Genomic DNA, 108,650 nt, shown 5'->3' with positions numbered 1-108,650 from the left:
CACCTTCTGCTTGCCCCTTTGTGCAATTTTTGATGACCAAATGCCTAATCCTGTTGTCAACACACCCTGCCCCGAAGAGAGTAAGGGCAAAGCAAAAAACTACAAAACCCCAGCACCTGGAACAGGTGCTCCCAATGAATAGGGAGCTGGGATGGGGATCCATCAGCACTAGCCTAGGGCTGCCAGGGACCCGCTCACTTGAGGAGTGATAGGAAGCTCCTGGGATGCTCGAGGTTGTTTCAGCCACCTGGAGTGAAGCAAAGGCAGTGAGGACAATAGGGAATGTCCTGCCTGTGTGCTGCTGCAACCTCGACCTCCCAAGAGCTCCTTCCCGCCTGGGATCCAACAGGGAGGAGATGCCCCATGTTTCCTGCTCAAGAGTGCCACAGTGGCCCCAAGTGGTAAGGAAGGAAAACTTCAATCAGGAACCTGCAGGTCTTCCCGCGGCGGAGCCAAGTCCAGAATTGAAGGAATGTGTGACAAAGCTGCCAAAAGTGTGACACTTGGCAGCTCTCCCAGCTGCCTTCTACTACTTCCCTTCTAGCCCCCAAAGTATCTGTGATGTGAGTAAGGGGCACTCTTAAGTAGCTGTTGGCCCTTTCCCACTGCAACTGCTTAGAAGGACTCTTGGCTTCTTCAGGCGTCACTGGGTTAAGGTGGAGAATGTGGCTCCTGGGCCCTCTGCCCATTCCTATTCAGATGGTGGAAAGCAGCACAGGAGATGGCTGGCTCCTCCTGAATTGAGGAAAGCTTCTAGCAAAATTAGGCTTCTTTCTCCTCAAAGCTACACAGAAGAAAATAAGGCAACAGCCAAAAATCTCTGCCCTTGCTTTCTTTGAACCCCGATGTCAATTGGAGTTAACTCCCACTGAGCTATATTCCAGCTAAGGAGGGGAATATTTCACTCTGTTCACATCTGTTCCACGAGCCAGTGTCCCCCCTCAGGTACAGACTGTGCCTTCACAATCTTTTTTCAGTACCTTCAATCCTGGCACCTTGGGAGTGAGAAATGTTGGCTGTAGCAACATTTTCCTTGTAGGTAGGACACTTGCACTTCAATGAAGTCACAAAATCCATAAGCATAGAAAAATCTCTCCCACTTCACCCTTGCTTATAAACTCTTTTCCTCTGGCTAAAATTAAATTAAAATTATTTCTTCTCAGTTTATATTGATATTTCTAACATTTCATCTCCAGAGGGGGTAAAAACCCATCAAATTACCAAAGTGTTCCATATTAGGTTACGGTCTCCATTGAACTGAATGTCTCATTCACTCCTTTCCATGTAAGGACAATTGCGTTTCACTGGTTAACATTAAAAAGTAACTATGTGTCATCTTTTACCCCAGAAGTTGAGCTTTGTACAAATATGCAGGTATTCAACCAACACAGCTAGCTACAAACCAAGGGAAAAGGACTATTTGCACATACACAAAACAACTCACAGAGGAGCAGAATAAAAATGGAAATATATTACACCTAGGTTATCACAAGGATAATTTAATTATTCAAATTATAATTTCAGCTGGCACAGATATATACACACAATATTTATAAAATGTTTGAAATGTGTGAGCAACGCTTTCATATCTTGCTGATAATTTGGAGGGCACAGGCATGCAATTAATTATGCAATTTTCCAGAGGAAAAAGCAGCACTGCATTGTTTCAAGTGAACTCTTGCAGTTCTTTGGAACATTCCATCCTGCTACCCATCTGACATTACTGAGTTGAATTTGAGTATCTGACATACAAAGTAGACACCATAGCTGGCTATTTTATCCTTTTTTTTTTACAGCCCAGAAGATACAGCCTGATGTAGGGATTTAGGTTCTTAGCCCTCCTGAGTCATTGGCTAATTGTGTGAAATCAGCAAAGTCTAATAATCTCTGCAGTAATCCCTGCTGGTAAAAAACTACCTTTTGTGATCTCTGAATGCTATATAAGATATTGCCATTGCTTAGGTGACATGAGGAATTTAAAAATAAGTTTTAAAACTGACAGGGCTATGTTAGGAAAACAACTTTTATATTTCCAAACTGTAGACAGGTATTAATATAGAAGATATAGATGAGATATATTGAGGCCCAAATCCCTTCTCTGATTATCCCTCAGGGAGCTGGAGGCCAAAGTAAGACCATTTGTTTTACATGACCAATGTCTTTGACAACTGGACACTTCAAATTTAAATGCGTTTCAATATGGAATTTTTAATTGTATCTTGTCAGTGTGCTTTTAGTAGAAGTTGTCTTACAGGGAACCATGAGGAATTTAGTTCAGTACGGAAGATAGTAATTTCTGCTGGAAAGTTCATTGAAGAACAACTGAAAAACTACACCTTTCCTTTTCTAGAATTCTGGGGTTCCATTGAATGGCAGAAACCAAATGTTCCTTTTCCTACTGACATCTCCAAAGAAGCAATAATTAAAAAAAAAAAAGTACAGAATTTTTATATTCCTCCTATTTCTGTAAATGCAGCCACTTTCCATCTTCCTATATTGAAAGACTTCACTCAAATGTTAAGACTGCTCTTTCTCAAGATCCTATCTTCATGTTTATCTCCCTCACAGCAGCACAAGTTCATTAGGAGCATAACTCCACTCAAACACTCAAGCTCTATTTTTCTCATCTGCTTCTGCATCTCAGGAGCCATTTTCTTCTGAGAGGAATTTCAAAATGGAATTTTTTTTTTTCAGTCAAGATCTGATGACTGAACCCTCCATACAGTGTTCAGAGCATGGCAGGAAATTGCCTTGCTTGAACCGGAAATTGGAAACTGTAAAGAGGGAATAATTTTCTTTATGTGTGCATCTCTTCCCTTAGTTCTCTTTGAGTTACTTAACTTAAAATTGCCATTTGTTTACACAGTAAGATTATTTTTAAGTATAGGGTTGAGGTTTTTTCTTTCACAAATTTAATTTCCTCCATTTTAAAATACTAGAATTTTTTTTGAAGGAATGGGCCACTTAAGCACTGCCTGATATTCAGTACAGGGGTACAGGGAAGACTCCACTGGCCTGTACTCATGTCTCTCATGAGTTTGTGTTTGATATTCAGTGGCCTCCAATAGAAACTTTATTGTATGAGTGAAAAGTAGCACATCAGCACACAGCAGAGATGCTGCCCAAGAATTCAGTTTGCTTTAGAGCCCTAAAAAACGCCACAGTGATTTTCAAGAAGTTGCTACTTTCACCACAAATCAAGGAGGTAACCCCAAAAGAGTATGGAAGCACTGGTCATTATCCCATAGCCTGCTGTGGGAGATAGGGACAGAGAACAGTAATTCTTAACTAGTGTACAGAACTTCCAAATCTGCTTAAACACAGGGATTTTGTAGAACAGGATTAGTGAACTAAACCTGCTGTTCTACACATCCAAACAAAAGTAGTTCAGCGACACAGTGGTACCATAATTGCATCAGGGGGCCTGTCAGAAAATTATTGAATAGCTGAAGCATTAGGTATTTTAAAATTTATTATATTTTGTGACCAAACTGGCAACTGCAGAGGGGTTGGGACTATATTACAGTGCAATAAAAACCTCATAAAACATTTAAACAAACTCACACATCTGCAGAGAGATGGGAGGTATTATGTAATGCAAGTCATTGCTAAAGTCACCTCTCACCCTATGAGCTGCTGCAGGAGCAATGTTCAGTATAAAGTACCTCTGTGGTTTCTCACTCTGTCTCACTCTCTCCAACCCCCAAAACACACTCAAACACTCTCCTGCATGGATGTTATTTACAAAAACAACACCCTGGGTTTTTCAAAAAAATTAAATTAAAAAGAAAAAAGTTGAAAATAAAAACTGAAAAAATCTGGAATTATTTTAGTTTAAAACAAACAAGTGTAGAGGCAAAGGAGATCCAAATCTCATTTCATCTTAATCCCCATACTAAGGAGGTCTTGGATACAGGTCTTTCCTTTAACTCATATCTAACAGCCTCCAGAGGATTTCACTGGATTTAATAAAGAATATTCCGTGGACAAAATCTTGACCTACTTCCTAGGCTGGCATTCCTATTGTGTTTGTTCTTAGAAAATTTAACAAGAGCTCTACAGCATTCCTTTTGCAGATTGCCAGAGAGCTGATGTCTCAATTATATGCAAATGCAGATGATAATGTGTGAGGTAGGATCCACAATTTCACTCAGGGGACTACCTCAAAACCAGTCCAACAATCAACAATACTCCATCCAAACCACAAAAGACAATGAGAGATGAGTGCTTGGAATGTTTTAAAAAATTATGGCCGCCAAATTGTTTGAAGGCAGTCAGGAATGTATACTGAGTTCTCATTAGAGTTCCTCCCTGGCTGCTCTCTTCACTGCAACATATTCAGATCAGCTCCCTGAAGACCCTTGATGAAATATTAAGTTACTGAGCTGGAAAAAACAAATATCTTCAAAGTTTCATTTCTTTCATTCTTGATTTTGTACTGACCTACTCTGAGACATGACACAACATGGGATAAGAACACTCTGCAATGCAAAACAGCATAACCACCACCTTTCCTACTATTGAAAATAGCATTCTTTTGCCAGCTGGAAGCTGAGCAGAAGCTTTGTAAAATGCTGAAATCCTTTGTAGCCTGGTGGTTTATGTGAACAGATATTATCTTAGAATACTGAAAACTTCCATCCACTTTGTTGTTAACTTGTTTCTTTTCAGCTTTTATTTTCTAACTTAAAAAATCATATTTTCACATATAAAGGTGCAGACCAACAGCATCTATAACCCAAACAGTTAGCAGTAAAACCACTCTAAGTAGCATTATATGCTTTATCTTCCTCTGGTAGCAGCGTGTCATTAGTAAGAATATTCCAACACAGGATAAAGAGAAAGAGATGAATAAGTGAAAAAAATTCTACCCATAATGATGATTTCTAGGCTGCTAAATTGTTCCCAAAGAACAACTAAAACACAACAATCTCTTCCCAGTTTTAAAAACATTTTTCAGAGCTATCATGAGATAAAACATATTTCAAAAAAGGCTGCCAAATTCATCTAAACTCTAAATAACTTACCTACATCTCTCCCATATATTATTTGATTAATATATGAAAGGGTAAATTTACACAGTGTCTCTTGTTTACCAACCTACCATAAAATCATGCTGTGATCATGGATTGGAGAAGTTTTGAACTTTTTAATATTTTGGGAGAGACCTTGAAAAGAGTTCCAGCTTTATCAGCTTATCTAGTGAAACCAGCTTAGCTCTCCTATGAGACTCTTCCTCTTAAATCCCATATTGTGCAATTCCATACAGTGTGATGGAAAGCTGTTCAGTGAAGCACAGAACCCACTTGGCTTTGGGAAAAGCAATCTACAGGGGATATTAGGGATATAATGCCTCCATGACACCACAGAGTGGTGGGTGCAACAGTGTTTAAGCAGGAGAGGAATTCACCCAATCTACTTTTGGACTTCTGACTGAAGACTTTTCAATGTCTGTGATTGGTAAAGCTCAAATTCTCTTCCAGTGGTTTTGAAAGATCAACATGCACTTCAAAATTACCATATAAGACCTCATAAAATAAGCTCCTGGTCTTACAGTTTTGGGAGCTAGCCTAGCTGGACTCTGTAGGGAATGTGTTATCTCTGCTTAATCCTTTAGGCAGATCACTGCCAGCAGGGTTCCCACAAGAATTTAAAATAGTTCAGGACTAGTCATAGTTTATAAGGGCATTCAAGGAACCACTGTGCTGGTTTGGGAGTACAAAAGCTCAGCACTACTGTTGCTATCTTTCCTAACCATCTCTTGGTATGGCTGCTAAGAGAGTGCTTTGTGTCAGTATTTTATGACTGTCTCTCAGCAGTCCTGCAGTTCCAAATTAGGCTTCTGTCCAAAGGGAAGGCTATGTGTACAAAACAAAAGCTTTAAATTACCTTTACTGACATGAAAAGATCTGGAATGTCAGCAATGACTTAGATACATGCTAGGGTCCATGTAATTTTTTGAACTGAAAACTTTAAACATGTATATAGATACACATTCTATAGCTCAGTATCAGAAAGTAGTCATGATGAATGTTTATGGGGATAGAAAAATAAGAGACAGGCAAGTATAAATGACATTTCCTGGACACATTGTCCACATCTAGCCATGTGTGACTTAAGAGAGTTTCTGGGCTATTCATGTTATCCTTCATCCTCTGAATTCAGCAGAGATCATGAATTTATGATGGCCCCAAAAAGAAAACATATTCAAATTAATTAAAGTTAAAAAAAAAAAAAAAGAGAACTATAGCTCCAAACTTTCAATCCACAACTTAATTTAGGATCTACTGTCTAGAAGTGTGTTAGCTTCAGTGTGAGACAGACCAGGCTCTAAAGGTTTGGGTAGCCAACGCACAACACAGATATTACAGCTTAATTAATTCTACAGTAATGTATGTTCAAGTTATCTCAAAGAATTGCTAACATTCCTAATAGACAACAATCATGCTGTGTTTCTTATCAACAGATAAACTCATATTTCATTAAAATGAAGTTAACTGCTCCTTGACTTCCACTTTCTGTTGGAAAGGGGACTTTATAAAACTTTCAGTGCAAGCTCATATCATACTTGGGATACTTCATATCCCAAGTAAAAGGGCATCTTTACCAAAGCTCCCCTGATGAAACTGTTTCTATGTTTTTCTGGTACAGAAACAAACCCTAATTTAACATTCTCCCAAGAGTGCAAAAGTACAAGTCATTTGATGTTTGTGCACATTCTAAAATATGATTAACAAATATTTATCTATAAAAATTGAGTTTGTTTTTCTAGGACATGTAGTTGCATCTTAGAGTAATGCACAATCCAAAGTTTCACAGTAGCACAGTATTGAAAAATGTATAAATAGCATTTGTTAATCATGAAACATAGGTGGAACTGCCAGAATGAAAAAAAAAAAACAACCCTGAGAAGTAAAATGACATCACAGATAAAAAAATTACATAGATATTCAAGGAAAATGCACTTTTCTTTAAGGAGCTTATCTCCATTAAGCGAGGGATTTTGCAGCTTATTAAGACTGCAGAACTCCTAAATACAGAGCACAGACTAGCTGCAGCTCTCTTTCAAACCAAATAACACAAGCTGCATATAGAAAATCGGTCAGCCATGGTTTTTATTATGCACTCAAGAACAGAGAGAATCCAAGCTCAAATAACAGTGTCTTACTGTTAAAGCAAATGCCATTTACAAGACTGTGTTTTACTAAGTGTAGAAATCATACAATGTAGTTTAAAGGCTATTTTACAGTATTCTTGGAGGAAATAAATCACTGTTCTCAGTAACCAATCTTATTCCAGTGATGTGCAATAAGCAGCAGGACAATGCAAGACTGCTGTACCTGATGTCCTTGGCTGTTGCAAATTACAGTAATCCTGGGTCAGTCAATGAAGACTCTTCAACTGATATAGCAGTGTAAATCTAGTATCAAATATGAGAAGTTTAGTCTAGCTTAATATTCCTTCAACTACGTATGAACTGATAACTAAATTAGTACATATAAAATTAATATACTTCTAGAGGCATATATAAAAGGACACCAACAAGCACATGTTGATGACTTAAAAAGGGTCCTCAATCCTGTATCTCTATCAATACCCCTCAAAAAAAAACTTTTCATGACTGTGAATGTCAAATGAAATGTGATAATGTTGGTTTATTTGTGAATCAGCAGTATTGATGAAAAATATGAACAAACTTAGTTATGAATTCTAATTTTTGGTCTGTCAGCTTGTTTGAGAACCAGGCAATTGGAAGGATGCTACAAAAATATTTATTAATTTATTTGGAGACTGATATTCCTTCACAGAATATGCTAGGAAAGTAAGTATCCCATAGAATAATACACCAGTCTATCAAATTTTACAGCTTGAAAAAACTTTAAAATACTAGACATATCTATTGAAATGGTTGGATTTTTTTTTTAAATCACTTTCTTCCTTCTTTTTCCACATTAGAAATTCTAGACTTAATGACAGTATGTCAGAGGACATGCCCTCTTGGGAGAAAATGAGTTCTGAAGGCATCACCAGCTAAGTCTTACACTTTCAACAAGTGCTCATTACTCCAGTTCATCCAGATCCTGAATTCTGACCTGCCAGAGAACAGCACATCACACAGCTGAGGAGGAGATGAAAATTCAGTTTTAAATACAAAGTATTCAGTCTCAGCCCATGTGCCAGCAGTAACTGGAGCTGTCTCACACAGCAGCTGGTGGCTGCTGTGCCCGTGTGCCCACACCATCTCTGTTTTCACAAATCTTACTGGCATTCAAGCAGAGGCGAGGCAGGGGCCACTCTGGTACACACACAGGAGGAATTAAATTCTACCTGGCTTTTATGCCTGCACAAATATGCCACCGTAGTGCCTGGCAGCTTATTAGCAGGCCTAGTGCCTGCTGAGTGTGTAAGGAAAGTAACACCTGGAAATTCTCCAGCTATTTATATTACTCCTCTGTCAGAGGAGGCCTGACTAAAGATTTGGAACAATTCTCTTGAAGGCGGACGTGAGGAAAGTCTGCAACCACAAAAGCTTATCCAAGTAACAATTATGCTTCAAACGTCATACACTCATAAATGAAGAAAATAGAAGTCCACGTTCTGACTTCTTCATTCCTGTCAATTAGACTAAGAAGTATCAACACACCAAATTCTGGGTGAGTGATGTGGTTAAATCCCCACTGACTCCAGCCTTATAATCTCAGTCAGCCTGGTCTCCTGCAGCAAGAAAGTGGGACTTATTAATTATCGAGAGACTTGTTCTATTTGTACATAAATATACAGGACAGATGATAAGTTGGTAAGTACAGGCCTATTTAGCCCATTTGGTCCAAGAAAAACCCATCTCCACAAAAAACTCTTTCAACAAGAGACTTTAAAACTCTTAGTTGAGGATTAAATAGCTAACTGTATTCCCATTGCCCTTTAGAAGCATGAGAAATCCAGGAAAAGAGGGTGGAGTAACTGAAAAGAAGTTAGTTACTCAAGAAGAGTTTACGCCAATTCAAAAGAAAAGTTAGAATTCTTTCCAAAAACAGGGAGTTTAAGTGAAAGTCACAATCTGTGTTTAGACCATTTGTGTGGGATTTCATGTTGAAGAATGTATTTGTTTACTTTTCAGGAGAAGCAGCCATACTTACTGTAATCCCACAAATATATGAACTCTGTTAAAACACATTTCAGTAGCACAGCCCAGGAATTACCACTCCGCCATGCAATTTTGTACAGAGCCACAAAATGGGGCTTTCCTTCTTCCCTTTGAACATTTCTTTCTCCTGCAAAGGAGGGCTGTGGGCGCCATCCACGGGATCTATCCTTGACAAGGGTTTTCTGTGCTTAGGCTTCTGTTCATTTATAGATCATGTCTCACCTGTCACTTTAATAACATCATAGCTCTAAAAAAAGATAGGGTCCAAAAATTCAAATTTGTTCTCCCTTTCCTAAAGCTTTCAAGACAACAGCATCGAGCTTGAGTCTCAATAAACATAAAGATGTTGTCACAGAAAATCAGAAGTATATCACAGAAGGCATTCCCTGAAATAGCTCCCAAAGGTTTGCTGTTTTGCCAGCCAGTGGAAACCAGAGTTCCAGGCTGGCTCAGTTCCCTTGGCAGTGTTTGGTGAGAGACTTCAGGAAAGAGTCCTCAAAGGGAACAAGTTGAGCATGGAGCCGTGTAAGACTCGTCTACAGCAAATGCCTTGGAGACGGATTTGCTTTACTCCTGAAACTGGAATATGTTACCACAACACAAATAGAATTGCAGCCAGTAAACCTGCACCAGCAGCGTGCATCCTGTGAATTCTAGCAGGGATACCTCAGGACTGGGGTGCAGACACAGCCAGCCCAGAGTCCGAGATGGTGGTGCAGATGTGCTCCTAAACACCTCCCTCTGGACTATGGAGGAAAGTGGAATTCCCTCTCCCTCACCCACCCACTACCCATGTGCAGGGCCAGAGCTCCCCAGCCTTTCTGATTCAGTGGTTTCAACCCACATCTTCAGAAAGGATGCAAGAAAGAGGAAAGTAAAAGGAGGAAAACAGTTTATTGATTTTTCATGTTAAGCTGATCCACTTGAAGGAAATGTTCATCAGGCCAGCAGAGGGAAGAGAACACAATTTTTCCTAATTCCTAGAGACATGTCCAAACAACCAGACTAGAGTATTTTCCTCTGCTGGTTCATAAACACACACACCAGTGACTCATAACTGCTAATTAAAATCAGATGTGGGTGATTCCATAGATAGCCAGAGGAAATGAACCAGTGAAAACACCGGTCCTATGGTTTTCTGGCATAGTCAGATAACAGAGTGGGCACTTGGAGATTTAAAAACTGCATTAAGAAATGAAAGATGGCTTTTATTTAAGCCTTTAAAAGTTGACTTTGTGACCTAGGCCAGAGCTCACATAGATACAGGAATACATGAAATTCCTGGGGCTTCTCAGGACTCAGAGGAGCCCAGGGAAAGACCACTGCAAGTTTTCTGGTACAGGTATCTCTTGGAATTTTGTACAGCTAAAGTCCATCCCAAAAGATGGAGAAATTTATCCTTGTTGTTACACCTATTTTATACAACATTTCTGTCAAGTTCTAAACTATCACAGGGGAAGAGAAAGCTTTAACTAAAGTGCCTGAAGGGCCATCAAAAATCTAGTAAAACAGAGCATTTTTCCAGAGTTCTTAGGTTCACCTCTCATACACAAGTACACCTAAAAAAGCATCTCTGTTCAATTGAATAAAAGCAATGTGACATTAATAGAAACTCAGCTTTTTCCCATCTTCCGGAGGCAAAAAAGCATTGTCCCCTCTCTTCAAGACAAACTGTCATAAACTAGACTGGCAACAGATTGGCCTTCAGAGTATAAACATTGAAGTATTTATGTTAAATATGTCAATATTGCCTTTTTCATTAATTATATTTTTGCATTGCAGATCTTTTATTTTTGTCTCAGATTCTTATTTGCCATAAATAACTTATCTTTTGAGTTATAAGCTTCATATGTGCTAAGTAACAGAACAGTGGGTGACTCACTCCTTTTCTGTCACTAGATTAGGACAGATTCAGCATTTCATGTCAGGAGAGGAGTTAATTTAGTGCAATTTGCCAGCACCAATCTCTTGTCTTACTTGGAGTTTGCCATCATAGTCCCTGCGTTACCTTGTATTGGGATCTGGGAGATACAGCAGCTGTAAGAGAAGGTATCATTTGTTAGCTTTCTGCCACACAGGGAATATTTTTTTCCCCATGAAAACTCATACTCCTAAGTGCTCTTAATACTGAAAACCTCCTCAGCAGGATGGAAAATACAGTCTCAGGTTTTGGTACAGATTAGTTTCTTCAAGTTTTGACTATACATCAGTTTTGATTGTCCATAAATGTCAAAACTAAGCACCTGCAACGTTCTGCATATTTTATACTCTGAACGTTTTGACTTCAGAAAATCTGACACCATTTTATGACATGTAATAGTTATTTTCAGAGCAATAAAAAAGAATTTTATACTCAATAGCCACCTCTGACACATGGAATAAGCCTTGAGCAAAATTAGGTCTGCTGATATGTCAATACAATATATTAAGTAGAGATTAATGATCTTACTCTTTAAGTGAAATAATTGATGCAACAGTCCTTTGAGACAGCTCTGACAAATATTGTTTGTATTATTCAACGTTAATTTTTGTTGCACTACTGACTTTTAGGAGATTGATTCTGTTCAACATATATGAGTAACAAAAAATGCAAACTGTCATTATTTAGATTAGTGTGCCAAGACTAAGCCGTTTTAAGCATAAGCTGAAGCATTCAGTATCACAATGCTTTCTGCATGGTCCTGCAAAGTTCTTTGGAAGAATTAAACACAAAATAATCACACAAATCCCAAACTTGTAATTTGTGATTAGAAGCAAAGTGCTCAAAAACAGGAGTCTGTTTGATTTTGCCTCCCTACAATAAGAGGAAATGTGTGTGTTTAGGGAAGATTAAAAACTAAAGGTCTGCTGAGTTTCTTCACCAGTCCTAAAGGTATTTCTACTTTCTATTATTTTATGTTACATTATAAGTAACCTAAAAAACCACTGTGTTTGGAGTTTCAATGAATAAACCACTGTAGAAAGTGCTGTTCATCATTTCATACTGGGAAATTTTATGCTGTTCATAATTTTCACTACACACATCTCTTGTAACTTCCTGTGTCTCAGCCAGCATATCCCTTTACTATTATTCACACAGAATTTTTTGTGAATGATAGAGCACAATGGTATTATGCTGCCTCATCCACTCATAGAGTTAATAAAACGTTTATGTTGTAGCAGTTTTAAAAAACCCCAAGTTTTGGTCCTAACCCTTTGCGTGGAAGTGTCCTCGAGCACAATGTCACTGACAAAACCCCCTGATTTTGAAAGCTATTTTTCTCTCGTTAGCAAAGTATAGCCTAACAGTGCCTTTACTGTAGTCTTGCAAGAAAAATAATTATTTTTCTGTACTTTTCCTATGACAAATTTATTTTCCTATATGCTTTTACTGGCTGGTGCAGTTGGCATGGCTTGACTGACAATGAGCCAGAAAGATGCTGAGTGTAGGGAAAACTCACAGCTCTCTCAGCTGCTGGCACAGAGGAGGGGAAGAGCACAGCAGAAGTGATGCATTCAAGCACAGCCCTGTGAGTTAGCATTCCCTGCCTGCCAGCTTGGGAACACTGCTGCCAGTGCATGCAAATGCAGATTATCCACACCCCTGTAAACTAAGAGAAGGTGTTGGAAATTAACTGCACAGAGAAACACAGCAAAATGTTTTAAATATTCATCAATCGTAAGAGCAAGTGGGTGAGGTTATTTGGGCCCAGGATTTTAAGAGGTAAAGTTGATTTGCAAACTAAAATGTGCTATCATGCTTAAAAATCTGCTAAGGATATTTACAGCATCTGTCGTGTTTTACTGTGGTTTGTTGACAGAACAGAATTATAGTCCTATTAGGACACCAATCTGATTTATTCTTATAATTTATGAGAACACCACTGGATCACAACACTGTAGTTGAGTCTTAGGGAGAGCACCTTAATAATTCTATGTGGTGATAGAGTCTATATCTAGGTGATACAATGCCAAAGGAAACAGTAAAGTTGGTGGTACTGAATAATAAATTTGTATGGCAACAACTCATTTTAAATCTCCAGAGTCCCAGTTCACTACAAGCTGGGCATTAGTGATTTGAAGGTATCACTATCTATGATTTGAGTTTTAAGATGACATTCAAAGAAATTTTATGAATTTTCATCTGCGCATATGAAGAGGAAACACCAAAATATCTCTCTGGTAAACAGGTTCCTCTGATTTTTAAACAAATCCTAGTTATGCACGTGCCTTCAGAAAAGTAAATTCGAAAAAGTTCAGGAAGTGAAAAGAATTAAAGAATTCACACACACACACACACACACACACACACACACACACACACACACACACACATATTAAAGAATTATTATCATGCTTTGCAAAAACCAGAGGAAAATCACATTGTCAGATGAGACAAAAATAGTTCTGAATCAGTGAAGTTGAATAAGAATGAACACGTGGTTCTTCTGATCTAAGAAAGTTCAGCAGACCTAATAATGACACAGGACAACAGTATAGGTGATAGCATAAACATACAAGCAGGATGAGCTAATAATCCAATCTGACAAATGCCCATAAATTCTTTTTCTTCTTAACTTCAGTGGAGCTCAGTAAGCTATGAAATCCAGAAGAAAAACAAAAGCATACTCTAATGAGAAGCAGATACCAATTCAAAAAGAATTTATCTCAATAAATTCTAAAGTAGACATGGACAAAAGAACACATACATTAGAAGCTAAAGCACTTTCTTTCTGGAATTTGTGATGACAGAAACCAAGATGAATATGACACTATCTGACTGGCCTAGGTTTAGTTGTAAGCAGTGTTGACCAAAAAGTGCATCTAATAGAGTATAGCTAAGATCCAGTTCTGCATGTGTTTGAAAAGGAACAGCAGGGAGGAATACAAAGAGATCTCCTCCAAACACAATCAAGTAGATACCAGAGCTAGAAGTGGAAAAGGTTTAGAAACTACAATACTTGTGATATTTTTGAGAAGCGGGAAATGACAAATTCTGTGGCAAGGAGTTTATTTTAATGGAACAGCAGTAAAAGGAATGACACAGTGGAATCATTTTGTGTGGTCCTGTTCATATTTTCACTGGATGGACAGAGTGCTGATTCCACCATAAGCTTTTATTAACAGCCAAATCTGACAAGACGTGATTTTAAGCTAAAATATATACATATATAAATTGTTTATTATTTAAATTACAAAACAAGCCTAGCATTCAGACTAAGAACTAAGCTCTTGCCAATTTTATAGTACATAACACTACGAAGGTTATGTATCAGTCTAAACATTTTCTCAGTGTACTGTGATGAGAAAACAGTTAGGGTCTTTTCCCCTCCTCCTTTCTTAAACATACTCCTCCTCAAAATTTTGCTTTTTGGTGTTACTGAAATACAATATTTAATTATCAAATCATAATGTTTCTAGCCTCAGTTGGCTTTACATTCTACACAAGTTTTGCCAACAGTGAAATGCTGAAGAACTTAATCACTGAAAAATGTACAAATGGCAGCAACAAATAAATCCATAAGGTCCATTTAGTTCAACAACCTGTCCCTGGCAGGAGCCCAGGGAAGTATCTACTGGGTTATTTGATATTTTCAGGCACTTTCTAGTGCTTTGGAGGGTACTCTGAACAGCAGAGAAAAATCTTCACCTTTGAACCTAACACACACATTCCTTTTCCCACATTTGTTGTCCCCTGTTGTCACTTTGTTTCTCCAAATTCTTGTTTCCCTTATCCTTTTCCAAGCAAAAGTTGTTTGTTCTTGTTAGGACTTGACACCATCCTGCTCTTAGAAAGGCACTGGTGTAGACCAGTGCCAGCAAGCAATTCCCAAGGGAACAGTGTAAGAGGACAAGCATGTAATGGTATTTCACACAGTACTACAGACATCTCCAGCAATTTATGGCCTTTCTTTTGGATTTCATAATCTTCAAAGAATTCTTCTTCCACAAATTTGTTCAGTCCTGTCTAGAAACTATAAAAAAGCTTAAAATGTCTCCAACCCGCTTCACCTAAATTTAAGCTATACAGCTTAAATACAGCTTTAAGAACAATATACTTTTATTTATTTTGAACTTCTGCCGACACAACCTGATATCCTCTCATTTATGCACTGAAAAGACACAGGGAGGAGGAATCAAATCAATCTTTACTCACTCCACAGTATTCATGATTTTAATCAGTTCATTTGACAGTACTCAGTTTTTAGCAGGCTGCTTTTGAACAGGTGTGTGAAACAAAGAACATCATTCAGAGAATGGATTTGTCTTGAGGTAGCAGCACTCCTTTCTACCCCAATTCACCCACCCTAATGGTAATAGTAGCTACCATGAATTAAGTGGGGAAAAATTTCCTATGCCTTAATTATCTACCAGGATGAACAGATTGGCTTGAGTTGTGTTTTTCTTTGGCTTGGATTGTTTTTTCCTTTGGCTGCTCTAATTTTGGGTTGAGTGCTTCAGGACCACCAGAGCACAAAAAGGCTCCATATGATCCAAATTGTCTTTGTCAAGTACTTTCTTGTCCTCAGCAGAGCTTTTGCATTTAGGAGGTCAAGATTAGAAACTCCTGGTAGCCCAGATGTGCCCTGGTAGTAAAGATGGTTGAAAAGTCTATCTAGCAAAGAGAAGCTTGCATGACAGAAAATACTGGCTTTTGAACACTTTTTAATAGATTGGGCATGTTACAGCCTCACCCCAGGAATCAAGAACCATCAAACAGCCCCAAAAAAGGCCTGCAGTAATTCTGCAGGTTGAAACCCAGTGCAAATCTAAGGGGAAGGGGGCAAGAAAGAAGAAAGAAAAGTTTAATAATAATAGAGCTTGAAAAACAAGGGTGTGAATAAGCCTGGCTCATGGGAGCAGTTCAGGAGAACTGGGCAGGAAGAGTTACTCTGCTCCTTTTGTTACCATACAGACTGCATGCTGGGGAAGAGATTCACAGCAGGGTGCTGCAGACAGTGCTAGGTTAAAACTCTCTCAGAGCTCACCCTGGGACACTGCTACTCCAGAACAAATCCCCACTGGAAGCTATGAAAAAGGATGAAAGAACAGAGGTATTTTCAGTACAAATACCCTTGGCAGGCTGTACCTATACAGAAAGATACTTCAACTAGAGTGGGGAGGCAAATAATTTTAAAAACTCTTGAGTCTATAAACCCCAAATTAAAACAGCTATTCTAATATACTGAAGCTTAGCTAGTTTCTGCAGAGAATTTTATACCAAGTCCACATAAAGTCACAAAACACACTGCCCAGAAGATGCTATTTGGTGAAATGTGAAACATTACCCAGGGTTCACTCCCTCACAAATCTCTTCCGAGTTTCTCAAAACTTAGCCAAATTGCAACTCTGTTAGCTGAAATTTCCCATACCAGCTGTCTGCCTCAGGCTGAATTTATTTTTGAAAACTCCAGCCAAAACTATTCAGCCATTTCAGAGAAATGCTCTCACAATCTTTTATTTGGAAACTTTTAGCACTCAAATGCTTTAGAGATTCTGAAATTAGATGGGAACAGAGAGAAAGCAGGAGATATACATAGGACCATTAATGAAAGTCTGCTCAATTGTGGCCAAGCCTAAAAATGCACACCCCACAGAACAATCCTGAACATGATCTGGTGTGAAGCTGCGGGGCAAAGTCAACCTTTTGCTGTAATAGCTGCTTTCAGGTACTGTATCCTTGGGCTGGGTTGAGTATTATAACCTAAAGCAGAAAAATCTCTTCCCTGTGCTCTCAGTAATCTCATCATCTGTGACTTCAGCAGGATGCGAAGAGAGCTGACAGGCAGAATATGTATTATGCAATGTGGGGAGGAAGCATGTGGTATTAGTTGGGACTAGCTGGGAAAGAGAGGAAAATCTGCAGGAGTAGTGGAGGGAAAATGGAAAATGAGGGGATTCAGAGGGGATATTGGGAAAATGAGTAGTGGGTGAGAAAATGTGTAGTGGGTGAGAAAATGTATGACTAGATAGGATACAAAATGCTGCCACAGTGACTGGGAAAGGGACAGACAAAGAGTTCTGGAGAAGGAAAATACGGGTGGGGGGAAAACTAAAGCCTAGGGCAGAAAAGCACTCAGACTTGGAGATGAGACTGGGGCCAGTTTGAAGACTGGGTAGGAAGCAAGCACTGTAAATGAAAAAAGCAGGGTCCAGACACAATGACTTCTAGAGGAAAAAAAATAAGAGCCATCAGAAGCCAGAGAAATCAACTAATTGAATGCAAACTTTTGTCCCCAATAAGTGAATGACACTGTTTTTAATGGGAAGATTTTTTTTCAGGTTATCTCGTGAGCTGAATAGAATGAATGATGCAAGCAAGCCTCTGCCCTCAACAGCATCTGAGAATGCCAGGTGCTTCCACTAATACTTAAGAAAATCTGAACCCCAGAGCTCTCAGAGTAAATCCTCCTAGAAACAGACAATGAGTGATCACCTATGAAAATATTCAAGTAACTTTGCTAGAGTCATTGTGTGGGAAAATAAAGATGGAGTCCAACTTTCCAAACAGCAATCTGTCTTAATCAAAAAACCATGTCCTTCCTTTCTGCAAGACTTCACCTCATTCACTCCATACTTTTCAAATTTCCAGAAGTAATAGAGTCCTTCCACTATGTTATTTTGATTCACTGCTAAAATAAGGTGGGGAAAAAAGAACACAATTATATAAAAAAGACAGCATAGTACAAACTACTAACATAGACAAACCTATCATTGCAAACTTCCCAAGACATGTGTATCAATCTTTTTCCATTTAGTATGCAAGAACTGACTCTCTCCTGGCTTGCACTGTTCCACTGGTTTAATGAGGTTGCCTTTGCCTTATGTTAACAAGAGAACAGTTAATTCTTCTATCTGGAAGAATTGAAAACTGCACTGTCTGGAGGAAAGCAGTCTATACAGCCATTTATATATTCAAAAAATATTTCTGAGATATTTAGGAATGACACAAACACTTTGTTGGTAAATATAATAGACAAATAATTTCCTGTTTTTTTCAAGTATATCCAGATGAACTTATCTCCTTTTAGAAGTAAAACTACTTGATAAAAAGCCTTCATAAAATATGAAAATGAAGGAAACAAACAAAAAAAACCCCATCACAAACAAGGAAGAACTAAAAGCAAATTGTTACTGCAAGTACAAAAATTACGTTAGGGAAGAATTAAAAAAACCAAAAGACCAGAAAGCTAAAAGAAAAGATTTTTTTTATTACCTACCTCACTGCTTTATTGCAAGGCCTTAAAAAACTACACTGAATAATCAGAGCATGGAAATACAGTAGGATTGAGAATGTGGGATACAGCAACATCTGAGCACATGTACTCCCACTGAGATTTACATCTCTACCTACGAGGAAGGTTTAGAATAACTTGAGACTTAGTTGAGAAGAGACAAGAATATAAAAACTGTTGGTTTCTCAATAAATTAATGATAGAAAATCAAACAGAACAAAGATATACATAACTTGTACTAAGAGATGAGCTATCTCTGCTAGAAGATTAACAATAGCCTGGAAGCTTTCAGTAAGATTTCAGTTGAAACCTTTGTCTCACTAGCATTCCTACTGGTTTTCCAATGGAAATATGCACCTTTAGAAAGTGCTGTAATTCTCTCCTGTCAACTGCCTAATAATGGGAAATAGTAGCAGATGGAACAGATAAAGAAGTATAACATCTGAAATATTTAAGACTAGTCTCAAGGAAAAGTAGAATAAGTTTTAATACTGAGTACAAGAGGTCACAAGATCCTGGCCTAAAGTAAGACTTATATTAAAAATCGCACTGATAAAAATAAGAACATTGTAAAAAAATCAAAAATCACACCAAACAAAACATGAGGATTCAATTAAATACAATTGAAAGATTAGATTTTATGGGTTTATTTGTTCCTAATAGAAACTTTCTTCAGAGATGTATGGCCCAGATTAAAGACTCTACTCTTTAAGAAGCACCAGAATGAACACCTCTTTATTTTATACCAATTTTCAATGGCAACAGGAGAGCAACCTGAAGCAGTTGTGTAGAAAAACAGGTAAAACCTTTGCAAGAGATCAGTAAAATCACCTTCTATTTGAAATTTCTAATCAGATTAAGCAAAAAGAGAAACACATTTTTAAAGGAAATGCACAAATACAGAGAAAAAGACAATTCCTGTCCTGAGGTGTTTTCTAATTAAAATGCCCAGACATTACTTTGCCATAAATTATTTACTTGTCATGGTAGTGTTTTTCTAGGGTGAATGAGATTTGTTTCTAGAACCTTTCCTCTCTGTTGCTTCACATTACAGATTATATGCCAGTACAAAAATATGGTAAATACTGAAATGAAACAGCCATTAGGAATTTTGTTTAGATCATTCTGCAAGCTAGACATTGTCACCTACACAGTATCAATCATATACTCAAGAATATTAAATAATCCAAAAGTGAAGTGCTGCAGAGCAACACTGATGCTTTCACCTTATACAAGGATTTTTTTACCTTCTAATTGTATAAGATTTTAACAAATTACATGTTCATACTACACTGCATGTGTATGGAATTTACTCCTAATTTTGTATATTGAAAGAAGCATCTGAGAAACAAACTTCCAAAACTGCTCCAGGTTTGCCTCTTTTTATCTATATAACTGAGGAGTCACTGATCCCACTTTATTTCCTTAAATCAGAGTATTAAATATTGGCTAAACTGTTCCCATACAGTCATTTATAATTATTATAATCATATAGTTATTTATAATTAACAGCAGTAATTCACTTCATTGGGATCAGAGTTCAGGTATTTAATGCTTCCAACAATCCCAAACTTACTTTCTCACTTCATATATAATTACATCTGGATTCTATCTTCTAGCTGCATCAAGTATTAGCATAATTTTCATTATCTGGGCTTTGGGGCTGGGGCTTTTTTTTTTTTTTCCATTCTTCCATTAAACTACACCATGTTAATACTGTTGACTGCTGCAAGAGAGGTTTATTCTTTGGTGCAAATGGAGAAACTGTCACAGGCAATTGTTAGGCTGACGTAAAACAGCTCGTTGAAATGTCAGCCTGGAGTTACAGCAAGTATGTCACGTGAAGGATGACTTTCAATTTGCTTCCATGAACAATGTTTAATGATGCTTTATGCAGCTTTATAAAAGCACCTTAACACCTTTCTGATCTAAACCAGAACACTTAAGTATTCCAAACCAACAGCAGACCACCCAACACCTTTGCCTGGAAGCCTCAGCAATCCCATCTTTAGAGGGACAGACTCTTAATATTATGAACGTTTTAATTGCATTTCGATTTTTATCTCATGCTCCAGAAAAAAACTATTGCATTTAATTTGAGAAGTAATGTGGTAGTTAAATATTAAATAAACAGCTGTTTTTGTGTATACATGCAAAGGAATGCAAAGCATTCTTGTAATCAATGCATCAGTGTTAACTGACCATTAACACAGAATGACAAAACTTAGGAATGAGAGCACAAAGGTTACCAGGAATTAAATATGTCAGGCTCTGAAAGCACAGCACTGCACTGCTTGTTATAATCACGGTTTCTTCAGAGCCCAAACCTCTATTTCCCCCATGTAGGCAAGCCCATGCTGAGGTCAGCCTGGGTGATCCAGTGATACCAAAGAATTCAGATAGATTCTCCTAAAGCTGCAAAGCTTACTGGTAAATTCCATAAAAATATCCACTAAAATCACCGCCATAATTCATTGACACAGCAAAACACAGTAACACTATGATGACCATTTATGCTTTCATTTAGGCCTGGCAGAGCAATGAACTTTTCTTTTGTGTATTACTAAGCAGACCCATCCTGAAAATACAGTTTAGAGAAAAAAACACTCACCCTTTTTGAAGCAAAGACACATATTTATGGTTGGCAAAGGGCTGAAGCGTTTGGAGCTTCCTGAGAAGTTTACTAGAGGAGCTTCCGACTCTCCTTCTTTCTTTACAGGGTGTAGTACAATTCAGCTCTAATTACGAGGTCCAGTCTTATCACCCTGACTCACTTCAGGTGACATGAATTGCCTGAGCACCTGTTCCACTTGCAGTTTTTGAGTCCAGGCAATTATAATTACTGCTGGCTACTGCTGTGTGAAAGGTGGGGATTTTTCAAGGAATGACCTAATGCCAGGAGCTGTGGCTTGCCCTATTAGGTGAGGCAACAATTCACCTTCCCAATACCCGGTAACTCTCCACGGTCCTTCAGTCTCTTCCATCACCTCATCCATTACGCCCAAATTCATGAGGTTTTTCTCATCAGTACTGGAAATCTCAGTACCTGTCTCTCTCTAACATATAAACAGATTTCAAGCCTAAATAATGTTTTGATTACTTCCCTTAAACTGTTTAACATGGGTGAAGAAAAACAACTACCAACAGTAACACTCACTTCAGGGAGGTAAGAACAAGCACCAAGGCTCAGCTGAAGAGTTTCAGTGGTGCATCTATAGTCAGAGTGCTGGCAAAAAGATTTCCCCTACAGACTAAACCAGAACAGCAAACCCCAAAATACAGTTTAAACTTTTAAATGAAATTACATACAGAAATTGCATTACTGAAAAATTTGTCTTGGAAACAGAATGATTATCTGAAAATCGGCTTCACAGTGAAAAGATAAGACAGACAGTGATGATATGCCTTTAACATCCAGCTCTGCCAGAGATTCCCTACGTGAATTTAAACAAAACATAAAAGTTTTGCTGCTCTCCATTTTAGAAACCAGGAGCAGCAAATACCTCTTTTATCCCTCTCCTGCCATCTGCCTTTTTTATTTACACAGTGGTGCAAAGAAGACACACAGACATGACTTAGTCAAAACACAGGTACAGTCCTTCATTTCAACAGGAGTTCAAGATCCTGGTGACTCAGTGACCTCCCTCTTCTTAGCATCTGCAAAGGAAATATGCTAAAGTTGAATTAAAAGGAAAGCTTTTACACTTACACTGGGAACCAAATTTCTTTTCTGTGAGGCAGAAAGGCCTAGTGACCTTCCAAGAAAAGGTTTGTAAAACCCCTAAATTACTACTATTTGAAGTGATGAGTCAGATCATTGCCAAGTTGTTCCAGATTGCAAGGCAAGATATATTCTATTAACATCTATATGGCAGTTGTCTGGTGTCAAGTGGGCGATTCCCCTTATCTCTCTCCCTGAGTGATCATAATTACTCCTCCCTCAGCAGGGAACATCTGCTGATAACAAGCTATTGAATGTTACTACATGACTGATAAGAACTATAACACCCCATTGTGAGATGCTCCGCCCATAGGGAGGAGCCAAGCATTGCTATCCAGATATAATCTGGAGATTCTGACACCCCAGCACGGCTTTTCTCCACTGGATTCCCAGAGGAACAGCAGCTGCTTCTACTTCCATGGATCTTTGGAGGAAGAATACACCCTTTCTCTACAGGACCCCCCTGCTCCAACAGAACCACACCTGACACTTCAGGAGGACTGCAGCCACTTTTCCAACTGGACTGCTACCAACACCCTGACCAACAGGGTGTCAGGTTGAGTTCTGACTCTGTCAGTGTTGTTCTACTGTATTGCATTGTTTAATTTTATCCTTTTATTTTTTTCCTTCCCTATTAAAGAACTGTTATTACCTGCTCCCATATTTTTTGCCTGAGAGCCCCTTAATTTAAAATTCATAGCAATTCAGAGGGGTGGGGAGGGTTTGCATTTTCCATTTCAGGGGAGGCTCCTGCCTTCTTTAGCAGGCACCTGTCTTTCCAAACCAAGACACAAGTTATGAGTTTTCAGGACAAATACATCTTCCATTTTGTCTGTCATTTATTCCAGTATTACTTGTACTACTTGATATTTATAAGGTGCTTCTTATACAAGAGAAAAGGAGAAAGTGATAAGATTCCAGGCAACTGTGTGTCTGAAAACAATGAGCAAGGAAAAGAAGCAGCAGCTAAAGACAACATATGTGTAAGTAACTTCCTGACTGACTTGGCAGCCCAGTTTGTTTACCCCAATTCAAATACTAAGTACCATATTCATACACAAAAGCAGCAACTTGCTTTATTTGCAGACACACTTACCTAGGATCTCATCACTTAAAATCAGCAGCCTTATGTGACCAAGTGCCAAAAGTGTTAAAAACCAAATGTTCTTCCACAGATGTTAAATACCAATGCAATGCAATGTATCTACAATTACTACAAAACAACACAGAAAAGATTTCATATGGATTTAGAACGGCCACTGCACTTGTTTTCAAGTAAGTACAGAAACTTCTCCAAGAGTAAAGCTTGACATAACCCAGCTTACCATGGGTATCATGGATTCTTTAAACCACTTGAACACAATCTGTAATTTCAGAAGAGCAAGATAAGTAGTCAAGTTATATTTCAGCTTATTCAACAACACTGCCAGAAATAACAATTCCAAATTTTTGGCACAAATGCTGGCGACTATCCTGTATGAGCATCAATGTCCCGAAAAAAAATCAATAAAAGCTAGAATAGCTCTCTAAAGATCCAAAAATTATGCCTACTGATGGAAGGACAGAAATAAGAATAAGACTGTGCTGACTGGCTCATTCCTAGCTTACTGGATAATGTTTCACAGAGTAGTATTAGTCTAGATATAACACTTGCAGAGTGACATGTATGAAAAAATAAATGTTACTGACCAAAGCACAAAATTAACAGAGAATTATCTGTGGTAGAATCCTTAAGTAGGAAACAGTGGCTTGACGATGCAAAGGTAGGATGGATAACTGCCATCTTAACTTCTAGGAGAAAACCAGGGAAATTCCATGACTAATAATCTCCCTTTTGAAAAACAATCCATAACTTAGAAAAAGTAACTGGATAAATCCAGGAGAGGTATATCGTTGTTTTTGTAAACAGAAGACTATGAAGTGGACATTAAAAGTACAGAATTTGCTTTAATTAAGTGAATAGGAATGCACAACTCTCTAACACTAGATAAGAAAATCCACAGAAGAGACAGACTTGGTGAAAGGCAAAAGTTCAGCCAGCTTCTGCTGAACAGGAATTCTGCACTTGATCCATCCTCTACAAGGAAAGGTAAAGTTCCATTAAGGTCCTCCTGAAATGACTGAAACCACATTTAAATAGAAACCCCCACATTTAAATAGAAACCCCAAACTAGTCATGCACTTCTCTACAAGGTTCTTTATCAGGAAGCGCCCTGTTTAATGACCCTCCTAAATACTGTGGAATTCAGCCACAGATAAAACTTTTCAGTAAACAACAACTTAATCAAGTATATAAAACAAATTTCAACAGTTAAATCTTCCTCCTTCTTCAACAACCTTCCCATTTTCCTCTATTTCACCTCCTTTCTCCTCTGCAGGATGATGCACAATTGTTTGATGAGCCTCCACTATTATTAGCCTTTCCTTGCTCACAAATAAGAGTGACAAAAGTTTTCCTTGGCTGAGATTAGCCTAGATTGACCATCAACTTTCCTGGTGCAAAAGAGGAAGAATGGGTTTGAGGAAGAATGGCTTTGATCAGTACCAAACACTTTAAAAGAAACCTTTGTACTTCAACAACATCTCTTTCTAAAATCTACTCAATTTTTTTTAAGTTTACATAACTAGTGATTAGATTATGAGATATTAGTAGAGGTGTTAAATATTCCTACTCACAGCACACAGACAGAGCACACATTTTCCTTGCAATGCCCTTTATTCAAAACACACATTAAAAGAATTCTGTGCTCTAACCATGAGATTACTTGTATTATACTTGAGTTCCCAGTACTTTAGAAGGTGCATTGGACTACCACATTCATTCCTACATGGCTGTAGGATGCCAGAGCATTCCTACATCACCTATTTTCAACAGCTAACATGTTCTAGATGACTTACACTCAATGTATCTATGTTAATCATATACTAAGTTGAATAATTTGGAAAGGTTTGATTTTCTCCATATCATTGTCATCTTCACTGCTTTATCAGTCACTAGAACAGGCTCCTCAGGAAAATGGTTATGACACCAAGCCTGTTACAGTTCAAGAAACATCTGGACAACATTTAGTCATATGGATTCGTTTTAGGTAGTCCTGCAAGAAGCAGCAAATTGGACTCCATGATCTTCCCATGTCCTTTCCAACTGGACATATTCTGCAATTCTATTATTTACTTTGTAGTTACACAGTAGGCTAAATCCATGCACACAGACACTGAGCAGAAACAACCCTCTAGAGAAAAGGATACAACACATTAGCATAAGCAATAATAGGAAAATACTACTGATAATGTCTTTAGATCATGTCTGTTCAAGAAGAGCAACTTTTTAAAGAGCCATTTTTATGTAAAGGAATGAACTATTTCCATGCATGATCATTAGGGGAAGAAATCCTCCTCCAAAATATCTGTATTATATCAAATAAATTATTAATTCCCACCCAGTCAAATACATTATTTTAAGAGTGCCTGGATTGTTTTTTCTCTCTCAGAGAGTACAAGAGCACTCAGACTCCTAGAAAAGGAAACCAAATTACAGACTACAACATACTTAACACAAGATTATCTTTATTTCAAAATTGTACAAAGTATAAACATAAAGATATAATTACACTGAAGTAAACCCTGCTCTTTAAGTATCTGAATACTTTAGCAATGATATGGTCATGAAAAAATACCTTAATTGTTCCTCATGAGGAAATTTTATCTGATGGAGCGATACATCATGAAATCAATTGTTGTACACCTGGGGAATTTACCAATGGAGCTCTCCTCCACAGGGGTGTACACTTTGATTTGCCTCATGTGAGTGTCTCTTCCATTTTGGTGATTTGCTAGAACAGCAATCTGAATCATAAAGGTGCGAATGGGCTTCTTGTGGGTATCTGTTAGAGGAACATGGATCCATCCACTGGGTTCCACTAATTCCAGTTGCTGCCAAAAACAAGACAGAAGAGCAAAACATTCAGAAACAGTTCACATACTTCATATAAATCATCGCATATTAAAAAATATTTTAATAAAGCAGTCTTGTTAATCACATTTTAGTTACCTTTTCAAAATAATTTGAAATAACAGAGTTGAATACTCATAGCTGATTTACTGCTCATGTAAATGTATGGAAATTAATTTGGTTGTCTGCAGTTGTGTTTGCTTTTGCCTTTCAGAATTTATTCCTCATTTTGTGCCCTAATCTTAAAATAAAAATCAATATAAAAGGATAGAGACTTCAGTATAAATTTAAGAAAGTAAAAGTGGACCTTCTTACTGAAGAAGAATGCTGAAACATGACAAAATATGCATTTTAAATTGTTTTGTCTAGGCACTCTGAAGTACAATATACTAGAGTGACTAATGTAGGAAACTAAATGCACACAAAGTTCTGGATTTTCAGAAATTCCTTAGATTATTAGGGGGACTGGGGAAGAGGAAATGGAAGGTAACAGAGGAAAAAATAGAGGATACCTCAAACTTCATCTAATGTATCATGACCAATTAATAATTGCTGCACAGCCATTAAATCACATTCTAATCACATTTGACTTGCCTTTCATACAACATACCCAGTGTGACATGATGATTTTTTCTTTTTCAGTTTTAATCCTACACAAACCAATGTCAAGGCAAGCAATGAACAGCAATTTTTTTAACTCTAAACCACATCACTGACACAACAGATTGCTGAAATCAAACTGGATGCTATGCAGAGCATGGTAACAGCTTTTGTTTAAAACTAGCTGCCCAACTTCAAAGCACAGCTCAAAACACACATGGAAGAGCACACAAGTAAATAAAAGTCCTGGGGGGGAAAGAAAACAAAACACAAAACAATGTCCACTAGCAAGTGAAGTCACACAGCTAAGCAAATAAGAGTGCTGTTCTTAGCAGCTGAGTTCCCCTAAGGAAGATCTATGTGCTTTGAGCAGCTCAAAATTCCCATCTTTCTCCCAAAAATACTGCATGGCACATGCTGTCAAAGGCCTTGTTTATGCTGAAGCTTTCAAAAGACTCATCTGAGAGCTACTGGTTCAGAGCAGACACCCTGAGAAAACAACCCAAGAAACAAGTAAAAAAGTTTGATGACTACTTCAGCTTAAAGTAGTAGACAAAAAAATCTTTTACACCTCCACCTTAAAAGAAAGAGCAAGAAAAAAAAACAACAAATAACCACAACCCAAAACTCTCCTCTGCTGCAGACTCTCCAAAAAATTATTTCCAAAGCATTAAATTCACTAAACTTTCACAGCAAATCATTTCACTTTGGGAGCTAGACACTTCCACAAACACACAGTCACTTATTTGTTGTAGCACTGTCCCTTTCAAAAAACTTGAATTTTTTTTTTCCATAGGAAACTTCAGGTCATGGCTGACTTTACAAGTGGATAAAAAATAGATGTCTTGTTGAAGCAACTTTACAAAGGGGAAATTTATCATGGTGAGGTGGCAGTAAACAGCTTAAACAAGGATGCTTTCCATCTTCATAGTAAACAGAGGAGGAGTAAATCCTCCTAACACTTTATTCAACTACTACTAAGGTCAAGTGACTGTGATTTTGAAGAGAATTATAAGGCTATTGCTAATTAAACTTGCATTTTAATATTATCCTCAGCATTTACACATTTTGACTGCTAATTCAAAGTGGAAAATTTGAGTTCAAGAGCTAAGATACTGAGATTTTTATGCTTAGATCAGTATGAAACAGTTTAGTTAACACTAAGTAACTTTGAAAAAAAAGGTAGGAAAGATAAAAGTATGGCACATTTCCCAATGCTTTGTTTCATCCCTGATCAAAGGAGGTGGTTCTATGTTCTATTTACAGCACGTTATTTTCCAGTCCTGCTACAAAGGCAACCAGTCTGTTCCCAAGTCTTTCTACAGGGATGGGACAAGTAATTCCTTCACCTGTAAAACTGGCAATTGAGGCATTAGGCTAATCAGACTAAAAGGTTCCCTGGCTCCAGATGTCGAACTTCACATACTCTGAGCCAGTTTTTACTGTCCTAAGGCAATACAGGATTTTACAGGAGGTTTAGATCCCACTGAGTTCACTTGCAGTTCTGCATTTCTGCAAATGGATACAAGTTCTCAAGCCAGCCACAACACAGAGTCTGAGCAGCCACCTAGGAACAGCCACTTGAGTGTCTCTTGTAGAAACACCAAGACTGAGCAGAGACAGCACACAATTCATCAAGCACCACTGAGCTGTCTTAGCCACAAAGACTTTTTTTTATTTCCCCAAATCTCAGTCTCCCTCACTCTATATTTCCCAACTTCCCTAACAGATGAATACACAACCTTTACTTGTACAAATCCTGGACTCATCCTCAAAATAGGCCCCTTTCCCCATTCCAGTCAAATAGTTACCTCTTGGACAAAACACACAACACTAGTTGGAGGCTAGAGTTTAATAAATGCAAATGTCAGACTTCAATGTTTGAAAAAAGTAAGCTCTTGATTTCTGCTCTCTAACATTCCTGTACTGACACTTGAGACTAACCTTTTTTTTTTTTTAAATTGATGCTCACATAGTTCATTAAAACCTTGATACCCACTCAACTACTGAGGTTTAAATGCAACCAAAAACCAAACTGAACACTCAGTAGAAAAGAAAGTATTGTTTTGCCAGTATGATACACACATTTTCTGTGACCAAAGGAATGGTATAAACCAGACACACACACTCTCCCAGATTCTTCTCCTCCACATCTGTCATGCTCTTTCAGATGAGTGAAAAATTTTGTTTCCAGAGGGCCCAGGTCCATCACCAAGGAGAAGGAACAGGACATGGGAAGAGGCAGGGGTGATAAAAGACACAATGCTGCCCACTCCTAGCTCAATGTCAGCACCCAGACCCAACTGTCACAACTCCAAGCAGAAGTGGGATGAAATATGTGGCTCTACTCTGCCTGGAGCATTCCCAGTGTGAACAGAATCTAAAGGAAGCTTACTGTGAAGTTTTAAGAAATTCCTATTAAGCCCATGCAAATGGCAATCTTTCAAAGCCTTGTAAACTGGTCTGGAAATTTGGGTGGATTTTTACAGGGAGGCAAAAGGCACATCCTCAACACAAAGGCTGAACTATTGCCAAATTTCAAATCCTTGCTTTAGAGCTTGGGGGCACTGGAGCATCAAAGAAGGACACCAGAATATTCTCACACAAGCAAAACAGCATACTTTTCACTAGCCTTGTTCTTGGAACAGAACTGCTTTGGCTGAAACTTTCAAAAAATTCAACCCAAAGCAGATATCTTGCATGGAAAAATCTATCTGAACTGAACTTCGGCAAAAGTCAAAGTAACCAAGAGTTAAGCCTTTAAATGGAAAGGGTCACACAACCTTAAGTACAGGTGGCACTGGCAGCTCCATCCATAATAAAGTACTACACTTGAAATCCATTTCAGTTGACTTTGCTCAAAGTCAAGCTCGTTCTTTAAAAGGACAGACCACTGTATATACATACAGATACACACACATACAGATGTATTTCTATTTCACTTCAACTCTATAGCATCAGTCCACTACAAGCAAATACCAGATTAAGTTGCCTCCTGTATTTTTAATCTTATGCAGACCATTAAGACTCAGTCATAGTAAAAAAACAGTCTTCCAAGAAATTTTTAAAAATGAGCTTTATTACTAATCATCTGAGTGAAATTAAAAATTCAAAATTTCTTTCTGTTATGTGTTTTTCTAGAAAAGTCTTTTTTTCAAAAAAAAAAAAAAAAGAAAACATAGGAATGAATCAGTGCAAGCTAAGTATTGGTAACTCAGGACAGTTCCTGCAGCTCTAGACTAATCTTACTGTACAATACACTAAAAGCCCAGGATTTGTGGCTTTTTTATATTTGCTTCTAATACTATAAATTTTGTGACAATTGGAAAACAAGAAGACCATGAAAGTCAAAATAAAAGAACAAAGGGATAAAAATTGAAATGGAAAAATCACTCACTTGTCCTTGCTGCTGTTATACTCTAGCTCTTCTGCTTTCTCTTCGTTGCGTTCTTATTTTTCCTGTCCTCTCCATGCTACAGCTTTACCTATGGACATACACTCCCAACTCCAGGAATCCACATTATTTGGAAAGCCAAAGGAAAATTAATGTTCTCACTGGAATTCTCCTCTCCAGCCTCTTTAACAGCCCTTTTTCTTCACTTTATTGTACAGTCCAGAGGTTCTACAGAATTCCATACACATTTGGCAAGGCTACTATTGCAACTAATGACTGTCCTACCATAGAAGATGCAAACCGCACAACAAAATAAAAATTTAAAAAAAAAGAAAATAAGACCAAGGCAACTTGAGGCTACACTTCAGAGAGATGACTGAACACAAGACTAGAGCTTTTAGGAGGAAGCTTCTTCTACAGTCACCAGCCCCCTTATAGGCTAGGAAGTTATTTACCCAAAGAATACTTTTCTATAATATTAATCCTACCTAAATTTAATATTAACCTCTTTTCCATACACAGTGATATTTTGTTTACATTCTGTGGTATCTCCAAATGGCATATAACTCCAACTGCTACTCCTACTAGAGTTACAAATGCAACCCAAGTTTTTGGCTATATTTAAAACAGGCTAACATCCTTGAAACAAGATTTGATTTTTCCTTGAAATAAGACTTGATTTTTCCTGCCCTTTAAAGGTATCTTTTGTGAAGATATAGAGAGGAAAAAACTCACTGTAAGTAATTTCACATTTAGTGTAATTACAAACATATCCCAGATGTATGCTAGACAGGGCTCCCAGTTCAGGGGAATAAATATATATAGGAAGAAAAAGCAGCTCATTGTTTCCTCCTGGGAAGTGTGTGCAGAAGAGGACCTATGTACTGACAGAAAGCTGAGAATTCTTGCTGCCATCACAGCTTCAGCATGAAACATTATTCTGAGATGTTTGTACCTCATCAAATTTCCATTTCATCAACTTTACTACTAGATTCAAATGGCTGTGAAATCAAACAGCATTTAATTTTACTCCTTCTACTTTTCTCATAAAACTGTTAAAGCTGCTTTTTGTTTTAATGATTCAGCCAACTATGAAATGCAAAGTAGTGGCTAGACTCTTCTTCACACATATAATTTTGTCTATGTGCATAGCTAGTTCTTACCATACAGTTATTATAAAAACCTAAGCTTTTCAAAGCTGGTGTTCTCAATAAATAATGTATTCTTCCAAGCAGCAGATTATAAAACTAAGTTTCAGGGAAAAGAAATGCTACGTTCAGAAATTAAATATTTATCAGCGCGTTAACTTTCCCATGCAGGAAAAAGCTTTTTCCTGTTTAGCCATTGTTTTTTACAGCTATCCAAATATGTTTTCACAACAACTGGCAAGGAGAAAGAAGGCTAGCTTAACTTCCAAAATCTTGTTTCCATAACAGTCATGTCCTACCATTTAGTTACCAGGACTAAGAACCTGTGCGCTTCTGCATAATTCCAAGTATTGGAACTGTCAACACACAAAGTAGCTGAGCTTGGGCTTCAGCCATCACTTCACTTAGGAAGGAAGAGAACCAGTTAATAGCAGTGATGCACCAGTTCCAGCAGAAAAAATGAAGCATATCCAAAAGAAACTTGGTGAATTCCAAGTGAGCCAAAGGAGGGACACCACATTAGCAACTTAACAGGGAACACAGCAACAGGCTCAAAGGACCCACTGTGAACAGCACATTTGTGTGCTCGGATGAAGCAATGACCACCTAAGGAGGTGCCTCTGTGGTCTTAATCAGCCACCTCCTTAAATGGTCAAGAAATCTCGCTTCAGTCTATTAGGCAAGAGAAGTTTTCCATCCTTTTTAACAGCAGTTCCTGAAGAGTCTAAAGGAACACAGTCCATCCCCTCAGGAAGAGTCAGCTGTGGATATGGGTAGACACAAGTTCAGTTGCAGAATAAGCTATATTAGAGAGTGAAACCTCCAAACACTAGAAGTTTCTATCTTTTAGTATCTTATAAGTATCTTTGTTCAAATAAAGTGAAAGAAATGACCTTTGGGAAGACTGGGAAGATTGAAAAGAGATCCAAAAGATCCTTGCAAGAAGTTTTATAGAACCTCTTTCAGACTATTTTGCTCCAGATTAAAACAGTAAAAATTAATCATTGCCCAGGTGTTGGAAAACTGTATGCAATAAAAAGAAAGACAACTAAACACTCAAACCAAGCTATAAAGAATATGCAGGAAAGGAAGAAAAGTAAATAAAGAAAAGCAAATCCTTGGTGGGTCACAGATTAGTATTCACAATGCTCAAATACAGATTGTTATAGTAGCTTTCTAAATTTCCTGTTTGGATTACCTGAGCAGCACAAATATGCTGGTCAACATCAGCGCGTTGTGTCCCATTGCTGCTTTCTGAAGGGAGCAGATGATGTCAATTGAGCCATGTATGAGGCAACCTAAACTTCACTTGGCAGAATGACTCACCAGCAAATTCATGAAATGGTCTCAGTGACTGGTCCATTTTGATATTCTTTAGAATTGGGTGCCCTGATTATCATTTCCCCATACAGTTAAAAAGGAACCTTTTTATTTAGTTCTGCTGAGAAACCAATGCAATATCTTTTAAGATGCACACAGTTGATGCAGGCAGAATTTCAATATTACAGCAGGAATAAAGTTAGGAAGAGCTGAAATTTAATCCATGGAATGGTTAACAGGGAAAGTCAGCTTTACGAATGCCCTTATAGTCTGTCTTTGAATTCTGCTGAAGTCAGATGAAGAACACATAAGAGGACAACAGTTAAGTCTTAGACACAATGGGGAGCCTCTGGTGAGGAAGCATGCATGTAATCCTCCTGTCCAATGGAGGAAATGGGGTACAGTGGCACACCCTGTGGAATACCAAGAGCTTTAGGACATGAATTCACAGAAAAACAGCTCTTTCAAAAGCACCAAGTGACAAAGAATCCCAAATAATGATGCCTGCAAAAGGGTGAAGGCTGTGCTGAACTGACCACATACAAAACTCCTGACAGATGAAGTCATGGATGCTCTGGGCACATGTGGAGGGGCCCCTGTCCGTGGTACTTAAACAACCACCACCCCGCCCATCAGTCCCACTTCTGCATCTGCTCATAGCACTTGCATAGTCAGGTACATCCAGCCTGACAGACAAATAAATAACCTGCCAAATGCTCAACCTCTGTGAAATTGTCAGCCACAACTGTCTGACTCAATTGCAATTTCAGAAAATATTGTCTGCTTAACTCTGGGTGGCAGGAAAAAAAAGCAAAAGGAAAGGGAAAAAAAATTGACAACAGTCTTTGAATACTTCATTCTCTAGAACGTGGCTAAAAACAACCCTTCATTCTAGAAAATTTACCTGCAGAAACCATCAGGAATTTGTCACAGACTGTTTACTAGGAAAGTCTCTCTGGAAGAAAGAAACACTGTTCTCCCATTGCTGTGCCATATGCACTTTTTTTCAGTATGTTCTGTGAAGAACGAGAGACAGACAGCTCAACATTCATTACAAAAATACATACTTCGAGAGGTATATACTGCTTCAGAGAAGGACAAAAATGTTGAATAGTCCTGGACAGTTTGCTTTTCAGTCTCCCATTTTTGAAGTCCTATTGTTAAGTGAGGTCATTTGAACTTTCACGTAACACTTTACGCTGGACACATCCATAAATTAAAACTCACTAGAGAAGGATTGCTATGCTGTGCATGCTTTAAGTGGCAACCATCCACTGGAACTTCAGAAAAAAATAAAAAACCTTCTCCCTGTCCCTTTGAAAAGCAGAATGATCTGACCAGCAAATACAGAATGACAATGCAGTCTAGAATGGAATTTCATATGTGCAAATATGGGATTAAGGCCTAAAACTCCAAAGCAAAACTTCTATCTACAGCAGGAAGCTAAGTTTAGTTTGGTATCAGCTAAGAGATTCCATCTTAACAGGAATCTGTTGCTCCAGAAGGAATACAATTGAAATCAGCCATAACAGGCGTGAAATTTTGGATCTCTGATTTAAAGAAAAACGTATTTCATAACTAATTTAAGAAGCAGTCAAGAGTGGAGGAAGGGAAGGCAAATACACCCTAAGTGCAGTACTACACTCCTGCAGGGACCTAATCTCACTGCACAGCTGTCACAACCCACAGGAATGCCATGCCTTTGCAAGGGCACTGCAACTCTGAGAAGATTCCTGGTATCAAGGGAAATCCTTCACACAAACGTGACTCCAGTGTGAACCTGTTACTTCCCCTGAGCTTGGCAGACACTACACTGAAATCCTACAAAAACATTCTTGGCTGACAGTATCAAAAAACAAGTAATACAGCCCAAAACAAGCTTTCTGCCTCAGTTTGTCTATTTCTGGTACCTAAGTTGGATAAAACCTTAGTTGTAGACATACTGGAGCAGACTGCATTTGGACAGTCTGGCCTTAAAAATGATGGCAGAAAATTCATGGTTTGCTGCAAGTCTTTTCAGAATTCCAGCATTTTGAAAGAAGAATGAGGGACTTTTAAAATATTTTTTTAAACCAGGGTACTTTACAACTCAAATTATCAGTAGCTTAGAGCATTATACATGCAGACGTGAAAAAAGAAACAGTACATTTAAAAAAACGAAAAACAACCAAAAAGTTACTATAAGATAAATAGCCAATGCTGCAAATTGCACATTTAGAAAGAACTGCAAATCTCCTTTAGTGAAAACAAATGTTTTATACCTTTAGGGAAGCACTTCAAATCAAGGTTTATCTCACTGCAATATTTCTTCATTTTATGGACAGCTAAGTAACTAAGGAGAAGTCCCCATGTGTATAAGGTAACTGTGTAGGGATACTTCTAAGTAGAAACCTGGCAGATGATGACCAACCTGCTTTTGAAAACCCTCAGTAACTTTTACCTGATCAGAAGCTTGGAAAAAAAAACAAGTGTCAAACATAACAAAAGCCACTACAACTTCCCATGTTCACTCAAACAAATAGTACCATCTGCATTCAAAAGTTTTTACTCATAATACAAAATAGTGAGAAAAGTATCAAAAAAACCCCATCTGGTTAGGTATGTGGACTAAGGTTTTCATAACAACAGAAATAAGGCACACAGTTCTTAAAAATTACTTAAGACACTACATTACTAACACTTTCATTTAAGTTTGTATCTTAGTCATAAATTTGAATTCTCACCCCCAAGCACTGAAAAGCTATAAGATTTCCCTGTACTGAGATAGCAAAATCTTAGTCCCTCCCTTCAGAGCAGCACCCACCAAAGCAAAGACTGTCTCCTACAACTTCCAGGTGAGTCAGGCTGCTCTCAGGGAAGAGTAGCACTTCAACCATCTACTGAGGAGAGGCAGGGGAAACCAACAATGAAAGAGGAGACAACTGCACAAAGAGAACAGAATCAGATTGAACTGGAGTAGTGGAACATTCTACTGCAAAGTCTGAACATATATTTAAAAAACCATTCTGAAGCTCAGGTGAATTTGCATTACAAATGGAACTGCTGATTGAAGAACGGGACAAAGCAGCTGTCTTTTATGAAAGGCAACAGAACAGGCTGAACTTCATGATCTTAGAGGTCTTTTCCAACTTAAATGATTCTATGGTTAACACCACAGAATCTTCCAAGAAAGGGAGCATAGACAGAATTTTCTATGAGCGAGAAACAAGTGCTTTGAACAATGGCCTTATACAAGAGGACCTTAAGGCAAATAGAATGAACACATTAAAACCTAGAAGATAGCAAAGCATAAAGGGAAAGGTCCTATGATTTTTTTTCAAACTAGAACTGCTGGGGACAAGCAGGAACAAGATTAATTTATTCTATGAGTCCACTGCACAAATTGTTTGAAAATGGAAGTAAAGGCTGGAAAACATTTCTGGGAAATAACTAATTTTAAAAAGGGGCAGAAGTTTGCAAATTCGATGAAAAGTGTATTGCAGATGTCTGCACTTCCCATTTCTCCTACATACATAATGGAATGATACTATGTTTGTGTGAAAGTGCAAAAAAAAACCCAGGTCATAATTTACCTTGAAAATTGTTTAGCCATATCCAGGAAATATGTCTAGACATAGCTACAGTTAAATTATACAAAGAAAGTATTTGAAAAAAAAATTGTGCAAGGAATATTAAAGATTTAAGTGCTTGAAAACTGGCCACACTGAGTTAATTCCCTATCAAACCATCTCAAATAACTTAGTGGCAATAACCTAGTGACCACATTTCATGCCATGCACTTTGCTTCCCAGAGAATGCAGAAAATTAATATGGGAAATGAACAAATGTAGAAAAAAAAGGAATATCATGATATTTAAAGAAAGCCCATAGTAGTAGCAGCCAGCTGCTAGATCTCAAGCACTCTTTATAGGTGAGGGGAAGAAAGTACATCAAAACAAAAAAAAAAACCTCATTCCACTCATTGAGAAGGGCTATTACTACACACTGAAGATAACGAGATTTCTTACCTTCTACTAGAAGACAGGCCCATAAAACTGCATGGCTCTAACTTTTTACCTGTTACATATGACTGTAGTTCCTGAGCTACTTCATTTGTCAGGAAAAGACTGGAACAAATTATACCTGAGTGCTACCAAATTAAAAAAAACCCTACTCATTCTTTACCAGCAAGAGGAGTTGTTGATTTAAGAGACAAAAAGCACTGGGGTTAAGAGAAAGCATATCTCCTGGTTTCAAAGGAGTGGCTTGTTTCTGAGAATTACAGAGGGTTACCTCTCCCAAAAATCAAGGAATTTAAAGATCCTAAACCTCTGTAAATAATCCCCAAATCTGGCAGAAGTACAGTATGCAAACATTTCTGTGTCTGGATAAAGAGTCCATGGATGCTCAGTAAAGGCAGGTGGGGCAAAACCTGATGAACTTCAAGATTACTCAAGTGTGCACACCATAAGCAAATGCAGTGTAGCACGCCATAAGCAAATGCAGAGTAGCATTTCACAGGATCCAGAGTGTAATGCTCAGCTCAAGGAATATTTACTCACTGGAAACAAATCCAAAAGACTGTTGTGAAAACTATTTTGTGCAAATTTAAAATGCAATGCAGAGTCTCATCTCAGAAAGATCCCAAATTCATAAACATGTCTCACTGGAGATATATTTTCATACAAATGAACTTTAAAAGAGAAGAAATATATCTGTCAGAGGTTCAGCTGGATAGTTTTATGTGAGCCAGAATACACTTCCATAAATTTGCAAAGCTGGAATCAGAACTGTTGCCCAATGGAAGCATTTAATTTTACATCTAAACAGAATTTCTTTAATGTACTGTAACAAATGCAGGAGAGCTTTTATTTTTGCTTGTGTTTTCTTACAAATCAATAAGAAGGCATGTCCAAAAAAAACCCACAAGGCTTTCATCTGTTATTTTACATGGAGGTCAGACTCGAGACTCTGCTTCTTTCAATCTCTGTGAATTTTATTTCTTGACTTCTTTCTGGGAGTCAAAGGTCCCTCAGGTCACCATTCACTCAAAAAATATACAATTTTAAAAGGTATTCAGTGGTGCTATGCACTGTCCCTTGCTGCAACAGCATCTGGAATAGCCTTAGTGCTACATCCGACAGACCAAGAACATGAGCTCTTCACCCTGACTTGTGTAAGAATCAAAATAAAATTGCATCCTAAGTAGGCTCCTGAAAAATGAGGGGGCAGTGGAAAACAAAGCATGAGAATGAGTTAATTAAAAACTTGTTTACCAGCAGGCCTGCTATGTCCTCTAGAGCTACTGTGGGGTGTCATCTTACTGCTTAGCAAAGTGCAGTCAACAACAAGCAGATGGAATTGGATTGCAAATCTATGTGACTTACTGTACATCTACTGTGGCTACATATGCTCGTCTGCTTAATTTATTTCTGCTATGCAAGTAAATCTTTTAACTCCTCATGACAGCATAAAGAAATAGAAGAAAGCCCAGTAATTCCACAATAGAAGTTCCTACCCTACCAGTGCCAGATTTACCAAGAGCTGATTTATGAAACCCTCTGTTACAAATGGTGACCATCCTAACCACAACACAGACCTGGTCAAGGAGAGGGAAGCCTACTTCAAATTTTTACTACATCGTTTCTTCTGATACTGAATTGCAACTCTTTTTGAAACAATGAAAAAATTAAACATGATTTGATTTTTACCTTACTAGGGTAAAAATGATGTGCATCAACATCATCTTACTAAGTAACAGACTAATCTCAACTAAGAGAAACAAATTAGAGTTATCTGCATTTGCTAGTAGAAATAATCCAAAATATTCTTCATACTCAGTTGAATTTGATCTCTGACAAATACAGAGGGGGAAAAATAATAAGTTAAAAAGACATATTAGGGGCTATGCCACATGATTCACTCAAAAACTGTAACTGAAAACAGCATTCATAAAAAGCTTCAATAAAAACTGTATTTGATAACATTCCTTTGACATGAGACATAAAACACTCCAGAATTCATTCTGAAATAAAATAGGACTGTTAGATAAACCTACTTTAGGAACTGGATGAAGGCAGATAGAGAGCACAGGCCCTCAAGCCAGACACATATGATACATTACTATTCTCACTCCACCCTCTCTTGCGTGTTTGCACAGAAAATAGAAAAAGCCTGGGAAAGGTTTTTCCGATTCAAACACATGATCTTGGTTATCTTATGACAGATTAAGACAGAGAACAGCCCTCAGAAAGAAATAAATTTATACCTCATATCTCTAGAAACATTTCCATGCACTACTTGAGATAAGGAACAGGATAACACCACATTCAATCCCTTCCCACCCAATAAAACTCAGCAAAGAATTGAATGTAGACCCTGTTAGCAGTGTTCTCATCAAAGCTACACACATACATGTGATCTCTGACCAAAATAACATTTCAGTAATCACAGGAGCAAGACCTCCCTCTGGAAAGAACTGCCATGGTGGCAGTTCTGAAGCAGCTGAGCCTTATGGTCCAGAACCCTGGATTTGTTCTAGATCTCTACCATCTGCCAGGTAGCATTTTCTCCTGAACACTGAGGATTGCTTTAATTTACCACATCAACAGAATTCCTTTCAGCACTACTTTCCTAGTGACACTGTTAATAATCTCAGCTTTCCATTAGAATGCTAGGCTTCAGAATGAAAAGAAAAAAAAAATTGGCTGATGGTAATTATAAAAATGCCCCATATACCTACACAGAATACACTTGTTCCTTTATTTCTACCTGAATTTATGGAAATTTTTGGTTGTTTCTTTTTAGTGCTGACTTGACAAAGCATGGCACATCCAGTGCATTTAATGGATTTGGTTTGGATTTTTTTTTTTTTAATCTTAATTAAAAGTAATACCTGACAGCTTTGCCACATGGCAGTATGTACTATAAAAAGCCAAGTGTGACTGCATTTGTACGGATGCAAATAAAGGTATTATAACATGGAAGCCACACATACAGAGAATAGTAAGTGGTGGGCAAATTGGCTCCTATATTCTTTTAAACTGGGGCCACTTCCTCCTTCCACCCTGCTGCCAAACTGCTGGTTTGGCAAAGGGTGATGAACACAGTCACAGCAGGTTTCCAGCTGCTGGTGCCTACAAGTTGTTCAAGTGAAACAGAAAATGAGGTGTGCTGTGCCAGCTGACCAGCACCAGTTGAGATGACAGCATAAAACTTTCTTAACGTATCCAAGAAAATTCCCATTCCTTTCATATCTTTTCTTATGCTTAAACCAAATTAATGTTGACTGCTGGCTTTACTCTTTGGAGGATTTTAATACTATGTTAGTAGGAGCACCCAGAGGGATCAGAATCAGTCTTGGATTTGACCTTACTGCATGTATTTAGCACTTCTTAATTTTTGAAAATATCTAGTGCTCCCTCCAAGGATTACTCCCACAGTTAAGTCTATGAAGGCAGTCAGGTAAATCAAAGATGATTGTTTATAATTCACTGACTTTATCCTCCCAATCCTATTTCACAGCGTAGAAAAAGTTGCTTAAAGGCAAAAAGTTTCCCAGTGGTGAGCAACCTCTCCAGAAAGAGGAAAGCAGGAGTGAGCGAGCAGTATCTTACTGTCAGCTTTGACACAAATTTAAGGATGTTTTTTATATCCTTTAAGCAAAAGATGGTGGTGTGACTCCCACAGTGTTTTTACATTTGGAATCCAAAACTAGGAGATAATTTTGGATTACTCAGGCCTAGGGAACTTATAGAATGGGAAAGAGCCTGACTATAGAATGTGATATGGTAGAAGAAGAAGAAAAATGAGATCGAGAAACAGCTCTTTATTTAACAATTCCAATGCAGGGCCCTTTACTACAGAAAAATATAACTTCCCTTCCAAATACAGGTCTGCTGCACTTTTCCAAGATCTCCTTCCTAATATGCTGCCTTCTTGAGATCAAAGAAGTGTCCCTTGTTTCACACAGTTTCTTCAATGGTATCCACCTCCTTGCTCTGCTAAGTAACTGCAAGGTCAGATGTCTAGAGTCCACTTCCCCAAAGCCAATAAATGATACAGCCAGCCAACAAAGATTTTTATTTTTTCTAGTTCAAACCTTGAAACCTTATGAAGGAACTCCTTGAAGGAACTCCTTCAAACACCCAAGTAAAAAGCTGCATTAAACAGTTTGCCTAGCAGGGTCTCCAGCCTTCTATCCAAGTGCAGAGAAATCAAACACAAGAGATAAAGCAGATGTTGTGACATGCTCCAGTTTGCAAGTGCACATTATCACATGTTTTGTAAACCACAGTTCAAACTAATTCTGATCAGCTGAGGGGGTTCACCTGACTGAGCACCATGAAGATGTTCTAGATGAGCATCACACTGACACCCACCATAAGCTGTAGTGCTGGGGGCACCTGGATGTTTTAAAATGTCAACTAGACACCACACTTGCATTAAAAAAGGAGGGGGAAGGAAGGGAAGGGGTTAAATATTGAAGTAGGGATACCAAGTATGTGAGTGTCTCCTGTCATGCTGTCACCTCCCCCTCCATCCACCCACTGTATTCCTCACTTCCATGTTCAGTCTCAGAGCTTAAAGGAAGAGAAGAGCACCCAGCTCTTTCTTGTTATAGTTTTTATGTTGCCAAATCCCTGCTTGCTTCTCTCTCTTCTGAAACATTAATGATTATCTGCAAGAAGTATCTAGTGAGCCTACACTGGTAAACTGTAATTAGAAATCCATACAAACTTTGAAAAACCATTGACCAACAAGTGTCCCTGTGCACTCTCTAAACACAGAACCCTTATTCCAACAGGAACTTCCAGTAAAAAATGATGTGTGAACAGCAGACACTGATGTTCACACAAGCTTACTGCATACAACCCAGCAGGCGATTTTTCTGGTTTTTTTGGATTATGCCTCAGAGGTGCTGGCACAATGGAATTTCAATACCATAACTGCTTATTTCTCTGTGTGCCAGCCTCTGAAATAACAGGTAAAAAGAAAAAGAAATACACATAAAACAAACATTCTCTTTTTTAAAATTACAGGAATCACAAAATGAAATGTTTTTAATTCTCTAGTTCAAACGATGTAATTTATAACCATGACACAAATAGAGAAGAAGCACAAAAGAAGGGAAAATACAGAAATAACATAACGTTCCCAAGGTTCAGTTTACAAGGACCTCACACAAAGTTTTTTTTTTTTTTTTGCAACTCTTACTAGAAACAGTATTATTTGCTAAAAATGCAGTAGCTGCCAAAAGCTATGATCCATCTAAAGCAAACATGTTTAAGATGGAAATAGAGTGTTAATGCTGAAGAAAGACAGAATTGAGTATACAAGTTTTCTTTTTAAATTGTGGAAGCAACTGCAGTACAAAGTTAAGTTTGTTTTTCATCTTCCTGAGCAAAAATTGATTGCTTTTGCAGATAAGCACCTAAATTAGAGAGAAGTGCATTAAGACAATAACAGAAGTAATCAAATTTCAAACTTTCTAATTAAACCTCTTTTTCCTGCAGAAGGTTATTGGGAATTCAACACTAGCCTTGGTTCACATGATAGAACAATGGGAAAATTTTCCGAATGGTTGAACGCTAACCCTGACAAGTGTGGAGAGCCAACTACAATACATTATATGGTAGCATAACCTGCCACCCACGTTGCTGAGAGAACAGCTTTCAAACACATGCACCGAGCTGTAAAACCACAAAATCCCTTATTACACATTGTCCCTTACTTAAGGTGAAATACACTATTCCCCTCCGCCTCCTTTTACAAATCTTGGTGGTTTTTTTTAAACCTTCATCTCTGAAGTTTATTTAGCAGCTAACTGGACCATTTTTCAGACTTTATTTTCCAAATGCCATTTTTCCTGTTTTGTTTTCTAACCAAAATAAAATCATGTTTTTATAGTACACAGTGAAGCCTGTTGTGTCTTTCACTGATTTTTTTTTTTTTCATACTACTTCCACCTGTGTGACATTATCCAAACTTTTAAAAGGAAATGTCTGATATATGACTAATTCACTTGTGAAGACTTATTTCTGGAGTGAAATATTTTCCTTTTTTTAATGGGAAGATACATGAGTCATCACTGGGTAAAGTAAAAAAATGGTTCCATCATGCTTTTTATTGGAAGATCAGATATTCTGATATTTACTGTGATTCTTTTCCACTGTTATGCAATCCGAATATATTCAAAAAGATAAACTGCCACAGCCTGTGTGGTTATAGACACTGGCATTCATGGAAGTCAACCATTGCTGCAGAATGACAAACACACTCCACCCTCATTACAACATGCTGTGGTTACCAGCCAAACACCTTTGCCTTTTCTGAAAAGGCTACATTATAATAAAAGCAGACCAGCAAAACAAATCATACAGGGGGACCCAAGGGATGGTAAAAGTAGTAACAACTGGTAGAAAGCATAATTCTGAATATGGAAAGTGAGCTACTTAATGACTTGAGGAATGCATACAGCCTCATGCTGCAAAAGGAGCCCACTGAAAACTGCTGGTATGTACAACTTTTTTGGTTAATGATTCCCCCCTCCTGCCCCCTCCCACTGCACATGTCTGCTGCCTGAATCATTGCATTCCAAGATAGTTAGAGGATATACACAGTTTCTTCAGGGGTTTTCAGTTGCAACTTTGCTGGCAATGGGAATTTTATTTGCAAGTGTTTCTATTCTACTGACAAGGTCAATTAGTCCAACGAACTATTGGTTGTTCTGTCTGATAGCTCTGTGTATTTATTCAAGCAAGCACTTTTATAACCCACAATTGAATGCAGACAGTTACCCTTGTAAACACGACTGTCCACTGGGATTTTCACTACATTTTGAGCATGTAAAAGAAAAACATGCTTTTCTTCCCTCAGCCTGATAGCACATAAGTTTGATTACAACTTGGAAATTTCAGGCAGTGAAGGGCATGGGGGCTACTGTTTTAAATAGATAAGATCTACAATCATATCTACATATCAACAATATACATATGTGGACCAATTCCTAGAAGCTAAAGAACATAGAAATTTGACTGATCACTCTAAGAGCTCTAAAAATTTGGTAATGCTATCAAAGGGAGAAAGATCAGCATCTCTGCTGTATCCAGGCATTAAAAAGAAAAAGCCATGGTTTAAAAGAAACAAAGCTATATGTAGCACTAAGGGCTAAAGGCTACAAGAAGTGTTTTCACAAAAGCCAGAAGCACAATGTGTGCATGTGCATGTGCATGTGCGTGTGTGTGTGTGTGTGTAAATCAGCTGCAGAAGTTGGTAGAGTTAAAAATAAAATTAGGGAAAAAAAATAAGACTATTCCACAGCTCTAGCTAGAGCTTTTGTACATGAGTAGCACGGCCGTGCCACTGGCAAAATGTGCGAAGAGGAAAAATGCCAGACCCTGCTCTCACAGAACTTTTATTAACATATACATGAGCTCCATTTGCCATACAGGTACTCCCTTCATAACAATATCTACTTGTGAAAAAGAGATCCTTCATTTATACTAATTAGGAATGGTAAAGGGGTTGGTCTATTGGTACACTGATCTCCATTACTGAAGACTTCCCTGCATAAATCTTTCAGGTATATAGAGAAGGTAAGAAACTATCAAGAAAAACCAGCAATTTTTCCCCTAATACAATTACTACTCTACAACAGTATTATTATACTACATACCTCAAAAGAGTGCTAGAAAATATGTTCACCAAAATTTGCAGCTGGTTTTCAATATAAAAAGTTCAAGCATCTGGCTCTGTCCCCTCACACACAGAGCACTATGTGCAACCTGTTCATGTCCATTAGAGAATTTGTTTTAAGTATTGTAATTAGAATACAATAGTGAAAGCTTACAAAGCCAATGAAAAATTCCCCCATCATGCTGGAGGACAGTTTACCTGCACTGATAACACAGAGTTTTAAAAATCTGAATTTTTAAGCCACTAGTACCAGAAAGATTTTTACAGAAGTAAAATATTTAAAAAACAAAGATTTGGGGGAAATCTTTGTAAATCCTCCTACAAGAACTTCATGCACAGAAATGAGATGAAACAAGGTAATCAAACACTTGCTACAGGAAGAGAAGGTAGCAATGTGACCTAATTGTGGCCTTCCACTACCTAAGGAAGCCTACAAAAAAGAACAGAGACATTTCACAAGGGCATGTAATGATAGGACAAGGGGGAATGACCTTAAACTAAGGTTTAGATTAGATGTTAGCAAGAAATTCTTTACTGTGAGGGTGTAGATTTTCCAATTTCTTTTCCATAGTGGAATTTAAATGAAGAATCACGAAAAAGGTTGTAAGTGCAGGAGAGGTTTTCACACATATGTAACACTCAAGGCTTCCATCAGTTCCTAGGCTCTCTGTACTTGTGCTCCCCCGAGGAAAGCTCTGTACTTCATCAACTTCCTGCCTGCCACAGAGCTGTTGCCACATTGTTTCACATGGCTTTTCCTCTGCTTCAGAGAGTAAAGTCAGACTGACAGAATTAAAAATACAGGGCCTCTTTAAAGGTACCCTTGCCTAATTGAGCCCTTCTGAGGCAAGAAAATGTTCCTTCATAGATTTGTTTCTGAATGCTCAGACACAAAAGAAAAAATATCTTTTATATGTACCACAGCATAAAACCCATGTTTTGTTTTCCTCTATAGAAGAGATGCTTATTTCTCTTAAAATACTACTTCATAACAAGGTAAGATAAAAATGCTTAACAATCTTATAGTGTGTGGGCCAAAATAATCATCCAGTGTTCTACCAGCTCTAATGTGGGCCTCCCTATTTGTATACACACACCTCATATGCATAAAAGGCTATTTCAATACCTGCACTTTTCATGACTGCACAGTAAGCTCTGCTCTGATGTCTTTTCATTCCACAGTATCAAAGGGCAGGAAAATTGTAATCCTGTTAATAATTTCCACAGTTTGAAGCATATATTAGTTATTTCCATAAACCATGCATGATGAAAAGGTCATATCACCTACAGTGATGATGATATTGGCAGGGAACAGTGATGTTACACCATTTAATTTGCCTTCTTTTTTGTAAAGATGAGTTCATATGAACATCTCAGCTGGGGATTCACAAAATATCCTCTGCTGGAAGGTGGAAATTTGCACAGAGTACAAATGGAAATAACATTTTTTCTCAAATTTGATTCCTACCCATGACAAGGTTTAATAAGTAACCAATACCAGTGGAGCATTCTACTCCCCTGCTTTGCAGATTTCCACCACCAGTAAATTTTAGATGTACAGAACAGTGCATCTGTGTGCATCCTGATGAAACAAATCCATACTCAGCCAGCATTAACAGCAAGATAACAATCAAAATGAACAACTGGTGTGATGATTGTGCTTACAAAACATCCTAGACACAGACAGGAAAGATAGAAATTCTATAAAACTAAAGTTTACTCAGTCTTTTCTTAGCATCAAGAGTAGTTTGCAGAAAGCAGTCTGACTATTTTTAATTGACATCCTGAACCCAAGGAATAATCAGGGGTCAGAAATGCCTCTTTTCTTGAATGGAACATAGAACACAGAGGAATGGATTCTAACCAAAGTACCTGAAGCTTAGTCAGGAATCTAAAGGAGCAACAACTCCTTTAGAGTTGTTCCACCTTCAGAGGAAAGCAGTTTAAAATGCACCATAGAGATGTTTGAATAGAGACTCACAAGAATACATTTTCTTGGTTGATTACCTTGCAGCAGCCCTATGACGAGCCAGCATGTCCTCACTCCTCAGGATAGAAGTCCATTCCACATACAGAAAACAGGTAAAGATTGCTCAGTGCTGGATTTCAGAAAATGTCTGGTTAAGTCCAACCTCTTCACTACAGTCACTGGACACCAGAGTAGTAAAGGCATAACACTGGGGTCACTTCCTAAACTACCTCTTGGAAAAGCCTCCCAGCTTAGGCATTCCTCCAGTTGGTAATTCCCCTCTCCAGCGCAGAATCTCTTCAAACAGTGAAGAAGGAGCCCTGTCCGTGGTGCTCAGCCACAACCCAATGCCACCAGGGAAGTTGCTGTGCTTGCACCTGGTTGCAAAACACCAGGCAAGGCCAAAAGGGATAGAAGAAAACTGAAAACAAACCAGACAGCAGTCCAAAGGAAAAGCAAACAAACAAACAAAAAACTCCAACAAAAACCTAAAACAAAGGCCTCATACTATTGGCAACAAAGGTGAATTAAGATTAAAGGGCTTTCACCTGAGTCTATGTAAAAATCCTACTTTATAGGCTGATGGCAGATACAACATGTGTATATATATTATAGATTTAGACTATACCCTGAAATACCACTTGCACTTAGCATTAAAACACTTAATCTCCTTTCAGCAAAAAATCTAAATGTTTTGGAGAGGTAAAATGCAATAAACAGGTGAGCATCACTTGACAAGACCAGAGATCTCTCACAGACAGCATTTCACTCATATCCTTTGCAGCGAGTTATTTTCATACAATGAAAAAGTGTAATAACTTAAACCATATCCTGAGGAGTCTGGATGCTGTTCCAAAAATGCCTCTACAGACTATCTGGTCCATCCAGACTGTTTGTACCATCATGTGGGAAACCTCCATGACTGCAAATGAGAAAATATTTGCTCTCCAAGCTTGACAGCTGTGATACAATGGCACTTAAGTGCCATGGGAGAAGGCTGAGTGCACACACCTTAACTGCAGTGAGCAAGGGAATAATCCTGCCAGATTGCAAGGGCTGTTCTGTTCTCACTCTTACGATGGGGTACAAACGAGGGGGAAGAAACCTTTTATTCTGAAAATAAATTCATTTTAGGTTCCAAACAAGATATGCCTACATACTAGAATACAAACTAAAGCTGATCATATATTTGTGACAAAGTTTAGCTCAACAGCATATTGCATTGTGTTGAAAATTAGACCATCAGGAAAGAAAACACATTCATTACACACTATGAGTTGGGCAAGCATCCATGGAAAAATATAAAATGCTTTAGCCTGATTTTCCACCCAGTTAATCAGTACTGAAGCCAATGGAATCACTCTATAATTAAGCCGATTTCTGTAAAGAGCTCATAACAGTTCACACTGCTTTAATAACCTACCCATGTGTCAGAGAAGCTGAAGAAAGTTTCAAGACTGAAGGAAAATTCAAGAAAGAGTATCAAGCAGTTTAGAAAATAAGAAAATTGATAGCAACATGTAACATCATGGTGATGACAGTCACAAGCATTTTACAGCATCAGAATATGGTATCTCATTAATAAGAAGCGTGACCATATCTTCTCCTCAGTTTGGAAGTAAAAAAAGCACAAGAGCATGTGGTATGCATAAGAATTACTCTGTCATGCATCATATTATAGTCACATTCATATACCATAAAAAATGCTAGTAACTTGTTTCATATAGAAGCACCATTTTTAACTACATACATTATGCATAGAATCCCGTGTTTCGCAAGAAAAGAGCTAAAGAAATACTGCCTGAGACACTGGAAAACACTAATACACTTGTTATACATTTTATTGCTTTACAGATCTTTAATACATTAATCACACACATACCCTCAAGAGCAGGAGTTTACCACTGTATGAAAAACTTAAGTTAGGCAGCGAGATGTACAGTGCTGTACTAAGCATGACTACAGAAAGGACAATAATAATTTAGTTATTAAAAGGGCAGATAAAAGTGCAAAAATCAAAGTGATCATTAAGGACAACAATGACATCTAGTGGATACTCGGGAAACTGACCCACAGCCTAACAGGTGAAAGGATCCAGCTGCCCTTCCTCAGATACTGTGTAGCTCCCAAATTGCTACAATACAATTAGGAAGATGGAAAGAATTTACAGTTGATAAAAGTCAAAATAACGTGATGATTTATTTTTTCCAAATGAATATTTAAATAATTAAAGAAAAATAAAACATGTCAAGAGCCTTCCATTTAATATTCAGGATAAAAGTGGAAGTCAAAACTTGAGAGAACATCACAAATCATTGAAAGGATATAGATAGATAGATACATAATGCTAACAGATATCTCGGCTACACTATTTTTTACTCCCATAGCATCTACAGCTTTGTATTTACAACTTCCTCTTGGGACTTTGGTTTTCAGTCCCAACAATCCAAAGTGAAAAAAATAAAAATCCCAGAAGTAAAACTTCAAGCCACGATTTAGCACCACCCTTTTCTCATCATCCCAATCCTTCTGCTATTGTAATACTTACCATATAAGGCTGTTAAGTTAAACTTTCCCAAAATACCAGCCAGTAACTGCTGAGCTCCAGAGAAGAGGAATTTGAAACATGAGGCTACCCTGACTCAGAATGAGCAAAGATACCTACTTCTAAGTAACCTGATTAGTTTCCAAGGTGGATGTCTACTAAGATCATGGATTATTTCAAATCTGCTTTTACTGTTAACCAAAAGGTAGGCAAAACTAAGCACTTAAGGCAATTCAAATCTTATCACAGTTCTGACTAGAAGCATCACCATAAAAAATACTATACTTTAATAAATAAAATACTTTAATAAATAAAACACTAACAAAACACTGTAATTCAGTCACATTCAAAATCTTAAGCCAATCTGAAGAACAGAAAATTGGATTTTGCTTCATATTGTTAAAAAACCTCATCCCATCCAAAATTTTTGCATCTCAATAACTGTCGAGTATTAAAAAGAAAAAGAATAGAAACGATACTCAAAAGTAAAACTTAATTTATAACATATTCAATTATAATGATGTTTGATAAAAAGAGTCTGATAAAAAATAACTGAAACCAATCTACTAAATTTACAAGATAAAAACTAAAAGCAAATATCAAAATAAACCCAGCCATTTTCCCCCTTCAACACAATGCCATATTTTACCTCCAAAAACCACTTTATTACATCAGATGTCCTAACAAGAGAGAACTGTTTTAAGACAGAATGCAAAGCATCATTGACCTACCCGGATTTCCTGGAGATTATGAAAATTATTTCCTACTCTGACAGAGATCTTGCTTGGAGTGTAACTTTCATCAGATTTGTAGTCTGCATAAATACATAAGGTCTTCACTGTTGTTTTTCTTCTGCAAGAAGCAACACAAGCTATGTAAGCATCATAAAGAAAAATATTCAGGATGAGTTTGTTGCTAGAATGCAATAACTAAGGACTTAAATGTTCTGAAAATGAATATAAGTGTGCCTAGTGATTCATAAGAAACGTGCTGTTGAAGAACTAGGTGATTTTCCACATTACATTATGCACACAGTATTGATTTTAACCATTCTCCTTTGACTGCCTTCAGAAATATCAGTATACCAAGAAACAGATGCTAAATAAGCATTTGCACATAATGAAGCTTAAGTTAGGCTTTTCAAATATGGGCTCTCTTATTAGAACAAGGCCTTCTCAAGAAAGTAAATTAAAAAGGGGGACAAACATCTCAAGTTTGGTTAAAGAAAAAGTACTGAAAGCATCCTGTGCAGGACAGAATAAAAAAAGGTTTCTCAAACTCATTTGTTAGGTTACATAGGAGCCATCTACCCTCCAAATGACACTCAAAGACACAAAATCAGGACATAAGTCACCTTACATGAGTAAATGTGATGCTGTCACAACTGACATACCATTACACATTCATTTTCATTGCTTATTTAGACATTTAGTGATCATAACATTTGAAAATCTCATTTTTAGAAATGCTATTTGACTTCTTACCAGTTGGGTAGAGAACCCAGGAGTTCTTGCACTTCCAGATTTCCTATCTTACTGAATGGTACAAAGCACCCTAACCCACAGGGAGTATATTTCCATACCTAAATTGGATGTTCACCAAATGAGGCTGTGATCCATCTGACTGCCAGTAAGTTTCTAGATTATCATCTCGTAACTGGTCCACTCCAAACCCTAACAAAAAGGAAAATATGATAGTCTTGAACATCCCATTTCTGTGATGCAAATGTAGCTCTTCTTCAACTGTTACAAACTAATGTCTCCCAAGTTATAACATATTAGAAATACATCTAGATATCCAAGGTTCACCTATGCTTTTCTGACACAAAAGTGGAATAGGTGAATCTGCAGAGGTTCAATACTGTTGAGGTCTGTGGGGTGCGAATCCATGTCAACATGTCCTGGAATTTCAAGTGGTTAAGTAGTAATTCATATTGGTTGCCAAAGCAATAATTAACAGTTAGACTTTTCCACATCTTCTGTAACTTAACTGCTGAACTAAAGAAAAATCATTAACAGAGACCATTCACTATAAAATTTTAGCCAAATGTAACATTTTCTTTTCAAGTCATGTCCTGAAATATTTTTGCTTTTTCAAGTACTAGCTAGAACAGGCAATAGATGGCAAAACCAGTATTCCTAAAGGTTAATGCCATCACATTTGAAGAAGCAATTCCAGCTTTGTATTTTCTATTCCCTCATTATCCTTTTACTAATCACATCCTTTTATTGATTGTCCACACTAGCTACAGTTCCAATATAGCAGCTGAAGTTTAAACTGCAATAAAAAAAATCCTTCAGCCTGTTTAAGCAACAAAACCACGAGACATTTTTTCTCCAATATTTCAGGATTTCAGACCAAAGTCATTCAGCCTGAGCAAAATATTGTGACATAAAGGGATCACTAACCCTAGGCTGCAGCAAAACAGCTGATCAATTCCCAATAAATATTTCTGAACTAACAACTCAACCACCCCAAAGGGAAAGAATACAGATTTTCAGATACTCTGAGCAGGTATCACTAACTGCCCCTCAGGAAAACAGGTTCATTTTACTTGCAGAGATTTAGGGCCACCCTCTAACAGCTAAGCCCACACAAAGTTACAAAGTTCAGGCAGAACATTTAGGTCTCCCAGCTGCACGGTCATCCTTAGTTAAAAATGGAAGACACCCAGACAAAATGTCAAAGCACAGAAACAATTTCACTGTGGTGGGTGTGATTCTGCTTACATGGCTTAGTTTGTTCACCATGTAAATGAAAAAAAAATTAATATAAAATATGTAAGAGTTCTGTTTAGTTCATATCAGATAGTTCCTCATAGAAGGATTTCTGATACAGTTATAACTTTCATATTGTAAATATTGTTCATATTTATAACCTCATATTGTATAGAGAAGGCCAACATTATTTGCAGTAACTACAGGCTACACTACAGCAGTTTTACTGGTGTGGATGTCTTCTTCCCAAAACATAAATGTACATTCAACTTTTTACATCACTGTTCTAATTTACCTGGCTTACAGGATGAAAGAGACCAAACTGCTTGTGAGCCTATTTCTCTAACAGTACCAGTCCTCTCTAACTGCTTTGGATCAGCACCAGGTGGGGTCTTGTTTGGGGTGGTCATTTCTAGTGAGAGAAAACAAGGGAGTTAGTTGACATATTTTTAGCTTGATAGAAAAATTCAAGGATTTTGCTTGTTCACATAGTCAGTTTAATTCTTTGGCCTCACACTTTTATAACAGCCTACAGAATCTGTGGTTAATACATATACACACATACATTTTTGCATGTCTGTTGAGCATTTCATTTATATATATAAAGTAATATGTATAAATATATAGAATATATATGTACAATATATGTAAGAGGTTCCACATATGTGTAAATTTTGTGTCCTTAAGAACTCAAAACACGCTTGCAACATTCACAAGACATACTTTACTTGTCTCATTCTAATTTATCCATATAGAGCTAGTCAGGGTTTCAGAATTTGGTTTTTACAGGCTAGCAGTAAACTTCATTCTCTCCCACAGATACACTTAAAAGTTCTCTTAATCTACAAATTCAGAAACTAGAGCAAGAGATCCTTCTCCAAAATAGGAAATGGGAGTTTAAACAAATTGTATAATTTGTAGCAATTGGTTATAGCCACATTTATTCACAGACCATTTCCTGAACTTTACAACTTCATCTTGAATCCTTACCTTGTGACTTGCATTGTTCAAGTAATCACACTCAGCCTCAGCACCCAGACTATCACCACATACACTACAACTTAATTGGGCTGGGTTTTGTAAAGTACAGAGCACTTGACTATTTCCTAGGAAGTAGCTTAAAATATTTTTTAAAAATTCCAAAGAAACATAAGTTCCATGAAAAGAACTACATGAAAGCCTAAAATTGAACATAGAGAACTAGAGAGTCAGAGAATTAGAGCTGACCTCCCATCCTTTGCTTACATGCATGACATCACATCATGCTCTGCTAATCTCAGAAAAAGTCTTCCAGTGCCTCTTCCAGATAGCAAAAAAGGGACTGAGTTAGGCTGGGACCCACAAGACCCACGCCTTACCCACTACAGAACTGACACCAGGCAGAGACAACATTTTCTATGTACCCAGTGAATCTGCAGCTACAAGAAATCTGAATTCTCTAGTGCACCAAACACTTCCTATTGGCCCTTGAGTATTTTCTTTTAATTTTGCAAGCATAAGGCTTGACACAGATATTTTACCTGCTTTCTCATACACAAGACTTCGGTCCTAACTACCATAAACAAAATCTGAAGAAATAAATGCATGTGTAGAAAAATCTAAATACTGACAACAGCGAGCGTCGCAAAAGGCTGCAGACAAAATCAAACACCATGCTCTCAGAAGAGATGTTGGACACTACACAGCTAATCCTACAGATGTCATATACATATTCATGGACATACTAATTCTAATGCCATCTAAATAAAAAAAAAAAACTTGGAAAAAAATTTTAAAACATTTCGTTCATAGCTACTTGAAAAACAAACATTTTTCACAAAATGGTTTGGAATGGTGGAAGTGACCTTCAAAAATCAACGAGCCCACCCCCCATGCTGCACCAAAATTCAAACTATGTTTATTAAGCATTGAGGAGACTGTTATCCTGGATTTGTGAATTTTAAAGCTCAAATGACCTTCTAATCCAACCTCTGAGCATTTTTTTTTTACTTTTGTGACAATGAACTAAGAGAGGTTGAGTTGGATTCATTTTAATTCTCAGATTTCCACAGACACCAAAAATACTTCTCTTCCAACCTGTAAAAATATGCACAGAAATTTCAACCTTCCAAAGTAAAGCTAAATTGTTCACTTGTAATGCAAGTGACCACATCTCAAAAACATCATAAAAAACATCTTTTGAATATTATCATCAGCAAGACTTGGCACTCTTTTGCCTTAAAGAGAAAATGAATCAAGAACTCCAAATCCCACTCTTAAGACACAAAGACTATGCAAACATCCCATCAAAACAAGGTAAATCACAGAAATTACATTGCTCAATCAGATTACATCACAAACTTCATTATATATGCTTTTAGAAAAAAATTACTGGAATTTTCAAAATATGCAGAATACCTTAAGATAATGATGTTGATCTTTCTTATAAGCTTCAGCACAAAGAGCAAAGTTCTAAATAGCTTAATAATGCAAGACTTGTATTGCACTGGTTCTCAAAAGTTGGAGGCATTACATTTTGGGGGTCTGAAATACACAGCAAGAAACACCATTCCAGTTCCCTGTGGTTTTAAACTGAGCTTATTTCTTTTTATCTAACAGTAAAAGATTCTCAACCCCCAAAATTTCAAGTCCAAACCACTGCTAGCAAATAAATCAGCCACATATTGTGTACTAGGGATGAGAAAGACTGAAAATTTTCAATGGTTGAACTAAATGAGTCAGATTTCCATGAGGGAAGTTCTGCTCAAGAACAATACATTCTGGATAGAATGTAGCTCACCAATACTCAGAACTTTAAAACCTGAAAGCTGACAGAATTACTGAGGAAAAATAATGTAGCAACAGACCAGGTCACTCTAGCAACACTCCTGGACATTTTACTAGCAGAAGTAAAAGTACCTCATTTTAAATGAGACATAAATACTTAGCTCTAAAAGGAATTTAAGTCACCTAATAAAATTTTTCTTTATTTTTTTTAGGCTGTGTAAAAAGAGGCAATTTATTTAGAAGGCCTTCTCCTAGATGTGCTGAAAAATGGAAAGACACACTGCACCTTTAAGCATTGGCTGGAAACATCCCATTCAGTTATTCCAGAAGATCCTTAACAGGCTGCTGTTTCCTTATTAACAGCACGAAAATAAGAATGTCTTCACTACATGATCAAGGCCACACTTTCATTATTCCATTCCCCTCTGTGTTTTGCACATCCTTTCTCAATACAAAGCAGCAGCTTTTTCTCCCCTCCTAGAACTCTTTATCCCTCAATCCCTCATCTTTCTCACAGAAGTTCTTTCTTTTCCAGAAAACATTTCAGCCGTGTAACAGCCAATTGAAGATGTTTTAGCAAGCACAGTTTACGAGGAGAGTGAAATGGATTTAAATGGTTGGACTTCCTTCTGGAATGGTTGGTCTGCCTTCCCCAACCAAACCAGCCAGGTTGTTCTCAGGGTACCAGCAGGAGACGTCTTTAAGAGCTTGAAAGCAAACCCTTGTGTAAGCACACAACACACCCAAGAGGAGATACTGAAGGATTCATCATGGGCCTTTCCTACTAAAGCTTCCTAAAAATCTAGGCTCAAGGAAACTTGCAGACTCCAAAGCAGTTTTCCCCTATTAAAGCTTGCAATTCCACCACACTGTATGCACAGGACTATTTAAATACACACCTGTAAGGGCCATTGAGAGACCTGACTGTGCCTGAGAGATGTCTGTCCAGACATTTACTTCTCCAGCAAGAGATCTGTTGACACCCAGCTTCAGGTTTCATCAACCTAAAAGCTAAAGATTTTACTTTAGCATCCAAATCAAGTATCACCACCCAAAAACAAGCATCTCTTGATCTACAGAGAACTCAAAGATTCGTTAATCACTGGCCTTCACACAGCAACCCTTCTATCAATGTGAAGGCACTCATCAAATTTGATCTTAGTTTCCTCTTTTCTAGAACGTCTATGCCTTTCAAGTTCCCCTCATAAAGTTTAATAAACCTAATATTCTTGCAGAGTCTAGCTATCCAGCACTGTTGTTTTAAAAAAATAACCAGACCATTTTAGCTAAGGCCCTTTATCATCAGAGTAATCTCTTCCCTTGTCTTTATATTTACCCATACTTGTTAACGTGACAAAGCAACACTTGGGTAGTTGAAACAACATAATTCTCAATTAATATTGGTTTTACTGTGCATTATAGTGCTCAAATGCAGTATAAGTGCCCAGTATTTTTTAGGATACTGTTTGCTGTTCATTGACACCCTTTCCGTTAATCAGGACTTTGATTTTTTTATTCCTGTGTTCTCTTCCTCCCTCAGTTCCTGTGAACTGAGCTTAGTTACACTGATTTCCAACCTGCAACCAAGCTTCTCAAGATGGCTTTTAATTCCAACCCTTAGCTGTACAGTGCTTGCAATCCTTTCAACTTTGTATTGCACATTCCAGGGAACATTGAAAATACACTCAAAACTGAACTCTCCAGGAGAACGTTTCATGACTCCACAGTTTAAAAGTGAGTCATTTACAAGTCAGATTCAAAAGCTCTTAAAAAAAGATCTTTAAAAAGAATTATTTTCAGAGCATACTTCAGTAGCTTGAACAATGGCAGAAATCCTATAAAACTCAAGGCAGACTCCTCATATTCCCCCCTTATTAAGTGCATTGGCTACCAAAAAAAAAAAAAAAAAGTTTAATCAGACTACTCTCAACAAGCCACACTAGAATATTTCCTTTGTGCACACTGATTTTAATTGTCCTCTACTTACTGACAAACTCCCTTCCCAAACCACCTCCTCAGAATCATTCAGGAGATCAGAGATCATCTGGCTTTTCTCTCTTTTTTTATTCTTTTAAGAAGTAATAATCTGATTGCATTCCAATCATATAATTTTATTCAATTTTAGCAAATATCTGACTACAGCCTTTCCAGGAAAACTAAACAAAGGCCGCACCGACTACTTCAGCATTTTTACAACATCCATAAGACTGTTTTTCCTGTTCTTAACAGAAGAGAATTTCATATCTAAGATTCCCTGATTTTCCTAACTGCACTACTCATTTTACTACTCATTTACAAGCTCTTGTCCCTGCTCTCATTTTCTTTGGCTGGACCCTTGCCCTTCTAAGGCCTTTAAAGATCTCAAGATATATCTGAAAACCAGCCTCTCACTATGCTTCCTATTTTTTTAATTAAATGGAAGATTAAACATTAAATATTAAAATTACTAATGCTTAAATTAATATTTAATAATGATAGTAAGTGTTCAGCAGCATCCTATTTTAACTAGCTCACCTGTACATTTGATCCCTCAGATTATTCTCTCAATCCAACTTCAATAAACTTAGTATTTTTACCCTGCCTCCAGTGCATAGCTTTAAGCCTATTCGTGTAAATTACCAGACTTTCATTGTCAAAAAAATTACATTAAAAGATATTAAAATAAGTATATTAGCAGTTTTATACATATATTTCTAATCAATCTTAAAAAAAAATTAATATGTTTTTGTGAAAGCCCAGACTTTCCAAAGTTACTTAGTAAGGCTACAAGCTGTTCCTTAAAGGAGGCGAGCACATCTTTACAAGCAGTGTAAAGTGTAAATATTAGGTGGAAGCCGTCGCGAAAACCAAGAACAACCAGAGGATGAAGCCGCTTTGAAAAACCAACCGGTAGCCATCCCCCCACGACTTGTTTGTAGGGCTTTCAACCAACATGAATTATATTAGTTATAACTGTAACAATTACGAATAAACATAATGAAAAGTAACCAGGTTTACAACACTATACCGGGGCCGTGGCCCCCAGGCCCACAAACCGCTTTAGTATCGGAAATAAAGCAGCAGCATCTACTCACGGCACGGGCCCCGCCGGATCCCCAGCCCGGCTCCGCTCCCCGGCCGCGGGGGCGACGCGAGAGCCCCGCACGCGCGGCGGGAGGCACCCGCCTGGGCAGCCCCCACAGCGGGCGCGAACAGGCCGCCTCAGCCAGCCCAGCTTCTACCCAGGCTGGACCTTCCTCCTCCTCCTTCTCCTTCTCCTCCCCTCACGGCCCCGGCAGTGCCGCAGCTCCCACCTTTCCCACCTGATCCCGCCGGGAGCCGCCACAGCCGCCGCAGCGGAGGCACCGCAGTGCGCGCGCGCCGCCCCGCCCGCTCCCCCTCAGGCGCCGGGGCCGCCCCTCACACGACGCCATGGGCGGGGCGGGGCCGGCGGGAGCGCCGCGTCCCGGATCCTCCGGTGTGCTGGGCATGGAACCCGAGTTCCCGAGGTGGCTCCTGGAAATGCATCTCCACGGGAAGGAAAGCGCGTAGTCCCAGTGTTTCAGATGCAGATGACGCGTTGCCCAGGGCAGGTAAAGGCCAGCAAGACCTGGGTGTCATGGCACCCCTCGTGTGGGAGCGATCTGTGGCACGATCACGATTGGGGGTGGTATCCTTAGAGAGGTGATGGACTCCCGAAACAGAATGACAGTTGATCCCGATGGGAATGAAAGCACGTAGCCCCAGTGTTCCAGGTGCAGAAGACACGGTGCCCCGGACAGGTAAAGGCGAGCAAGACCATTCTGTCTTGGTACCTTTCGCGTTGTATCAATCAATCCAATCGCGTATCCGATATTGGAGCTTGGTTCCTAATGCCGAAACCGCGGTCATGAAAGGGTATGGAACACCTTTCCTTGAGAAGAGAAGCACTCAGTCTAACTGTTGCTGCTGCCCGTCACCACCTACCCAGCAGAGGCAGAAGCCAGCGAGACCCTTCTGTCCCGGGAACGCGCCGAGCAGACCCGGGAGCTCCCCTCAGAGCGGGCACGCCGCTCGCAGGGCGGGCTCGGGGAGCTCAGGCGCCCCGACCCGCCCCGGGAGGCTGCGCTCCCTACGCACGGCCGCTCTCCAGGTCGCCATGGTGAGGAGGGCCGCCCTTCCCTCCCCTGCTGTCTCTGGCGAGGGCCGTCCTTCCTTCCTTCCCTTCCCTTCCCTCCCCTCCTCTCCGTGGCGCGCGCCAGGCCCCGCCCCCCGGGCCCGACGGCCATCTTGGCCGGGTGGCGGCGGCGGCGCGAGCACGTTGCGCGCGCGGGCCCGCGCGCGGGATCACCGGACGCCGTTTCCCCGCCGCGGCGCGAGGGCGCCGTGCGCGCTCCCACCCCTCCTTCCCCCCCGCCCCCCGCCGCACCCCTCCCTCACAGCTCCCGGTAAGTAACGCCGGGGGGGAATCCCCACCTTCCCGCACGGGAATGGAAGCGGTAGGGAAGGAGCCCCGCTCCTCATGGTCCTCGGCCTGGGCGGCGGCCTCGCCCGTAGCACCGTGGGAAAAGGGTCGGCTCCACCGCGCCCTGGCCGGGCCTCAGGGGCCGGAGGCTCCCAGGGATCGGGGATCGCTGCCGGCGTGGGCACGGCCCGGGCCGGCACTGCCTGCACATGCGGTACGTCATCCCCGACGCCTCGGGTTTTGTGGCAGCCGGGGTCAGAGGGCGCCGGCCGTGCTGCTGCTCTCAGCCACGGGTATGGCTTCGCTGTGGATGCAGAGCGGGATCCTCGCCTGGCGGCGGTGGCCTGGCTCTGGGAAAGGGAACGCCGGCATTTTGCTCCTAGGAAAATGGGGAACTTCCTTCTCGGGCTGGGGAGGAAGGCCGTATTTTGCCTTCTTTTGAGGGAAGCTGATATCCACGTGGGTACTTGTGGGGCGGTGAGGAGATTAAGCCTTCCTGCAGGTGCGATAAGATAGTGGGGTAAGGCTGTTTTCTGCGAGGTATGTGTAAAAACAAGAAGTCGGCAGGGCTTTTCTCAAGGACTGTGGTGGTGTTTCCTGCCTGGAATGCACTTGGATACTTCACCTGCAAGTTCCTGTGACAGTATTCACGCCCTAATTTAAATTTCCCTGCTGTGGTTCCTTCCATAAACTGCAGTCCTGAACCAGTGGTCATGAAATACTTTCATTAGTTTCATTAGATTGCTAAATTATGGGTTCGTTCTCATGCATTTCACTTCATGTTAAGGGGAAATCTTAAAGATTGAGTGATAATTAATAGTGCTCAGCACAAGCTAAACACACCCACTCGTTCTGCAGCGTCAGTATACTTGACCATATGCTTTCATGTTAACATATTTTCTTATTCATGTCGTGTCTTATGAGTAACATAATAAGTTAATACTGTAGGGAAATCTGGGGCATGTCTAAACTTCTTTTTTACATTGCCTCAGTTTCTAAAAGAAACGTGAAAACCGTAGACTAGTTCTTCTATCATTTGGGTATTCTGGTTCTTGGCTTTATTATTCTTGTTATGGTGTGACTGTATGTAGTCCATTGGCAGTGGAATTGGGAGACAATTCTTGAGCTTGCTTTCAATGGCAGCTGGAAATGCTGCTCATCCTCACTTCTTTCCATAGCATTTCTCTCTGAGGTCTGATGCAGTGTTACTTTATAAAGTGTTCACTGGTTTTGTGCAAAGTAACCAAAGTATGGCACAAGTCTGAACCCAAGCCTTGCCTTCACATCTTTCATTGAATGGTCTCTGGTTCTGTTTCAGTCTTTGTTAACTTTTAATGTTTAAATTTTCTTTGTTTAGGCGTGAATAATTCAGTGCAATTACAAATTCTTCTCAGTCATAATTGCCATGACTTAGTAAATTGTAATTTTTCTCTAATGCATGAGAAAGAAATAAATATTGTAATGCAAGCACATGGCACGTGTTCTACAGATTGTACATTGCTGTTGCCTTCTGTGACAGATAGCAAGGTCTGCACGTGGGCAACTTTTTTTTTTTTTTGTAATCTGGTGTGTCAGGGTGTGCAGCAGCTGGTCAGACAGCCTAAGAATGATGACTTAGAATGCTTGTGATAACATGTTTTGTGTCTTATTTTTAGACATGTTTTATTTTTTGTATTAAATTACATAGTTGAACATAATGGACAGTTTTTGGCTTTAATGGATGATACTAACAGGGTTTTTACAGCATTTTCTTTTTTCTCTAGCCAGCAGTTTTTAGTCATTCTCTCCTTCCTTCACTTGTGTTGTCAGTCCATTCTGGGAAGATTTTCTGCTGCCACACCATCATCATTCAGTAACTCAAAAACGCTCTTTACCCTAGTAGTTAGTAGAAATTAGTATTTTCATACTCTGTTTTTTATTCTGTTCTTCTTGATATGGAAAGGAGAAGCACAGTCATGAAGTCAAATGTTTCTGAGTACCAGTTCCTCCTGCCCCTAAAGTGCTGACTGCACTGCTTGGTTACTGGTATGCTGTACTGTAACATTGCTGATCTGTGTTCAGTCTCCTGAGAGTTTTACATCTGTTCCTTGGAGTCAAACCATCCTATTCCATATGTTAATTTAAATGCCACTCAGCTAACTGAATGTAAGTATGTAAGTTGAGTTCAGTCTGGTTTTGCACAGTTTGTTTATTTGTTTCTGAGTTCTAAGTAGATATTATTTTCTTTTGTGGACAGTTGTCATTGTAGATATCAGCACAGTCTGGAAATATTACAGAAGTTCCAGGAGTCACAATTTTTTTTTTTTTTTCTGAAAATGGTTAAGACCACTAGAGAGTTTTAGATAAACTGACGCTTCTGTCACATAGATGGGAGCAGAGTGGGAGGAGTGTGTGTCTTCATGCTGCTTCATTACTTCTATTCCCCCCACCATGTACTCTAATAAATGCTTAGTGTACATACTTAATTCACTGACCCTTCCAAAACTATTCACCAGAGATTGGGCATTTTCCTGTCAGTTAGAATGGAACTTATATGGGCATTTTCCCAAGTAAGTTAGAATTAGAAAAATACCCAGACTTGGGCTGTTCCATTGCTTACCAACCAAAGTGTGATTCAGCAATGAGTGTAAGCTTCAGTCTGATTATCCCGCCAAGACTGTGGAAAGCTTGCTGAGGAACTTGGCAAGAATTGCTTGTTTCAAGCCATGTTTGCCTTGGTGTCTGCGAGCAGCCCCGTCCCGCTCTCCTGCTGTGGAGCTGCAGGCTAAACCCCTGCTGGAAGGTGGATGGCTGAGGGGAGATGTCCAGGCTGAACTTCGAGCAGGGTTTGGGGGGCTGGGGAGGGCGGCCTACTGAGCCACAGCAGGTTTGGTTCTGGGGCAACCCACAGAACTGATTCACTGCTGCCTACAACTTAGGTGGAAGATCCACAGTGCCCTGTCTGCTCAGTTCTAGGACAAAGGGCTGACCCACGTTAGGCACTTCCCTTGGGAAAACAGAGAGGGAATGATTCACCCCCAAATACTCTTTGTAAACTGTAGGATTTTAGTGAAAGGCACTGGGATGTCTTCCCAAAGAATGTATCTTTATTTAAGTAATGACAACATCTAGTATCTGTCCCCAAGAAAATTACCCAGACTAAAGCACCTTTATAGTCTTCAAAAATAAGGCTTTCCGTTTGTTGTTTCGTGATGTATTAAAGTGAGAACTGTAGACTCATTATTCCATGCCTGTTTTCCTGGTCAACAGATGCAATTTCAATGTTCAGCCCTACTTTGTCAGTCTGGTCTGACAACACAGAACTGTTGAATCACTTTTAATTTTTTCTCTTATTCGGTCATTTATTTGAAAACATCGGCTGTGTTAATAGGACTTTCTGGCTTAGGAAATTTAAAATAGTAAAGGAAAAAAGAAATGTAAGTAGAAACTGGCAAAATATGGTTAGCAGTGTGAGCAATTCATTTGTAGGTGATGAAGAATATCTTTTGACATTTAGTTTACAAATACTTTGGAAACTGAATAAAGGAATAAGACTACCACTTTTTAAAGGAGGCGCTTAAATCCATTGCTACCATAGGTACCAATATTTTAAGGATACAACAACATCAGCTTTTCTGAGCTTTGCTGTTGGATGTCCGACTTCCAGATATTGCAGTAGTAGCTGGAGGATTCCTTCCAACTGAAGTTTATAGAAGGGTAGAATTTAACATGATAAATGTGCCATACACCCATTTTATTTTTGCTTCCTTCATGAGTCTGCACAACCGTTCTTCATCCAATAGCCATATGTAGTAAATATTGTCTGTAAACCACTGCAGGATGCTTTGGTTTGGTGAAGCAAAGATGAGCTGGACATAAAAAAAAACCTCTCCCTTAATTAAAAATGTTGGAATCCTTTGGATGCAGCTGCACCTTTGCACTGTGTGGAAACCTGAACTATTTCCAGACTCCTCCTCAGTTATATCATTGAACTACTGATACTGCATTGAAATAAGTTTGAACATGCATCATCTGTAGGGCTGCCATCCCTTTATTTAGTGAGAAGGAAATGCTTAGTACTTTATGGCATTTATTTTTGCAAAAAAAAAAAAAAGTCATTTTATCTTAAAATATCTTAAAATCTTCCAAGGGCCTCCTAAGTCAGTCGTCAGTCGTCTTTGTTGTCCTCAGGTGTGCCTTGTTCATAGGAAGATAAAAGTCATTAGTGTTGTTATTTTCATTATTATGAGTGAATATAGTAAAGGAAATAGAAATATACTTTAAAACACACTTTTTTTTGTCTATCAAGAATTAAATTTAAAATTCTCTGCCCTTCCCTCCATTTGCTGCAGCTGTACAAAGTCCCATTACAATCCAGTACTTGTCAACATACATTACAAAGAGCAAAGAGGGGGTGTATAGGGAGGAATACAAGTCATAACTTCACTTCTTTGCATGCATTTATTTGTGATTTCAGGAATATTTAATCATCTTGTACTACACAGAATTATAGAGTTTTTAGGTTGGAAAAGACCTCCAAGAGTATTGAGTCCAACCATTAACCCGGCGTAGGCTCCTACCCTGTGTCCCTGAGGGCCACATCTGCATGTCTTTTAAATCCTCCAGCGATGGTGACTCAACCACTTTCCTGAGCTGCCTGTTGCAATGCTTGTCCACCTTTCAGCGAAGATAGTTTTCCTGACATCCAATCTAAAACTCCCCTGGTGAAATCTGAGGCTGTTTCCTCTTGTCCTGTGTTGTGTTATTTTGAAGAAGAGCCCAACCCCCCTCCTGTCTGTACCCTCCTTTCGGGCAGTTGTAGAGAGTGAGAAGGGCTCTCTTGAGCCTCCCTGTCTGGACTAAACATCCACAGCTCCCCCAGCTGTTCCTCAGACCGGTGCTCCAGACCCTTCCCCAGCTCCACTGCCCTTCCTGGGCTCACTCCAGCCCCTCAGTAACTCTTTAGGGAGGGGCCCAGAACAGGGCACAGCACTCAAGGTGTGGTCCCCCCAAGTACAGGGGGACAATTCCTGCCCTGGTCCTGCTGGCCCGACTGTTGCTGATCCAGGCCAGGATGCCATTGGCCTTCTTGGCCACCTGGGCACTGCTGGCTCATGCTCAGTCACTGTCACCAGCCACGCCCAGGTCCTTTTCCACCAGGCAATTTTCCTTACACTCTTCCTCAGCCTGTGGCACTGCCTGAGGTGGTTATGTCCCAAGGGCAGGACCCAGCACTTGGCCTTACTGATCCTCCTGATCCAGCTTGGCCAGATCTCTTTGCAGAGCCTTTCTATGTTCTTTATAAAGAATTTTACTTATTTAAATCTATTATAGGCATTGATACCATATTAGGAAATGCAGAAGGTAGCTGTAGTTATTCAGATACTAATGAAACTCAAGATTAAAGAATCAAGCATCATCATGAATGTCTGCTCACATTGCCTGGTTTACTTTTTATACTCAGTTACAAATTTTCATTTTGAAAACTGCTTTACATTTTATGCTCTTTTAATCCTTTAATACAGAATATTGGCATACAGTTTGTAAATGTATATTCAGTCATATCCTTGGAGTAATATTTGTAGTCACAATTTGTCAATGTGAACAAGGGTGCTTTATACCAGGCAATTTGTAAAACTAAAATTTGGAGTTGTATACATTCTTATGTTTTTACTACAGCGTGCTTTTTTGGAAATAAATCCATTTTCAGATCACAATTTTAATTTTACACTGTAAAAATAGTAATGGGATGGAAAGATAATGTTAAAAATTTGTGCAGTTATCTACACATCAGTACCCTTGTTATTTGTGTCTTTAACTTGGTTGTTTGCCATGTTGCTTAAAGGAAAAGAAATAAAATAATTTTGCATTTTTCGTCTCTGCACACCGCTAGCAATAACTTAGGTTAGAGTTTGTTTTCTGTGCTGTCAGTGACCTGGTCTCTTACAGTGTTTTTTTTCTTTTTCTTTTTTCCTTTAAGGTCTGGGAGACTCCCACTACTCCTTCTTATAATTGGTGTATGTGTTTAACCCTAAATTGTGCATTATGGCCGACAAATTAACAAGAATTGCTATAGTCAACCATGACAAATGTAAGCCAAAGAAATGTCGTCAGGAATGCAAGAAGAGTTGTCCTGTGGTTCGAATGGGTAAGAGATACAATGTAACAAAGTATTGAAGCAACTGGAGACCTTTTAAATCAGTTCTACTCCAAAGAATGAGCTTTTTAAAACTGATAGATTTTTGTGTATCATTCAAGCTTTTTTTTTTTTTCATAAAGCCTTTAGAAATATCACAAAAAGCGTGAACAATTCTTAGTAATAATGACGCCTTTCATAACAAGTGTCACCTTTGGATAATCTGAAGCTTCAGTGAACATTCATCAGTTACAAGTTCCTCTGTGGAATATAGTAGGCAGGAATTCTGATTTACCAGAAACTTTACTGATCTTTTCTTAATCTTTTTTCACCAGGAAAACTTTGCATAGAAGTCACATCACAGAGCAAAATAGCATGGATTTCAGAAACACTTTGTATTGGTTGTGGTATTTGCATCAAGGTAAAAATTAAACTACTTTTTTTAAAGTGCTAAATTTTCCTTATTTTGCTATTATATTTAGCAATGCATACTGTAACTCCAAAAAGCAGTTTTCTTTCCTGGATTAATCAGACCAAGTTAACTTACTTGGTTTATAGAAGGTGAAGAACTGTGTCACTTGACTGAACTGGTTGGATTGCAAGGTGTGGGTTTTGTTTGTCGTTTGTTTTTGCTTGGCTTTGTTTGGGCTTTTTGTTCATGTCTGTAGACAATTAGCAGCAAAAAGATGTTTTTTGTGAAAGGTGGAGAATATATGCAGTGTGCCTTATTTGTATTGTGGACTGACAATCTAAATTGCAGACTATTAATTTGAAAAATGTGGTACAGAACTTCCTTGGCAGGTTGACCATGTAAAGGAAATTTGGTGGTGGTCCATTTAAAAATGTAAATGCACAGCTGGGTGCAGTACAAAACATAGGCTTTTGTTAATAAATTGTGTGTACTAATAATCTATAATTTATTTCAATTCCAGAAATGTCCTTTTGGAGCCTTGTCAATTGTTAACTTACCTAGCAACCTGGAGAAAGAAACAACACATAGATACTGTGCCAATGCCTTCAAACTTCACAGGTATTTTATTTTTCAAATATCAAAGCGACAAAAAAATCCAAGATTTTGATAATGTAAACATAGTGCACATCAAAGTGTTCTTGGTTCTTACCCAAGTAGCTCCTTTTAGAATGTTAATTACATATTTCTTATTAAAAAGTATTATAATGAAATAAACTAGTGTTAGGGATTATTTTACAGAATCCCTATTTAAAAACAGACTGCCCTTAAGTATTTCTTATGCTCTTCTATTTTTAAGGAATTTGATATGATTTGGGTTAAATATTTACAAGTTAACAAAGGCTGTAATAATCAGAAGGTCTGAGAATGGGTTGCAACATTTACTTGCACACCAAATGTTGGTGTGTGATGGCATAAATGTAACACAAACTTATCAATGTTTTGTACAGGTTGCCTATCCCTCGTCCAGGTGAAGTACTGGGATTGGTTGGAACCAATGGTATTGGAAAATCAACTGCCTTGAAAATTTTAGCAGGAAAACAAAAGCCAAATCTTGGAAAATATGATGTATGTATCAGCAATAAAAAAGAGTTAGCATTTTAGATAGCTGTTTATTTTTTTGGACTGAATGTTTGTATCTGTGAATGTGATAGATTTGTGGGGATGTTGGCACTTCAGGTATTGACAGCCAGTGACCTACTCCACACAGGACCAATAATAGAAGGTTGTTGCTAACAAGGGCTTTCTTGCAAATTGTGTATATCTCTCAAGAAAGATAAGGGTACTAATTGTAATTATAACTCACAAAAGATAAAAAACAGAGGTAGGTTTCTTGAAGTCACACTTATGGGCTTGGGGTTTTTTAATAACAGTCTTTAAAAAACATCCTGTCTTTCTCCCTGCATAATTTACCTGGTCCCATCAGGGATTTCCATAGCCCAAGTATTGGAGTTTCTTCTAAGTTACCTTTGTTTTTATCTGAACAACTCAAGTGTCTATGAGCACTTACCGTGTATTCTTGGGATCTCTTAGGCATTTTTATCTTTGATTCTTTTGAGGAAGATTTCTCATAAAGTATGATGTTATTGTAAGTTGTGGTTGAAGGTGTTTCCCACTGTACACTTCAATACTGAGCTCTGAAAAATCCTTAGTTTCTTCATGTTGCTAGTTACTTAGAAATAAGACTTTTTGAGAACCAGACTTTAAAAAACTTTTAATCTGCTGGTATTCATGGGAATTCCATAATCCATTTTCCTATGTGTTTACTCCAAGTCAAACTGCAGCCAGTGAGCAAAATATTTTACCAGGGCTTCTTTACCTAGCACTACTCCAAAGAGTGAATACATTAGAGAAAAAGCATAAATAATAACTATTATGACTCCTCTTATCAGTATTTCAGATGTTACTTTCTTACCTTCACATTGCATGGGGACAGTTGAATGCTCGTGCACACTCTTGTCCTTCAAGAAGCACTTGTAAGAACAAGTGTGTTGAAACTTTCTTCAGTTTCTTTACCTGAAAGAGTAATGCTTTAATATATTGTGCATTCATGGCTGCTACATAAAGCTGCAAAGAAATAGTAATTTCCCAGCTACATTTTACATTCTCTTTAAAATTTGGTTTATTTTATTTTGTGGACTTCTTGTTTCAGGTGGTAGTATTGCAGAAATAGCAAAACTTTTGACTTTCTGAATGTGTACTTAATTGAATTACCATGCTTCCAAAATCAGACTTTGCTGTGAAGGAGCCATATCAGTATGACCACAGAAACACGTGGTATGAATTGAATCTTCCATGTTGCTTCTGCTTTAAAACTGATGAAGCATTTCCTCTGTGTATTTGCTTGGTTTGGAAATACGACTCTGTCAGTCTGATCCATACTGTTTATCATCAAAGTAATTAACTCAGCACCCCTCAGAGTAGTACAGTGTGCAAGGGGGAACTTTTTCCTGGGTGATTGCTCTGAACAGTTCATTTTGTTTTCAATTTGTTATTTTTCCTTTCTTTTTTTTCCCCTCTGTTTACTTGGAAATGTTTGCTAGAAGCAGAGAAAATTATCAGATTTGTTGCATCTTCTGTGCTAGTTCGTGCTTTTATCATTCCAGTCCTTTTCCTTTGGATTAGCTGTATCAGATAGCTAGTAAGTGTGGTGCCACTAATCCATGCTGTCATTTTCTCCATGAAGTTGTTTCAGTTCAGTAACTTCTTAGCTGTGCAAATTTAATTTTTTTTTAAGATTAGTAAAACCTGGAAAAAGAAGGTCTCTAAACTTTCTTTTTAGAATGCATTTGCAGATTTTTTTAATGTGTTCTCTTATAAGCGTATTGTATTTGCCTTATTGATGGGAATTTGAAATTAGGGTTCCTTACTATGTTTTTAAATGGGATAAGTAAACCCAGGCTTTAATTTTGTCACAGGATCCACCTGACTGGCAAGAAATTTTGACTTACTTCCGAGGATCTGAATTACAGAATTATTTTACCAAGATCCTGGAAGATGACCTTAAAGCTATCATTAAACCTCAGTACGTGGACCAGATCCCTAAAGCTGCAAAGGTGAGACATTTCATGAGTTTATAGAAAGCTGTGAGCTTCTTCTGTAGTACTTCTTATGTGTTTAAAGGTTTTATTTAGCAACATAATTCAGAACTGTTTGAAATTTTTAATGTTGGTTGGGGTTTTTTATTATTTATCACGCAGGGAACAGTGGGATCAATTCTGGATAGGAAGGATGAAACTAAGACACAAACTGTTGTGTGTCAGCAGCTTGGTAAGTAATTCTGTACAGTCAAATTTTAAAGCATTTGAGAAGTTCATATTTACTGAAACAATCAAGTTACCATAATATGATAGAACATGTGAATTATACCAACTCAAAGAGAGAAAAAGTGAAGGTGCTTTAGTGTAAACCCCAGGGCATGCTGTAATATAAATAACGCACATAATACTTTCTGGTGGCAAACTAGTTGATAGATTCTAGTTAACAGAATTTAATGCAGTTTCTGTTCCAAAGTAGAAAGTACGTATTTTGAAATCTGGAAAAACTCCAGTTAACATCTGCCGCTCTTACTTGCTTACAAATGTGGCAAAATCTGAGCATCCCCTTTTCTACACTGCCTGTAAAAAATGTTATCTTAATATACCACACTCCCCCCCAAAGCTTGTATGTGTCTAATTTTAGTGGGAGTAACACTGACTTCTGAGATTAATACAATTAATAAGAACATCTGCATAGTCCAGCCCTAGTAATGTCTTGTAGGTGTTTTGTATTTACTTGTTGCTAAATTTAGTTGTTGCTAAATTCACAATGGGATTGTCTTTGGTAGAACTGGGTGATGAAGGTGGGGCTGCCATTGTGCCGCCAAGAATGTGGTCTTTGAGTCCCACTTAATTTATTAATGACACAACCTATTCTTGAAATGTGTTCGTTAAGCTGCTTAGAAAATACCTGCTTCAACCATCTCCTGTAAGGTTTGAGGGACTTGATTTTCCTGAAAATCAGAACTCTCCAGCAAAGTCTGACAAGAAGCACTTTTCAAACTGGTATAGTTTCTTTTTAGGGCCAGAACTCTTCACCAGTGTGGTGGAAAAAGAAATAGAAATATATTCTGCACGATAGGAAGCAGCCATGCAACTAATGCTGCAGAGAAGCCATAGCTTGCTATGGCTTAGTATTAGCAGTATGATACTGATGCTGTATAAAGTGAAAGCTTATTCTACTTCTATTTCCCTCTCTGTAGAATGTTTGCTATGTTTATACATGTTTCTGTAGGTAATAAAAATATGGATTGTTCTGTTGGTTATCGCATACCTAAAATTAATCACTTATTTGCAGACTTAACACACCTGAAAGAAAGAAATGTTGAGGACCTTTCAGGAGGAGAACTTCAGAGATTTGCTTGTGCAGTTGTTTGCATTCAGAAGGCTGATATGTATGTTAAATTTACTTCTGTTACACATTGCTTCTAATAATCTGTCTCAGAATATGGTCCTCAAATTTACACTTATTGTTAACAATAATATTTTGTATGAAATATTGAAGAATTTTTTAAAACTATTAAATAATGTTTAAGAATTATTTTTAGAAATTTTGCCAGCTCATCAGCTGAAAACCATTTTTACTTCATGTGTAATCTCTGGATTCTGTATATTATTATTTATCCAAGTGGAAATAGCTGATTTCAGAAGCCAGTGTTAGATTTCAGTATCTCAACCTCATAACCTCTCCCTAATCCCACCTAAATGTATCCTGTTGGACAGCACACCTCCCTTAGCCTCTCTGAATGAAAAAGGTACAGCTGCTTCCCCACCTCTTAGAACTTAAGTCCCTCCTCTCCTGTCTTGCAAGCAGGAAATTACTGTCTTATCTTTGTTGTTTCCTGACTCCTTGGGACCAAGAAAGCAAGCTCTGAAGAGTTACAGGGTTTTGGGTTTTTTCGCTTTCATGAATTTTTAGTTGGTTGCTTTTGTTCTGCTTGGACTGCTGTTTTTTGTTTGGTTGGTGTGAATTTCAAGTGGGTTTCCTTGTTCAGTTTTCTCTTTTTGGAAAATGTCCTTCTTCCAGTCTTCTAAAGTAATTTTGCACTTTTTAGTTCATGTTAAATTTAAGGTAACTCAGAGTGAGTGCATGGGGATCCTAACTGCTGATTCTTGTAACTTTTGATAACTTTGTCAGAACTTTTGGGAAAGTAATACTCAACTCACTTTCACGGGGCAGTCTACAGAGAATAAAGGCAGGTGTGCGCAATTCTCATTTTTTGTCTCCCTTTCTCAGTATAAATAATGATTCTTTTTTATTTGCATTTGCTTAATGGTTGTAATGTTAATATTATGTTTGAATAAGTAGAAAGCTTGCATTCACTAAGACTTCACTCTTCCTTTTGGGATTAGCTTCATGTTTGATGAACCTTCCAGCTACTTGGATGTCAAGCAGCGCTTGAAGGCTGCCATTACGATTCGGTCCCTCATAAACCCTGACAGGTAAATACAAGCTTCAGATGTTTCACCAGACCGTAATAAAGCATGACTGCTTACAGAGGGAAGAAACATCCAGCCCATCTCCTCAGAAGTGCTCACTCCTCTGTATGGTACACTAACAGATGTTTCAGATATTCCAAGTCAGTAATATTCTATTCTTCTGCATTTTGGAAACTTATTTCCTGTAGTTTCTTGTCCAGTTTCAAAATTTTGTAATAAGGATAGGAAAACATTGGTGGTTACTTTTCACCTGAATATTGCTGTTTCATCCCTTTCTCACAAAGATTTTTATTTTCTTAAAATGTGCTAAATATTTTTCACTCAAATCAATCAACATCCTTCCACTTAATGTACATAAAGAAGCTGCCGGTTCATGCTGAAGATGGACTTCAAATTTATCATTCACTCACGAAGATGGACTTTGAATTTATCATTCATTTTTAAACTGTTTACAGACAGTTTAAAAAATGCTTGTGAGAGATTGAACTCTTTTCCTTTTTTAGTATAAAGTGGAGAAACCATATTAACTAAAAATCATGTTGATAGCTCCTGTTTATGCAAGACCAGAGTAAGAAAAAAAGAAAGAAAAATCTTTTGCATTGAGGTAAAAAAGCATCTCTCTGGCTTTGTTTTTCAGGTACATTATTGTTGTAGAGCATGATCTAAGTGTGTTAGATTATCTCTCTGACTTTATCTGCTGCCTGTATGGTGTGCCAAGTGCTTATGGTGTTGTTACCATGCCTTTCAGCGTAAGAGAAGGTAATTCTTGCCATATTTCTTTTTAAACTTTCCCAAAAAAGACAGCAAAATGCCAGTTGTCTGCTGTATAAACATGGCCTCATCCCACCACAGTTCAGCAATGAAAAAACTGTTTGATTTTTTGCAAAATTTCTGTGTTACGTGATACTTAATTTGTAACTCAACCCAAAAGCCTTCATTTTCACTTGCTATGGACATAATTTTGATACTTGCAGGTGTTTTGTAAACAGTGGAGTTACACAAAAGACCCTGTAAGTAGTAGAGAAAGGGCAGGAGAGAGGTTGCACAGTACAGAGGTATGTAGTGTTCAACTGAATTGACCCCACTTGTAGTACTGAGACTCAGTAAAAACTGGCCTTGAGAGAGTGGGCCCAACAGCAGGAGTTCCTTTAAACCCCACGCACATTACTAACAGTGGGTTTTCAGGAAGAGCTTCTCCAGCCATTCTGTAGCTTAGTGAGGCTCTTCTTCATTCAGTTTGCAATATGCACACCTTAAAAGAGGAGGTCTTGTTGTTTCTTTTGTCATAGCATTAAAAATCCAGCATTCTCATTATCAGAATGGAATTTGCAGCCAGGAATTGAAATTCATCTTGTTTTACTTTGTTGCAGACCTCTGGTAATGATCTTTTTTCCTCCCATCATAGGCATAAATATTTTCCTAGATGGCTATGTTCCAACAGAAAATCTCAGGTTTCGAGATGCATCTCTGGTATTTAAAGTAGCCGAGACAGCTAATGAAGAAGAGGTCAAAAAGATGTGTATGTACAAATATCCAGGAATGAAAAAGAAGATGGGAGAATTCGAACTATCCATAGTAGCTGGAGAATTCACCGATTCTGAAATTATGGTGATGTTAGGGGAAAATGGTAAGTGCAGTTTATGTTGGAAACTGCTTCTCCAGCCCTGAATATGCTTCTAAAGCCATTCTTCACTTTGGGAGCCAGGCTCCAAAATTACAGGATTTCAGTCAGGTTGAGCTGCTTGTTCCTTGGTGAAGATATCACAGCATGAGCCCCCTGACTAGGAGGAATGTGAAGTTACTGAGTGTTAACAGTGCCACCCGTGTTGTGTTTGTTATCTATCCTTTTTTAAAAACTTAGGTGGCAGTTTTAAGATGTCTCTTAGTGCTATCTAGTGCTGGAAGATAATACAGGAATTCTCAAAGTGGTCTAATTTTAAAATGTTTTCTTTATTAAATAGTCTTAGTTGTTGTATCAGTGACTTGTTAGAGGTCTAAATTACTAAAAAGTGATTAATGTGTAACTTGTATTTTATTTTATTTTAGGAACTGGCAAAACAACATTTATCCGAATGCTTGCAGGAAGACTTACGCCTGATGAAGGAGGTAATGTGTTACACCCAAAGTGAAACCTATTTTAAGGATACTGGACATTCTCTTGTTTACATTATTAATTTTGTCTTTCTATAGGTGAGGTCCCAGTCCTAAATGTCAGCTACAAACCACAGAAAATCAGCCCTAAATCTACGGTACATTTCAGCCTTATTTATTATAGTGTTTGCTACAAAACACACAGATATTTTATGCCTATTTTGTATCTGTATCTATTTAGATAGATTTTTTAATTATTATTATTATTCTGTTTCTGCTTGTTTTCTTGTCGTGCATAAAAATGAATGGCAACATTTTCCTTTTGCTAGGGAAGTGTCCGTCAGCTGCTGCACGAGAAGATCAGAGATGCCTATACACACCCCCAGTTTGTAACTGACGTGATGAAACCTCTTCAGATAGAAAACATCATTGACCAGGAGGTATTAATTGCTTGAATCAACATCCTCATTGTCTTAACTCTCAACCTGTACCTGAACTAAGGCATGACCTTGTTTCCCCCCGCCCCACCAGGTTCAGACGCTGTCTGGTGGTGAGTTGCAGCGTGTGGCATTAGCTCTTTGTCTGGGTAAACCTGCAGATGTGTATCTGATTGATGAGCCCTCAGCTTATCTGGACTCTGAACAGCGTCTGATGGCTGCCAGAGTCATTAAACGGTGAGTGCACATGCTGGGCAAGGAGCTGAACTTTGCAGTAGTATTACAGTGAGTTGACATTACTCTCTCTTCTTCTTTCCCCTCATTTCAGTTTCATTCTCCATGCTAAAAAAACAGCTTTTGTGGTAGAACATGATTTTATCATGGCTACGTATCTTGCTGATCGTGTGATTGTTTTTGATGGCATTCCTTCCAAGAACACACTGGCAAACAGGTAAGAGATTTGTTGGGAATTAGTAAGCAAGGTTGTCGTCCCTGCCTGTGGAAATTAAAGCTGCATCTAGGACTGTCCTGAGGATTCTGACTTTTGAATCATGGAACAGAAAGTGGGATTGATCCTTACCTACAGGCTGCCTAAACCGGAGTTGGGGCAGGGTTGAGGAACATAATCAAACCCTCAAAAACTAGACCAGCCTTAAGCAATTGCATGATGGCTAAATAACAATCAGAAGAGACCAAGGAATGAAAAAAGTACCAACTGTAAACTACCCTTCTGAAAATAACTTTCAGATGCATTGGAAGAAAGCAGTGTACTAATAGTACCTGTGAGCAGATGTAGTGAAGGGCAAGTCTTGATGCCAGCATGCAGTGTGCATTGCTTTACTCTTTCAGAGCTATCCCTTTTGATGTCTACTTTTGTTCCTGTAAATAATTTAATGTAGATTATGGAGACTTTTTGATGAGCAGCCTTATCAGAAAACAGGCTTTTAGAACAGTGAGTACTTGGCACAAGCTAGATGAAGTAAACACTTCAGTAAAACACTGACCTGCCATGGCAATCCCCTGCTTCCCCGGGTTTGGTGGTATTCCTCCCAAGAACACACATGTTGGAATTCAAAAATCACAATCTTTCATGAATATTGACAAAGTTATGTTATGATCTTTGCTAGATTTTACTTATGGTGCAAGTGTTGGGTTTTTGTTTCTTTGAATGAAAGTATGCCAGCACACACACGTAGATACAAAATAAAAAGAAAGAAAAGGTCACAGCGGAATCCACAAAGAGACACTACTCTCATCTTTCAGCAGCATCTGAGATAGGGTTTGACTAAAAATGTAGCATGTCATGGTATGTCAAATACAGCTTACATTTGCATTTCCTGACCTGAGTGAGCTCAGGATAGAGATCAAAGCTGCCTATAATCATATGATATAAAACTCCTGAAAATATAGCTAAAATATTCTTCTGTCTCAACAGTCCACAGACTCTCTTGGCTGGAATGAATAAGTTTTTATCTCAGCTTGAAATCACTTTTAGAAGAGACCCCAACAATTACAGACCAAGAATAAATAAACTCAATTCCATCAAGGTAAGAGAGGAGCACCTTTGCAGTACAGGAGCTATGATTGTTTGATACAAAGCTAGATTTTAAAATATGGAACAAAATAAAGATTGAGAGGGTAGTTCTGCTGTGCTGGAAAAACAGCATGTGAAACTAGTAAGAGTAATAATGGAAGCAGAAAGGAGTTTAGATAAGTGTCTTTTATTTCAGTTATGTTCAAGTCTGCCAAAGACTTCAAGTAATGGTGATCTTTTTTCTCTTCCCAAGGATGTGGAACAGAAGAAGAGTGGAAACTACTTCTTCCTGGATGACTAAATATTGAATCCCAGCATCTTTTTAACTGGCATCTAGACATGCATATTGGAATCTAAACAGCTGTGATGAGATGGCTCAGATCAGGTTTTAGAACAATTAATCTTTTGGAGCTTAAAATCTTTTGCTGCATTTAACATCTGAGATAGTAGCAGTAACCATCCTAGTCTGAGTAAAACTGCCACTTTCTATATTTTGGTGACACAGCCCTATTTTCAGTGTAATAATTTCAAAATAGACCACCTTGAAATTGTGCAAATGGGTCTCCTGATTTTTCAAAATTTAAGGAAGGTTTTCAATCCAATATATCCTACTCATGTACCAAGTACTGACTGAACTTCCTCATTTTAAAATAAATCTTTGAAGCTGTTTTCTGTATAAGAGGAAAGTTTACTAAGAATGTCATGCTACAAGAGCAACTCCTCTTTTAAAAAGGTTGAATCTCTTTGGCTGAGGGTTTCAAAAATAAAATACCCACGTAACTTGTGACACTGCAGAATTTTTTCAATTACTAATTCAGAAGTGTGTATATTTACATAATGTCACACACCCTTTTCTCACACTGAAGGTAGCTACACCTTTTTTTAATCATCTGTCCCTGTGCATGTTCTCAGACCTAGTGAGATGAAAATCATCAGTGAAATAATCCTAAAGAATATAAACATTCTTTCCATCTATCCAACTCACTCTTCCATGAAGTTTTTATAAGGCTAAGATGCAGGAATTACTTTTCCCTAAAGTAAAAAGCTTTGATCTTACTATGACAAAAAGGAAAAAAAAAATTAAAGAAACCTTGTTAAAAACTTACTTCCTTATGCAATAAGGTCCTTCAGGGAACCAGAAGGAACATTTAAATATTCCTGCTTACTTAAGCAGACATGTCAAAAACAAATTTCAGCTATGTGTCTTAAAAGGAAGGAAGGGTATTTTCCATTCAACAGTTCTCTTCCTTCACTGGCATGTGAAAAACATGAGAACACATGTTTACATTTTTGCCTCCAAAGCTACAGAAAGGAGTGGGGGTAATGTGTGGGTTTTTTGCCATTCTGTGTGTTAGTAACATGGTTATTTCACAGCTTTGGCAGTACTCAGCATTATATATACACTGCCTCTGTCTGTAACAGCAATGCACCTGTACTACACACCAGCAGAGGGACTCTGAAGAAGTGCAGGTACTGAGTGCAGCCCTACAGAAGTGTGCTGGTCAGGCAAAAGGCTGACTAAACTTGTTCTCCTCTGCACAGCTTAACTCCCTTTGGACTTGAGTTGTGCAATCTTCTCTGAATCAGTTGTGATAAGGATAAAGTAAAGATGTGGTTCAGCTGTGTGTCACACAGCTGAATATTACATAGATTTAACAGGAGGATCCTGCAATCTAAAACATTTTGCCAGATGTTTTAGATTGCAGGGCCAATCAGTCTACTACTAATTCGGTAAGAGAGGAAACCAGACTTACTTGATCAGCATCAGAGAAAATTTACCTACACCTTCCCATCCTTCACTGTCCTAGAGTAGCAAGGCAGTATAGGCCCAGGTGAAAGAAGTTGTTTCTTAAATGCAAATTCTAAAAGCACCTCTCTTGCCCAGTGTTTCCAAAGAGATTTCTGTAAGGAAGAGTTACTGGCTTCGTGTACTATCTGCTGTAGGACAGAATGATTAGTTCAGTGACTGCTGCACAAATGTGGGGTAGAGCTAAGAGTTTAAAATTCACCAGTAAACTCAACAAGCAGCCCTCTTTATGATTTTTTAAAGGAGTTGAAATAAACAGAGAATCCCAGTGGTAACAACGGTTAAATGCTTCAGTGCTTGCTTCGTTCTCAACCTGAAAAAGGGAAGATTGCCTCTTTTGAAATCCTGAATGACAAAGTATTTAGATTAAAAAAAGAAAAACCAAAAAGCCTCCAGCATGATCCCTACAAACAAAACCACCAAATTCAGTTTATGGCTTCTTTTTGTTTCCTGCCTGCCATACGCTGGTCATCATTCTACTACTTACTACAACTGGCCCTGTAAGAACAACATTTCATTTAATGCCATTGCAACAGGTTTAAATACATACATATAATTTAGAAAACAAGTGAAAAGACAAAACATTTATTTTAATTAGGGTTTTATACATAGCATGCATCTGAAAACAAACTCTTTATCATGTAACTATCACTCTGGTATCTGCACCAAGGGTGTACAATCTCAGACACAATGAATGGGTACCGTCACCTACACTACTGTATACAGAGATATAAAAATATACACAACAGTTCAATTTTACAGAGCAACAGAGCTGAGTGAATACTGTGCACACTGCACTCTCCGAGCCTGGACAGCTGAACATCCAGACTGCAAAGGCAACAGGAACACTGCGGAGATCGTAATTGGGCTCAGAAGAAACAGCATCAGAACTCTGACACAGTGTAAAAATATAAGGCAGAAGCCACTTTCTTCTGAATTGTAGGGAAGAGCAGAGCACACTGAGACTCTCCATTCTTGCTTTTAAAAGTAGTTCCAGCAAGGAGTTGTACATGCAAAACATCAACAGTGCAACAACAAAAGAATACTGAACAGTAGCTCAATCGTACAAACTTAAAAAATGTAACATGTACTTTATGCATCTCCTCACAAAATATCTAGGATTTGTCAGTGCATTAGTGTTAAAGTGGCATTAAAAAAACTTCTGCTATTATAACAGATGCAGAATTATTTTGGAAATGCATAGCATCTACATTTTTATTGTCTTTGTAATTATTCAGTTGGCATAGGCACCATTCTAGTCACACCAGCATTAAGAAGAATTCATGGTGGAAACAGCCATTCTTATCAGTTCATACACAGGTATTCTTGACCGCTTGTCTTGATTTTGATTTCAACAAATAAATGCTTTTTAAAATTCAAAAATATACCCTATGATTATGAAAAGAACTATATACAACATACCTAAGACACAGGGTTAGCTGGCTGCCATACGTGTAACACACAAGAGAAACATTCAAGTTTGACAGATATTTTTTCTTTTTGAGATGAAAGGCCTTTGGGTTGGAAGCATATCAGAGACAACAGTGCAGTAGGCTGAGAATTCCTTTAGCTCAGTTCAGAACTAAGGCATTGTATGATAAAATATACATTTATATTTGGTGCAATGTTACTGTCAATTTTAGAACCTAGATCACATCAAATGCTGTCATTTGTCACTCTAGTAAACGCACATACCCATCTTCTATCACAACAGAAACCTCTGTGGGGAAAAAAATTATCAAACACTAAACCTATTTTTTTCCTAATTTGACATTGAAGAAAAACTGCTAAGCCAAACAAATTCTAGAATCCCACCAAGAACCCTATGGTAGGACTTGACATCCTCCTAGTCTTTACTTGCCAAAAATTAGCCCAAAATTAAACATCATTGAACTTCACTAAAAAGAAATTAAGATTTTAAATGCTACTTCAAATTACTTTTTGCTTAAATTTCCCAATTATCCACTCATTTTATGCTTGCTGCCCCCTCTGATTATCTCCCAGTGTTGCCCTTCTCCTGTCATTCCTATATGGCTGCCCTCTAAAGTTTCTCTGATACTGGTAGCCATCATCTCTGCTTCTGCTGGGTGGTCCTTTCCAGGCCTCCTCATTTCTTTGGAACTGGTATCCTCCCCTGCTGGAATAACCCCTGTCGGGTCTGGGCCTTCTGCCTCCTCCATAAGTCTGGTTATAGAACTGCTTGGATCTGCCACTCCTCAGCATGTCGGAAACCTCAGTGTCATCTTCAGAGCTCTCCTCCCTGGTTCTCTGGGCCCTGCTTTCCGTCTGCACGTTCCCAGTGCCCTTGGACTCTCTCCCTTTAGCAGGCCTCTCCTTCCGGCCAGGAGTGCTGGGTTTCAGTTCATTTTTGGGAGGTTCTGCCAGCAGTGGCTGTGTGCTTGGCCCTGCCATCGGCCTCTCTGGGCCCTGCGTCTGTGGAGGGCGATGCTGCTGCCCGGCTGCTTTCTGCTTAGGAGCGGCCGAAGGACAGGTCTGCTCCAGCTGAGGTGCCCTGGCTGAAGTGTCTTTCGGGGTCCCTGCAGCAGCCACTGGGAATGGGACGGTATTGGAGCCGCTGCCACTGCTTGTCTTCTGGAGCTGCTCTGCACAGTTCACTCCAGGAACTGGAGGGCTGCATTCTTTGCCCACGTACATGCTGGCAGAGGTGCCAGCTGCTGCCTCTTTGTCCTCAGGAGACAAGACAAGATTAGGTCTCGCTACTGAATTCTCAATGAAACCCTGAACTGGGTACCCATACCAGAAGTGAGGAAAGAAAGGAGGCGCTATTGGAACAGCTCCTAGAAAGTGATTGTGTCCAAAGGGTGGCTGCGGGAACATATTTTTCCCTCTCAGGGACTCCTCGTAGTTCGCGTGAAGAGCTTGCGCTGGATTCTCCGGTTCGACACAGACCTGTCCTTGACTTTCCGTCACCTGAGCTGAAGGTATGATCAGAGGCAGTGATGGAGATCTGTCAACCTGTGGAATCTGACCATTGGACCTGGCCTCGGTCTGGACAGCAAAGTGCCTGTTTGGTCGTGCAGTTTCATTTTCGTTCTGAGTAGGAGCAGCCTCCTGGAACCAGGGGTTGTGCGGATACACAGGAAGGGACACGTTTGGGTACATTCTACAAGCAGCTAAATAGGCCTGGTGCAGGGGGTACAGGTAAGAATGGGGTGCCCACATGGGACAACTATATGCCTGCAAGACAGCAGGAGAAAAAAAAAAAATCAGTTATTTGATATTTTGAATGTTCAGAGAGACATAAAAGCACATCAGTCATTCACCATTTCAAAACAATTATAGGAGATAAAAGTGAATTGTCTTTACAGTGACTGCCCTCCATTCTAAATCATATGACTCTAGGATGGCATTCCTAATTTTTGTTTCCCTTCCAAATGCAGTTGAAATGGGCAACAGTTATGACCAGTAAGAAAACTTAGTAACAATTTCTATATGGTTGACGACATAAAGCTTGACTTAGTTAAGTCATGCTCTAGCTGTTTGTTTGAAGAGAAACATTTCAAACTCATTTTCCAGAATCCCACTTACTAATTGGCAGTTTCTTCTACTAGACCTTAGTTTGCAAAGGCCACTACACTGAAGTTGTCCACCTCAGGTGGTGACCCTTTCCCTTTTCTCGACCTCCACGTTAATGAACTGGACTCTGTAGAAACAGTTGCTGGAGCAAACCATCCTGGAAAGCCTATGCAGACCTCCTCTGCAGGAGCCCCTTTCCTCTCAATGTGCAGTGGAAGGGTGTGGGCAGGGCAGGGTCTGGAGCAGAGCAGCAGACAGACAATGCAGAGGTACCCTGCTGTACCCTGTGACACCAGCAAAGCAGCACAGCCCCTAGAACGTGGGCTGGGAGCAGCAGATGGTGCTGAAGCACCAAACAACAGGCTAGAACCTAAATAATCCACTGTAGCAGTAAGAGTCCCAAGCATGTCAGCTTAGGAAACTCAGGCTGTTTAAATGCAATGTAGTGACAACTTGCTAATTAATGACTTATGGATTTCCTACTAAGCACAGAGACGTATATTAGGCAGAGGTATCAAATTTACATTGGAAACTGTGCTGAATATTCCCTTTCCATGCCCAGACATGAAACAATATCGTTGCTATGGCCAAAGTCCCATCAAATAAGCCCAAGAGCTCTCAGCACCTTGCCCAAAGTAGTTTGCCTGACGAAGGAGTAAAAGAAGGTAAAAAAGGAACATTTTGTGCAGAAGGGAGAAAAAGCAAACAACTTTGCCTTGCCAAGCAATGGAAAATGTTGGGGTTTGGCTAAGCCTCTTTCCCAACCACACCACAGATTTACACATTTACACATACGCACTACTATAATTATCGAAAAGGGAGAATACTATTATCATTAACCTGAGCAGAAAGAACAGACATGCAGAGTACTTAAGGGAGTGGCCCCAGGGAAAGATTTTGGGATCTGCACTGCAGTGGCGTTGCCAGTACACAGCCAAGGTTGAAGTCTGAGGGCATTTTCTTACTCCCTATGCATGTCATCCAAAAAGAACCATCTTCACATTCACAATTTATCTGTGACTTTGTAAAGCACAATTTGCCAGCTGTCCAGCCACAGCTGGAAGCCAATAGGTCTCACTATGCTACTGACAGGAATTTGATTTTTGCTGACTTGAAGTGCACTGTGGACAACTGCTGGAATCCCAGTTAACAGAACACAAAATAAGGAAGTATTTCAATCTGAAAGATGGACTTAAAATGTACACCTGCAGCAACAAATTTTCTGCACTCTAAGTACCAACAATTATTCACAAACAATTTTTGTAACAAAAATGAAAACATAAGGAAGTTTGAAGAATTACCTTCACACCAAGATTGAAGAAAAACCGAAGAATATTCTTATCTAAAAAAAAAAAAAAAAGAAGAGTATTTATAAGGACCTAAAATATTTCATCTGATGCAAAAACTGCATTAAGTTCCATTTCAGTAGAGAACACCAATATTAAGTTACTACTTGCATGTCTTCAACTGATTAAGTTGGGGTTTTTTGCCACAGTAAGGTATCTAGAACACAGCAGCAGTTTAAATTTCAGTTTTAACAGTCTGTGAACTTCTAGTTGTTAAAGAAACAATTCACAGTTCACAAAACAAACACCACAGTGCAGTCAGACATGAGATGTTCTTTATGGACATACCTTGCATTCATACTGTATTTTCCCAGATCAGTAAGGAAATGCTCAACAGCTTCCAAGCTTTTAAATGACATGAGTAAACCTATTACTCTGACAGAAGCAGTTCTCCAAAAATAATTCTTTACATGCACAAAACCTCAAGCTGTGATGGGACAAGCTAAGAACTACAAAATGATTCTACCGGATTTCCAGGTGTAAGCACTTGAAACAGTAACAATGTTGGCAATGCAAACTAAAGAGTTACAAATCTATTCAATATTCCCTCCCACATCTTAAATCACGGAATGACAACTATTGGATCTTCGGATAAAGAATGACAACAGGACCAAAAGAAGTTTTGCTTATCTACGTTTTAAGAAACGAAGACCTATTAGAAAAAATGGTGTCAAATTCAGACTTCTCACCTTTAGGTAAGTCATCCCCAGTACTGCACAGGGAGTAAGGAGGTGCAACGGCTCTTTCTCCCTTTTCATTAAAAGGGAATCCGGGGTATAGTGGATCCTGGTAGGGATTCAGAGTCTGAGGCAAAGGCATTAAAGGCTGGTTAACTGCTTGTAGCCACACAGGAACTCCAGCACCTGAAGCAGATGTTACCTGAGCCTGTGATACTATAGAGTCAGGTCCCGTGGCTGGTCCTGGCATCAGTGAAGAAGCAGGTATTTGGGTTGGAATACCTAGAGGGAAAAAACCCCAAAATAGATACATATATACGTATAGAAATAGAACAAGTATCAATGCATATCTATAGATATGTATATATAGATAAATAATCACAAACCAAAAGACATCAGAAAAGCAGGATTCAAAATGCAGAGAATAGTTTTCAGAAAGATAGAAACAATTTATCTAAGCTTTCCAAAAATAGCTGAACTGATCCCATGTTTCTTTTTTAAAATTATGAATGCCAGAAGGCAATAGGAAGGAGGAAAAAAAATGGGGGAACTCAAACTTTCATGTGAATCCCTGAAGTTCTCATTCTGACTAGTCATTTAGAGTCAACTATGCATCTGAGCTTAGATCAACTGGGCTGCACATCTTCTGTCACAGACACAGTCAAGTGAGATAGGATTGTGACTGTCTCATGTGAACAAAGCAGACTGATCTGAAAGCTGGTTCTTGCACAGAAACAGCAGTGTGAGAGAAAATGCAGCACCTGATCTAATGAGCACTACAGATTCTAAGCTAACTTCACAGACCACAAGATATGCACAGCACACCAAAGCCCATTACACTGGCTTTGCAGCTCAGGTCCAAATGGATCTTATTAATTTCAGACATACAAGTCCCAAGCTTGTCCTCAGGAGTAAACCAAGGAGCCTATTGTTACATGGGACACAGAGCACAAACACTTACCAGGTTTCAACATGCTGACAGTATGTTCTACCTTAAGGAGATCCTCAAAACTCAATGCTATCCCACTCAAGAGGAAAAACGGCCATTTAAGTACACAACCCTCTTGTACCTTCAGGTTGGAAGTCAAGCAAACTGAACATACAGGCAAATCAAAGATCTGTTAGAACTCTCACTCACTTTCATCAATGAGAAACTACATTCCTATGAATGCCTGCCTTTGGAATGTGAAATTATACGAGACAGTGTCTCCTGGGACTATCTTCAAGTTAGTAAGAGAGTTAAAAGAGTTAAAGTATTTTCCAGGGTTAGTAATTTCTGATTTATGTTAGTATTTCTGCAAACCTGCTGGTCCATATGTTGCTGGCTCACTTGGCCAAGCTGGCACAATGGCTGGTACAGAAGGCACTGCTGGAGGTAAATGCACCTCAGAGAAGACTGGAGAGGGTGTCGGAGTTACGCTCGGCAAGCACTCGGTCAGGTTCTGGAAAAACAAACAAATCTGAATCCTGTCATGGTTGGTGACCCTGATGACTCAGCCTTATCTGGACTACCACCATCCCCACAGGGAAGTACTAACTAGGAACATACCCAAAGAGACCTGAGCTGCATCACTGTGTGGAGACATCTGCTCTGAGCTCTGTCCAGCCATGCCTGTACCACAGAGCCATTAGTGCTAGAACCACCTCCTCAAGCTTTACATTTAAGTATCTTCCACCCAAAATAAAAGCCACCCTCACAAGCAATTACCAATAACCTCAGAGAAACCTGAAAAGGAAAAGCTAAAGAATTTAAATTTCTACCTTGGTAGAAAGATATGAAAAAACCCCTCTCTCAGAAAGTAACAGATTTACTTTTCTATCAAGGGTTGTCCTTTTACAATCTATATGCTGGACATAACAGATTCCTAACTGTAAATATGAAATTTTAGCATTATGACCATAGAAATGACTGTGTAATTAAAAGCCAGTATTGTAATACATACGTGGCTGTGATGAAGCTCCCCTTTGTCTGAAGTCTCCTGACTGGAAAACTTTGAAATCAAACAAACATTTCTTACTTGCTCAGCAAGAATCGGAGAATCTGTTTTTACTTGTTCCAAAGGAGATGAAGCTTTTGGATAACTCTCATCTTGACTATTCTTCTAAAGCAAAGTTAGAAACAACATACACAGCTAGTCTAATAGTAAGATTAACTTTACAAAGAGTTATTCACAAACAGTAAATCACACTCCATACAAAGTGGGCTAAGCACCCATCATATATTAAACTAGTGTGACATTTTGCTCATTGAAAGGACAGCAAAGGTTAAAAGCCAACAAGAGGCCATAAATCTTCACTGAACTTCAGAGCTCATGGTCTGTTAGCACAATAACTATTAGCAAACATCAAATCTTCTGTGGTCCCATTTTACTGGAAGTACAGACTGTGCTAAGCAATTACAAATCCAGATTTGTAAGTGCTCTCAATAGCCCAGGTTTGAGGACTCTGATTGCAGAGAAAGACTAAATATAGGTTACAGGGCTGAGGAAAGCTGACAGAAATACAAGCCTCCAGCCTTAGGAGTATTTCACTAAAAGCTGTAAAGCAGCAGCAGCAATCACAGCTCTAAAGGCAGCTATTGCTCTGCTAATCATGTATCAGAGAAGCAATAACATTAAAAAAAATTTTGGTCTTTTCTTTAAGATTACCTCAGATGAATTTGGCTCAAGCTTCTGACTTAAGTGGATCTGCCTGGAATTTGACTCTGCAACACCAAGACATAACCTAGTAAATGAACCATTACACCACTTATGGCTATCACAACTTAAGCCAGTTAGTTTGTCTTTCCAAAATTAAACTTTCAAAACTAAACCTATACCTTATATATAATTACTTCAGAAAACTTAATTTTCTATTTTTACCAAAGATCAAAGCATCCTAAAACAAACAGGTATTTATTTGGGCAGTAACAGAGCAGCTACTTCAACCTGGGTTCTGTAACTCTACAGACGTTCTTTAGTGATGTTTGGAAACCATTTCAGCGATGCTTGGGGAAAGCAGGAATGAAACGCAGCTGTCCCTTTAAACATATTCATCCTAAATTGCTCCTAATGAAACAAGTTTGGACTTTTCTTAAAGGGAAAGTGCTCTGATTGGCATTTTCATATTCAAGTGTTAGATAAAAGAAGCTCAAAGTCTTGTCTACTTTTGACTGATTAAAGTTTAGAATGTTGCAGTGGATTAAAAGATCTAAAAAAGTTTTCAGACTGCTGCACAAAGTTTCATTCCTCAAGCACCACCAAACACTTTGGTGGGGAAGACAGTGTTAAAAAAAAGTCGTGACATAATAAGATCTGAACAAATTCTTCACATTCTGGCTTATGTTCAGACCTGGCTATCACAGCTTGTCAATCAAACTCATGCCCAGATTATCAGTAGTATATATAGACTTTTAAAAGCTTGTTATATACTCTGTCAAAACTAGACAGCAGTATAAATGGAAACAGTATTGATTTTGAGAATTACTGCCAAATCCCCAAGCAGCAATAAGAATCCCTAAACACTCAGAAGGAAGTATACTTGACTCCCATAGGATTGTTAACCTAGTTTCACAAGAGGCAATGCAAATCTGAGTGTCACAAAAAGGAGAGAAAGCTGGACATGCCATGACCTTCAGCCAAATTTACCATGCCAGTGGAGTCTTTAGTTTCTCTCCAGCTTTCTCTATATGAACATTCGTTAAAAAAAGTAAACGTTCCTTAAAAAATTCCTTTGCAATTAGCAGAGATTTACTAACTACCTCCTCCTGGCACCTACAGCTTTCTTCTATTACTGTCATGTTCCACTTCCTCACAGAGGAGGAAAAGCTTTAAGTCCATGAAGAGAAGCTGCAGTGTTGTAAGCGACTGGGGGGAGAGAGAAAACCCAAACAAAATTTTGACCATGTGACAAAGCTTTCTACTGTAAACAGGTTTGTTTTTCCAACCCTTCTGTACCCTTCTTCTCCCCCTCCTGTACCAAAGTATGCTAATTCTTAACCACGCTAAAGTGAATACTTTCACCTGCTTCATAAATTACTCTTAAGGGTCTTCCCACTGGCACTTTGTGCCACACACTCTAGAATTTCAAAAGGATCTAATTTAGGGTAGCTCTGGTAAGTCTTTTAGTTTTTCTCATTTCTCTTCCCATTTACTACAAAAATTCCAGCCAGGAGTCTACTCTCTCAGCCACAATCATAAAGCAGGGAAATGTACTTTCTTCACAAACCACACCCTTGCTACCTCCAGCCCAGTTTAGTTTGGCACTGCTACTCAGGATAACTTTCCCCTCATTGCCCAAACAAATGCCCCATCTTGAATAAATTCAGAGGCTGGTAACAAAACCAAGCAAATTAAAAAAAACCAGCCATTATCTAAACCCATTTAGTTTTACCTTTCTCCTTCTGCTCTTCCACCTCTGCTGTCCACTTGCTGTTTCTTCTTTCACTATTGGAGAACTTTTTCTGGTTTACATTATCCACAGTCTGTGTAGCAGCCTGACAGACTAACTGGTTCTGAAGAAGTTGACAAAAGCAGAAATACCACTTTATGTAATCAGTCCAGTGACACTTTACCACCATCTGCTATGATACTATTATGCCTTCATGATAAATAATATTTATGTCTGTGATAGGCAGAAAGGGGAAGCGGGGGAAGTCTGGCTCAGTATCCTGCAGATTCATCTCCTCTTTCTCATTCATTGCTACATTTTGCCAAGTGCCCTTTAAGAGCATTCATGTCACTAGCTGACGTGACAAAATCTGTTTCACTCACAATAAATCACATCCTCATCCTGCAGATGAGCAAATACAGCAAACTCTTACTGCCCAGGAGAGAGCAACCTCTGTTCCTTAGGCTTCAGTCTTTCTCCTAGTCATTCTTCCAGCCTTGTTCTTGTTTTTGTTTGCCATAGGATTTAAACCCAAAAAGTCCCACATATCTCTGGAAGAAACTTATGTGGAGAGTAGTAGCTCTTTACCCACAGGATCTGCTCACTTCCCTGGATGTACTGGGACTCCCACCCGCTTTCATTAAAATTGCATCAGTAGAATGATCTCTCCAAAATCCTACAAATACAGATGCTCATGTGTGTCCCATATTTACACACCTAAAGCACTGTGTGGTGGACGTTCAATCATTCCCAGGATAAACTATTAGGTGTATTTTCTTATCTTTAACATATAAAGCAGTGTAGATACCTGTACTTCTAATTACAAAGCTAGTGCAAAATGAATATCCCTAATTTTTGAATTGCGGTGTGATTCAAGGACAGCAAATCAATGGCTAATGAATGGTTCACAGACAAGTATGGAAAGTGCACTGTTAATTACAAGGAATCCAGCATACATTGCAAAGAGCAGGAAAAGCTTGTTCATCCCGCTGCTGGATCTCATACAGGGACCGAGACTCCTCTATGGCCTGCTTCTCCCTGCGCTCCTCCGGAGACAGCCCGAAGTAGTTACAGTCCCTGCTGCCGTGGCTCAGCTCCTCGCCGCGCTCGCGCTCCGCCTTTCTGCGCACGCAAAGACAAAGAGGATCGCTCGGACTAAGAAACTCTGCATCGAACCCAACACAAACTCCTGGCTTAGGAGAAAGGAAGAAGATGCAAGTATGGAAATAGAAACTCTCAGCCCAAGGAATCAAAAAGCCACTACCAACAAATGCAGGCAAAACACTCTTTTAATACTCCTTTCAAAGGTTAAGTCAGAACACAAAGCAGTCCCCTATGACAGGTTCAGCAAAAGTTGAGGGAAGATCTTAGCCATGCCCAAGAAGCACTTGCAGAATTATTTCAGCCCCAACCAAAAAGAAAAACAACTATAACATAATCCACACTAACATCCACTTTCCAAGAAAAAAACGTGGCTTTGTAGGTAGTTTCTGCCATGCACAAAAAAAAAAAAAAATTATTCTTCCTGTGCTTGTGTGTATTCTTAAAGACTTGGAACACTTCCTAAGCATTCAGTGGCAATGTATTTCAAAAGAGTATGTTGGAAACATCTGAAGCAGGTACCTGGGCTTCCAGAAGCTCAGTTAAGAGTTCAAGCCAGGAAAGATGCTGTTTGCAGTTTTACCTTGCAGACGGGGGAGGATTCCTGCCCGGAGCTTTTTGCTCAGTTGAGGTCTGATGAGGCTGGGGCCCAGAACACAAGAACTGGTGCTGCCTGGTTCCCACAGTATGCTGAAGTCGAGGAGGTAGTGCTGACTGGGGTTTGATTGACTTGCTCTGATTCTTTGGCCCTCTGCACTCCGCATCTGTGATAACAAGGTAAAAACAGGTAAGACTTTTGTTTTAATCATTTTTTTTAAGCTCTTTGGGACAAAACATCTGACAAAGAAGATTTTGCCACACAAAGACAGGTACAGTCCTACCAGGCTGAGCATTCTGCCCCCATGTTGGGTAAAACTTTTTTATCTTCTTCCCTGGCACAGTGTTCCAGCCCTCCATAGGAGAGGTCTGTGGAAGAGGTTTAAGGCTCTTCAGTGAGACAGCATGCCTACAAAACAAGGAATTATGGAGGGAATAATATCTTAAAAGACCAGACAGGGGCTTGCATAAATTAATACCACATGTTTACTAATACTGACAGATCTTTCCATTGTTGAAAACATTGTTTTCAAAGTTCTTTGCCTTTATGATTAGACTCAAACAATGTGTAGAACAGCAAACCCTTTTTTTTTTTACTTTTTACGTAAAACTAGCAAGTTGACACAAACTTAGTAAAGAATGGTCAGCCATTTGTGAAGTGCCTTCAGGGCAGACAGAAAAAGAGAATGATCCCAAAAAGCAATATACTTAGATAAAAAAGCTATACTTAGATAAACTTATTACCAAAGCTGCAATAGGTGCCAAGATTGAAAGATGTTACATTGATGGTGTATATCCCAGAACAATTACTGCCTTTTTAATTGAGGATGCTAGAGATGGTCCAAGCAACTGTTCATATTATTTGAAAGGTTATTTATATATTTATTATATAGTTATATAATATATAACTATAATGTAATATATTCTATATTAATAATGTAAATATATAAATAGTAGTAGTATAAATATATTAGTATAAATATATTAGTTATATATTTACATTGTTCAAACAGGTTAAATTCCAATTTAAAAAGTACTCAAACTGCAAGATACTCTTCAGATCTCATAATTCTTTTTAATAGTGACCAAATGAGATAAATGAGCATCTTTCTCATTTACCTTGACTGAAAGTGTTTCCTCTTCCCAAACTACAATCAGTGTGGGGTTTTTTGACCCAGAAGTCACAGGACTTGCAGCAGAGCTCAAGATGTCTCAAATTGCTCTCTCCCTGCCCCTCCCCACCAAAACACCCCAACAAACAAAAATCCCCACCCCACACAACCAAAACCATCAAATCCACAACCCACCAGAACAACTTCAAACACTTTTTTGTCCCAGGTAGGGCAAAGATGATGCTGATCTAAAGTGCAACTTGGCACTCTGTTTGAAGCCAGGCAAAGCTACTCAACCACCAGATGAGCTCTAATGGATCTTTCAATACGAAAAGCTTGTCACAAATCTTGCATTTAATTATTAAGTCCAAGCAACACCTTATTAGCCCAGAGTCAATCTGTTTAGGAATGAATCTTGCGCACAAAAATTAAAATACTATTGATGTAATTACTATTCTACTCTGCAAGTAATACCCAGACTACTTGGCACTACAGAAAGAAGTATGAAATTACAATAAAATTTTCATTTTTTAAATAGTATGCTGCTTTCTTAACAAATTTGTGGTAGTACTGCTCCAAGTAAAGAAACAAATACATTTCAGGGGCTGAAGTGAACTCTGAACCAAAGTAATGCTTTCTTCAGTTTGGTGCTCCCTTCCAAAAGAGATTAAGCACTCACTTTGCTCCAAGCTCTTCTACAAATACAACAACTGGCCCATTCTCTGAAAAAACTTCTTGAATATGGGCATTATAAAATTTCCCATTATGGTCTAAGCGCACCTGTAGAAAACAAGAGTAAGAAAAAAAAAGTGGATTAGCTCCAAAGATGACTGTGAGAGGAGCTAACTCTTTAAAATATAAACAATAAGAAACAGAAATTTTCCTCTGGGCAACAGAAGACCTGAGAAATACACATCACAGTTCAATAAATGAATCAAGAGCCAATCTTCAATCCCTACTGCTTCTTCAAAACAAAATAAGAATACTATTAAAACAAACACACACAACACTAAACAAACAGCCCACAAACAAACAGCTTGCTGAGGAACCCTACTTAATGAAATATGCTTTTCAAAACCACATGAGAAAGTTAAAAGCAATCAGTGCAGCCAGGCTTTTCAGCTTTACTGAAAACACTCTCACAATAAAACTCAAAGCTTTTCCCCATTAAAATCCACTTCACTTCAGTGAAATGTAGTCTAATTAGGAACATAATGAACACCAATTACTTCAGGAGTTATTCTTCAGAAGGTTTTTTTAAGAACAATCAAAAAAAGTTCTTTAGATATGATCATAGTGTTAGCTGTCTGACATTCTATGTTCTTAAAATTCTTCTGTTGAATAAAAAATAAATTTCTTAATATTTCACTACAGTATTTGGCTTTACAGTTGTTTCAATTTGGTCAACTCTAATTTTCACTATTCACTTCATGTTCTCTTCCCATGTTTTTACACTATATATTTACTGTCTTGCCACATGCACAGAAAATTTGACAGATAGAGTATATAATTACCAGAGTGTTTTCTCCTAATATCTGTAAATAAATACCACACAAGACAGCCTTAGGGTCTTAAATGCACATTTTAAACCTGTACTATTAAGCAATAAATAATCAACTCAGCATTAGGTTGGTTTGGTCTGGGGGCCAGGGGGCTTCAGGGCTTGTGGCTTTGTGGAGTATTTTGTGGCTGGGTTTTTTTTTTAGGTTTGGAGATGTGTTTACCCTGCAGTTTAGTCACTATGGTTGATTCCATGACACAAATAAAAAAGCACAAACTGAAAGAGCCCCTGTGCTGCATGATTAACCCAACTGAATATTTTGTCATTAATATTAATAACTTTAATAGATGGTCAAATGTCCTAGAAAGAAACATGTTCAGCCGAGTACCACCAGTTTAATTAACACACTTAAGGAGACTAATCTACAAATTCAGAATTTAATAGCAAACCTTGATTGTTCTTAAGCAGAAACACTTAATACAAATCTTAATAGAATTTGAAGACCAATTGTGTAACATGCTTGCAACACCCTGAGAGGAAGAACTGCCCAAAACTTCAGGATCTGCAATAACTAAAGCAAGCTGTACTTCATTACTTGGAAGTGCTGAGATTTTTATCAAAGCCAATATACACAGAGTAATCACTATTTCCAGTCTCAAACATAAACAAATGGATATACAGTTCCATGCTTAACGTTGAGGCTCCCAGTCACCTTACTACATATACTCTCAGAGTTAACCTTGTGATTTTTCAATGGAGCAAAATTGCACTGCTCATTTGTACGTTATGCTGTAAGTCATGAACACTGCCAACAATTAAAGAACAAGTACATCCTCAGCTGAAGACACAAGCCAAGAGTATACAGTACTTTACTTTATAAAGTAGCAATATCAAAATAGTTAACAAAGAGGGAAAATGGACATCTTGAGTTAATGTATCTATAAACTACAATTCAATATTACTTACTTTACATTTATCTCCAATGGAGTATTGCATGCCAGCAGCAATAGAAAAATCTTGTTTTTGCTGATCTGTAAATACAGAAGCAGTAATATACTTTTAGTTTAAAATACCAAAAGGATTACTTTCTTGATGCGGTCAAAATGCAAACCAGGTGTTCAGGCCCCAAATCTGCCCAGTGACCCATGTGAGGAAAACCAAACTAAAAACCCAAACTGCCACTTGCATCAGTTCTTCAGGAGGGCTTCACTTCACACAGCTTGCAAAAGCCGCAGCTTTGAAGAATTCTGTTACTCACCCCATTTGGATCGGAGCCAAACATCGTATTCAATGTTTCTGTAAACCAAGGGATCGAGTGATTTCAGAACCTTTTTAGGCAACACCAACGAGGTGGGATTCCCATTGCTCTCAAGGTGCTGCACAGAACAGAACAAAGTGCTAAATGGTCAACTACACAGACATGTTCAGCTTTGCATATTTCCATCACAGTGCTCAAGCCTTGCACTGAAACACAGAAATGCTGAAAATTATATATAGAGCATAAAGAGCTTTGAAAAAAAAAAAAATTTGTACTCGTTTAACCATGCCAGAACAAATCTAAGAACTAAGCAGCACGAAAAGGACACTTACCCACCTCTGAGCATGCCAAAAATATCCATTACTTTCCAAAGAAACAGGTAGTTTTTAGGATATTACATGTTAGGAAAGCTATTAACTCAAGAGTCTCTCATGAACATTAAATACCAAAAATATAGCCGAGTACAAGTTATTAGAAAGAAAATAAATCTCAATGGATAAATACCTTGTTGCCAGAAAGAGACTTCATTCCATTCATATCACTAACTGTTGTAGCTTTACTTCTGTAATAGGACAGAGGCATATTATGTTTTCATAATGAATTACAGCATTACTAAACCCTGAAAATCAGCTAAAGAGGATATAAATAGTGACACAGCCATTCTCTATATATTTTCCTGACAATAAACATATCACAGAATATCTTCATCTCTTGAAGTGAAAAAGCTGTCTAAAACAGAAACTGTAGCTTTCTTTGATAAAGAAGTAAGATTTTGGGTTTAAGTACAAATTTTAGGAAGTCTATCTTATGTGTGCTTTGCTGTCACTTAGGAAAAAAAAAGCAAGGGGCGCAATACCAGGGAAACAAAAGTCCTTTTAAAATTTTTGCAACTACATGAGGAAAACCTTGCAAAAGTAGACATAAAAAGCCTCTCAAAACCTAAACCAACTCCATTAGTTAACTTCCATCAGGCATTCTAATTTACTCTTATTTTCTACACCTGACATCACCAGAAAAAACTTTCCACACAGAAAGTTCCAAGTACTTTTCCTACAAGAGTGGTAGGCAACTGTCAGCATTAACTTCTCCCAAAACTATTGCACTTAATAACAACATAACTGAAAAGTTTATATTTATAAAATGAAAAGAATCTTCTGGAAAACTAGCTTATGAAACAAGCGAAAGATTTAGGCCTTCATAAACTCAGCAAAATGCCTGTAATTTGTGTTAACTGGGTCAAGAGTCACACACACACACGCCAGCCCCTGCATTATAGGACATATGGTTTAAATCAAAAACATTGAGTTCCACAGTCTCCAGTGAGCACATGACCTTATTTCCAAAGGTACTAAGGAGGTTAGCAGGATATTTTCTAAGGAATCCCAAAGATACAAGGTAAGGCTACTGCATTTGAATCCTAGGAAAGCTCCAAGAACAGAAAGGAATAAAGATTTCCATTAGCTGACATTTAGCTATAATTGTTTCGTCAGGCAGAAATACTTTGTATTTTAATTGGCAACATTCCCTAGCATTTTTTTTCCAAACACAAAAATAAGCTAATCCATTTCCCAGAACTTTTTTTTTTTCTGTGATGATTTCCCTTATCTTCCTTTCTGTTGTTTTCAACCTGTTGGAGAAACCAGCTCCCAACAGCTCAAAGAACTTCTTCTGCCACATGCCACACAGCAGAGCCCTAGGGAAAGACTGTGACAATCAGTGGGAGGAGGGGACATGATCCACTGATGCAGCATCAACTCTGCAGTTTCAGTGGAATTTCATACAAGCCAGAGTTAAGAACCTTATTAAACAGAAGAAAAACTGCCAATATGTAAGTGCAAAAATGGCACTGTGAATGACTGACCGTGCAAAAGGAGTCAGGTCGAAATCTCAAAGCTTGCTAGAGCATCCAGCAAAAAGATGGATGCTTCTTTATGATCCAGATCAAAATGGAGCAAGCTGTATCTGTATGTCTCCATCAGCTTCACCTCAAGCAGGTATTCCAGCCCCCAGATGTGGAAGCCACACAAGTTGGATCAGATTCCTGTAACTCTACTCAGCTGCAGAGTAAGCCAAGTCATTCTCAGAGAGACTGGCACACTGACAGCTCTCCCAGGGAATTCTGCTACTCTAAACAGGAAGAGGCACATGTTGCAATGGCAATAATCCATTATGTAAAGAGACTCAAAGCTAGACTGCAGGAAGAACAGAGGAAGGGAAGAAGCCTGTCCTTAGGTAAGTGAAGACAACACATTGCATTCTTTCACACTTCTAACCCTACCTCTTTGTGCTTCTTTTCTTAGTAATTTCTAAGTGTTTTCAACACTGACAATTGGATTCTACTACCCACAAGAAATTCAGAAAATTCATTTAACATGTGTTCACGGGCAACTTTTCAATTTCATTTACCTGTAGTTCTCATCTTCTGAATCCGAAGCAGACACTTCACTGCTCCCATTACTTTCCTCTGTCACACCAACAGCACTAAGTTCTGCCATGATTTTCTTTACATCAATATCAAACACTTTCTCATAGAGCAACTCATACAGCAGAGCTGGAGAAGGAGAAAGTGGAAGAACAAAATCAGTTACCAGCTAAATCAGTTTTCATTCCCCCATTTCAGATGCTAATCATACAGTCATTCACAAGTCAAACTGAAAACCAAGCCACTGATAATGACTACAATAAACTTCCATACAGACCCTTTTCCTGAAACTTAACAATGATAGCTTCAATATTTTTGGTAAAAGTATGTTTTTAACTAACAGCTGGATACTTACACTGGCACAGAGCAGCCTTCTCTGCATACTCTATGGGATACACAATATCATAGTGGTTTCCATTTGAGAAGCACAGCAATACCTATTAAAAAAATCACACAGATATTTCAGGCTTTGCATCTCAGTTTCTCATAAGCGCTACCTTTAAATTCAATTTAAGCCACCCATGTGCTTTGTCATCTTTCAGGATCTCAATGTATCAATAAAACAACCAAAATGTTTGGTGGATGTCCTTTAAACCAAATAGAATTTGAACAAAAGCAAAAAAAAAAAACATATAAAATAGAGATTAGTGCATGAAAATTGATTTTACAGAATTTTATATTAGTAGGAAGATGCAACATCCTAAATACATCCCATCTATTTAAAAAGAAGTGTTACATGTATTAACAGCACAACTGCCTTAAACATGTACAAAATTAACTGCTAAAACTGAATTCTCAGAACTTTTCATTGTGTTGAATACTGAAAGTCCCAGTCACACACAACCACTCGCTGTTTATGAATTAGTCTTACTTCAGCCTGTCACAATAGCCATGATTTTTTTTTTTTTACCTTATCTGAAAAGCCATTTTCAGTTACACGTGAAGGAGAAGCATTTGGCTCCTGGTATATTATGAAATCTTTCCTGGAAAAAAAAAAAGTAACAGTGAAGAATTTATTTTAAAAGTAATATCAATCAAAATTTGAGCATTGAAGTCAAATTCAAAGGAGATACATAACCAGAGAAAACACCTAGTGGCTTCTCTGCTATAATTAATCTCTATTGTGATTTTAAACTTAAATATTTTCTCTCTCTCCCTTTCATCCATAATGTTCTCTTGAGGCTCTTTGCTTAACAGCCTGTCACCTCCTTCAAATTCTTTCTCACATAGGCAAAAATGTTATCAGTCTTGCAAAATAATTGAGTATATTCACAGTTTCTGGATTAAAAAAAAAAAAAAATTAAATTTGTACAACTACTCAGAAAAAGCAATTCTGAAAGGAAAAGAAGACCCACCCACTTCAGGAAGCAAAGAAAAATTTACTAGATAACCAACCTATATTTGTGAGAGGTCTGAGGCGTGAAAGGGAAATCAAACCTATTTGTACTGAATTTCTATCCTATGCCTGAAAAGTCTGAAAGTCACTTACTGGAACAGAACAGGAAATTCTTACTTCCCTTAAGTCTGCCAGCACACAGGAGAGGGAGCAGCTCTTTCCCTCTACCTCCACCACTATTCCTACTTTCCCTGAGACTCTAAATTGCCTTTTCAATAGAAGCCTGTCTTCCCAAAACAAGCACAGCAATAACTACTCTTGTGTGTTCACCTCTGCAGTGAAATACTACATAACAGTTGCATCTGTGCCACAAAACCCTCCTGATGCTTTCAATGGATATTTTAAAAACCCACTGATATTATCCAGGATTTGTCTCTATTCATTTATCAGCTGTGGCCCTGGATACCAGCGTTGCACAACTGCAAAATAAACTACTCCTGCTTATGAGAATACATTTCTCATGGCCAGAAATACAACAGATCAGGACCATCCAGTTTCTGATGAGATTAAGCATCCAATTCTGCTGACTTAAATTGAGTTATATCCCTGTACAACCTGGCTCAGTGTAACCATCAGACCTTCTCACTAAGCCTCTTGAGTCAAGCTTTGCTCTGACTTTCAGCTCAGTCCTCCCCCATCCACGCAGGACACGCAACTCTGAGCTGGCCCATTCACCTCACAAAATGCTAAGATAGAATTCCATACAATTTCCCACACATAGCACTCAAAGTGCCCAAAGGTAATATTTATCTAGTCTGATTCTTTCCTCTTATCAGCTGTCTCATCAATAGACAAAGCCATTAATTTACAGTAAACATTTTGAAATTCTGAATTTTTAATGAGTTTATAAACAGCAGACAGTGAAGATGCTGTGGATTACTCATTCCCTTGCACAATAATTAGAAAGCAGTTATAAACACTCAGCACATTGTTTCTCACTATTTTGTGAAGAAAGATTTAGTATACAAGAAATGGGTACAGCTCACATATGAGCCATAGGGTTAGTACTAAAGCCTTGGTGAGTAACAGGAAAAAAAGCAATGTTAACAGAAAAACCAGGATATTGAAATTAACAAAGTACAACTGTATGAAATTACCCACAACTGGCTGTGCAGGTGAGATACATGGCATTACTGCAAACTCACTTTTCTATTTTTATTTAATCTGTTGACAGCTGCAATTCTCAAATACATAATTTTACAGAGGATTATGGTATGGTATAACATAATTCTATCTTTGCTTTTCCAACTGATTTACTAAAAAAACAACAGAAATTATCTCAGTAAAACATATTGAAAGGTTTTCTTACTTGTACATAAGAGAAAGGGCACTTATTTCTACTTGTCCAACCCATTCCTGTATTAAAAGCAAAAGAAAATTAAGTTCAAACAAATACACAATTATACCTCCTCATAAGCAGATCAAGAGATGCAAGAAATCATTGTTGAAAATAAATATACGAACACTGAATCTGGAGTTCAGCAAGACATAAAAACACAATTCCCCAAATCATTTTACAGTAGACAGTACATACATAAAACTATATATTCAAGTAATTCAAAGACCTAAGCTCAATCAAAAACACTTCAGCAGAAAAAAATTCAATTAGCCATCAACTTCAACAAAAGTACTTGCTTTCTATCCTAAATCAGGTCTGACATACCTGTGGATTTTCCAAACTTTTTAAATAATCTTCAAACGGCCCCTCAATGAACTGTATTAAAAAATAAAAAACAACCAGCAGTAATTAGTGATTTTTAATAGTGCAGCATATAGAATCCCCAACCTGTGACCCACTGTACCAATGGGAATGTACCACTGAAATGGAAGTCTCCCCTGCCCTCTCAAAGCTCACAATGTAAATATAATGGGGTGTTGAGATAAAGGAATGAACAGTCAAACAATGAACAGCCTTGCAGAAAATAACCACATAAACAGATTTCAAAATCCTCACACAAGTAAAATAAACGAAACAAAACCCCCAAAAACACACTCAGCAGTCAAATGGGGAATCTGGAAGAAAGCAGAGACGATGTGATGTAGATGTTTATAGGCAATTCATCTAAGGCATGCACAGCATCACTGAAGAGAGAATTGTGGACCTGAACTCAAACATCTTGTTAGATAAAAAGCAATGGACAATCAGAAACAGGAGCCCCATTTCTGTAGTACAGAAGCAGTGGTAAGATCTAGTACAGCCACCTCATACAGCACTTTTTCCACTGTTCTGTATCACCTCCAACTGCTTTTACTTTCAGCAAAGGATGCAAACAATCAGGCTACACTTCAAAGTGCCAGCCCAAGAAAGTGATCCTTCAACTGCACTCCCTAACACACATGAGGCCAAATTCACATCTGCCAAGAGCAGAGAAAGATGCTGCAGTAGTTGAGACATCTTAATTTCAAAGTGTTTCAGCCACACAGGTCACAGAAAGGCTGCTTTTAAAAACTGCTCTTTAGTCTCTATCTACTTGATTTACCTGAAATAAAGATTCACAGAGGTGCAAACCAAGAAGGAAATCTCTTCATGAATGTGAGCTACAAGCTGGATGGCCTCTACCCACAGTGATTAAGAAACAAGAAAATAAGGACAACTGAGTGGAGTAGTGAGATTCAAAGTTCTGCTTTAGCCATTTGGAAGTAAGAAGAACTAACAAGCCTGGCCCAAATTTTTAGTTTGAAGTTAAAAAAGGTGGATCAGCCAAATATGATCACAGACAGCAGTTACTTTTTGTGTCAAAATTAAATGACACGAAGATAATGCACAGAGGAAGAAAGGAAGGACACCAGGAAGTTCTCATAGGAAACTGAAGAGATAGAGAATGAATGTAGCACAGCAGCAATTCAAGATAACACTGCACAAAAGGCTGAGGATGGAAATGAAGATCGTGGCTACAGTCCTGAAATCTTGGTTATAACAGTATCAGTGGAAAGAAAGACACAAATTTAAGCTGAAATTATAACAATAGGCAGAGAGAAGAGGAACTCCAGGAAGCACCACCATGTCAATAAACATAACTACTGAGGAGGCTGCAAGTATACAGCTGAACCAGGAGATTAGGGAAAGAGGCATTTGTTGGGTTTTTTAAAGAGAGATAACTGGTATATTCCAGACAGAAAACACAAAGCAGAGTGAGAGACAGAGGCAGAAAAGGAGATCAGCAGAGCTGAAGCGAGGTACCCGTGGGAGGAAGAACACTGGGAAATGAGAACAAATATGAAACACCTACTCTCACAAGAAACTTTTAAAAAGGAGACTTTTCAGAAGGACAGCAAAGATGGACAGAGGACAGGTCATAGCTTGGGATAATGTCTGAGAGGGAAAAAAGAACACTGGGACCAGGAGTTTGGATGAGAGAGACCAAAACAATACTAAAACCATACTAAAACCAGCAAGGGCTAATAAAGCACTGATGGGAAACAGCAATATGGGAACAACACACACTTAAGAGTCAAAAAGGGCATGGAATTTCAAAACACCACACAATGGAAAAAGAGAACAGAAGTAGAGAAGCAGATATTGGAATGAGCAGGGTAAAGAAAGGGATTAAAAAGTCAGCAGTGAAAAAATGAAGTAAGAAGAGAGACACCCAAGAGTTAGAAACAACCAGGAGCCGAGTCTGAGCAGCATTGTCCCAGAGAGATCTGCTGTATTTTATACCATTAATTTCTAGTAACTTCCACATTTATGTGATCAATCACATTAGAGCTGAGGGTACTATGTCAGAAATTAGAGCACAAAGACACACACTTATTCCTGCTTTCCTTCTCTTCCTTATGCCAGTGCATACCACAACAGTCTTTGTATTTTGGGTCTGGGTAAATTTAGAACAGAAAGAGAGCAATAATCTTCTAGTAGCAAATCCTTACACATACTCACTCCCCTTCTGCCTGTCCTGGAAATCAGGTAACGGTATGTACACCAGAACCCATACAAACAGAAGCACCATTATTGATTAATGATCTTTTTAAAGGAAGAAGAAAAAGGAAATTGTAATGTTACACTGACAGCACTGACCAAGTATAATGAATATCAAAATATTTTACATCTATGGTGGATGAAAAGCTTAGTTAAAGATGCTTAGGGAAAAAAAAACCTACAGTGCCAATGCATAATAATAAACTGCAGACCCTGAAAAAAAATTCACTAATCTGATCAGTCAAATCCCTTATATGCTGGAAAAGCAATTAATTAGCACAACAAGAACATTTTACAACTTTTATTAAAGTAGGCATTATATTAAACTAAAATCCCAATTATAGTAGCTTCACTACAGACTATTGAAGATTAAGTTTGCTTTTCTTTCTTCATGAGCATTAAAACCTTCCACACCACATCATGCCAGTCCAAGGAATACATAAGTCTCTCCAGGCTTCTGAAAATGAGTTACTACCCGATATGTGCTAATTAACTTAAATAGCACCAACTGGCATTTAGCTATGATGAATACAAACATAGGGAAGTGCAGATTATACCAAAGTGGAAGGAATAAAGTAACTTTTCTTAAATGCTGGCAAAGAAAACAAAATTACTTACTGCTTCAAATTTCTCCCTATTTTTCCGAAGATAGTCTACACAAGCCATCCTAACATCAATGTGCCGAGACTGAGAGTGCAACACCTACAAAGGGAGAAAGACAACAAGGTGACATTGGATCTCAGGAGTTTTGATGACAGGCCACAAATAATTCATGACTGCTGTCTAAACACAGGCTTGGAAATACTCTAGTTTTATTTTTAAGAATATTTAATATGCATACTCATTCAGCAGCAACATCTTCAGGCAAGTCAAACCTCAATTACTTAATAAAAAATTAAGTAACTGCAGAATTCACTGGTTTGCTAAATTCAAACCTCCAATTTGATGAGGATTTACGAAGCAAATGAATAGCATTTATTGTTAATCTTTAACTGCCTCCTTTGTAAAGGACTTCAGTTAATTGAAGGAAGTTACAGCAGGAATGGATGAGGAAGCCACCTACCAACACGCATTCATTCAAACAAAATCCAACCATGCCTCACAGCGCATGTTTACCCTCTCTTCGAGAGGCCTGTTGGCCAAACACTTTTTTGGAAGCCAGGAATTCAGTTCCCTAAATATGACACCTGAATTCTACCTCCTGTTCAAATCTTTACTGGAAAACTATTACTTTTATCACATGTTACAAGTTATCTCTGCAACGTAGGGAAGTCCCAGACAATTTAAGTTGCAGTGTCTCTTGCAGTCCTTACAAACCACCCTCAAAATAAATCACTTCCAAATTCAGTTTTTCTGAATGAAGAGTACACAAATGAGACCAAATTTGCAGATAAACACTTAGTAACTCTGAATTAAAGACCTTACTTTCTTAGAGGTCATTTCCAACCTAAATGATTCCATAATAAGAATGGGATGTTAAAAACACAACAGCTGAAAAAAAGTTCTATCCAACACTGAAGTGTGAGATAAACTTTCAATGTATTAATGAAAAAGTCAGAATAGCAATATATATTATGTATATATCTACTCCCTTGAGATAAAGAAAACCCCCACCCACTTCCAATCAATAGTGTTTGCTTGCCTGAACTTATCAGTTCAGTGGGGAAAGGAAATTTTTTTTAAAAAAGTGATCTGTGTATAATTAGCACAGGAATCTGGGTTCCCACAATCAGAAGCACCACAGCTCCCACTGCTGTTTGCTTGTACTTAAGACAAGATGACGCTGTCGCTTTTTTCCTTTAACACTAACACTGAAATGGGGGAGGGGAATTCAACAGGAAGAAGAGAAAATAAATTACTCACTTTCTCTAATTTTACAGTCAACTGATTAACAAAACCAAGAACGTGGCTTTTCAGCTCTAAATTCCTTTTCCTAGACAATCTCATACCCAGCAGCTGTATTTCGGTGTTGAGATCTTACACTGAAAAAAGCTCTGAGGAGGCGGTGGAAGGTCAAAACAGATAAGGATTTCTTGGTGGCAGGAGACAGCTGAACACACATAACTTCTCTCACCTCGCAAGGTGGAAATTATTTTTAAAAACTCACGTTTTTCACTGGCACGTGACCGCATAACCTTAACCTATACCTGTCTGCGTTTTAACACTAATTGCCACCCACTAATGAGATCCACTTCCCATGCTTTCGTGAGAAGGAGCTTTGTTTATGTAATCAGTTACCTGCTCGGCCACAGCCCTGAAAAGGCAGGAGCCATCCTTGGCCACTTTCTTCCTGTACAAGCCCTGAGATCGCAGGTAGCGGTCCATGGACGTGTCCCCGGGGGCGTCCCTGCCGCTGCCGGGATGGCTCTGCTCCCCTCCGCCGGCCCTGTCCGTCGCATCCATGTTCACCGAGGAGAACGCCGCACCCCTCCTAGTCCCACATGGCGAGGAGAAGCCGCGGCGCAGCTCCGGGGCCGGGCACAGGTGCAGCGGCCGGAGCGGGGGGCAGCGCTGCACGAGCAGGAACGGGAGCGGCAGGAAGAGCAGCAGCCGGCTTCACGGCGTCCACTCGCATGTGGGGAGCGCGGAGAGAAGCGGCAAAGTTTCCTGCGCAGCCCGGACTCGCAGCTCCGTCACTGCCGCGGCTTCCCGGCTGCTGCGGAGGGCCGGGGGCAGCTCCGGCGGGTCCCGGTGCCGGGGGGAGCGGGCGCGTCCCGGGCGCGCAGCCGGCCTGCGGGCGGAAAACAAAAGGGAAAGGAAGGACACGTGCGGCCCGCCGGGAGGGAGGGAGAGAGAGAGGCGGAGGGCGCAAACAGGAGCGTAACCTGGCGCTTATTTTCACTTTCAGCCCGGGCGCTGCTGGGAGCCGTAGTCCCGGAGGAGGAGGAGGAAGCAGGAGGCGGACGCAGCGCCCAGGGCCGGGCTGTCAGCCTTGCTCCCGGCCAGGATCATTCCATTGCTTCTTAGTTTAAAACCAGCACCAGGGGGGTGGTTGGTGAAAGACAACATTAACCCGGTAGTGTGCGCTCGCAGCCCACAAAGCCAGATGTATCCTGGGCTGAATCCAGAGCAGCGTGGCCAGCAGGGCAAGCACGGGGGGGGCGGGGGGGGAATTGTCTCCTCCTCTATTCCCCTCGGCTGAAACTCCATTTGGAATATTGTGTCCAGCTCTGGTGCTCCCAGCACAAGGAGAACACGGAACTGTTGGAGCAAGCCCAGAGGAAGCCACGAAGTTGATAATGGGACTGAGGCACCTCCCCTACAAAGACAGGCTGAGAAAGTTTGGGCTGCTCAGTCTGGAGAAGAGAAGGCTGCATGAAAATCAGACAACAAACTTCCAGTATCTGAAAGAGACCTAACAGGAAGCAGAAGAGGGACTCGGAACTGTATCAATGGGACAGGAAATAACAGGTTCAAACTCACAGGGTGGAAATTTAGGTTGGATATTAGAAAGAAATTCTCCACTGTAAGAATGGTGAGACACTGGAGCAGGTTGCCCAGAGAAGCTGTGAATGCCCCATCCCTGGAAGTGTTCAAGGCCAGGCTGGATAAGGCCTTGGGCAACCTGGTCTAGAGGGAGGTATCCCTGCATAGGGAAGCAGAGCTGGGACTAGATGATCTTTAAGGTCCATTCCAACCACTTCATGTTTTATGATTTTGTCTGAAACCTAATCCACAGTATGTGGGGTATGTGTGTTTAGTTAGGCTTTGCTTGGATGGGGTTTCCCCCCACAGATGAGACTGTAAGATTATTTTTTAACTCCATACACTTGCAGGAAAGAAGATGAAAATAAAACAGAGATAATAAAAGAGGGCTTGATTGAAAATGGGATTTTAAAAAGCCACAGCCATTTAATACTTTTAATATATTACTCTTCTTGTATGCCACTCCTAGTTGTAAGAAGCCCAAACATTCATATCACAATTGCATGATTAAGTTTTGCTTGGCATTGTAAACGGGGTTTAAAAGGTTTTGATGCACAAAATGTGACAAGAAAAGATGCTCTTCAAACTTGTAATGTAACTTGAATGGAAACCCTGATTTTTTACTTTCAGCTGACAGTAATAAACCTAGGGAGGGTGGTGACTTGAGATCCCTAGGTAACAATAAAAAAAAACTTCTTAAATAAACACAAGTTACAAGGCAGCCTAAGTCTAGTGCTCCAGCATCATTACGCCACCTTTCCTAACAGACGCTCAGGTTTGCCAGAAAGGAACAAGAAACAAATGCCAGTTCCTGATATCTCTGTATCTGTAGACAAGGAGAACAGAAAGTGAAAGAAGTGAAAGCAAAGCTCTACCCGCAGCCAAGCCTCCAAGACACAGTGAGGCAGCACGGGGATGGATGTTTTAGACAAGGAAGGGGATAAAAATACCAGCAAGGGGCTGGAGGGAAAGCTCCAACTTCCCCCCAGAAGATGGGAAACATCATCTAATAAGACTGAACTATAAACAGTTGCTGCCACTGACTCAGCTACCACATTCACTCAAGGAACTCGGGGTAGCAGAGCCCTGCATGTGAGAACTGCTTCTTCTGTAGATAAAAGTAATTTGGAAAGATTCTTTTGAGACCTATCAAACTGGTGTCCAGTTCCAGACTTTCTCAGGAATATCCAATTTTTTACTCACTCAATTTATCATGTTTAGAGGCAGTACTATGCTCTAATATTTAACAAATTTATCTTCTCATATATTTCAGCCTTTTGTCATTGTGATTCTATAGGCTGCTGAGGGGAAGGGCAAATGCCTTTCATCACATCTGTTAGACTCAAGAATGCCTATACATACCAGGCCATTCAGTATGTGACAGGATGTAAATGTGGTTCTGATAAGTGAATACACAGAAAATGAGAGCATTAAAGTCGTCTAGCTGTCAGTGTTCTAAAATCCTGTTCTTCCTGCAATCAGCCCTGAAGCTGATCAAGTGATGATGACCCACAGAGTTTTTTCCAAGTGCTGCTATACAAGAATCAATCCATTTCTAAAGAGGTTTAGTTCTCGATGAAGAAATCTACTCCATACACATATTTGCTAAGGCTCAAGGAGAAATGCACCCACCCAAAGGCACCTAAAACACCTCATCATTAAAATAAATGCTCCATCAAGATAAGAATAACCAAATTATAACTCGAGTCATTACAGATGTTCTAACTAGAGTTCCTGCACATGCTCTAATTAGCGTTAATACAGATGTTCTAATTAGCCAGCAGCTTTATTAGCACTTTCGACCAGCACTTATACCACGTGCATCAGCTCCAGCCACGAGTTTCTCCTCTCGCTGCCCCTACCCTGAATCAGCCCAGGAAGCTGACTCAAGCTGAAAAAAATTTTTCAGGGGGAAAAAAAAAAAATCTAACTTTATCTTTAAACCAAGATTGGTTTTGTGATCCAGGTCAGGGCCTGCCTGTCCCAACACCTGGGCCAGCAACCTTGGGCAGAGCAGCTCAGCGTTCCCCCGCCTCGCGCGCCCTTTCCCGGCTCGCCACGCGCCTTCTCCCACCCGCAGGTCGGGCACGGGCGGCTCGGCGGGGCAGGCCGGGGACAGACACCCGGGCAGGAGTGGACCCCCGGCCTCCCGGAGCCGCGGCCGCTGCCCCGCCGTGCCCTGCCCGCCCCCCCCCGGCACCGGCACCGGCACCGCCGCCGCCGGGGCCGCACTCCCGCTGCCGCCGGCCCATGGCACTTACCGGCCCCCTCCTCCTATTCTCCTCCCCACGGGCGACGCTGGCAGTGGCGGCAAACGCCTCACGCTCCTCGCCCCGCCGCGGCCCCGGCACTTCAATCTCCCGCGGCGGCCGCTCCGCCCGCTTCGCTCCCGGTGATGCGCCCGCTGCCAGCCCCGTCCCGTCCCGTCCCGCCCTCCCGCCGCGCCGATCCCCCCCCGCCTGCTGTTGGTTTGTCCCGCCGGCCACACCTGCGGCTCGCACCATTCGCCGCGCGGGGGGGCGCCGAAGGAGGGGAGGAGGCGGAGGGGGAGTGCGCCCGGATGCCGGGGCAGCGAGCGGGATGTAGCGCTGGGATGCTGCGCTGGGATCCGGCCCTGGTCGGCTCGGGGGAGCCGGATGGTGCCGAGGCGAGCGGCAGTCGCCTCATGTCGTCCTCACCCGCAAGGCCCACAGTGGTACAGCCGAGGAACCTTTCCTTCCTCCTCACCCAGCAGGTCCCAGCGAGGGGCGGGAATTGCCATGTGCCGCCGCTTCCTTCAGCGGTGCCGACTGACCAGAGTGCTCCGCTCCTCCTCAGGGGCTCAACGCGAAACGTTTCTAAGCGTGTTCCTGATGGGTCCATGTTTTTCATAGTGAGGTAGCAGCCCGGAGAATAGGTGTGGGGTAGGAAAGGGGCACCCCACGTCACGCTGGCGGCAGGAGTCACGCCACAGCCACAGAGGTCGGAGGGGACACCCCACAGCCATACGGGTTTGGAGGGGACATGCCACAGCCACACATATTGAAGGGGACATGCCAAGACACACAGGTTGGAGGGATCTCGCCACACCAAAAAGGTTGGGGGGACACACCTCAGCGACACGGGCGGATCATCCCTCAGCCACACAGGATGGAGGGGACACTCCTCAGCCACACAGCTTGGGAGGCACACAGGCTGGAGGGCACATCCCACAGCTGGTTGTGCTGCCAGAAGGAGAAGCTGCTGAACTGTGCCCTCGGTACCTGCGTGCTGCCACAGTAATTGTGTATATTCTGAAATGTTACCATATACAAAGAGTGTATTCTCATATTCCATTGCTCTTCCTCGGAAATGCTCTAGCAGACATGAAGAAATATGTGAAATGCTTGTAAAGGAATAGTGGGAAGGTTGTGAGAAGAATCAGCAAATGTGTAGCAAATTCAAATTCGATTTTTTTTCCCCTCGACTAAAAAGCTTGTTCAGGCTGGGAACTCAAAAGCAGCGTGGCCAACAGGGCAAGGGAGGCAATTCTGCCCCTCTGCTCTGCTCTGCTCTGGTGAGAGCCCACCTGCAGTGCTGCATCAGCTCAGGGTCCCCAACATTAGAAGAGTGTGGGACTGTTTCAGCGAGTCCAGAGGAGGACCATGAACAAGCTCAGAGGATTGGAGCACCTCTCCTATCAAGACAGGCTGGGAGGACTGGGTTTTTCAGCTAGGAGAAGGTTCTGGGGAGACCTTACCTGCAGCCATTCAGTACCTAAAAGGGGCTGCAAGAGAGCTGCAGAGGGATTTTTTACAAGGGCCTGTAGCAATAGAACAAGGGCCATGGCTTTAAACTGAAAGAGGGTAGGTTTATATTAGACACTAGGAAGAAATTCTTTACTCTGGGGATGGTGAGGGACTGGAACAAGTCCCCCAGAGAAGGTGTGGATGCCCCATCCCTGGAATTGTTCAAGGCCATGTTTGATGGGACTCTGAGCTACCTGATCTAGTGGAAGGTGTGCCTGCCTGTGGCAGAGGTGCTGGAACTAGAACCCCTTCCAACCCAAACCATTCTGTGATTCTGTGAGGAGTCAGCTGGCCTGGCCATGCTCCCTCCCAGCTTTTCGTGCACTTCCTCACTGGCAGAGCATGAGACACTGAAAAGTCCTTGACTAAGGGTAAGCACTACTTAGCAACAACCAAAACATCAGAGTATTTTTCTCCTACTGTATCCAAAACAGAGCACTGTACCAACTACTTAAAAAAAAAATTAACTCTATCCCAGCCAAATCCAGGACATCATAGCAGAGGTGTTGGAACGAGGTGATCTTCAAGGTCACTTTCAACCCAAAACATTCCATGATTCTGTGATCACTCAAACACATGATCAAGCCAAAGAGTTTAGGGGACATTAATAAATAAATACTTCAAGCTAGCTAGCATGAATATTAATAGCGGTGATAAAGCCTGATGCTTAAGGGAACACAGTTTAAAAAAAAGAAGGATGATCTGGTTATAAAAAAGTATTTTAAGTTGCCTATTTGCTTAGTAGTCCCTGATGAGATTTGTGTCCTGTCAAACCTCAGCCTGAAAGACAAAGAATGTTAGAGTTTGAGTTGTCCCAACCCCTTCTGAACTGAATCTGAACAGCCTGTTAAAAGTTTTAGTCTAATTCTTGCATGATACCATTTTATTTATGGATGTCTGTGTGTGGACAATCTTGGATTAAATTCTGCTGATGAAAACTAGGCCTGGATTTCGTGTCCCTCAGGCAGAATAGAAGTTCAGTTATGGCAGAATATAGTAATGGTTGCATTATTCCTACATGCTATTTATAGCCGGCTGCATCTTTGTGCTTTATGTGTGAGCCAAACGTTGTACACTCCCAGCATCTGCATTCCTTCAGTGCATCTCAGGGAATTACAAAAAAATGCAGTCTGCTTGACTTTGAAATAATGATTCCTCAAAAATTTGGTAATCATGTAACATTTTTCCTTCTGGAGAGCTTTGGTCAAGACCAGAATTTTAAAAGATTTAATGCCACATCAGATTCAAGGTGCTCAATATTCAGGTGGGCAGCACCCAAAATATGATGGGCTGATGGCGTGGGCAGCAGCTTAGTATCTCATCACAACAGAGCAAGGAAAAGAAGGGCTAGTTTGAGTTTGTGGAATGAATTCCTGTGGGAACAACTAATTAATGCTGTCCCACATAGAGTGAAAAGACAGGATAAAAGGGCTGCATGTGACATGAGGGTCACACTTTTTAGTTATACCAGAACTATTATTTATGCTTCTGTGAAAGGTGTATCTTCAGATTCTGGGCAGAATATCCCATTGCAGTCTCTAATTTGGAGAAGAATATTTTCTTGGTTGGATTTTTTTTTTCTTGACAAATGGTTCCATTCAGTATAACACAAATGACAAAAAGCATGTTATGCTGAAAGCTGTTCCTTCCACCCTTGAGGAACACTTCATAAACTGCCTTGAAGATGTTGGTCTGAAGATTT

At 39.2% G+C, this 108,650-nt stretch overlaps 3 protein-coding genes across 17 annotated transcripts; 1 reads left to right on the top strand and 2 right to left on the bottom strand.

Annotated features, from left to right (window-relative positions):
• Positions 1 to 25,631: 25,631 nt before the first annotated feature.
• ANAPC10 (anaphase promoting complex subunit 10) lies at positions 25,632 to 58,742 on the bottom strand. 5 transcript variants are annotated; one of them, XM_059843998.1, is made up of 5 exons: positions 58,603 to 58,742; positions 51,698 to 51,814; positions 50,268 to 50,358; positions 49,417 to 49,537; positions 25,632 to 26,014 (listed from the first exon to the last, which is right to left on the bottom strand). In XM_059843998.1, the coding sequence occupies exons 2-5, from the start codon at positions 51,810 to 51,812 to the stop codon at positions 25,784 to 25,786; spliced, it is 558 nt and encodes a 185-aa protein (XP_059699981.1). In that variant the 5' UTR covers positions 51,813 to 51,814; positions 58,603 to 58,742; the 3' UTR covers positions 25,632 to 25,783. The 5 variants fall into 5 exon arrangements, with proteins under 5 accessions (XP_059699981.1, XP_059699980.1, XP_059699979.1 ...); XM_059843997.1 differs by lacking the exon at positions 58,603 to 58,742 and adding an exon at positions 57,471 to 57,594; XM_059843996.1 differs by lacking the exon at positions 58,603 to 58,742 and adding an exon at positions 57,462 to 57,547.
• On the top strand, positions 57,603 to 76,807 carry ABCE1 (ATP binding cassette subfamily E member 1). Of its 2 annotated transcripts, none has more exons than XM_059843994.1 (18): positions 57,603 to 57,740; positions 64,551 to 64,718; positions 65,042 to 65,127; positions 65,639 to 65,736; positions 66,126 to 66,243; positions 68,094 to 68,231; positions 68,376 to 68,445; positions 69,511 to 69,607; positions 70,566 to 70,655; positions 71,290 to 71,411; positions 72,058 to 72,279; positions 72,699 to 72,758; positions 72,843 to 72,901; positions 73,073 to 73,183; positions 73,275 to 73,417; positions 73,509 to 73,631; positions 74,616 to 74,727; positions 74,968 to 76,807. In XM_059843994.1, exons 2-18 carry the CDS (start codon positions 64,616 to 64,618, stop codon positions 75,013 to 75,015), a joined length of 1,800 nt encoding a protein of 599 aa, XP_059699977.1. In that variant the 5' UTR covers positions 57,603 to 57,740; positions 64,551 to 64,615; the 3' UTR covers positions 75,016 to 76,807. The 2 variants fall into 2 exon arrangements, with proteins under 2 accessions (XP_059699977.1, XP_059699975.1); XM_059843992.1 differs by lacking the exon at positions 57,603 to 57,740 and adding an exon at positions 58,427 to 58,574.
• A 283-nt stretch (positions 76,808 to 77,090) lies between these two features.
• On the bottom strand, positions 77,091 to 105,599 carry OTUD4 (OTU deubiquitinase 4). Of its 10 annotated transcripts, XM_059843986.1 has the most exons (23): positions 105,443 to 105,596; positions 101,994 to 102,486; positions 100,374 to 100,457; positions 97,500 to 97,550; positions 97,146 to 97,192; positions 95,351 to 95,423; positions 94,796 to 94,877; positions 94,425 to 94,569; positions 92,523 to 92,580; positions 92,019 to 92,136; positions 91,727 to 91,791; positions 89,939 to 90,039; positions 88,432 to 88,556; positions 88,134 to 88,314; positions 87,406 to 87,571; positions 86,453 to 86,573; positions 84,730 to 84,785; positions 84,025 to 84,183; positions 83,385 to 83,523; positions 82,284 to 82,363; positions 82,094 to 82,208; positions 81,360 to 81,400; positions 77,091 to 79,719 (listed from the first exon to the last, which is right to left on the bottom strand). In XM_059843986.1, the coding sequence occupies exons 2-23, from the start codon at positions 102,156 to 102,158 to the stop codon at positions 78,493 to 78,495; spliced, it is 3,399 nt and encodes a 1,132-aa protein (XP_059699969.1). In that variant the 5' UTR covers positions 102,159 to 102,486; positions 105,443 to 105,596; the 3' UTR covers positions 77,091 to 78,492. The 10 variants fall into 10 exon arrangements, with proteins under 10 accessions (XP_059699969.1, XP_059699970.1, XP_059699965.1 ...); XM_059843987.1 differs by having other exon boundaries at positions 82,094 to 82,363; positions 84,100 to 84,180; positions 105,443 to 105,597; XM_059843982.1 differs by having other exon boundaries at positions 82,094 to 82,363.
• Between the last annotated feature and the right edge of the window lie 3,051 nt (positions 105,600 to 108,650).

This window comes from Haemorhous mexicanus, chromosome 4, assembly GCF_027477595.1.
Source record: "Haemorhous mexicanus isolate bHaeMex1 chromosome 4, bHaeMex1.pri, whole genome shotgun sequence".
Taxonomy (NCBI): domain Eukaryota; kingdom Metazoa; phylum Chordata; class Aves; order Passeriformes; family Fringillidae; genus Haemorhous; species Haemorhous mexicanus.
The sequence above is the reverse complement of the archived record's forward strand: the minus strand, read 5'-3'. Positions and strand labels throughout refer to the sequence as shown.

Bases quoted from the DNA above. Each gene is read 5' to 3' on its own strand.
- ANAPC10 (XM_059843995.1), bottom strand. The intron at 50,359-51,697 runs GTAAATTAGAAC...CCTTTTTGTTAG, and splicing joins TCTTTCATCCTGTAAGCCAG to GGTTTGGAGTGGACCAGTTA. The intron at 49,538-50,267 runs GTATGGAAATAT...TGCTTCTTGCAG, and splicing joins TTGGTGAACATCCAATTTAG to AAGAAAAACAACAGTGAAGA.
- ABCE1 (XM_059843994.1), top strand. From the start codon at position 64,616: ATGGCCGACAAATTAACAAGAATTGCTATAGTCAACCATGACAAATGT. The intron at 72,280-72,698 runs GTAAGTGCAGTT...ATTTTATTTTAG, and splicing joins GGTGATGTTAGGGGAAAATG to GAACTGGCAAAACAACATTT. The intron at 73,184-73,274 runs GTATTAATTGCT...CCGCCCCACCAG, and splicing joins AAAACATCATTGACCAGGAG to GTTCAGACGCTGTCTGGTGG.
- OTUD4 (XM_059843982.1), bottom strand. From the start codon at position 102,158: ATGGATGCGACGGACAGGGCCGGCGGAGGGGAGCAGAGCCATCCCGGC. The intron at 97,551-100,373 runs GTAAGTAATTTT...TTTTTAATACAG, and splicing joins ATAGGGAGAAATTTGAAGCA to TTCATTGAGGGGCCGTTTGA. The intron at 88,315-88,431 runs GTAGGACTGTAC...TTGTTATCACAG, and splicing joins GGGGCAGAATGCTCAGCCTG to ATGCGGAGTGCAGAGGGCCA.